At 38.4% G+C, this 133,915-nt stretch overlaps 1 protein-coding gene and 1 pseudogene across 2 annotated transcripts; one reads left to right on the forward strand and one right to left on the reverse strand.

Moving 5' to 3' along the window:
• Window positions 1-1,336: 1,336 nt before the first annotated feature.
• LOC309624156 (UDP-N-acetylglucosamine--peptide N-acetylglucosaminyltransferase 110 kDa subunit pseudogene) lies at window positions 1,337-7,313 on the reverse strand (annotated as a pseudogene). The gene has a single exon. The product of its transcript is annotated as a UDP-N-acetylglucosamine--peptide N-acetylglucosaminyltransferase 110 kDa subunit pseudogene (transcript).
• A 17,733-nt stretch (window positions 7,314-25,046) lies between these two features.
• Window positions 25,047-121,395, forward strand: LOC309623502 (uncharacterized protein; the record flags this gene model as incomplete). Its single annotated transcript, XM_082380450.1, has 4 exons — window positions 25,047-25,841; window positions 26,135-26,198; window positions 66,370-66,521; window positions 121,124-121,395. The coding sequence occupies 4 exons, from the start codon at window positions 25,047-25,049 to the stop codon at window positions 121,133-121,135; spliced, it is 1,023 nt and encodes a 340-aa protein (XP_082236576.1). The 3' UTR covers window positions 121,136-121,395.
• Window positions 121,396-133,915: the final 12,520 nt, after the last annotated feature.

Genomic DNA, 133,915 nt, shown 5'->3' on the forward strand with positions numbered 1-133,915 from the left:
TTATTTCAATCTCATCAGCTTGACAAAAATTTTTCAATGTGGAATACCAAGAATTAGAGATGTGGAACCACTGAATTCTTATACAGTGTTTGTGGGAGAGTCAATTTATTTCAACCATTTTGGAAGATAATTTGCATTATCTATTAGGTTGAAGGTATGCATGCCTTTTGACTCAGCAATTCTACTCTCTGATGTTTGGCCTAGAGAAACTCTTGTACACATGTAGTGGGCGGTAGGTACAAGATGTTCATAGTAGCATATCTGTAAGAGCAAAAACTAGAAATAACCAAGATATTCACCAACAGTAGAATGCAGTAAAATTCTGGTATATTCATATAATTGAATACTATACAGAAATAAACATGAATAAACTGTAGTTATTTGCAACAACGTGGATGCATCTCAGGAACATGTTATTAAGTGGAAAAAGTATGTCCCAGAAAGACCCATATGGTAAATTCCAATTATATGAAGTTCAAAAGCATGCAAAAATCATATATACATACATATATATGTATATATACATACACAAACAGATGTATATATAGAATGATTAGGAAGGATGGGATTGGAGAGGGACACATAGGGGCTTAAATGTTCTATGTCTTAAATGGGACAGTAGGTGCACAAGTGATCATGTCCTTGTTACTTTTTTTATCCTTAAACATTTATTTTATAAATATTCTTTTGTATATATCCGATACTTAATAAAATGTCAAGGCTCTTTGGAATTGAGGAGGTAAAAAGAGCTTTATCACAGAATGATTTCATGCTGGAAAGTTAGAAACAACAACAAAGGTCCCCAGTAAAGGTCTGGTTAAATAAATTAAGGTACATCTGTATAACAGAATAGCATCCAGCAATGAAGTGCATACACTGACATGAGATGTTCCTTGTATAGTAGATGAAAGAAGTTACAGAACAGTATGATATCTCATTTACATAAGAAATATAAAAATACACATACATAAGAATATAAAAAGCATTTAGTGAGTACACCAAAAAGTTAACTGTATTGGAATCTGGGTGTTGACTATTAGAATTATATTTAGGTTGTTTTCTCTTGATTTCTTCTCATTTTTTTCTACCAGAAACATATATTACTATTATACCAAAAAAAGTCAGAGAAAGAGTAGCAAAGAATATCTAAGAAACATCAGAAAGAAGAATGTAAATATAAAATATTTGGAAATGACCTTCACAAAATATATTAACATATTATTTGAAGAAAATGGTTACACTTTTATTAGAGTTAAAAATGAGATTTGAAGATAAATGGATTTATCTATCTATCTATCAAGTTTCTGGCTAAAAGGCAATATAATAAAGATTTAACTTCTTTCCCATTTAATTTACAGGATTAAAATAATCCCAAACAAAATCACAATGAAGTTTTTTTTGTTTTTTGTTTTTTGTTTTTAAGGGCAAATCATTCATTTATTGTTTAAAGATTGCACGACAACATCTGAATTTCTGTAGCACAATGTAAATGTTTTACTTTTTTGATAAAGCAGAGTATAATAGAAAAAAACAATTAGTTTCCAGTAATATCTATATCTCTATTCAGAATTAAGTCTTCCACAGACATGTCACCTGGAAACAAAAGCCTGTTACAAAAAGCAAAGCTTCTACAAGAGCGGCTACTTTTCGGGCAGGGAAAGGTTCATCCCTCTAGGGGGATGCTGTGCTATGTAAAATGGCTGCAAGGTCACAGCCTTGAGGGCGCTGGAAGTCTATTCTCCTATTCCACATGATGTAGTGTGGTGAACTTCAAACGTCCGTTCATCTGCAACCAAGCTGGCAACCTTTAACTGATTATTTCAAGCAGGTAAAAAATAAATTAAAAGAAATCCCTACACTGATGTTCCTTGATTTACACTGTTAAATCGTTCATTAACATGTAATTCTGGCTAAGAATTACATTTGAGACTCCTTGTTCAGATTTCGGTTAACAGTACAAATCTTTCCGAAATTCAAGTTCTTATTAATCAATCATTTGTCAGCTAGGATACATTCAGGCATCAGCTGCAACTACAGAATAGATGCACTGCCTCAGCGCTTTGGAAAGACAGAATCTAGAACACTACTAGCAGACAAAATATCTGTTACTAGACAGCATATGTGCAGTACAGCAAGATAAAAACATATATTCATATGCTGGCTTGTTTAAGCCTCAAGCCCTCAATCCTTTGTTGAAATACAATAATTTCATTCCTATGGTTTTTTTTTTTTTTCATTCCTATGGTTTTTAATACCAAAAACTCAACCTCCAGGAGGGCTAAAGTCTAATTTATACTCCAAACCAAGTAGCAGTGCAGTTCGCTACTACTGAGGCTGAATCCATAAAGACTTCAAGACCACGTCCAGAAGACAAGTTATTATATATAATACCCTAGAAGGTCTGAAACATAATAATCATATACATAGCAGGTCCTCCAGAGCTTTTTACCTATAACATGTTTTTTGATGAAAGTTATTTAATGTACTGGAGATAACTGTGACTTACTGATCAAATATTTGAGTACTTGTACTTACCTGGGATTTCATTTCTGGTGAAAGAAAAAGGAAGAACAGGACTCACTTAAAAAAGAAAACAAACTTTATAAGTGAAAGTAAAAATCTTATCACACACTATCACTTTTGGAAGCAGCATAGAGGGGCAGTCAACGGTAAAACACTGGTGAAGTAGGTCAAAACTCTAGGCCAAAAATCCATTATTATTATCATCAGTGACAGTACCACAACTGTGCCCTTCATAATTAATAATCACTCCTAAGAATCTTCATTTGGCACCAGATGATGCGTTTAAGAGAAACACTCTGGGAGGCTTTGAATCAGTCTTGGTTTTTTGTTAGCCAAGTTACAGGAAAATTTTTAAAGTGGGGGGAAGGGAAGAAGGAAACGGACCAGAAAAAGAGTTTAAGCCATAAACCAACAAAGCACTGATAGTTCCAAACATGTCAGACACTAAAATGACTGATATAGGCTCAAGTGGTTTATTAAACCTATAAAAAGACTACACCAGCAAAGTCCCCATTTATCTGTAGAGTTCAGAAACTAAAACAAGGAATATTTTAGCTTAAAACCGTATCTCAAGAGAATCATATACACTTCACATGAATAAAAATACCTGAAACCAAAAAAAAAACAAAAACAAAAAAACCTGAAACCAAACATTTTTAATTGCTCCAATACCCCAAATATAAAGAAAAGATTAATTCAGAAGACTGGGCAATCTCTATCTCCCCTCCACACTAACCACCCATCCCATGGAAGACCAAGGGAGATCAGACTTTCCAGACTTAGGCAACACCTGGCTGCCGCAAAATTCTACGGAGACTCCTTGTGGAACAGCAGTCTCCCATCTCTTGTGTCTCTCCCTGTCATGATCATGCAGGAAGCAAGTCTGGCTGTGCTATTTGTTATCACTGTCTGTCACCCATCTGCAACATGATATTGCTACAAAGGTAAGTACAAAGTAACGTATCTAGTTCCCTTTCCCCCAGAAGGTTGAGGCTCAGGTACAGGGGTAATTCTCCTGCGCACACAGTCATAATTTAGGCCGACTCAGTGACTTCAACAGGCTTCATCATGTGATCAGGTTTGTTGCCAGCTGCATAATGCTCCCACATCTGTAGGTAGAGCTGCTCTAGTTCCATTGTGTATTGTTTGGTGTTGAACAGAGGGCTAGCTATTCTCTGCTTCCAGACTTTGCCACGAATTCTCTTCAGGTATTCTAGATCAGTTCCCAGTTTCACAGCTATGTCTTCATACTCTTGTCTATTTTTAGCAATCAGCTCAAGACAGCCTAAACAAGTGAGCTGGGAAGCTGCAACTCGGGAAGCAAGAGTCTCTCCTGGCATAGTCACCATGGGTGTCCCCGACCAAAGGACATCCATCCCTGTGGTGTGTCCATTACAGAGTGGAGTGTCCAAGCAGACATCAGCCAGCTGGCCTCTCCGAACATGTTCCTCTTTAGGAGCAACTGGTGAAAAAATGATACGGTTCTGGGGAAGGCCCATATTTTGCACGTACTGTTGAATATTAGGTTCTCCTACTGCTGGGAAACGCAACAGCCACAGTACGCTATTGGGAACACGCTTCAGAATATTTGCCCACATCTGCAAAGTAGATGGGTCAATTTTATATAACTGATTAAAGTTACAGTACACAATGGCATCTTCCGGTAACCCGTACTGAGAACGTGTGGTTACAATAATGGTACGGGGAACCTCCTCTCCAGTGGCAGCCTTATTGTTGATCTGGGTAGTTGCCAGTCCATTGCTAATACTGAATCCATTCATTGTTATCTGAATTTGTCCTCTGTTAATCATTTCAATAACTGCTTCTGCAATCGTATTCATAGGAATGACAGGCATATTGAGAGCTATATTACTGCTGTCTGTGTTGTTTCCTCCATCAGGACATTTCATCTTGACAATTTTCACATCTGCTAGACTATCAAGAAATGCTTTGAGGTCGATGCCATTCAGCACAATTCGATTGTCATAAATGTGCCCATTGGACTTAAAATCGATGACTGCTTTTTCCTTCAGGTGAGGGAACATGTTAGCATGATCACCAATAAAGAAAGTATGGGGCATATAAGCCAGTTTCTCAGAATACTGCTCAGCAACTTCAGCAGGTGAAGTTTCCTGATCAGTGATGATATAATCCATGAAAAGTGCGCCACTAGTCCCAGGGTACCCCAGCCACATTGCCTGAATAGGAGCTGGCCTGAGAGCAAAGAGTTCATTTCGAGCACCCCTGGTATAACCATTCATATTTACAAGGATGTGTATACCATCTTGATGGATGCGATCAGCTGCTTTTCCATCGCATGGAATCTGAGAAAGATCAACGAAATGATCGGCTTCTGCCATCACCTTCGCTCGGAAGTTTGTGCCATCATCTGGGCTCAGGGCATAACAGAATACCTCAAATTTATCACGATTGTGCATGCCTGGAATAGACTGCATAAGATGAGAAGTAGGATGGTTCCCAAAGTCAGAACTCACGTATCCTACACGCAGTCGACCATCACTGAGCTTCAAGTCCTTTGGATGTTCATATGGTGGTTTATGAAGGACACTGATGTTATCCAGGCAGAGGTGCCCATGCCTCTCGGCAATAGCCTTCCTGACGCCGTGAGAAAGAGGATATAACATGCTGTGATGAGGCTGCACGGAAGGCAACCTGTTCTTCTCTAACTGGTCAGCCACAACGCTGACCAACCTCTTCATGCGCTCATCATAGTCTGTCCAGTCACAGACAGTCTGCAGGCAATGAGCCAGATTACAATAAGCGTCAGGAAAATCAGGTTGAAGCTTCAGAGCAGTGCGATAAGAAGCAATTGCTTCTGGAATATTCCCTGAATCCTTGTGAATGGAAGCCAGATTGCTGTGGGCTTCCGCAAATGCAGGGTCAATCTGAATGGCACGGGTATAACACTGCAAGGCTCCCTGAACATCCTGCATCCCCGTTAGAGTGTTTCCCATATTACAGTAGGCCTCAGCAAAGGTAGGACGGATTCGAATAGCCTCCTTATAATGCATCAGAGCTTCCTGCACTTTTCCCTGCTGCTGCAATACACTTGCTAAATTTGAATGGGCAGCAGCAAACTCTGGGAAGACTTCTAATGCTTTACGATACAAGCGAACTGCCTCTTCAATGTTTCCCTGTTCTCGCTTGGTATTGGCTAGGTTATTCAGAGAGTCTGCATGGGTGGGACACAGCCAGAGAGCTGTATTATAACAATCTTCTGCTTCGGCAACACTGCCCTTCTCTTTGAGAGCGTTGGCTAGGTTGCAGTAAGCGGCCGGGAAGTGTGGTTGCAATTCAATAGCTCGCCTGTAGGTGTCTATTGCCAGATCTATCAGGCCTTGCTCATAGTATACACAAGCCAGGCTGCCATGTACCACTGCATGATTTGGACTCAAGCTTAGGGCACGAAGGTAAGCTGCCACAGCTCGTTCAAAAATCCGTGCCTCTTTGAAGACATTTCCTAAATTGATATAAGCATCCAGAAAATTGGGGTCATGGGTGACAGCCTTTTCAAAGTGATGAATTGCAAGCCAAATCTCCCCTTGTGCATTGAAAACACAGCCAAGATTACTCCAAGCTACTGCAAAGTTCGGTTGCGTCTCAATTGCTTTCAAATAACATGCCTTGGCTTCTTCCAAGCGACCCAGGGCTTTGAGCAGGTTCCCCAGGTCACTGCAAACACAGTACAGATCAGGATTGTACTGAAGAGCAGAGGCGTAAGCTTGTACTGCCCCTTCCATGTCGCCTGCTGCTACCAAAGCGGCTGCCAGGTTAATATAACCATCGATGAAATCTGGTTTGAGACGCAACGCATGCCGGTAATGCTCGATTGCTTCCTGCAACTGCCCGCTTTCCTTGTACACATTCCCCAAATTCGAATAGGCTTCTGCCAGAAGAGGGTTCTTTTTAATTGCCAGACTACTAAAGTGGGCAGATCCGTCCAGCCTTCGACACCGGAAGTGTATAGATGAAAGTAATAAAAGTACACCAGTATTGTCTGGCTCTTGTCTCCAGAGCTGCATGCAGTGTCTCTCAGCTGCCTCAAAATCTCCCGCCTGATAGGCTCGACGTGTCAACTCTGCTAACCCTTGGAAGGAAAGCATACGTTTCGTTGGGTCTGTGCTGTCGGCCACGTTGCCCACGGAAGACGCCATCTGGAGCTTCTGGAGGGAGTGCGAAAAGAGGGTAATTGAGTCCCGCTGCTGCCACTACTGGCAAGAATGTTTCTAGAGGTAGCAAATACAAGGGCAGCAGCCGTACCACTGCTTTGGCGGGCTTAAGCGGCGGCAACAGTTACATACACTGAACCTTAGGAACTCTGGTTGGCCATCTATGTCTCACGGTCTTGAAAAAATCACAATGAAGTCTTTTTTAATTGATAAAATGGTTCTAAAGTTTATCTGGAGATGCAAGAGGGAAGAGATGTGGGGACATATGTATATGTATAACTGATTCACTTTGTTATAAAGCAGAAACTAACACACCATAGTAAAGCAATTATACTCCAATAAAGATGTTAAAAAAATACAAAGTTTATCTGGAAGAATAAACGGGGCTATTGATAATAGAATTCTGAAAATTAAAATTAAGAGGTTAGACTTGTTCTAATGGATACATTTTAAAATGAATGCTAAAGCGACAACCGTTGAACCACTATGATACAGTCAAATAGAAAGCTCTTATACATCTAGTAGAAAGTGCTCAAACATCTCTTTATATTTTTGGAAACAGTGAATGTTGGAGGAAATAATGGTAATAGAGAAAGTATAAAATAATGTTGGAATAATGGTTAAGGAAGGGTAGTTAATTTTTTACCTTAAAATACGTTCTAAAACAAATTTGACTGTATTTACCTAAAATCAATTATAGAGAAGTTAATGTAAAAAAATTTAAATCATTATTCAGAGGGAGCACAGAAAATATGTAACAGATTCACGATGGTATAAGTCACTAAATCCAATGACTTTGCAGGACCAACTGATAATCTTGACTACCAACACTCTTTTTCTTCCCTTTGCTTCCTTTGACTTCTATGACACACACTGCCCTGATTTTTCACCTCACTTTGGTTGCTACTTTTCCAATTCCTTTGCAAGATTATCCTCCTTTGAAAGCCATTACATGTTTGAGTTCCTCAGGGCCCATTCCTTCTCTACACTGTCTCCCAAGATATTCACATTTACCCACGGCTCCAATTACAACCTCTACTCAGGTGACTCAAATTTAACTCTCCCCCAGGCATTTCTTACCTATCAGTATAAGTCAGAATCCCTGAAAGGGAAAGGTGGCACACTCAAATGTACCGTAATTAAGGAGACTGTAGTCAAGAGATCATTTGCAAAGCGTTTGGGGAAAACAACAGAGGACAGTAGTCCAGCATCTCAGGGAGCTTTTACTGCCTAGGCTTAAAGGAGGAGGTTAGGGACTTCCCTGGTGGCTCAGTGGTTAAGAATCCACCTGCCAGTGCAGGGGTTCAAGCCCTGGTCTGGAAAGATCCCACATGCCACAGAGCAACTGAGCCTGTGCGCCACAACTACTCAGCCTGCACTCTAGAGCCCGCGAGCCACAACTACTGAGCCCACGTGCCGCAACTACTGAAGCCTGCGTGCCGCAACTTCTGAAGACCGGGCACCTAGAGCCCGTGCTCTGCAACAAGAGAAGCCACCGAAATGAGAAGCCCACTCACTGCAACGAAGAGTAGCCCCCACTTACCACGACTAGAGAAAGCCCGGGCGCGGCAAAGATCCAACCCAGCCAAAAATTACTTAATTAATTTTTTAAAAAAGGAGGAGGTGGAAATGATTACTGGATTCGAGAGAGAAAAAAGAGGAAGAGGTGGGAGGAAGAAGAGCAGGAGGAGCAGGAGGCAGAGGAAGAGGGTTTGAAGGAGGCAGGGTGGAAAGAGGAGGAGGTGGGGAAGAGGAAGAGATGATGCAGGATGTATATCGTATCAAGTAAATACTCAGCCTTCACGCTTCTTCCTTCACGTACCTCCTATGGGCTGAACGCAACTAGAAGGCAGAGCACACGGGAGCAGGTGCTGGGGATACATGGAATCTTGACATCCCACACACGTCAATGTCTCCGGGCAGGGATCAGCGTAGAGATGGGTGGAGAGTGGCTCTAGATGGGGAGGCAGAAGATATCTACCTAACAGACACCTCCGGCTTGGCTTCTTCTCTAGGACATCCCAGGGATATTTAAAACTCAGCAGGTCCAAGATTAAACTCATGAACTGCCCACTCCACAACCTCTCAAGAACAAGACTAATGAAAAACAAACTGGTCCTCTTTCAGTGTTTTCTGTGTCATCAAATGGTATCAAGGTCAGGCCTGTCTTCCCATAACTGTGCAGGAATGGATTGGAGTGGGGCAAGAGTAGGTGCAAATAGATCATTGAGGACGCTATTCCCCTAGTCCAGACACAGATGATGATAGAATGGGCTGAGGAAGTGTTGGTAATGATGAACAGAAGTGGATGGATTGAAGTGGATAGATTGAAGAGATATTTAGAAAGCAAAATTGTTAGGACTTGTTATGAGATTGGATGTTTGGAGGTAAAAGTAATGTGGTTGTCAAAGATGACACCTTCAGTGATTTCCCATAGATCTTAGGAAGGAGACACAACTCCTTAACATGGACTTACTGGCCCTGCGTGGTCAGCATCCCCCACTTCCCACCCTTCAACCTTCCGCCTTCACTTATGCCAGGCCCCTCTGAGGATGTGGACCATGTTCTACATTCTTTCAGTCCTTCCTGTTTCCTGTGCTTGCCCCTGAGCAGGACATTTGGACCTGCTCTTTCCACTGCCTGTAATGCTCTTAGCCCACTACCTAAGTCCTCTTTATCATTCTTAGCTCAGTCACCACTTCCCCAGGAAAGCTTCCCCTGACTTCCCTAACTAGACCTAACCCTCCTATGAAAGCGCTCCTAGACTGGGTCCTTCCCTCTGTAGCCTCTATCCTTTAGTAGCTTACACACACTTGTGTGGCTTTTCAGTGAACGTCTAACATATTCTCAATCCCCCACCAGGATATGAACTCCACGAGGACAGGGGCTGTGTCTTTCTTGTCTCACAATAAATAGTCTTATTGCCTCTCGTAGTGCTTGGCACCTTGTAGTACACACACACACACACACACACACACACACACACACACACACTCTTTAATGAATGAATGAATAAAAGTAAAAGCAATGGAATACATCATGCAGAAACACACTGATGGATTTAATAGACTTAAATTATAATCTTCTCTATATTAAACAAGAGTAAGGAGTAAATGATAAGTGATAAACTTAGAGATATATTCATAATATAAAGACAAGAAGACTATATCTCAGTAGAGTTCTTGCCACATCAACAATACAAATAATACCCAACAGGAATTGACAAAAACAAAACAAAACAAAAAAAAAACCCTAGAACAGAAAGAGTTATGACAACTTTTCACTGTAAAAATTGAAACTCCAAATAAAACTGGCCTAAACAATATGGAAACCCACTGTATCACGTAACCAGAAGGATAGGATGGCTTCCCTCAGGATCATGAGATGGTACCCAACGATCACCGGGGACAGCATGCTTTCTTGTGCACATTCATCAGAGGAGAAATGCAGTCTCTTTGTTAGCAATACAATACAAATCCTGGGCTTCCCTAGTGGCGCAGTGGTTGAGAATCTGCCCGCCATTGCAGGGGACACGGGTTCAAGCCCTGGTCTGGGAAGATCCCACATGCCGCGGAGCAACTAGGCCCGTGAGCCACAACTACTGAGCCTGCACGTCTGGAGCTTGTGCTCCGCAACAAGAGAGGCCGCGATAGTGAGAGGCCCGTGCACCACCATGAAGAGTGGCCCCCGCTTGCCGCAACTAGAGAAAGCCCTTGCACAGAAACGAAGACCCAACACAGCCAAAAATAAATAAATAAATAATAAAAAAATAAAAGGAATTCCTTTAAAAAAAATATTTAAAACGTGAAATTTTGATGACGTTTTAAAAAAAAAAGCATATTCAAGGAAATATAGAAACCTGTGATCTTTGGTGGGATTAGTTTACCTAGCTGTGTACTGAAAGGTAATGGTCTTTTGAGCCCCCTCTCTCACACTATCCTGCCCCTTGGGGCCACAGATAAACCTGTTAGCTAGAAAGCAAGCTGGTTGAGGCTGGGCAAAGATTTATGTATATCACCCAGGGCAAACTTTTTTCTGAAAAGGTGGGAAAAGCCTCAATAGCTATGAGGAAGGTGGATTCCAGAAGGCATGAATTAGCAATGGTCCTGAAGGGAATCCGGCAAGGGAATTCGGAGAAGATGGTCAGAGAATGAGGGCCGAGCTAGGAAGGGGCAGGATTGATATATGAGCCATAGTCCTTCATTGCGTTTGGAAATGGCTGCATTTGGCAGAAGACATCCTTATTCTTCAACGAACAGAAACATTTGCTTCCAAGTCATCGGATTTTTTGCTCCCCTAAATAAATACTTCTGGATTCAATCAGAGTGGGAGACAAACAAGTTTAGTTGTTTAAAATCCCACTCATATTTCTGAGCCGTTTTCTTATCAATTATCATTGGAGTATCTTTCACTTAGTAAGTAACTGAGGTGCTAATTCTTGGTCTTGAAATGTGATACCAGACCCAAGCCATATTCTTTGAAATCATTGGGTTAATGTGTCTTCATCTAGAAATGTGACTTCTCCTAAAACGATTTCCCTTAAAAACTGTGGGACATTGAACCATTCCAATTACCATTGGGCTCGCCAGTGATACAGATGGTGGGAAATTCCACCATACTTTATATATTATCTCATTGCCACTATAGCAAGAACTTGCTGAATTCTTTAGAGATTATGATGTTATTAACTCAGGTTCCATTTATAGGCCAGCATGACAAGGACAACTGCTTTCCTGTGTTGCATTTATTTCTTGATACTGATTCTTCCTCTTGCTTAGAAGCAGTTCCTTCATTGTTTCAAGTTAGTTACATTAATTTGGATCCGTTTTCCAATGTCAGACTATTTGCTTTTAATCATATGGTCTTGTCATCTGCATGTGTACTTTATTCTTAAGTTACTGATTACATTTAGAGGTAAATGAGTTAATATGCACCCTCACAGATCAACAAGAAACCATTACACATCTAGGCAGTAGTGACATAGAAATAAAGGCTACCTCTTTTGTAAGCAGTTTTTTTTTAATGTGAGTCCAGTAGCACTGAAACTTTCTTCAGCCTTACATATTTGAGTAGATTTTAGTATGTTATCTGTGTGGATTATGAGTTTGTAGGCTTTGGCTCTGAAAGCTGTAATTACCAATGTTTGAAAGACATCTGTGAGGGTGAGGATATGGAGAAGATAAGCCAAAAGCAAGATATATAATTACCACACCCTGTCTTCCTATTGGGAACTCTGGATGTTTGAAGCAATTAGGACGTTTTACACAGGTCCTTCTCCTATCAGAGTGCAACATCAGGTTGCTCTGAATGTAAGTCATCAATCTTTCAGGCAGGAAGTGTCCTCTCTCACATACACTATCAGCTCATAGGTCCTTCAATGACTAGGGGTGGAAAAGATCCATACTTCTCTATTACTGAGTGAACATATCCCTGACTGTCCTGCTATAAAGGCAATTTTTATAGAGGGAAAAACACTGGGCCTGGAGTCAGGAGAGCTGATTCCCAGCTCTGAATCTCTCATGTGCTATGACCCTGGCCAAGGCTTCAAGCCTCAATTTTCCCAACTGAAAAATGGAAATAGTATAACTACCTCACAGAATGATCACAAGCAAAATGGACATATTTATGAAAGTGCTTTAAAAATACTATGAAATTTCTATACAGTTCAGGATATAGAAAATAAAAAATCATGTAGAGTTGCACCATTTCTTTGGAATGTTAAATATTTGTTTCTGTTTTCATCTCTGGTTAAATACTGAACATATATGCTTTCAATATTTAGGAATGCACTGAATGCAGAGCTCCGCTATGAGTAGCTATGACTTGGAAATATTGGGAGAAATGACAAGATTCCTTGTTATTGATAATTAACAAAGGAACCCTTTCTTTCAAAGGTAAGGGTAGCTTAAACCTGACTCAGTACTTTGCTCTGCCTGATTTTCTTTAAGGAAAACTGCTGAAAAGTTTTCTAAGAATAAGTGAGGTGAGATTGGCCCTTGAGTAAGGAGAGTGGGCAGCTAAAGCCTAAAGCTTCTTTCTCAATAACAAGTTTAAGTGCCTTGTTTATTTTCATGGGATTAAGTGACACTTGTATAAATACCTTACTGAGTAATGGTGCTGTGGCAAAAGTGAAGTTTATTTAAGACACTGCTCCACCCAAGGTGAGCAATTAAAGCAGGTATGTGAACTAAGTCACCTTTGGCTTCTCTATTCAACCCGATGAGTAAGTAGTACTAGAAAGGAAAAATGGTGTGGGGTATATGGCATGGCTGGAGGTGGGAAGAAATAGGAAGGCAGAAGAAGCCTCCCTGAAAGAATGAAGGAAGTGTGAACGGTGGTAGGGAAACTATAACAATTGAAAATTGATTCCGACTATTGATATCAGTCTATCAAGTTAATGCAAATTAAGGTGGCATGAGATTTCTTAAAAAAAAAAAAAAAAGCCTTTTCCCCATACAGTGTAATAATAACCACCTTATTTTAAATGTAGCCAAGAAGGGCTGTATTTGCTCATGTGATAGGGTTTCCATACTTCCCACACCTGGGGAAGTATCAGCTAATATTGATTTAGCACTAATTTATACCTGATGGTCAAGACCAACTAGAATAGAGGAAAACTGGTACAAATTAGTGAGGCCCTGTGGTCCCAGTAAGTGGTCTGGGGCCCAACTGTTGTATATCAATACAAATAACTCTTTCTGGGAAGGAATGGAAAAAATATTTTAAATGGATCTGAATCTGCTCTCAGAAGCTCTAGTGCTATCAGGCTAAAGATCTCCTCTAAGAATGTTAGGAATGGGTAAGATCAAGTTACAGTCTTAGATTTTTATTATGTTTAGCTTATTAATTTGGGAGGTAAGCAAACTAGAAGCAGAACAGGCTTTAAAACATCTGAGTTTGTTATTATATTATGAATAATAACTGTTAGCTGGTCCATTCCATTTACCTTTTCCTCAATGAAATTCTCTATAAAGAAATATCCATAAACTAGTCTTACATTTTAAATATCGCTGCAGATTATTTGGAACCATAGAATTAGATACCAATCCACTGAAAACTGTTTTCTTTGGGTAATTTCCACGAATTGACGTCAGTTATCCACAAATCTTTGTATTTGGCTAAACACTGAGAAAATATGTGGGGCCTGCAATTAAACTTAGTGAACTTTTAATCATTTCTAATCCACTGTTTCCCAAATTGGCCAAATCATAAACATCACCTGGGGAACTTGTTAAAAATTGTACAATCCTGCCCCTCCTGCTCCCAGACCTGCTGAATTAGACTCTCTAGGGAATGAGGCTGAAATCTGTATTTTTAGAAGGGCCCCAAGAATGCCTGATGAGATATATGTTTGGAAAACAATTCTATGTCCTTGTCGTATTCCTCATGATGTCAGAGCCCTTCAAACCCCAATATTCCCTTCTGACTACCCCTCTCCTCAGTGATCGCAGGCTTTTTTTCTGTTCCACCCCACCTAAGAAAGAAGGCACATTCCCACCAACCACTGTGGCCCTCAGCAGCAGTGAGTCTCTGCGGCAGGTGCAGTGGAGAGCGTCTACCATCTTGGGTGGGGAGGTCATGGAGTATAGGGATGGAGGTGTGGTCTGGAAAAGTCTTTCCAGAGATTCCCCTTGACAACCAGTTATAGATGACATTGCTACCTCCTCAAATGGCCACGCTCAACTTCCTTTGCTCTACATAAATTTTTTCTTTACCTTCACTCTCTTAACGTCCCTTCTTCCTGTAAATGGAGGGGGAAACATTGTCCCGTTTTGTCAAACTTGTGCTCTTGATCAAATCCTCTACTGCCTCGTGGAAACTAAATCTATTAGTCCTCCTCATTCCAACTTCATTTTTTTCTCTTTTGGCTTCTATTGGCATATCAGTAGATGTTTCTTCCCTATTCTTTTTAAACTAAAGCAACATATACTTTCTTGGACTCTGATGAACCCCAAGATCCCATTTGACTTCATGCCTTCTGTTTACTGTCAAATTTCTCAAAAAGAGAATTCTACATTACTTGCATTCATCTTCTCACCCTTCTCATCAACCCAACTGTACCCTGGCTTCCACAGAGCCACATTTTATGGACACTGTTGGTGTGAAGATTTCCAGTGATGAGATCCAATGACTTTGCTTAGCCCTTAACCTTCTTCCCCATCTAACAGCTTTTGACATTGCTGATCACCACATCCTTTTAAAGACTTTATCAATGAGTCATCATTTAACTATAAGAACAAAAACCTATTCAAATGATGGAAACAGCAAGGGGGAGGGTAATATAAGACCAAAGAAACTCTCTCACAGAAAGTATAATAGGGCTGCACAGGGATTAGCATCAGGAACTAGGAAGCTATCTGTAACCAATAAAGTTTTAACAAATAATTCTCGGGCACCTGCTATATTCCAGGCACTCCTAGGTGTTCAGTGACCAAGTAGTCAACAGAAGAGACAAGGTCCCTGCCTTGAGAGACTTTATAATCTAGTGGGGAAGGCTTACATAAACAGGTAAACAATTGTGTATTTACACCATATAATGAGCACTACAGATGAAACGAACTGACCTAATGATACATTATTATAGGTTATTAGTGATAGGCAAGGACTTAGAAAGGATACTCTGAAGACAAGGCATTTAAACTGAGATCTGAAGAATGTGAGAGAGCAACTCAGGGCAACTGAGGATTGGGGCTGTGGAAGGAGTGTTTTAGGCTGAGGATACACCTGTGTGCAGACCCTGCAGTGCTGTTTCGGGGGAAGTGAAAGGAGGCCAATGTGGCTGGAACTTAAAGGGTGAGGGGGAGAATCGAGGGAGGTAAGGTTGGAGAAGGAGGCAGAAGCCAGAGCAGGCCAGGCCTTTTAAGTATTTAAAGGAATTTGGATCTCATGGCAAACTAATTGGAAAACATTGAACGGATTTAAGCAGGAAACAACAGGGTCCGATGTATTTCCAGGTTTACCCTGACTGATGAGCAGAAAATAGATGAAAGGAGGCAAGAGTAGAAGGTAGAAGACCAGTTGGCAGCTACAGCAATAGCTCAGGTAAGAGATGATGGCAGTTTGGTTTAATGTAGTAGCAGAGGAGATGGAGAGAAGTGGATGGACTACACATCTATTCACGAGGAGCAAATAAGAGGACCAGCTGATAGGTTAGAGTTGGGGAGGGAAGGAGAGGGAAAAATCAAGAATAGTGCCTGGGTTGTCTTGTTTACAATAATTGGGTGAATGGTGATAACATTTACTGAAGTGGGAAAAAGTAAAGATAGAATTTCTTTTTAATAGTGAGGGGAGGAAAGCAGGTTGATACAAATTGAGAGTTTAGTTCTATTTCAGATACAGTAATTTCAGATATTCACGGAGACTTGACATGTCATACAGACAAATGAATATCTGAATACAGATTTTGGAGGAAATGTCTAGGCTAAAGAGATTAATTTGCGAATTTGTTACCATTTTTAGTATTTAAAGCTATGGGAATGACTGAGATTACCAAGAAGGTGAGTTCACAGACAAGAAAGCAGAGAATAGAGCCCAGTTTTTAGAGGGCATTAGAGGAGGAAAAACCCCTGAAGGTCACTGAACAGCAGTGGTTAGAGAATTAGGAGACAGACCAGCCAATAGAAGAGATTTGGTTTTCAAGAAGTTGAGCCTGACCAACTGTGTTGAAAACTGCTAAAAGTTGGAGTAGGATGAGGTTCAAGGAACATCCACTGGGTCCAGCAATATGTAGGCTGTTGACAACATGGATTAGCAGTTTTCATTGGCGTGGTGGGGGTGGAAGTCAGGTTCGAGTAGATTGAATAGGAAATCAGAGTTAACCTGTAGACATCTCTCTCAAGAAGGTTTGCTGTGAAGGGATCAGAGAATTAGTATTACAGATGGAAAGGGATAGCATAAGAATCTTTGTTTTTTTCTAAATGTTAGGATGGAGCATGTTTATACATATTGGGGATAATCAAGAATTTGATGATGAACAAGAGGAAGGGAATAACTGAAGAAATGAAACCCCTAAGAAGAGGGGAAGGAATTTAAATCATAAGTAGAGGAATGGCTTTTGACAGGAGAGGAAGAAAGAAAGGAGAGATGGGTCCAAATGCCAAAAGATTTGTAGATTTGATGGTAGGAATATACTGGAGTCGCATCAGGGTAGGCAGGTGTGGGGATGGTTTTAGAAGATTGAAGAAAAGGGATAAGACAGAAAATAGTCGTCATGGGAAAATAAGCATACTCTCAGTTTCTCTCTCTCTCGCTCTCAGGTCATCTGTTCTCATTTTGATTTTCTGCAAGTCACTTCATTCGTTTCTTTCAGAAGGCAGGTTTCCTCCACTTTTCTGTCTCTGTGACAGAAGATGGCCACCCCATGCACAGGTTTCTGTGATCACCCAGTTCATGCCCTTAATAGAATAACATTGTATTTCTTAATTCCAAATTCCCAGGGGAGAAAACCTGATTGGTGCAGCTTTGGTCAGTTATCGAACTCAGGTCAAACCAACCATGGTCAGAAGAACAAGGTCAAATCGTACAAACATAGCTGTCAGGCCCAAACCCTCTGTGTGTTGGCGGAGGATTAGATCTTAGAGAAGGGGACGTGAGCTCCCAGATATCCCACAGACATCTACCAAACATCCTCTGAGACACCAAATTCTTTAATTAAGAAGTTCTTCCCTTCTGCCTTCTTTCCTAGTTTTGTTTTCTTTGGATTGTTTATTTGCTTACTTTTCCTCCTCCACTAATGTATAATTTCTCAAAATTTTCGCCTTGATCCTCTTTTTCTTTATTTCTATATTTTTCTCCCTCGCCAACTTCATTTGTGCCCATGGCTTCAACTATCATATGTACATGGATAACCCCCCAAACCATACCTATGCTCTTCTCAACTATCATTTAAAAACTGCTCTTAAAAACTCCAAACGAGTTTTTTTCTCTTTTTTCCCCTTGTATCAAAATCAGATGATGAATGTTAACTCAACTAGTTACGGTAAACATTTCATAATATAGGTAAGTCAAGTCTTTGCGCTGTGCACCTTCAACTTATACCGTGCTATATGTCAATTATATCTCAATAAAACAAAGGAAAAAACTGTCTCCACTTGAATAGCCTCTGGTTCTCTTATTTATAGATGAGCTCATTATCTTCTCCCAAACCTGCTCCTTCTCTTGGCTCCCTATTCCTGTTAAAGCCACCACTATCCTCTTAGGCATCCAAGCCTGAAGCTTCAGAGTTGTCTGACGTCCTACTTTCAAGGTCCATCAGCTAAGAAGGAGTATCACCTGCATCTTTTCCTCCCCTCCATGTCCCCTATCATTCTCCTAACTCTCATTACCTAAACTCCCATGGACTATTCTCAAAGTCTACTAAATCATCTTCCAGTTTACAGTCTCCATCCAGGTTGTAAACTATTCTTGCATGAATATTCAAAAAGCCCAGCTCCATTCATGTTCTCCCCACCCGCTCAAGAATCTTCAACAGCTCCTCCCTGCATACTCGATAAAGGGCAAGCCTTGCCTGGCAACCTCCATGACATGCCATCAACAGACCAAGACTTATCTTCCATTTACCATCAGTCGAGGCACACTGCTCGATCATCTCCTAACACAGCCTGTGTATCCCTAGTGACAAGATTTCCTCATACTCTTCTTTCCTGAAGCCTTTCCTCAAAAGTGATCTTTCCCTCCCATTGCTTCCATTGGCTTTATTTGCATCTCTCTTATGGAAGACCTGTGTTTAGACATGGTTTCTACCTTTATCTGTAGAAATTACCTTTTTACCTCTGAGAGACTACAATTTACCAAAGTATGAAAACAAGGATCTCTTACAGAGTATACAAGAGCGTCGCACTTTGAAGGCATTTAATAAGTGACTTGATGAGGAGTTACTAAGGCCTGATGCTAGTATTATTGCTATTAAATGCTCATGTAGGCCTATTAAATATATTAATATGAACCTTTTCAATAGGATGCTTGGTAGGACACTGGAAACCTTTTCAATAGGATGCTTGGTAGGACACTGTGCTATAAAAAGTTTAAAATAATTTTAATAACTTCTCTAGTCAAGCGCTGCTGATGAGTTGATTGCACCTTAACAGCAGTCACTCAACACACTTATATGGTAAAAAGTAAAATTCAGTCACAGAGGAGGAAATTAATCGACACATTTTAATCACTCCAAACTCTCACTTAAAAAAAATAGTATTATGATAATCAAGCACAGTCTCTTCATAGGACCACTACTGCTCTCAGGTACTGTTGACACCATGTTTGGAACTAAAACAAATGAAATGTCACAGCAAAGAGAGAATATTTGCAGTTTTCTGGTCCCCAAATCTTTATTTAGCCTCTGAATGTGTTGGCTTTGTACAATATAGTCTTTTAGTTAAATGATAAAACTCTACTTATGTATCAGCTTAGGGGATGTGCCCCTGGCATCATAGTTGGTGATAGGAATTGCTGTGGAGATGAAAGCTGAAAAATTGGTGGTCCTCATCACTATTTTCTATCCAGGTAGGAATAATTGCATACATACTCTTTTGATATTTATCACTTAAAAAACAAGATACCCCTTCTTTCTCTTGCCTCTTCTGAACTTCTTTTAAAAACAAAGCATAGGGACTTCCCTGGCGGCGCAGTGGATACAAATCTGCCTGTCAATGCAGGGGACACGGGTTCAATTCCTGGTCCGGGAAGATCCCACGTGCCGCGGAGCAACTAAGCCCGTGCAACACAACTACTGAGCCTGCGCTCTAGAGCCTGTGTGCCACAACTACTGAGCCCACGCGCCGCAACTACTGAAGCCCACACGCCTAGAGCCTGTGCTCCTCAACAAGAGAAGCCACCACAAGGAGGAGCCCGTGCACCGCAATGAGGAATAGCCCCTGCTCGCCACAGCTAGAGAAAGCCCGTGCACAGCAACGAAGACCCAGCGCAGCCAAAAATAAATAAAGTTAAATCTTTAAAAAAAAAAAAAAAAAAGCATAGGGAAAAGCTCCTTGACATTAGTCTTATCAAGGATTTTATGGTTCTGACACCCAAAGCATCACAACAAAAGCAAAAATCAACAAGTGAAACTACATCAAACTAAAAAGCCTTCTGCACAGCAAAAGAAACAATCAACAAAAACGAAAAGACAACCCACAGAATGGGAGAAATATTTGCAAACAACATATTTCATAAGGGGTTCATATCCAAAATATATAAGCAACTCATGCAATAGCAAAAAACCCAAACAATCCCATTAAAAATGGGCAAAGGACCTGAGTAGACATTTTTTCCAAAGAAGATATTCAAACGGTCAACAGGTATATGAAAAGGTGCTCAACATCACTAATCATCAGAGAAATACAAATTAAAACCGAAATGAGATACCACCTCACACTTGTTAGAATGGCTATTATCAACAAGTTAAGCAATAATAAGTACTGGTGAGGATATAGAGACATGGGAACCCTTGTGCACTGTTCATGGGATTGTAAACTGGTGCAGCCACTATGTAGAACATTATGGAGGTTCCTCAAAAACTTAAAAATAGAACTACCATATGATCCAGCAATCCCACTTCTGGGTATATATCTGAAGGAAATGAAATCAATATCTCAAAGAGATATGTGCATTCCCATGTTCATTGCAGCACTATTTACAACAGCCAAGATATGAAAATAACCCAAGTGTCCACTGATGGATGAATGGAAAAAAATTGTGGTATATATACACAATGGAATATTATTCAGCCATAAAAAGAATGAAATCCTGCCATTTGTGATGACATGGATGAACCTTGAGGGCATTATGATACGTGAAGTAAGTCAGATGGAGAAAGACAAATACTATATGATCTCACTTACATGTGGAATCGAAAAAAATCCAAACTCATATAAACAGAGAATAGGAGCAGGGGCTGGGGAGTGGGAGAAATGGGTGAGGGTGGTCAATGGTACAAACTTCAAGTTATAAGATGAATAAGTTCAGGGACGTAATGTACAGCATGGTGACTATAGTTAACGACAGTATATTGTATATTTAAAAGCTACTAAGAGAATAGATTTTAAAAGTTCTCATCATAAAAAAGGTTTATAACTATGTGAGGTGATGGATGTGTTAAGTAACCTTAAGTTAAGTAACCTTATCGTGTTAATCATTTTGCACTAAATACCCATATCAAATCATTACATTACACGCCTTCAACTTACACTCTTTTATGTCAATTACATCTCAATAAAGCTGGGGGGGAAAGAAACAAAGTAAAATATTTATTATTTACATGAAATGTTCCTTTCTACTTAATTAAATATATATATTTTTCAGTTTCCTTACACAGGCCTCTTGAGAATTGCTCCTAACAGAGAGAGAGAACTAACTACAAACCAGCAGATGTCACTCTGTAAGGGATCCTCCTCAACTGTCCTTCTCTGTCAGTTTCAGTTGGTTATTTATTTTTTCCTGCAAATTTCAACTGCCTTTTCTCCATTACCAGTTTCAGTTTCCATTTTCAACATCTGATGAGCCTCCAAGAGCCACTAGGACTAGTATTTTTTTTTAAACATCTTTATTGGAGTCTAATTGCTTTACAATGGTGTTAGTTTCTGCTTTATAACAAAGTGAATCAGTTATACAGATACATATGTTCCCATATCTCCTCCCTCTCGCATCACCCTCCCTCCCACCCTCCCTATCCCACCTCTCTTAGGACTAGTATTTTTCACTTTGCCTGTATAAGGGTCATAATACAAGATATGCTTCCCTTTTGAATGCTGGCCCCAGTGCGAATATCTGTTTAGTTTAAAAAGCCACATGGAACATTTTTCTACTCTGTGGCTATGTCTTTGCAACAGTGATATACTTCTTATTATCCATTTTTTTTTTTCTGATGAAAGGCACAGTTTAGTTCATGGGACAAGCACTGGTTAAAATTTGCTACTCTTTTCAACAACATTGAGCAAATATTGTCTACCAGGTACCAAGCACTATTGTGGAGAGTCAGCAGTAATAAAACAGATAAAAAGTCTTGCCTTCATGGCTCTTACATTCTACACGGACAGAATAAAAAATAATTAAAATATACAATAGGTAGGTGGTGATGTGTGCTCTGGGGAAAAAAAAAGGAAGAGAGTAGGGAACATCTAGGGGGTGCTTGCCATTTTAAAAAAGAGTTTTCAGAAAAGCTTTCATTGTGAAGGTGATGACATCTGAGTGAAGACCTGGAGGAAATGAGGGAGCAAGCCATGTGGGTAACTGGGGTAGGAACTGCTCAGGCAGAGGGAACACCTAGTGCAAAGGTGCACGTAGCCTGTCACAAGCAGTAAGGAGTTTTACTGTAAGCATCTGCCAGGGACAAAAATTCAGGCAAGGCTCTTTTTGTTGCTGCTCTAAAGAATCCACCTACGAGAGAGTTTAATCAGCTGAAGATGAACATCAGTGCAGATCTGTTTAGTGTTCTCTCTCAGCCGTGACCTCATTTCTGATACTGACAGCCTGGACTGCCTCTTAGATTTGGTTGGGGCTTGGATGCATCCCCTGGCAAACCTGGATGAAACTAGAAGAGGGAGGTTTTGGTAGCTCTGTAGGCCCATTAGTTATCTCATTCTCTCTTCACATGGGGCTACATATTAATCAGAGGTAGCCAATGATTCCAAGTTTTAATGCAACCTAAAGTATAGTCCATTACCATACATGAACCAAGAAGTAAGTGTAATCGTTCTACCTCAGATTAGCTAACGGTGGAATCTTGTTCCACAAACAGCCAAGACACGGGTTACTGAGAACAAAGGTATTTCCCATGCCACCAAATTGCGCTTTCAGTGTTGTCTTCTTCTAGGTAGGTCAACATAGTAAAGAGGTCATTACCAACATTAACATATATAGAATTTCCAGGGATTATGTTACACTTATATTCAACAAATAGAGATAATCTGCACGGGACCTAGCCATCCCATAGCTAGCACAGTCGGGTATGCTCTTCTCGCCCAGCAATCCACACTTCCTTCTAAGGGGGGTCCCAATTTACTGAGGGGTATGTTTTCCTAAAGCTTCTTTTCATACCCTTGGAGCCCACTCCCAAACTCACTAAGAATAAAATACTGTTAAGAACTCAACAAATGGACATTGGAAAGCCGATACTGGGTTTAGTTGATTTTAGCCCACCTTTGATTTGTTTGGAGACTGAATTCCTTACACATAAAGATCAGTATTTATTTCATGAGAACAAAGGTTTAAGAGGCAACCAAGATATATTTAGTAAAGAGAAGGTGATTGAACCTCCAAATAGGTCATGGTGACTTATGAGCAACTGAAAATAGTATTTTAAGATCACACTAGTTCTCTGTGTGCATCATTTAGATTTGTTTTGGTTGTCTGATTTAAGTTGGCGTTGGCAGTTTTGAACAAACACAGAAAGACTTTAACACATGGCTAGGTAGGTTGTTTTAGATCCAAATCAGATATTGATCATTAGGACTGTGGCTTGGTATAAATTTAGAATTACAGTAATCTAAAGTGTTGGGGTCGTTACATACTTATATTTAGGAGTGGCCAGAGATAACATTTCTATTATGAAACCATGCTGTAATCAAATCGACAACTTGGCAATTTACCAGCATTTTTAAACACTTCACATATTTTAATCCGTCAATTTTTGTTCTTGATATTCTGAAAAAGTCATCAGAAAGAAGCCATTTATCATTCTTTTTCCCCATGAAGGAAGGCAATTTCCTAATGAATGAGGAAATCTTTCATTTCAGATGGAAAAAATAACACAATAGGTCAATTATACTAAATTTAAAAGAGTAAAGTTTATACTACATTTATATTTAATATATGTTATTCTGGAAAGCAAATACATGTGAACACAATGGGGATAATAGTAGTATCGTACCTTGTGGATTATAGGAGGATTGAAGGAATTAACACATAAAACATTCTTACAACAGTGGCTGACACATGAAATGCTCAGTAAATGTTAGCTGTTATTCTACTATGGGATAAAGTGAGGAACTGTCACTAGTATTCATGGGTGCAATTCTTGCATTTTACAGAAAAAGTGGTTTCATCCACTTTTTACAGAACCTAGTATGCTTTCTGCTCTGAGGGCACAATGAAGCTGAGAGGGATGGCTCCTCTAAGTGAAACTGACCCCTGCATTTAGTGCCTGAAATCAGAGGAAGCTTGTCAGTGTGGGCAGACACCAAGAGTAGACCAATCTGATCTCCCACTTCTTTTTTCTCTCATGGAAACGAATGGAGGGTATCTGATGTGGACCCTTCAATCAATTGTTCCTGCTTAATGTTTCAAACCTTGGTTTACTGTGGGGTAAACTTCGGTTCCTGACTGTCATCCAAAATCTTAGTTTCTCTTCAGTTCCACTGCAGAATAAAAACTAAATTTACCCCAGTGGATTATTACATCAAGTCTGGTATTATTTCTCCCAAGAGGCCATCTGCTTCTGGGAAAAGACAACAGGGCGTGCCCTCCATTACACCTCCATTTAACTGACGGTGCAATGATGGACAAGTCCTTGTTGACCCCTGCAATTCAGAGTTATTTTCTTGGAACAGAAGATTTGATGATCTCTTTTCACTCCATAGGATAACTGTAAAAGTATCCACCCAGTGTTCAATCCAACCCCCAGACATTGCTTCTGATGGCCTTACATTCTTTTGATTAGTCTACTCAACACAAAAACTCAGATTACTAAAATTAGTGGGGAAGGGATGGATTCTTCTCAAACATCCCACCACCAGAACAGGTGTACTTGCAAAGTCAAGTTTGCCTGACGGATCCTCTGTCTCAAGTGGTACAAACGGCCCTGGAGGGTGGAGCCCTCACAACCTGCTTCCCTGGGCGTGCGCGTCTGTGGGTGTCCGGGTACGCGCAGGACACACACGGACCCACTGTCCCAGGGCAGCCCAATCACGGTCCCCCTCTCACCTCAAAGCCCGTCAACTCTCACGCCCCTCTTTGAACGCACAGCCCCTTTCTCCGCCTTCGCTCCTTCGTATCCCGCCTCCAAAATAGGACGCCCACTTTCGTTGGCAGGTGCTCCCCTCACTCCTACCCGGAAACCAATCACTCGCGTTCTGGTGGAGAGTGACGGAGACAATGGGAATTCTCGTTGCGTCATCTGCCCGCCCCGAGCGCCGGGAGGCGGTGCAGGGGGCGGGGTACGGGTTGCGGGGTTAGGTGCCTTATGGAGTGAGGAGCGGGCAGAGGAGGCGGTGGCTCGGCTCCGCGTTCAGCCAGGCACCTCGAGGCCTTTTCCCCCTACCAGATCCCCAGAAGCAGGGATCCCGACCCTCCCTGCAGCTGCCGGGCTCTCGTGCGCGTGCAGCCCCGCGCGTCTGCGTGATGCCGGCGGCTGCCCCTTTCTCGTGTCAGCGCGAGGCCCGGGGCGGCGGCGGCGGCGGCTCCGGGCTCCTCGCGGCCCCGGCCGTAACCGCCACACCCAGCCCGGTCGGGTGGTTGGGGCCGTTGGATGTTTGTTTTCGCAGCCTTCCCCTCCCCCCCCTCGCTGAGGCGGCGGGAGTGCGCGTTGCGCAGGGGGAGCCGAGAGACTCCTCCCCCTCCACGATCCCCCCGCCCCTCCCCCTTACACACTCGCACGCACTAGCGGGCCGGCTCCCACACGCTCGCGCTCCTCCCGCTCCGCGCCTCGGTGTTGGCCGGCTTCGTCCAGGGCCCGCGGAGCCACCATGTGCACTGCCTCCTCCTCTGCGAGTTCCTCTCAGACTCATCCCCCGCCGCAGAGGATGCGGCCAAGCGCCGTGGGTTCCCCGCCGCCGGGAGCGGGAACGGTGCGGGCGGCGGTGGCGGCGGCGGTGGCGGCGGCGGCGGCGGCGTGAACTGCGCCCCGGTTGCGGGAGCCGGCCGGCTGCTGCAGCCCATCCGCGCCACGGTGCCCTACCAGCTCCTGCGGGGCAGCCAACAGTCCCACGCGCCCGCCCGCCGCCGCCGCCTCGCTGGGCAGCCTCCCGGGGCCCGGCGCGGCTCGCGGCCCCAGCCCGCCCAGCCAGACGCCGCCGCCGCCCGCGGCCCCGACCGAGCAGGCGCCGCGGGCCAAGGGCCGCCCGAGACGGTCCCCAGAGAGCCACCGGAGGAGCCACTCACCTGAGCGCCGGAGCCCCGGCTCGCCCGTGTGCAGAGGTAGCGAGCCCAACCCTTGCGTCCCCCCGGGCTGCGTCTCCCCGACGGTGCCCTCCGTGGAAACTTCAGCCTCTCCGGGCTTCTCTTTGCTAGTGCATTATGGAAGGTGTGAAAGTGGCTTTGGGAACCTCACCCGTCTGCGGTCGCTGCGGGGCTTGGATGAGCGACCTGCGGAGCAACTTTTATTTGACCCTCCTGCCGCCCCTCAGCTTTTACCTTCCATCACTCGCCTGGATCGAAAGGTTTTTCAGTTTAAGAGCTGATTAACTCACTCATGTGTTTGCTGTTTGTAGTGGGGGAAGGAGGAGCTGGGCGAAACACTTAAAAACAACACGCACACAAACTCTCCGGCAGCAGGTAAGGTGGTGGTTGTAATCTGTACAGCCTCTTTGTGCTTTCCTACAAAGTTCCTATAACGTGTCTGTGCCTACCGGGATAATTTTTTGTTTTCTTTTTTGGGGGTGGGGAGGTGGAGGCACCAGTTATGATGTAAGGATATCCTGTTGGGTGTGTAGAGGGGACAGTTTTGGATGTGCAATTGAAGTGTACAGTGTTTGGTTTGGCTTTTTTTTTTTTTTCTTTTTGGGCTCCCTCTTTTCTCTATATAGTCACATGCATCACGGCGGTACTGCACTGGAAACAGTTTATGCCCAACTCAAGACTTTCATGGTAAATTTCTAAGGACCTATTTGTGGAGTGTGCTCCCTTTTCCCCTTCTATTCGTTTTTCTTAGGTGTCAAAGGTAATGGTGAGCTGGTGGATGCTGTCGGCTTCCCTTAATGTTTTGTGTTTTGGTGTGGTTTGGTTTATGTTTAGGGACACGGTGAATGATCTAGTTTAGTCCTGGGGGAGAAGAGGAAGTTTAGCCAAAACAGGGATGTAAAGCTCATAAGGGAGGGAGGAGGCGCTCATGTTATTAGATGCCACGCTAGGGCTACAGATGCTGCTGCTGCGTTGTGCAGAGAACCGATCACACCGAGGGGGAAACTCTCTGCTTGGAAGGGAATCACTGTGGAGCCTGTGCAATGTGTATGGTGTATGTGCAATTTTTTTAATGGAGTTTTCTTGATGAAGGTCTTAGACTTGGAGAAAGTGATTGTGTTAAGATAGATTGCAGTTTTGGTGTTTTGTGTTAATATTTCTGACGTGTAATTAGCATGTTGCTAAGGCCCTTGTTTTCAGACCACTTGATGGTGAGGCAGGGTAGGATGTAGTGCAGTGGTATGTGTACAGGAGCACCGAGAAATGCATCCTGTAATCAGTATGCACCGGAAGGCATTTGCTCCCCCACTCCTCCCCCAGGTCAAACCAGCTGCAGAAACTGACATCCTCCAGCAAATCCTGAATGAATGAATGAAAACAACGTGATCGCCCTAATAATGACCACAACTGAACACACATCTTTGGCTGTATTTTATAGAAAAGGCCACCGTTTTCTAACAGATTAATGCCATATGCAACTCCTTTGCACATTTTCTAGAACTGTATGAAATGAGAGGTAACAGAATGAAAAGAAGGCAGCAGTTACATAAATTTTTGAGTGATTTAGTTTCAACAGTACATAAATTGAGTTTTGGGATTTTCTTTTAGGGACTAATGTAAGAGCCATAAAATAAGCACTGCAGAAAGACTGTGTTCAGAGGGTTTTGTGGGCATAGTGAGTAGTTTCAGCAATTGCTGCAACAATATATTGGTCATCTAGTACCTCCTCCCCTTTTGTTGATAAACACATCTTACAACAGTTCTTAGTACAACTTGTTTTTCTGCATCCTTCAGAAGTCTTAATTGCTTAGGAATTACAAGGTCCATCATCAAGTAGTTTTAATGAAATTTGTGACCAGGCTTAAACTGGCCTCTTTGTTGTAGTATGTCACATCTGAGTTGAATGCAATTTTAACGCAATCATGGTGAAAACACTTCTCTGAGTCTGGTTGTTCAGGAGACAGATTTGCATCAGAGAGCTTGTATTGGGAATAGAAGAGGCCTTTCTGCTGTTTTTAACACCAGGTGGTTTTGTCAGTTTCTTACATTGAAATGATTTTGAATGTAGGCTCTTCTGCCCCCGGTTCCCTGATGATATTAACCTTTCTGTTACTTCTCCACATCCCACCTTGCTCCTCTCTACCTAAGTTAAAACGATACAACTAATCTATTCTTTTTACTTATCTATTTAAAATTCATGCTATGAACAGTTGAACAATTTTTCAAACAATTATCTACTCAGTTTCTTTTGAATTCTGCAAGGTTCTGACTTCAGTGGATTGTAGCCTCCACAGGTCAAGGCTCCTGCCGCTGCTGCTGCTGCAGACACTGACATCACTATACTGCATGAATGAAAAGCAACAACGTGCTCCATTTCTGGCTCTCCACCTCCTTCCTTTTCTGCACACTCCGTGTGTGTGTGTGTGTGTGTGTTTAAGATGGTATTACGCTGCATTTGAAACTACATTTAAAACTGTTAAATTAGGTAGGTGGTGGCTCAGGGATATGTGTTTAGTATAGAAGCATATTGCTTACAAAAAGCTTCAAGTGCTATGAGCATTTGGACTAGAGGTGACATAACAGCATTCAGTATTTTTTTTATCTGGACTGGTGGTTATGGAAGAAAATACAGAAGATGCAAACAATTTTCTTTGTAATTGCTTTACCAAGAAGAAGTTATGAGACAGTGTAATTTCTTAACATGTTAGATCATTATTATCTCCCTCTGAAACATTCTTAATATGCACATTTATAGGGTTAAGTCTAGAATAATAAAGAAATGATACTCAGATTATTTCACAAGGCTGAGGAAAAGCTGAATTATGTAAATAGGCACAATTTTAATATGATATTTATAAAATCTAGCAAGAAGATGGTAATTTTCTTTATTTTTGTAGCACAGTTTTAGATAATTTCCATGGGTATCATAATAGAAGATACATAAATCTCCAAACACCTTGCTCTGTATAGAGAACATGGAGTTTTAAAAATTGAAATTATCTTGTTTATGCATATGATCATATTTTTGTTTGCATTTTTAAAATTTTCTTTTCTAGTTTTAAAACTTCAGAGTTTCTTATTTATATTCATTTCTTCTGCCTTTAGCAAAATGTCCCCCTCCCCCTTGTTCAGTTCTGAAGGGTCTTGAAGTGGTGAATGACAAGCTACTGAATGCATCCTCAGGCTCCCTGTGATGTGTTTTTAATAGATGTAAAATCATGAAGTATTATGCAAATAGTTATTGTTTTGTAATGGTAATACATAAGTGTACCTTTGAGATAAATAGAACAACCCAAATGAGAAAATAGCAGGATGTTGTGTTAAAATTAATGATCTTTAAGCTAAAATCATGAGTAACAATGAAAATATAATAAAGTTGCTTCTTTCTGAAAACTTCATAAAGCAAAACCTATGAATTCAAAAACAGAACAAATACAATTTTATTGTGCTAGACAGTAAATAGCAATTGCAGGTGCTTTTGTGTTTTTTTGTAAGGATTGAGGATGGAGATGAATTATAAATTCTGAAAGATATAAAAACCGTTGCATTAGAGCACTCGATGTAGAATACCGCTTATTTTTAAGTGTACCAAACCTAATAACAAAAACATGGAAGAGCTCGTAATTTATATAGTTCCTGCTGTGGAAAATAGCATGTGTTGATTCCTGATTTAACATGCCTAATATCACTAACTCTAGAGTGAAATTTGATAAGAATTTTTCATGAGTACCTTGAGAGCCTTATTGTTTTATACATTAAGAAGTTATGATTATATTTTAAAAGAAAATACAAAGCCAGCTAGCATATAATGCTGAATGACTGCCTGCAGTGTGTGTGCATGTATGTGTGTGTGTGTGTGTGTGTCTGTGTTTTGATCAAATAATTTGCTTTCAGTTTTTTATTTTTCATTAAATTTTCCCTCGAGTCCTTTTTACTGCTATGCTCAGTTTGTGGACTTCCAACATTTTAAATTACTTTTTTTCTCTCTCTTTTTAAAGATACTCAGACATTCTCTTATAAAGTTACTTCTCAGGCCGATATTGTTGAAAATTAAGGTCCTCCTCTTGTCCCCCCCCTTTTAAAAATAGTTTTCCTTGAGTGCTTAGAGTTAACTTGTTTCAAAGCTTTCTTATACTAGACTGAAAACAGTTAAAGCTTTGACTGTTTTTCCTAAAGAGACAGGTTTCAGATACTGATTTTGGGGAAAGGTTTTCAGCCTTTGAGAACTACACTAAGTATCAGCAGCGTTCATTAACTAAATTTTCCCATTAATTATGGTACGTAAAATTTCTCCATCAGTGGGTCAATAGCAAAATAGGTAAGTGAATATATAGAAGTTTTTTATTCTTAAACTGTTTTATGTTCAAAGATTATATTCCTTTCAAATAACTATTATTCTAAGCATATTGAATATTGTATACCTAGGGTGTAGAAAAGCACCTTGGTCAGTTTAACTGTATGTAAAGTCGTGTATATCTATTGAGCTAAAAATTCTTTCATTATTTACAGTACTTTTTACAGAAGGACATTTCATTCACTGCAATGTATGTTGCTTCAAGGGTTTAATGCAAATTAGGATTTATACATTGGGGAAGTGTTGAAGGGTAATGGTATCCTTGTGATTTTTATTTGTGATACTGTGGACTAAATGTGAATAAGAAAACAAAGGAGTAATTGGGCTCCATGGCAATGAATAACAATGGAAATAAACGGCAGTGTTCAACAAATGGCGAGTAGGAGAGGATTTTTCTTAAATCTGAAATTTAAGACATTGCTAAAAGCCTGTTTTATCAAAGCTTCCACATACAGCTAGTAATCTGCCAAGAAGTATATACTAATGACTTTGTTATTCTTAATTTTAGTCTTTTCTCCAGAGTTTAAATCCCCAGACACCACCACAATAGGCTTTTTCACAGCACCTGTCCTGGGTCTGTGCCTGGCACTGTTGTCTTTTGTCTTCAATATATAATTTTGTTCTCTCATTAAATGTCAAAGAAACCAAATCACTGATGCTGTTTCTGTCCTATATTCTATTTATTTTAACAAGAGGTGGAGCTTCTCTGATGCTGGTCTCTAACTGGGTTTGCCAACAGTCAGTGGAGGAAAGAGAGAACACTGCTCACCTATTGATGTGAAAAACCTGAGTGAGAAGCTGATGGAAGAGCCAGGAGCCAATCTCTTTCCCTTTCTGCCTCTCATCTGAACCCTAGAACTGACCATGACTCCATGGATCATCCAGTTGATTCTAGAAGGATAATACTTGTGCTTGTTCTGCAAAACAAATTATGATGGATTTATAGAAATTCTAAGGAAAACAGGATTATACTTAATTATGAACAAATTGTGGAAAAATACTTTCCTAGTATTCCATTTTTGTAGGAACAAACATGGCAGATCCCTTTAAGCAGTGTTGTTTACCTCAGGTGAATGTTATTGTGGCAGCTTGCAGGACGAGGCAAGTTCATGAATACCTGAATAACCTCCCCAATATTACGTTGTATGTCTAATTGTTGTAGGTACAAAGGAAGAAAACATCTGAGTGCTTTGCTATATATAAGGCAATATATACTTTCATTCATCAAGAAAGTGGATTTCAAATCCTATCTTCCGATTCCAGATACAGCGTTCATTCCACAGGATTATCCTATTTCTCCTAATTAAAAAGAGACTGATATTGGTCATCAGCTGTGATTTCTGAGCTCTAAGAATTACTGAAGAATAGGTTTTCTATTGGTTCCACAGCACTATTACACTGTGCTGGGGTATGCTTTGACATTTTCAGAATGTCTAAAACTGTGTCAGAGAGAGAGAGGGAGAGAGACAGAGAGGAGGGTATGAGCAACAGTGTGTGTGAGAGAAATCCTGGTTCCTGAGGGGTCAAGGATATGGACTTGGTTGTATGTGGCCCTGTGTACTTCTAGAATCTGTGCTGTTCTTGAATCGTATTATAGTGAGGAGTATGTTTCTCCATGATTATTAAAAGTTAGTTATACATGGTGGTAAACTGGTAAATGCTTCAGGAATGACTAAGCAGAGATTCTGGTCTCAAGTGATTGTCCTGGCAACTGGTACTAGGTTAATTTAGCCCCACCAAGAGCTAATAGTTATCACTGCAATTTGTGGGTTTGAACTCTGTATATTTGTAACTTAATGCAATGCAACTATGGTGCACCTTAATAATGGCTCACCAAAAATAAGGATGAGTTAAAGAAACTAGTGAGATCCATTATTGTGTGGGAAGGTTGACGTCCAAAATTGTCTTCCGAGTTATTAGAATTCAGAAATCCATCAAACTTTTGGATGTTGCATAACAAGAAGGCAAAAACTGCTAAACCTTGCTGCCTAGTGTCTAAAGATAAAATACCTATCAACTACTGACAGTAATATCCCCTTATTTAGCCAGTATGGCCACAGGGTGAACTTCCGTTAGTAGTCCCTATAGCTAATTTTAACTTTTATATTACTAAAAGATCAGTGATTTAGGTAAACATTTTCTAACATTATTATACAGTTGTTTTCTTGAGCAGAACAAACAAGATATGAGTGAACTCTTTGTGGCTTAATTACCTTTGTTAATACCGATGATATACCAAATAAAATGATTGCTGTTGATACTCTTGAATATAGGATTGAATGAGCACTGACTGACCACTAGAGTTGCCCTATAACTGATTCTCTACATTTGCTTTGGGGATTGTCTTATTTCTGGTAAAGGTGGAATGAAGCAGTGAGTGGCTACATTTATTCCTTAATGGAATAACCTGGCTTTTTTCTCTAGAATTAATTATCAAGTTAAAGACCGAAGAAATGATTTTCCAAATGGTTCCATAAAAGAGGCTTAGAACAGAAAGATATACTGAAAAATATTAGATTTGGAGTCAAGAGACTTGGGTTCTATTTCCACTTCTAACATTTGACTTATAGTAAGTTCTTAACTCTTTGCATCTTATTTTCTCTATCTTTAAAATGATATAGGTGGGCTTTTTAAGAGTTTGGTTGGGTAGGGGAAAGATTCCGCTGTGGAAAGGAAAAGTAAGTTTATTAAAGGAAAAGTAAGTTTATTATTTACTGAGGTATAACTGACAAATAAAAGTTCTGTATATTTTAAGGTATACAGTGTGATGATTCGGTACACATTTACAATGTGAGATGATTACCACAATCAAGATAATTAACATATCCATCACCTCACATAGATGCCTTTTTTTTTTTTTGATGTGTGATGAGAACACTTAAGATGTATTCTTAGCAAATACCAAGTATACAATACAGTATTATCGACTGTAGTCACCATCTGTACATTAGATTCCCAGAACTTACTCCTAACTGAAAGTTTGTACCCTTTGACCTCCCCACTTTTCCCACTTGCCAGTCCCTGGCAACCGTCATTCTACTCTCTGCTTCTATGAATTAGACATTTTTAGATTATGCACATAAGTGAGATCATATTTGTTTTTGTTTTTCCCTGTGTATTTGTTTTTCTGTCTGGCTTATTTCACTCAGCAAAATGTTCTCCAGGTTCATCTATGTTGTTATGAATGGCAGGATTTCCTTCTTTAAAAGACTGTATAATATTCCATTTTATATGTATATCACATTTTCTTTATCCATTCCTCCGTGAGTGGACACATAGGTTCTCCACATCTTAGCTATCGTGGATAATGCTGCAAAGAACATGGGAGGGCAGATATCTTTTCAAGATACTGATTTTACTTCCTGTGGGTATATACTCAGAAGTGAGATTGCTGGATCATATGATAGGTCTATTTTTAAGTTTTTGAGGAACCTCCATACTGTTCTCCATTCCCACCAATGTTATACAAGGGTTCTCTTTTCTCCACATCCTCACCAACACTTCTTATTTTCTTGTCTTTTTGACGATAGCCATTCTAACAAGTGTGAGGTGGTACCTCATTGTGGTTTTAATTTGCATTTCACTGGTGATTAGTGATGTTGAGCACTTTTTTGTGTACCCCCATTAGCCATTTACATGTCATCTTTGGAAAATGTCTATTCAGATCCTTTGCCTATTTCTTAATAAGGTTATTTGTGTTTTTTGCTATTGAGTTATATGAATTCCATATATATTTTGGACATAGCAAATGTATATATCCAAAAAACCATACGCTTATCAGATGTATGGTTTGCAGATATTTTCTCCCATTCCATAACTTGCCTTTTTATTTTGTTGATTGTTTCCTTTACTGTGCAGAAGCTTTTTAGTTGCTTATTTTTGCTTTTGTTGCTTATGCTTTTCGTATCATATCCAAAATATCATTGCCAAGACTGATGTCAAGGAGCTTTTTCCCCTATGTTTTCTTCTAGGTGTTTTATAGTTCCAGGTCTTAAATTTAAGTCTTTAATCCATTTCAAGTTAACTTTGTGCATGATGTAAGGTGAGGGTCCAGTTTCATTCTTTTGCATGTGGATATCCAGTTTTCCCAGCACCATGTATAGAAGAGACTGTCCTTTTCCCATTGTATATTCTTGGCACCCTTGTCAAAGATTAGTTGACCATATATGCGTGGATTTATTTCTGGGTCCTCTGTTCCATTGGTCTATGTGTCTGTTTCTATTGCCAGTACCATATTGTTTCTATAGCATTGTGTAGACTAGATGATTCTTAGTAAAATTAGTTATTTACTGAGCTTTTATGTCAGCAACTAGTCTTCACCGGAACTCAATATAGAACACTTTTATAATTTCTCTTTCTCTCTTGAGAACTTAAGTAATCTGCCCAAGATCAGGCGGCATGCACAGAAGGCCCAAAGGGCCGTGTAACTCTCTACGTCCCGACCTCAGGTCAGGTGAGAGTTACTTTTGGAACCCAATTAATTATGGGGCAGGAAAGCATGCACAATGGGTTATCCCATTGCTTATACAGTTAAGTCACAGAAAGGCCAAAATTAGCTTTGGTGGGGTGTGAAGAGAAAGCTAAATGGAACTCAACTCTAGGGTCCATAGAACTTAAAATAGCTGCAAGTATTCCCAGTGATTCAGGCCTCAGATATGTATATAAATATGTCATAGCACTTCAAAACCTTATTATGTCATTAGTAAGCCTTCCCCTTGGTCCTGAAAGTACTTACCACTTTGTTAAGACAGAATTTAGATTTAATTTTTAAAATTGCCTTTCACATGAAATCTTAAAATCTGGGTAGAATGAGTCTTTTGCATTTTCCTATTTGATAAGGTAAGCTTTACATTTACAATAAAGCATCATAAGGCTCCATTCAACCATAACATTGTGATTCATAACTTTTACCATTCTTTGATAATTTAGCAGCATTCAAAATAGTATCTTTTTATATTTCACTCTCATGGCAAAGCAGCAAGGTGCAGTATCTTCTCAATTTATGCCTCCTTGGGCTCTTTTCCATTTTCTAGGTTTGCTGATGGGATGTATAATAGAAAAGATATTTCAATCTCCATTTTAACAATTTCTTTCAGGATGTTGTGGCGTTTTTCAGTGTCACTTGTGCTTACTCTAAGCCCTCTTTGATAGTCAGTGTGGACCATGAATCCTTTCATAAGTAACATTAGAAATGGTATTTTTATTGTTATTGTTATGATACTGAAAGTGTTATATAGAGTCTATGTGATGAAGTGTCTCATGACTTTTCTTGTGTATTTACTTTACTAGTGAAATACATCAGTGTATAAGTTGGATTAATGAAGTAATATTTGTATCTTAGAAGATAACAAAAACTAGTAGAGCTCAGTTGCTCAGTTACCTTAAAGAACTTTGCTATACTTATGTAAACCTGTGAAATGATCTTCCCACGAATGTGGAAAAGGATCATAGTAAAATACAGATTTGTTTATATATTAGCTGGTAGTCTATCAACAAATTATGATATTTTTGAGTGTTCTGTGACAGTGTCATTTTCTTTCTTCCAAAGTGTTTTGGAGGTACTCTGGTGCATCTCCCTGAAAAGAATCAACTGTCCTTTTCCTGCTTAAAGTCAGGTTATTTCATTTAAGTGTCTACTACTTACTAAACAGGGATTAGCAAACATTGCTAAATACAGTTTCATTAGCATTGTAAATTAGGGAGTTAGACTGTGCTCAGAAATCAGGTTTTGGAAAAAAGCTACAATATTCTGCAATATTTTGATCAGATAGCTTTAAAATATTTATTTTAAAATTCTGTTCTTTCTTTGCATATTGAAGTGACCTGTTATTGAAAAACACCTGGTCAGTTGATTGCATTTGCCCACTTTTTGTCTTTTTGGTTAACACATGGCCAAAGATGAGTGTAGCTTTAATGTAATTTCAGTGATAACTGTTCATTCAAGAAATTTTTGTTTTCAAGTATTGTAGTTGTTGGCAGTATGTTGATGAGTAAAACGAATGCATTTTCTCCCTGTTTTACACCATAAATATTTATTGAGTCCCCGCTATGTCTGAGGAGCTCTGTTTAACCCTCCCAGAATACGTATTCTAGGTGCAATTGGGGTGCTCACATTCATTTTTCTCAACAAGGTCAAGTCATTTAAAATCTGCCAAGAATTTGACCCACTATTTTCTCTGAGGTTTGGACTTCATATGGGAATTATTATGTTCTATGCTTATCTTTCAAGATTAGGTTGCACTTTTTGGTATTCTTTTTTGAATACCAAATACTTGTTTATATGTGTTTTTCCCTTATTAGAGGAAGCTTAGGAGAGCATTACCTTGTGGCTTCTATATTACATCTAGGTCTAAGCTATATTGCTGCCTGGACATATTATAATATTCTGCTAAAGTTTGGCCTAGCATGGTGGGATTAACATGGAATCAGCTTCTGAAGCTGTTATATTTGGAGAAATTCAAAAAACCATCATGCCACAAACTTGGTGGGCATTTTCAATTAAAAATCTCAATGTTTTTAGATCTGTCATAAAGATTATGATTATACTAAGCAAGCAATGAGAATACAAATTACATATTAATTTGTTCTATATTGCAATGTAAAAATTTTAAAGTGTAGAGCAGATTTTGGGGTGGTTGTTTGCTTTAGAGAATATCTAATTTACGTGCAAGTAAAATTATTCAATTTAGCAAAGTGTTATTTACACAAACTTTTTAGGAAGTCAGTTACACAAGATTGAGGTTCATCTGAGGTTGTAAAAATATATTACAGAATAGTGTAATTTCTCATTGCTACATAAAATGTTCTACTGACATTTAGCAGGGTTAACTAATATCCTAAGAAGTTGTTATAAATGAACATGAATAGATCTTTTCCATTTCCTTTCTAGTCTGAGTTTTAAAATTCTAAGAAATTTTGTATTCAGTGAACCCCTAAAAGGGAAAGAATTCATATGTACTCATGATTTTATTTCTCACATTTCTCTGTGGAAAGGTATGCTTTTAAATTAGATAAATATTCCAAGTTTTTTTCTGGATTATTTTGTCCTCATAAAAAAAAAGTTATTACTTGAGTTATAATTTCCTACCACACTGTTCCTAACCAGCTTAATGGAGGAAATATTTCTTCCTTCATGAAAAACTTTCACCAAACCTTCTACTGTTATCAGTGTCAGGAGGACAAGGCAATAAGTAAGCATAATTAGACTAGAAATATGATTAGTACTGTGGATTATGATTTTATTTATAATTGTATAATCCTACAGTCTGATTTTAACTTAAAGTTTCTATATATACTTAAGGACGAAGAAATTAATTGGTCACCCATATACACACTACTGTATATAAAATAGATGACTAATAAAGACCTACTGTATAGCACAGGGAACTCTACTCAATACTCTGTAATGGCCTATATGGGAAAAGAATCTAAAAAAGAGTAGATATATGTATATGCATAACAGATTCACTTTGCTGTACACCTGAAACTAACACAACATTGTAAATAAACTCTACCCCAATACAAATTTAAAAGTCAATAAATAAGTATACATTCACAGGAAGTTGCAAAGACAATACAGAGAGCTCCCACGTATCCTTCACCCACTTTTCCTTTAATGGTTATATTTTACAAAATTATAGTATGACATCAAACCAGGATTTTTATATTGGTGTGTGTGACTGTGTGTGTGTGTCATTTTATCACATGTGTAGATCTGTGTAGCCACCAGTATAATCAAGATAGAGACCTGTTCTATCACAGATGTCAGATGCCACTCAGATCTCCCTCGTGCTGCCCGTTGCAGTCACACCACTCCCTCCCCCTACCACCCTGACCCCTGGCAATCACTGATCTGTTCTCCGTCTCTATAATTTTGTCATTTTGAGAATATTAGATAAAAGGAGTCATACAGTATGTGACCTTTTGAGCTTGGCTTTTTTTCACTCAACATAATGCCCTTGAGATCTATCACAGTTGTTCAGAGTATCAATAGTCTGTTACCCTTTATTGCTGAGCAATATTCCACAGTATGGATGTACCAAGTTTCCTTACCCATCACTTATTGGAGGACATTTTGGTTAAGGTTGGGTCTGTTACAAATAAAAATGTTAAAAAAATTTGTGTACAGATTAAAAAAATTAATTGGTCACCTAATTTGATTATACCTAAGGCCTACACAATATCTGTGTGTGTGTGTGTGTGTGTGTGTGTGTGTGTGTGTGTGGTGTGTATGTATGTGTATAAAAGAGAGAATGCTGTAAAGTTTGCATTCCTTTCTCAGCAATCACTGGATAATCACTGGCTCCTGATACTTTTTCCATATAGAGTAGAAATTCATGGTCATCTTTTCATAATGCTATAAGTAATTTTAATATACTAAGTGGTAGTGACTTAGGGACTTTACTTATCTCATGTAAGATAAAACCAATGGACAACTAACTAGATGAGAATTCTGAACATCTTCCTTGTGGTTATGGGGAAATTTGCTATTTATAATACAATTATATTTCCTTCGGGAGGCATGTCTTAAATGCTGAACTCTTTGACGTATTTACTTAAGGATTATTTGGTAAAAAGTTGTTGGATGGGTTTGGAGAAAGAAATGAATCAGTTTACATATAAATTCCCTTTTCTGAATCATCTAACATAATTTAGAATGACAGTCCAGTTATCTACAGTTTAATTTTCTTAGTTAAGTGTATGATCATTTTCTCTGCTGGAGTTGGCTTTGTGATTTTTGAGCAGAATATTATGTTGGTATTTAGATTCAAAGTTGAAAGAAGTGTTGAAAGCTGTCGTTATTGCATTTCTACTGACTGGAGTGGGTATTCTTCTAGGTGGTAACTGTATATAGCAAATTAAAACAGACATGATGCTTACATCCTGCAAGTCTACATATCCAAATATTTTAAAATATCATTATAACTGTCTTTGGATGTTTTGCTCATGCTCTTTACCTTCTTGCTGATCTTGTTACTATTTGTATAAAAAGTTTTAATTTAAAGTATATTCCACCGATGTTTCACGTAGAATATATCATACTCCCTTAGGTAACATGCTTTGAAAAAGTGGCCTAGTGTATTTTTCTGTGCTACTAACAGAAAATCAATAATTTATTAATAAGACTTTCAGACCCAGAGCATCATTGGGTTGGGTTCTTAACTTCCTTGCAGCATAATTATTAACTTTTCCTCCTCCCTCATTTCTCTCATCCTACTGATCACCATATCTTATCCCATCTCCTTAGAATTATGTCCTGAATCTGCTAGCTTCTTTCCATCCCCTCACGGCTCTGTTATTACTTATTGCTTGATTTGTTAGAACTGCTGCCTCTTAAGTGGTTCCCCCGCCATTAGTCTCCCCTCTCTAATTGACCCATTGCACAGTCTTTCTTTATAAACATAGTCTTTCTTTAAAAAAAAAAAAATTCTGAAGTTCACAATCCTTTGCTTGACATAAAAGACTCACCTCAGCATCCTCGATGGTGTACCTCAAGTTCTTTGTAAACTGAACTCACATTGTATTGAAAATGCTATTATCTTTCAATGGCTCCATACTTGTTCCTTGTCAGGCAAGGATTCCGTGTCAGTGGAAGGTAATCTACTGATTACTGTAAATTAGATTAAGTTAGATCATTCTATTTATGGTGACAATTGTAATAATTTAGCAAGACTTACTCTAAAATTTGGCTCAAACCATCTCCAAGATAATTCAGACAAAGGGAGTTAAGCCCTTCTATAGTAGAGACTTCTAAGGATTCACCAAACCCTGTTTTGTCTCCCTGTTGGCCCACATCAAGACTCTTTTTCCTACCCCTCCTTACAATTAGATAAGGCTTTGTGATATATAACATTTTCATCTGTGTTCAATAAAAAAGCACTAGTTTGATCCTGGTCATTCATTCTCTTCCCTCATGTGCCAGCTGGAAGCAGAGAATCTAGCAGAGGACTCCAACCAAGGCCCTGGAGGAATGGTGGAGCCATAAGATGAAGGAAGTCTGAATCCCTGAATGATCATATAGAAGGCCATCTGTCAGCCAGGAAGATACACATTGGGTTTTTATTGTGATAAGCCACGAATTTTAAAAAATGGTAGCTGTTAGCATTAGCAACTTTACTGCACCTAACAGTTTAAAGAAAGGTGGTCTACCAGCTGCTACAACTGGAGCCACTTTGAAAATTCACCCTGGGAGTCTCACTCTTACCTCGTGTGATCCATCACATAGGCAAGTGTGGTTCATTGTCATCAGTGCTTCTGTCAGAATGCAAGAGATCCTTCATCAAGTTGGATTGTGTGATCTTGGTGGAATGTATTTAGTTTTATATAATTTGCTATTTCATTAACTGAAGATGCTATAACTACTCTTTGATTAATAATTTAAGAAACTATTTTCAAAAAAATTTGGAGACGTTATAAGAATTGATAGCCATGTGGAAATAAATCCATTGTCTCCCAGAGTGCCGGCAGGACACGAAGTTTAGTGGTCTTATTAAGTGGTCTTGTTATTTTATATAAATATGTTATTTTTCTTGGCTATGCACTATATGAAGAGTTATTTATTATATGAACCTGTTTAATGAGCTGTTTGTGAAATACCTAAGCATGGAAATCATAGCCTTTTATGTAAATGTGGAAAATGGGATGATAGAGATCTGAATTCAAGTTATTTTTGTCACTGTCTTGTACTTTATTCACAATGATTTTAGATGAGCCTCACATACAGAATATTAAAAAGAAACGTGGAGCCATTCTATTTGAGGCTCTTCCAGAAAGCCTACTTTGCTAATGAGTTCCATAATATATGACAGGTGATTTCTAGTTTTTGAGTATTAATTTATTTAAAAGTAAGGAAAGGATGGATAACTGATATCCACAGGTTCAACAAAACTTGAGTAGTTGTGCTAGGTGTTAGAGAAACAAACAGAAAAAGACAAGAGCTTTACTTTTAGGAAGGAGCCTACCCTCTGGTAGATAAGTTTTACATTTATCATTTAAGTATAAACAAAATAGTGAATCATATTAGGTTTCGCTTTCTTATTTCATTCTTAAATGAAAGTAAAATAGCTAAAATATGGGGCAGGGGAAGAGACAGATAAATGAGTGATTTGACATATCCATGAAAAAGAAGTTAACTGTATTATTCATAATGTTTGAATATATATTGTTCGTACTTGTCCTGTCTCAAACACTACATAGAAAGGATTTAAAAAATTCTGGTCAGAGGTAAAGAAGGAAAGAATGGAGAAAAAAAGGCAGACAAAAATCCAGTTGGCCCATCTCTTTTCTATAGTGTGGTTTTGTTTTCTTCCCATGTTGAGATGAGCCTTTTTAGTACATCTGGAAGTGTTGTTCAGGTTTTTATTACAAATGCCCTAGCTATTGTAGGTATTGTTAATGATTCAAGCTATATCCAAAAGTGTAGTCTGATATTTGTTCGCTCATTTCTTGGGCTTTTGGATTGAACAATGTTCTTTCATCATTTAAGGGAAAAAATTAACTTAGATGCTAATAACAAACTCTGGAACTTTGTGACTTCAGTCCATTTGTAGCTCCTGGGCAGTGCCATTTTGATTGAAGTCCAGTTCAATCAGTAATATCAATAGACTGTTTTTGGCTAAGATGATAATGGCCAGTTCTATGCCTGTTCTGGAGGAATAAAATATGATGCTCTTCTAAAATATTTTATGACACTTTTCCCCTACACTTAGTCATGCCGGTAGTAGTTTCATTTCATTTTTTCTGAAGTTGATCCCAGTCCTTGGCAGTGTTTCCTGGCAACCTTTTATGCACAATATTTGTAGAATTGTTGAGGTGGAAGGTGTCCTGTGTATGCAAACACGGAACTGGTTTTTACCATGTTCTGTTTTACTCCATGGCCTCTACAAAGGTATCATTTGTATAAGACGTTTTCCTTCAGGATGTTTTCCTGCAGCTTTGGGCCATATCCAGCTTTAATGAAGCATCCAATTTTGGATACATTACTGCTTCACAGCTACATATTTGATTCTTTGCTGTCAATATTTATGAAAGTAAATGCTAGAATAAACATCTGTGTTTCCTTATTTCTGAAGCCTTCATTCTGTTGAGCCTATTGATTTTGGGTTTATTCTACCGAAGCGTAGTTATATATTTCCCAGTCAACAGCATATTCACCATTGCTGGATTTGGAGACACAATGTGGGGGAAAATACAGCTGGTCGGCTAGATTTAATTAACTAGATTCTTTTGCATGAAGCAAATCCGTGGTATCCAGATGTATTTTCAGTTCAGAGTTCTGTTTATCATTTGCCTACCATCAGTAAATTAGCTTGACTAGCAGTCATATCTTTTTGAGGTTAAGCAGTTACTCTTTTCCTAAGCCTTTCTCCTTAATCTTTTCTACTTAACCATGGAGTTAACTGTTTACCCTCTTATTATGCTATTATGAGCTAATCTGTAGGTTTTATTACCTAAACAAAATGTTTATAACTTAGACTTAAATGCTTGAATCTTATTTTCACTATAAATTGTATGTTGTTAAAATGTATTTGGATTTAGAATTCTACAAATTTTCAGTCTAGATTTAAGAAGAGATATTTACTTGTCTAGGAGACTGTTGTGCTTTCTCTGCCATATTAAGTCATTATTCTTTATTCAAATAAGAGATGAGAAAGCTGATAATTTTCAGACTCTTTTTCAGGATCAGAGGAACTATAGTCCTCATACAGATTTCATCATAAAGATCTTGTATTACATGGTAAAATTTGGTTGTCCTTTTGTAATAGTGGTAAGACCCTGATTCCATAATGTTAATAGTCAATCGGTTCTTTCTTGGTCTTGACAATTATTTTAGGACTTTTTGTTCTTTATTGACCTGTCCCATAGATACTGGGATGATGTGGACAGAGGCTGCTTACTTTTGTTCCTTCAAAAAGCAGATCCTTATTGATTTAGCTCCTTGCAAGGTGAAGGTGCTCTTCAAGGCTTCTTTCCATCTTGTTTTTTTCCAAATGACTCTCTCTGGAAGCCCCTCAGCCCATTGTTCTACCTTTTCCCCTGGTAAACTCCACCTTTCCCCGTAAGAGGAATTCCCGTTCCTTGATCCATTCCTGGTTCTTGCTGCAGGCTTCTGTAGGATTGACTTTCAAACTTTACTCTGTAATTGCCAGCTCTAGAGGAAGGGGATGGGCAAAAATTCTATGAATGGAGTGACTATGGATGCCCCATTTCAATTAGTTTCTTCACGAGGTTGGGCAGGAGCTAATTTCTCTACTAGGTTACCTAGGAAGAAAGTATACCTCTCTAAGACTAACATTAATTTTTCTCAGAGTCAACACAATAAAATATTGGAGGAATATTAAAATGTTTAAAAATATATGTGTATATATATATATCTGGTTCTATAAGAAATTTAATAACTACATTTGGTTATCAGATATTCTGGAAATTCTTAGTCTTACAGATGTGCTGAGAGAATAACTGTATGAATTTCCAATCCTTCTCTGGTCATTTCTTTCATGGAATGATGGAGGACTTACCTGAGAGATATTGAGCATTCTGCTACTCTCTTCCCCTTTGAAAGTTACTACCTGAATGGCTCACACATTCCAGGAGCCCTTATGTTAATTCCTTTCCAAGCTGTTGGTTGTTTGAAGCTTATTCTCTGGTAGATTCTTCAGGACAGACTTATGGGAAGAATATTCCTTGAGTTCTCATGTATTATGTAGCAAGAATATACAAGACTATAAGAAGTTTTCATCTATGGGTTTTTATACTTGAAGGTCACCCTAGCTTCATTAAAATGTGTTCGATTTGGGCTGTATCATTTTCTCAGATACATGTATAGTCTTTCAATATGTAGTTTGAAGTTATCTTTTATTCCAGGAGAGTTTTATTATAGTTTTTAGTATTTTTTGCTTTGTTGCTTTGGTCTTCTTCAGGGACTCCTACTAAACATATATTGGACAGTCTTGCTTATGTTACATATTAATTATTGTCTCTTAAAATCTTTTTACCTCTTCTTTTTTTTTAATTCTAAAATTTGTCTTATGTTCCATTTTGTACTTTTGGTAAGGCATTAACCCACTGTGCTTCTTCTTAACTTAGTCTTCATTCCTGAAATAAGTTTTTCTTTTATTTCTAAATCTTTCCTGAGTTTGATCACCTCTCTTTTCATATCTTCCTTGTTCTCAAACACAACATTTTTCAGTTTTTCTAATTCTGAGGTTTTTTGTTGCTTCTGTCATTTAAAGACTATTTTTAGCTTGTTTTGAACTATTAGATCACAGTTTTCCCTACTTTAAAAATCAAGGAGTTTGATCAGTAATATTGGTTGTCATACTGTGGTAAAGATATAGCCCATTCTGTAGCCTTTATTATAGTCTTTTTTGTTAGTTTTTTTTGTTTTTAATTGGGATATAATAGTGGATCTGTCTCATTTGGTTAAAAATTTTCTAAGCTCTACCGCTGCTTTAACTGGAAGTTAAGTGCTTTGAAACAAAATTTTGTTAAACATTTTGCCTTCTGGTTAAGGAATATTTGCTTTCCTTTCACTTACTGTATTAATATCCATTTTTGGTCATCTTATTTTGGTTGTTTTATAGTTGCTAATATTTTGTGGTTATTTCTTTAACATTTGAGACCATTAGTTATGTAAGATTTCAGATGTTTGGAAGCTCTATTAATCGAATTCATTGTAAGTTCATAAAGTTTATAGAATGTTCTTCTACTAATTATGACTTTGCCAGGGTTCCTTAAAGAAATAGCATTTTCCACCAGAAAAAAAATGAACTTAAAAATCTTTAGCATCTCAGCTGCCATATATGTAATTTCTTTATAGATATATTCCAGGTATCAGAACTCCATCTTAATTTGTTGTGTATTCCTCCAGTGCTTGTCACCAGCCTTCATGGCCATCTTGGTGAAGTTTTCTTTTACAACCTTGATACAAGAAGATACTCTCTTGGGTTTACTTTGAAAACAGGCTGAAGGCCTTCCTCCAAATGTCGTATTTCAATTTATGTATCATTTGACACAAATTTGAGTGAGCTATAACCTAGAGAAGAATCATTCCTAAATGGCTGCTTGACTACATTTTTCTGTTTGCTTTTCTTGACAGACCTCAGGTTCCAGGCTGCGTCAGGCCTCATTTGGTGAGAAGCATGTTTGTTTCTCTTGTCAGCTTCTTGACTGGTTCCTTTCCAGATTTCTGCAGGGCAGCCATATGGTCATTGCGGCATGTCTTCTAGATTGCTTCTGTGGCAGGATTCCAGGTCTTGATTAGTGTTTCAGAATCTGCTCACACTGAGAGGGCTTTAGCTTTTGCCCTTTAGTTTTATTTCAGATGCATATTCAGATCTGGTGTCCTTCCTGTCTCATCTAAAGTTCATTTGATTTTGATGATTTTATTTTATGTGGCCCATGTATTTGGCTAACTTTTTATCTTCTTATATTTTAAGCAAGAAAGGCCCATAAAGGCCGTTGGTGAGGTTCCTAGACTGTGCTGATTTTGGAAAACTGAATGTAACAATAATTCTATTAGATGATCAGTATTCATGTGCATTAGATTGGCTAGAGATGTATACCAGTCTCCTCCTTTCTACTTTTTTTATTCTGTTACATAGTTCTTTAAATTTGTTTTTTTCCTGGTGGTGGGGGAGGGATTTACTTTGAAAATTTCTCTCTGTAACCGAGAGGCAAGGAGAAAATTACTCATAATGTTGGTAGTGATGTTTAAGAAAAAATTGTTCATGACACTTATAAAGATTAGTAAAGCAGACTTTATTCAGGGAGACTATCACGATAGTTGTAGGGACCACTGCAATGTGGTTTTGCAGTGGGGGAGAGAGATTGGGCTCAAACTTGGAATACAACTAGGAGAACTGGGGCTGTATAGCCAAGTAGAAGGGTGGGGTAAAAATTACTAAGAGGAAAGAAACATCAAAATAAGAGGGATTCTGGCTAAACAGACCTAAACAGGATTGTTGATGAAGGCAGGCCAGGTGGTCAGATATTACATGGGGGATGGTAGAGATGAGGAACCTAATCAGATATCCAGCGTGATCAATATTGAGGGTGGGGGATTCTGGTTAAACTGACATAGTAGGTTTCTTGCTAAAATTGGACAATGCAGAGATGAACACAGAAGCCCAAAAGTTAGGGCCTAATTGGAAAGAGTTCAGAGGAGCCTGACTAAAGTTTGGTCAAGGAGAGACTCTTCAACAGTGATAATAAATGTAAAACTATAACTTTCAAGGAAGTAACTCTCAATACAGAAATACTGAAGCAAATCTCTATGAACAAAACAGACCTTTAGGAGCTTCCCTGGTGGCACAGTGGTTAAGAATCCGCCTGCCAATGCAGGGGACACGGGTTCGAGCCCTGGCCCGGGAAGATCCCACATGCTGCGGAGCAACTAAGCCCGTGCGCCACAACTACTGAGCCTGCGCTCTAGAGCCCGCGAGCCACAACTACTGAGCCCGCGTGCCACAACTACTGAAGCCCGCGCGCCTGGAGCCCGTGCTCCTCAACAAGAGAAGACACTGCAGTGAGAAGCCCGTGCACTGCAATGAAGAGTAGCCCCCGCTCACCGCAACCAGAGAAAGCCCGCACACAGCAACAAAGACCCAACGCAGCCAGAATAAAAATAAAAAATAAATAGATTTATAAAAATACAAAACAAAACAGACCTTTAGTTAAGTTCATGCTTAACCTCAGTGAATCAATAGCAAGATATTCTCTACCCGTATTTACTTTTGGTTATTTTTGATCACTAAATTAGGAACTATATCATTTCAGGTTTCTTTGAAGTTGAAGAAAAGCAACTTAATGCCTTATATTCAGTCTCTGCTCCATGAATTTGTTATTTTGATTTCAGTGATAAGGATTGAAATTATAATATGAAGGAGCAAATTCAGACACCATGAAACACTTATTTTCTCTTAAAAGATAAAGGTTTTAAATAAACAGGCTATAAAATACTGTAATATTTGGAGACTCAGGCTTAAATTCTTTAATCAAATTACTTATTAAAAGCTAAATTTTACTCTGCTTATATATTTTATTTAATTTTTCTTTGACACTTTGATTTTATAAAAAGGAACGTACTTAATGTATTTTTTCAGACTTTCTTGTATTTTTTAGGAAGCAAATTTTATTGTAGTTAACTTTTGTGTGCAAAATGCCCTGTTTGGGTGGGAGGGAATCTTTCCAAAGAAGCTGTATTGAACTTTTTGTCTGTTATCTCATCTTTCTAAGAAAGCATTCCTAAGCATTCTGTCTAGAGTGCTTTGTATTTAGGTTTGAAGGTTCTTATTGTCATGGCTGGCACTCAGTTTAGAAAGTGACCTTTTTGAAGGAGATGACTAGAAGTTTAAGTTTACTAGATTCTAGAAGGTTAGCTGCTAAGTGCAGATTTTGAAGAATTGTTTGACTTTTTTGCAGCAGGATATTTTCTTGGATTTATATTCAAACTTTCAGTGCCTCTAAATGGAGTAGATTATAATCAACAAAATGATTTTATTTGTGAGCACCTGCAACTCTAAAGGATCTAGTCCCAATCCTTTAGACATAGGTTCTGAAGCTTGTAGTACCAGTAGATTCACTTGAGATACGTATTTAAAATTCACATTGTTTGGTCCCACTAGCAGAGAGTCTCACATTGTTGATGAGAAATTGGGCCCAGTATTGAGCATATTTAACAAATGTCTAACACTTTGAGAAACATTGCTTTAGGACCTCAGTGGTTCCCAAGGCTGATGATGTATCTGAATCAATTTGGTCTGGTTTAAGAAATATGTTGAGGGCTTCCCTGGTGGCGCAGTGGTTGGGAATCCGCCTGCCAGTGCAGGGGACACGGGTTCGAGCCCTGATCCAGGAGGATCCCACATGACGTGGAGCAACTAGTCCCGCACGCCACAACTGCTGAGCCTGTGCTCTAGAGCCCGCGAGCCACAACTCCTGAAGCCCGTGCGCCTAGAGCCCCGTGCTCCCGAACAAGAGAAGCTACCGCAATGAGAAGCCGGCGCACTGCAACAAAGAGTATCCCCCGCTCTCTGCAGCTAGAGAAAGCCCGCGTGCAACAACGAAGACCCAACGCAGCCAAAAATAAATAAATTAATATTTTAAAAAAAGAGAGAAAAGAAAAATTAAAAAAAAAAATGTTGATACCTGGTTCCACCCTATAGCTACTAAATTAGAATCTCTGGGAGTGTGGCCCAGTAACGTGCATGTTTAACAAGCTGCCTGGTGATGCTTATACAGAGAGCCACATCTCAGGATCCCATCTTTGAGATCCATTGCTTAGTTCTACCTATGCCTGAGGGCCTTGAGCCTTTTTGTTCTAGGATCTCCCAAGATCTAATTTCTGGGTGATACACTGTATTAGAAAGCTTTTGCTATTACTTCTCAGACATGCCCAGATGTTGACACTGTACTGACTAAAAAGTATTGCCTTTTTTTTTTTTTTAACCATTCTTTAACATTTTTCTAATCAATACTAGGTGATTTAAGGCATACACACACACGTACACATTATGGGATTTAACGGCTGCTTCTTTTTGAACATAATTGTTAAAACATAAAAAGATTTTACACACTTTAGGAACTTAAATTCAAGACAAAATATTATATATATGTGTTTTGATACTACTGACTAACATTGTTAATGTGATATTTTTATGTAAAACTAGTTATTTAATGTGAGTTCTATGTAGAAAGGTCTGGAAAAATTGGTATTTGTTACTTAGTTATCTTAAGCATTTTGCTGAATTGTATGGCTTGAGGATTCTTTAGAGTTGTAATAAATGTATGGCTTGAGGATTCTTCAGAGTGGTAATAAACTTTGAATAAAGTAAGAAGCAGTTTATTCTTGGTGGTGGTGTTACAATGGCTAAGTTTCATGCAGTTGTAGTCTTTACACAGTAGTTGAAGGAATAATAGCTCTTTTTCAAAAGGTTTAAATGCTTTCTTAAGTTTAGATGTGCTTTGCTTGTATAATCAGTGTTTAATGGAGAGCTTTGGCGAATGATCTTTCTTGAGAGCTAAACACAGAGAATCAACAATTTTTATTTTTTAGTTACTTATGCACACTGAACCTATGAAAAAGGTTGGAGTGTGTTAAAGTCCAAGAAAAGAATGTGAGCACTTTTTATTACGTGTGTTAGTTTACATTCTGTATGGCTACATTATGTCAGTCAAAAATATTGCATCCTCTTTACCACCTGGTAAGGTTGGTTTAGAAGGCGTAGTGGCTTGTTTCATATTTCTCTGTAGCTAAAGTTCTTAAAGTTTCTAATAATAACTTTTTTTTAATTTGCAGAAATTCCACTTAACTTTGTTAATTTTCTCCTTCAGGTGAGCTTCTTAATCCATCAGATTTCCAAACTCACTAACCAGTCAATCTTCAGTCACTGCTACTAAAGTAAAAATTGTTGGGAACAATTAGTTTAACATCATATTACAGTGCTCTGGCAGTTAGATATTAAGCAGTTTTGCCTATTTAGAGTAATGCCTTGTATGCTATTCAGATGCAGAGTTATCTAATACAGCTCCTTGTTTTTAAACCTATTATACTATTATCACTTTAAAGTTAAATTTCCAATTGGCTGTTAGAAAGCAATAATTATTTTGTATAGTCCTCAGTAGGAACCCCAGAGGAACCGCAGGCCTACCACTGCTCCCTCATCAGGGAGGGGAATTGGAGGGGGAAAGTACAACCTGTAGATGGATATAATGAGCAAGTCTTTTTACAGAATGCTACATGATGAGTCATTTTCTGGTCCTAACAATGATGCTAGTACTGGAAATAGATGTGATTTTTTTCTAACCATCATATTTTATTGCTGAATTTAGTTATTCTCTATTTTATCCTCAAATATTTAAGTAGGTGATGTTAGCAACAGGATTCTAAGTGGCATGGTAAGAGTCTTACTACTTGAAAGTTTCCCTTGATGTAGTTGGAGTACATCATTCTAGCTATCTGCTGCCTCATTTATTTTTTGCATTGTTTGCTTCCTGTCCTTCATTGGTGTGCATGTGCCATAATATACCACTTTATATTGTAGTTTAATTATACATATTGTATCTCCCTCAACCAGAATGTAAATTCCTTGAGGAGAGTCTGAAACTGATTTTATAATTCTTCTTGGTACACGGAACAGTGCTTTTCATATATAGTAGTAGACATTCAGCAAGTTTTATTTAGTGGTAGTGGTTACCTGGTTTCACTACATATGAAATTACTATTTTCCTGATGCCTGTTTAGCTTAAGTTATGATGATAAGTATTTATTTAATTGATTTTCTTTCATACTTTAGAATATTTATTTTAGCAATTTTATTGCTACTATTAATTTTTTATTCAATGTTTTATTAAATGTTATTATTGAAGCTCTTGTAAATTCAAAGATTGTTTGAGTATTTTAGGTATTTTATTCTTTGTGTTGCAATGATCAGTGGGATTGTTTCCTTAATTTCTCTTTCTGATTTTTCGTTCTTAGTGTATAGGAATGCAAGAGATTTCTGTGCATTGATTTTGTATCCTGCAGCCTTACCAAATTCATTGATTAGTTCTAGTAGTTTCCTGGTGGCATCTTTAGGGTTTTCTATGTATAGTATCATGTCATCCGCAAACAGTGACAGTTTTACTTCTTCTTTTCCCATTTGTATTCCTTTTATTTCTTTTTCTTCTCTGATTGCCGTGGCTAGGACTTCCAAAACTATGTTGAGTAAGAGTGGCGAGAGTGGACATCCTTTTCTTGTTCCTGATCTTAGAGAAAATGCTTTCAGTTTATCACCACTGAGAATGATGTTTGCTGTGGGTTTGTCATATATGGCCTTTATTATGTTGAGGTAGGTTCCCTTTATGCCCACTTTCTGGAGAGTTTTTATCATAAATGGGTGTTGAATTTTGTCAAAAGATTCTTCTGCATCTATTGAGATGATCATATGGTTTTTATTCTTCAAATTGTTAATATGGTGTATCACATTGATTTGCATTTATTGAAGAATCCTTGCATCCCTGGGATAAATCCCACTTTATCATAGTGTATGATCCTTTTAATGTGTTGTTGGGTTCTGTTGGTTAGTATTTTGTTGAGGATTTTTGCGTCTATGTTCATCAGTGGTATTGGTCTATAATTTTCTTTTTTTGTGATATCTTTTTCTGGTTTTGGTATCAGGGTGATGGTGGCCTCGTAGAATGAGTTTTGGAGTGTTCCTCCCTCCACCGTTTTTTGGAAGAGTTTGAGGAGGAGAGGTGTTAACTCTTCTCTAAATGTTTGATAGAATTCACCTGTGAAGCCATCTGGTCCTGGATGTTTGTTTGTTGCAAGATTTTTAATTACAGTTTCAATTTCATTACCTGTGATTGGTCTGTTTATATTTTCTAATTCTTCCTGGTTCAATCTTGGAAGGTTGTAGTTTTCCAAGAATTTGTCCATTTCTTTCAGGTTGTCCATTTTATTGGCATATAGTTGCTTGTAGTAGTCTCTTATGATCTTTTGTATTTCTGCAGTGTCAGTTGTAATCTCTCCTTTTTCAATTCTAATTTTATTGATTTGAGTACTCGCCCTCCTTTTCTTGATGAGACTGGCTAAAGGATTACCAATTTTGTTTATCTTCTTAAAGCAACAGCCTTTACTTTTATTGATCTTTGCTATTGTTTGGTTTGTTTCCATTTCACTTATTTCTGCTCGGATCTTTATGATTTCTTTCCTCCTACTAATTGTGGGTTTTCTTTGTTCTTCTTTTTCTAGTTGCTTTAGGTGTAAGGTTAGAATGTTTATTTGAGATTTTTCTTGCAGTGAGCTTGAATTGCTATGAACTTCCCTCTTAGAACTGCTTTTGCTGCATCCCATAGGTTTTGGATCGTCATGTTTTTGTTGTCATTTGTTTCTAGGTATTTTTTGATTCCCTCTTTGATTTCTTCAGTGATCTCTTGGTTATTCAGCAGCACACTGTTTAGCCTCCATGTATTTGTGTTTTCTTTACTGTTTTTTTCCTGTAATAGATCTCTAATCTCACAGTGTTGTGGTCGGAAAAGATGCTTGATACAATTTCAATTTTCTTAAATTTTCCAAGGTTTGATTTGTGACCCCAAATGTGATCTATTCTGGAGAACGTGCCGTGTGCATTTGAGAAGAAAGTGTATTCTTCTGCTTTGGGGTGGAATGTCCCAACAATATCAATTAAGTCTGTCTGGTCTCTTGTGTCATTTAAAGCTTCTGTTTCCTTATTTATTTTCCGTCTGGATGATCTATTGCTGTCAGTGGGGTGTTAAAGTCCCCTATTATTGTGTTACTGTCGATTTTTCCTTTTCAAGCCATTTGCATTTGCCTTATATATTGAGGTGCTCCTATGTTGGGTGCATAAATATTTACAGTTGTTTTGTTTTCTTCTTGGATTGATCCATTGATCATTATGTAGTGTCCTTTCTTGTCTCTTGTAACAGTCTTTATTTTAAAGTCTCTTTTATCTGATATGAGTGTTGCTGCTCCAGCTTTCTTGTGATTTCCATTTGCATGGAATATCTTTTTCCATCCCCTCACTTTCAGTCTGTATGTGTCCCTAGGTGTGAAGTGGGTTTCTTGTAGACAGCATATAGACAGTCTTGTTTTTGTATCCATTCAGCCAGTCTGTGTCTTTTGGTTGGAGCATTTAATCCATTTACATTCAAGGTGATTATCGATATGTATGTTCCTATTACCATTGTCTTAATTGATTTGGGTTTGTCTTTGTGGGTCTTTTTATTCTCTTGTGTTTCCCACTTAGAGAAGTTCCTTTAGCATTTGTTGTAAAGCTAGTTTGGTGGTGCTGAATTCTCTTAGCTTTTGCTTGTCTGTAAAGCTTTTGATTTCTCCATTGAATATGAATGAGATCCTTGCTGGGTAGAGTAATCTTGGTTGTAGGTTTTTTTCCCCTTCATCACTTTAAATATGTCCTGCCACTCCCTTCTGGCTTGCAGAGTTTCTGCTGAAAGATCAGCTGTTAACCTTATGGGGATTCCCTTTTATGTTATTTGTTGCCTTTCCCTTGCTGCTTTTAATATTTTTTCTTTGTATTTAATTTTTGATAGTTTGATTAATATGTGTCTTGGCATGTTGCTCTTTGGGTTTATCCTGTATGGGACTCTCTGTGCTTCCTGGACTTGATTGACTATTTCCTTTCCCATGTTAGGGAAGTTTTCAACTATAATCTCTTCAAATATTTTCTCAAACCCTTTCTTTTTCTCTTCTTCTCCTGGGACCCCTATAATTCGAATATTGGTGCGTTTACTATTGTCCCAGGAGTCTCTGAGACTGTCCTCAATTCTTTCATTCTTTTTTCTTTATTCTGCTCCCTGGCAGTTATTTCCACCATTTTATCTTCTTGCTCACTTATCCGTTCTTCTGCCTTAGTTCTTCTGCTATTGATTTCTTCTAGAGTATTTTTAATTTCAGTTATTGTATTGTTCATCACTGTTTGTTTGCTCTTTAGTTCTTCTAGATCCTTGTTAAATGTTTCTTTTATTTTCTCCATTCTGTTTCCGAGATTTTGGATCGTCTTTACTATCATTACTCTGAATTCTTTTTCAGGTAGGTTGCCTATTTCACCTTCATTTATTTGGTCTTGTAGGTTTTTACCTTGCTTCTTCATTTGTAACATATTTTTTGTCATTTTATTTTTTTTTTCTGATGGTTGGGGCTGTATTCCTGTCTTACAGATTATTTGGCCTGAGGCATCCAGCACTGGAGTTTGCAGGCAGTTAGATAAATCCGGGTCTTGGTGCTGAGATGAGGACCTCTGGGAGGCCTCACTCCGATTTATATTCCCTGGGGTCTGAGGTTCTCTGTTAGTCCAGCGGTTTGGACTCAGAGCTGCCACCACAGGAGCTCGGGCCCAACCTGTGGCCTGGGAACCAGATCCCGTAAGGCATGTGGCGTGGAAAAAAAAAAAAAAGAAGAAGAAGAAGAAAAGGAGCAATACAATAACAAAGAATAAAAAACAAAATAAAATTAGAAAGATCAAAAATATATTCGGAAAAATAATAATATAATTGAAACAACTGCAACAAGGTAAAATAAACCTGTAACAGAAAAAAGAAAAAGAAAAAAGGGGGGTGGGGGAACAAGCCAAAAAGGAGCAGAACAATAACAAAGCATAAAGAATAAAATAAAATTAGAAAAATAAAAGATTTATTAGAAAAAATGAACAGATAAATGAATGAAGAACAATTAATCAACAAGGTAAAACAGAACCCCAATCTAAAAGAGGAAAAAAGGAAAAAAAAAAAAAGCCTTGGCTATGGGGGGCGGAGTTTAGGCAGGGTTGGAACTTAGACATTGGTGGGGGTTATGGTGGGGCAGGGCCTAGGCTTAGGACCCATGCAGCCAGAAAAGGTCTTGGGGGCGGGGCCTGGGCAGGTGATGTTCAAGTGTCGGGCAAGGCCTCTACTTAGGACCTACAGAAGGGGAGAGGCAGCACATCCAAAGGAGGGCCTTCAGAGTGTGGAGTTCTGGGGTTTGGAGGCAGAGCCGTGGGTGAGGGTGTGTGGGTGCGGTTTAGGCCCAGCTCATTGGAGGGGTTCTCTGAGTGTAGAGGTAGGGCCCTGGGTGGGGGTGTAAGGATGGGGCTTGGTCTCTGCGCAGCAGGAGGGAGGCTCTGAGGGCAGAGAATTAGGCCCAGGAGCCCAACAGGCTCTCTGGTGCCTAAGTGGACAGGGAAAGCACTGGCCGCGTTCCCTTCCATTCCTCCACGCCCCCACTCCCCATCTCTCCCGGGGTCTCCCCAGTCCCCGCTGGACCCCTAACCGTGGGTGTGTCCTGCTGGGTGTAGGAACTCCTCCCCTCCCCCAGCCACCCCTCAGGGGTTTGAGTCCATTAGGTCTGGCCTTTACTTTTGCTTTCCCTTCCCTCCCTCCCACTCCCTCAGGATCCATGCAGCTGGAGGGGACATTCATGGGCAGAGGATCAGGACCGGGATCTCAGCAGGCTCCTGAGGGCCCAAGTGGGCAGGGGAGAACTGGCCATGCTCCCTTTTGATCCTCTGCCCTCCCAGTGGTCCCCCAATTTCCCCCTTTGGGGGTGGGATCCCTTCCCCTCCGGCAGCCACCCGTTACGGGCGCCAGTCCCATCCCACCTCCACTTCTCCCCCTCTCACTCCCCCCATGCCCCACATCCTACTTGGTCACTGGGGGTTTCTCCCCTCCCCTTAGGTGTCTGTGGTCCCTCACTGGTGCCTGGTAGGTGCCCTAGTTGTGTGGAGACGTGAATTCCATGTGCTCCTAGTCCGCCATCTTGACTCTTCCCCCCAGTCTTAAACTTATAAATTATTTCTGGAATTTTCCATTTAATATTTTCAGACCATGGTTGACTGTGGAAAGTGAAAGTGAGGATAAGAGGGGACTACTATAATGCAAAACCAGTGTTGATTTTTATTGTTGCACTAAATTGTAAAACCTGAATTGGTAGGCAATAATACCGCAAATTAAATAAATAAAACTTTGGGAGAATCAAGGCTTAGATGTTGAGGCAGTTAAAGTCTAACTCATTGCCATGATAGTTTGGATAATAGGAATAAGGCGTCTTATTTAATAACTTATTTAATAAGTTAAAGTAGAATCGCACTGCTTATGATGAATCTGTTGGTAAAAAAGGCCCTACTGATATTTGGTTAAGTGGGGTTATTATGGCTAATCATATCTTGGAAGAGTACTATCCTTGCCAATTTTTAAACTTATTTTGAATTTTAACCCTTCAAATAATTTACGTGGAAATTACTAACAACTACATATCTTTGAAATTTTCCTTATGTGAGCAATGGTGAGAGTCTTTGTGTGTGTGTGTGTGTGTGTGTGTGTGTGTGTTGTTGTTGTTGTTGTTGTTTTTAAACATCTTTATTGAAGAACAATTGCTTTACAATGGTGTGCTAGCTTCTGCCCCATAACAAAGTGAATCAGTTATACATATACATATGTTCCCATATCTCTTCCCCCTTGCATCTCCCTCCCTCCCACCCTCCCCATCCCACCCCTCTAGGTGGTCACAAAGCACCGAGCTGATCTCCCTGTGCCATGCGGCTGCTTCCCACTAGCTATCCATTTTACATTTGGTAGTAAATATATGTCCATGACACTCTCTCACCCTGTCACATCTCACCCCTCCCCCTTCCTATATCCTCAAGTCCATTCTCCAGTAGGTCTGTGTCTTTACTCCCGTCTTGCCACTAGGTTCTTCATGGCCTTTTTTTTTTTTCCCTTAGATTCCATATATATGTGTTAGCATATTGTATTTGTTTTTCTCTTTCTGACTTACTTCACTCTGTATGACAGACTCTAACTCCATCCACCTCATTACAAGTACCTCCATTTCATTTCTTTTTATGGCTGAGTAATATTCCATTGTATATATGTGCCACATCTTCTTTATCCATTCATCTGATGATGGACACTTAGGTTGCTTCCATGTCCTGGCTATTGTAAATAGAGCTGCAATGAACATTTTGGTACATGACTCTTTTTGAACTATGGTTTTCTCAGGGTATATGCCCAGTAGTGGGATTGCTGTGTCATATGGTAGTTCTATTTTTAGTTTTTTAAGGAACCTCCATACTGTTCTCCATAGTGGCTGTATCAATTTACATTCCCACCAACAGTGCAAGAGGGTTCCCTTTCCTCCACACCCTCTCCAGCATTTATTGTTTGTAGATTTTTTGATGATGGCCATTCTGACCGGTGTGAGATGATATCTCATTGTAGTTTTGATTTGCATTTCTCTAATGATTAATGATGTTGAGTATTCTTTCATGTGTTTGTTGGCAATCTGTATATCTTTTTTGGAGAAATGTCTATTTAGGTCTTCTGCCCATTTTTGGATTGGGTTGTTCGTGTTTTTGTTATTGAGCTGCATGAGCTGCTTGTAAATCTTGGAGATTAATCCTTTGTCATTTGCTTCATTTGTAAATATTTTCTCCCATTCTGATGGTTGTCTTTTTGTCTTGTTTATGGTTTCCTTTGCTGTGCAAAAGCTTTTAAGTTTCATTAGGTCCCATTTGTTTATTTGTGTTTTTATTTCCATTTCTCTAGGAGCTGGGTCAAAAAGAATCTTGCTGTGATTTATGTCATAGAGTGTTCTGCCTCTGTTTTCCTCTAAGAGTTTGATAGTGTCTGGCCTTACACTTAGGTCTTTAATCCATTTTGAATTTATTTTTGTGTATGGTGTCAGGGAGTGTTCTAATTTCATAATTTTACATGTACCTGTCCAATTTTCCCAGCACCACTTATTTTTTTTTTAATTTTATTTATTTATTTATGGCTATGTTGGGTCTTCGTTTCTGTGCGAGGGCTTTCTCCAGTTGCGGCAAGCGGGGGCCACTCTTCATTGCGGTGCGCGGGCCTCTCACTATCGCGGCCTCTCTTGTTGCGGAGCACAGGCTCCAGACGCGCAGGCTCAGTAATTGTGGCTCACGGGCCTAGTTGCTCCGCGGCATGTGGGATCTTCCCAGACCAGGGCTCAAACCCGTGTCCCCTGCATTGGCAGGCAGATTCTCAACCACTGCGCCACCAGGGAAGCCCCCCAGCACCACTTATTGAAGAGACTGTCTTTTCTCCACTGTATACGCTTGCCTCCTTTATCAAAGATAAGGTGACCATATGTGCGTGGGTTTATCTCTGGGCTTTCTATCCTGTTCCATTGATCTATATTTCTATTTTTGTGCCAGTACCAAACTGTCTTGATTACTGTAGCTTTGTAATATAGTCTGAAGTCAGGGAGCCTGATTCCTCCAGCTCCATTTTTCGTTCTCAAGATTGCTTTGGCTATTCGGGGTCTTTTGTGTTTCCATACAAATTGTGAAATTTTTTGTTCTAGTTCTGTGAAAAATGCCAGTGGTAGTTTGATAGGGATTGCATTGAATCTGTAGATTGCTTTGGGTAGTAGAGTCATTTTCACAATGTTGATTCTTCCAATCCAAGAACATGGTATGTCTCTCCATCTATTTGTATCATCTTTAATTTCTTTCATCAGTGTCTTATAATTTTCTGCATACAGGTCTTTTGTCTCCTTAGGTAGGTTTATTCCTAGATATTTTATTCTTTTTGTTGCAATGGTAAACGGGAGTGTTTTCTTAATTTCACTTTCAGAGTTTTTGTCATTAGTGTATAGAAATGCAAGAGATTTCTGTGCATTAATTTTGTATCCTGCTACTTTACCAAATTCATTGATTAGCTCTAGTAGTTTTCTGGTAGCATCTTTAGGATTCTCTGTGTATAGTATCATGTCATCTGCAAACAGTGACAGCTTTACTTCTTCTTTTCCGATTTGGATTCCTTTTATTTCTTTTTCTTCTCTGATTGCTGTGGCTAACACTTCCAAAACTATGTTGAATAATAGTGGTGAGAGTGGGCAACCTTGTCTTGTTCCTGATCTTAGTGGAAATGGTTTCAGTTTTTCACTATTGAGGACAATGTTGGCTCTGGGTTTGTCATATATGGCCTTTATTATGTTGAGGAAAGTTCCCTCTATGCCTACTTTCTGCGGGGCTTTTATCATAAATGGGTGTTGAATTTTGTCAAAAGCTTTCTCTGCATCTATTGAGATGATCATATGGTTTTTCTCCTTCAATTTGTTGATATGGTGTATCACGTTGATTGATTTGCGTATATTGAAGAATCCTTGCATTCCTGGGATAAACCCCACTTGATCATGGTGTATGATCCTTTTAATGTGCTGTTGGATTCTGTTTGCTAGTATTTTGTTGAGGATTTTTGCATCTATGTTCATCAGTGATATTGGCCTGTAGTTTTCTTTCTTTGTGACATCTTTGTCTGGTTTTGGTATCAGGGTGATGGTGGCCTCGTAGAATGAGTTGGGGAGTGTTCCTCCCTCTGCAATATTTTGGAAGAGTTTGAGAAGGATAGGTGTTAGCTCTTCTCTAAATGTTTGATAGAATTCTCCTGTGAAGCCATCTGGTCCTGGGATTTTGTTTGTTGGAAGATTTTTAATCACAGTTTCAATTTCAGTGCTTGTGATTGGTCTGTTCATATTTTCTATTTCTTCCTGGTTCAATCTCGGCAGGTTGTGCATTTCTAAGAATCTGTCCATTTCTTCCAGGTTGTCCATTTTATTGGCATAGAGTTGCTTGTAGTAATCTCTCATGATCCTTTGTATTTCTGCAGTGTCAGTGGTTACTTCTTCTTTTTCATTTCTAATTCTATTGATTTGAGTCTTCTCCCTCTTTCTCTTGATGAGTCTGGCTAATGGTTTATCAATTTTGTTTATCTTCTCAAAGAACCAGCTTTTAGTTTCACTGATTTTTGCTATTGTTTCCTTCATTTCTTTTTCATTTATTTCTGATCTGATCTTTATGATTTCTTTCCTTCTGCTAGCTTTGGGGTTTTTATGTTCTTCTTTCTCTAATTGCTTCCGGTGCAAGGTTAGGTTGTTTATTCGAGATGTTTCCTGTTTCTTGAGGTAGGCTTGTAGTGCTATACACTTCGCTCTTAGCACTGCTTTTGCTGCGTCCCATAGGTTTTGGGTCATCGTGTCTCCATTGTCATTTGTTTCTAGGTATTTTTTGATTTCCCCTTTGATTTCTTCAGTGTTCACTTCGTTATTAAGTAGTGTATTGTGTAGCCTCCATGTGTTTGTATTTTTTACAGATCTTTTCCTGTAATTGATATCTAGTCTCATAGCGTTGTGGTCGGAAAAGATACTTGATACGATTTCAATTTTCTTAAATTTACCAAGGCTTGATTTGTGACCCAAGATATGATCTATCCTGGAGAATGTTCCATGAGCAGTTGAGAAAAATGTGTATTCTGTTGTTTTTGGGTGGAATGTCCTATAAATATCAATTAAGTCCATCTTGTTTAATGTATCATTTAAAGCTTGTGTTTCCTTATTTATTTTCATTTTGGATGATCTGTCCATTGGTGAAAGTGGGGTGTTAAAGTCCCCTACTATGATTGTGTTGCTGTCGATTTCCCCTTTTATGGCTGTTAGTATTTGCCTTATGTATTGAGGTGCTCCTATGTTGGGTGCATAAATATTTACAATTGTTATACCTTCCTCTTGGATCGATCCCTTGATCATTATGTAGTGTCCTTCTTTGTCTCTTGTAATAGTCTTTATTTTAAAGTCTATTTTGTCTGATATGAGAATTGCTACTCCAGCTTTCTTTTGATTTCCATTTGCATGGAATATCTTTTTCCATCCCCTCACTTTCAGTCTGTATGTGTCTCTAGGTCTGAAGTGGGTCTCTTGTAGACAGCATATATATGGGTCTTGGTTTTGTATCCATTCAGCCAGTCTGTGTCTTTTGGTGGAGGATTTAATCCATTTACATTTAAGGTAATTATCGATATGTATGTTCCTATTCCCATTTTCTTAAATGTTTTGGGTTTGTTATTGTAGGTGTTTTCCTTCTCTTGTGTTTCTTGCCTAGAGAAGTTCTTTTAGCATTTGTTGTAAAGCTGGTTTGGTGTTGCTGAACTCTCTCAGCTTTTGCTTGTCTGTAAAGGTTTTAATTTCTGCGTAAAATCTGAATGAGATCCTTGCTGGGTAGATTAATCTTGGTTGTAGGTTTTTCTCCTTCATCACTTTAACTATATCCTGCCACTCCCTTCTGGCTTGCAGAGTTTCTGCTGAAAGATCAGCTGTTGACATTATGGGGATTCCCTTGTGTGTTATTTGTTGTTTTTCCCTTGCTGCTTTTAATATGTTTTCTTTATATTTAATTTTTGACAGTTTGATTAATATGTGTCTTGGCGTGTTTCTCCTTGGATTTATCCTGTATGGGACTCTCTGTGCTTCCTGGACTTGATGAACTATTTCCTTTCCCATATTAGGGAAGTTTTCAACTATAATCTCTTCAAATATTTTCTCAGTCCCTTTCTTTTTCTCTTCTTCTTCTGGAACCCCTATAATTCGAATGTTGGTGCGTTTAATGTTGTCCCAGAGGTCTCTGAGACTGTCCTCAGTTCTTTTCATTCTTTTTTCTTTATCTTGCTCTGCAGTAGTTATTTCCACCATTTTATCTTCCAGGTCACTTATCCGTTCTTCTGCCTCAGTTATTCTGCTATTGATCCCATCTAGAGTATTTTTCATTTCATTTATTGTGTTTTTCATCGTTGCTTGGTTCCTCTTTAGTTCTTCTATGTCCTTGTTAAATGTTTCTTGCATTTTGTCTATTCTATTTCCAAGATTTTGGGTCATCCTTACTATCATTCTGAATTCTTTTTCAGGTAGACTACCTATTTCCTCTTCATTTGTTAGGTCTGGTGTGTTTTGACCCTGCTCCTTCATCTGCTGTGTGTTTTTCTGTTGTCTCATTTTGCTTATCTTACTGTGTTTGGGGTCTCCTTTTCACAGGCTGCAGGTTCGTAGTTCCCGTTGTTTTTGGTATCTGTCCCCAGTGGCTAAGGTTGGTTCAGTGGGTCGTGTAGGCTTCCTGGTGGAGGGAACTAGTGCCTGTGTTCTGGGGGATGAGGCTGGATCTTGTCTTTCTGGTGGGCACGTCCACGTCTGGTGGTGTATTTTGGGGTGTCTGTGGCCTTATTCTGATTTTAGGCAGCCTCTCTGCTAATGGATGGGGCTGTGTTCCTGTCTTGCTAGTTGTTTGGCATAGGGTGCCCAGCACTGTAGCTTGCTGGTCGTTGAGTGAAGCTGGGTCTTGATGTTGAGATGGAGATCTCTGAGAGATTTTTGCCATTTGGTATTACGTGGAGCTGGGAGGTCTCTTGTGGACCAGTGTCCTGAAGTTGTCTCTCCCACCTCAGAGGCACAGCCCTGATGCCTGGCTGGAGCACCAAGAGCCTTTTGGGAGGTCTGACGTTTTCTGCCAGCGTTCAGTGGGTGTTCTGTAGGAGCAGTTCCACGTGTAGATGTATTTCTAATGTATCTGTGGGAAGGAAGGTGATCTCCGCGTCTTACTCTTCCGCCATCTTCCGAGAGTCTTTTAAAGCATATGTTTGAAATATAACCTTTCAAGTATATTTACTTCATATACTATAATTTTTAAAAAAATCATGACTGGTAGAGGGAATTTTTTTTTTAATATTTCTTTATTTATTTATTATTTATCTTGGCTGTGCTGGGTCTTAGTTGCGGCACACGGGATCCTCATTGCGGTATGTGGGCTCCCATTTGTGGCATGCGGGCTCTTACTTGTGGCATGCATGTGGGATCTAGTTCCACGACCAGGGATCGAACCCAGGCCCCCCGCATTGGGAGCGCAGAGTCCCCCCCACTAGGCCACCAGGGATGTCCCTGGTAGAGCGAATTTTATAACAGGATATCGATACCATGTTGTCCTACTTTATTCTTTCTACTTAAGGCAGACCTTTTTTGTTTTTTTGGTATTGGTAATGTGTGATGCTTGTTTACACATTCTTAACACAATTAAGCATTAGCGGTTATATCACAGAATTAGAGCTAACTGGCCAATCTGTAGATTGAATTTAGCACCCAATTCATATTTTTCCCTTTTATTACATTATCTTTATGGTAACCACATGGAGATATAAATTTCAGGAAGTTTCCAGTTCAAAAACCTCAGGCTCTCACCCAATATAACACATTTATACAACATTTAAAAGTACAAAAGCTCCTTTTGGTTAAGGGACAATACAAGAAAACTCATGAATTTAATGACACCAGAAGTTCCGGTCTGCGCTGTCCCAGAAAAAGGTTGCCAAATCTGTTTCTTGGCTCTCTCGTTGGTAAGAATGTCCCCCTCTTATACTCAGCACGAGGTGAGTGTTTCTACACCAAATGTTGGAGCCTAGGTTTTCAGAGTCCAAGCTGATGACTGCCACTGGTCCTTGGGCCTTGGGAGCACCCAATTTAAAGTCCCTTATCCCAGTGGTCTTCACACTGAAGTAAGGCCACCCACTTATGAGATACAGGAAGAAAATGTAACTTCCATTTTTTTCATACATTTTTTTTTTATATCATGTGCAAATTTCTACTTAGGTTTACACTATATATAACATATTAGTCATATAATATATACCTCATTTATAAAGAAATAACTGCACATATTGCTGCATACTTAGATATTTACTATTAGGAGTACTCAGTCAGAATAACTTGAAGACCACAGTTCTGACAGTAGCTAATCAGAGAGAATGGACACTAAGGGGAGAAATGGGATCCTTTGGAAGGTATAGACAAAGGTCCAGTGATTAACAATATAATAAAAAAGTATAGATTAGAATATTATATGTATCAAGGGACTTGTTTATAGATTCTTTATATACTTACTATAAAACATAAAAATTATCCCTATTGTTCACCAAGTTAACAGGAGTTTTAATAACTATAGGTAGACTACATACAACTTTCATAATAGTTTGGAGCAGTTTAAAGTTCAGGCACAAGTTTTTTGCATATAGTGGCTTTTCATTTTCTGGTTGTGGCTGACCTTTATGTAGGTCTTTTTTATTGCTATAAATGTTCTTTTTCAAGGGATAAACTGTTTTTGTCTTTTTTTTCTTGGTGGAGGGAATGTAAAGTAACTTTAAAAAGTTTTAAACAAATTATTATAAATCAGATTATGAGAGACGTTAATTTTCCGTGTTTCCTAAAGTTGCTAAAATTTATGCATATTGCTTTTATAGCCAGAAAAAATATTTAAAAGAATTAATAGAAGTAACTCCTAGTAATAGAACTAAAAACAATCTGCATATCTTCTAAATTACCTATGGTAGGGGAAAAGGTAAGAAGGAGAAAAAGAAGTGAACAGTAAAACATAGAAAACAACTAGCAAGGAAGCATTTATAGGAGGAAGAAAAAAGTTATGACAGGTTTAATCAAGTTTGTTATAACAATAAATATAAGTGGGATGAACATACCTTTTATAAGGAGAAGACATACTCTAAAGTTTTTTCAAAAAGCCTAATTACATACAGTATACAAGAGTCGCACCTAAACAGCATGATTGAAAGAAATTGAAAATAAAAGAATAGGCAAACCAGATACATTATAATAGAAGGAAAGCATAAAGGGGTGATAATGTTCAATTTGACAGAGCTTAAAAGTAATAAATGGAACAGACTGCAATGGTGAAGCATATAAGCCATAATGATGATGTCATGAATCAATATGGAACCAAATTATACAGAACTAAATTTCTATAAACTTTTTTTTGTTTGTTTCTTGTTTTTGGCCACACGGCGCAGCTTGCGGGATCTTAGTTCCCCGATGACCAGGGATTGAACCCATGCCCCCTGTAGTGGAAGTGCAGAGTCCTAACCACTGGACTGCCAGGGAATTCCCCAGAACTAAATTTAAATGATAAAAATTGCAAGGGATAAAGAGAATTGTTATATCTCAAGAGTAGTTTAGAAACTTGAGTAGTTCTCTAAGTCTGTGACAGATAAAGCTAATAATTTTCTTTTTAATATATTCTATATTTTTATTTCAGCTGATGTACAAGAAAAATAACTATTCTGAAAACAGAAAATATATGTTCTCTGTGACTCATGAAATATTTATAAAAATTGACCATGATTTTTGGTCACAAATAAAATTTCAGGTGATTCCAAAGAGTAGAAATAGATTGTTCTAGACTCTCTGCCTATGGCAAAATAAAATGAGAGCTAAGTAATAAAGATAGGAAGGAAATTTTGTAATTTTCAGATCTTCTCTAACACTCTTGGGTCAAAGAAGAAATCAGAACTGCAGTTGTAAGATAAAATTGGCCCTCCAGCCCTCTGTGTCCAAGGATGTGGAACCCGGAGAGGTGGATGGCCAAACGTAAGGGACTTGAGCTTCCTCAGATTCTGGTATCCGTGAGGGTCCTAGAACCAGTCCCCCACAAAACTGAGGACGACTGTATGTAAATAATACGATAGTTCACAGTATGCTGCATTTTCTTTTGTTTTCTGATTTAAAAAAACCCAATTTTGTATTTTGGTTTCAGAAGGGTAGTTAAAGGACAGTATTCAATAACAAATGTTTCTTGGCCCTCTGTAATGTGCAAGACATTTTGTTTGATGTGAGATATAACTCTGAGTAAGACTGAGCCTTGGTGCTTGTAATCCACTGGATTTTATTATTCAATGCACATTAGTAGTAACTTATTTGAGATGCATGTATGAAAAATCCTTTATAGTTTCTTTGTAAAGAAACGATAGAGTTCAGTATGATCATTTTAATTTTCAGCAGAGGTACCTATGGTACCTATATGGAGAGGAGAAGTAGATTATTATAGTAGATTGATTGAACTGTGTAGAATGTCTGGATATCTCCGTTCCTTTTTACCTCTATCACCTGGTAGCAGTTCTGTTTCATTGGACAATTTAAGTTTATTTCTCTGGGCTTCAAACTCTTCATCCATAAATGAGGAAGCTGAATTAAAATATCAGATTCTTTATACATGTTATTTTTGTGTAGCTGTGAATCAATTCATAAGTATTGAGCATCAACTTCTTTTCAATCTGTAGGGACCAAACGTATGCTCTAGTTGGGGAAAAAAGACAAATTTAGGGCTCCACGCAGACAGAGGAGAGTGCGTATATCTTTAAAAAGGACAGAGATGGAGAAAAGAAGAGCATTGAGAAAGGTTTCACAGAGGCAGTGTGACACCTGAGCTGATCTTGAAGATAAGTTTTTGTCAAGTGAACAGGGAAGGAGAACATTTTAGGTGCAGGAGATAATAGAAGGTATAGAGGCAGAGAAGTGAGCGTTTTACATTTAGGAAGTTGCAGTTAGTTTGTATGGCATTTCGTAGTTAACATGGGTTTATGGAGGAGTAGCAAGACATCAAGTATTGATGTATATGGGAGCTGAACTGTGAAAAATAATGGGCTTTAAGTTAAAGGCAGTGAATAACCATGGAAATTTTTTTAAGCAGTGGAGGGAGGTGGCACTGTAAGATTTAGTTAGGGTGGATGCAGAGATAGCATTTAGGAAACTGGCAGTTGAGACATGATGAAGTCTTAAATAAAGTAATGGCAGTGGAGATGCTATACAGGTTTTAGAATAGGTCTCTAAAATGCATGGGCTTTGTAGGGTTGACAGCCCTGGAAGTGTGTGCAAAATTTAATATGTGAATGTATTTTCCTCTGGGAGAGGGTCTATAAATTTCATCACATCATGCAGGAGGGCTATTAGGGTAAATATATATTGTAGGGAAAATTGACAGAGTGATATTTTACAAACCATGAGGGTTAAATAATTTTAAGTTTTACTTTATTCATTAGTGACTAATCTAATCTTTTTTCACTTTTTGATAGTGGACAGGCCAAAATCTCATCAAGTTCGAACCTCTGGTACAATAAGGCGAACCTCTTCTTTGGATACGATAACAGGACGTTATCTCACAGGACAGTGGCCACGAGATCCTCATGTTCATTACCCTTCATGCATGAAAGATAAAGCTACTCAGGTAAAATAAGCAAATCAAAATCAGTTTTATTATCCTGCAGTTCTTCTATTTTGATCACAGTAAAGAAAATTAATTTAATCAAATTTTCCCAGTTATTAAATATATTCAACCAAAGAAGAAAGCCATTTCTGTTAATAAACTTTAGACTAAGTATTTTTATCATCTCAGTTTTGAAAGTTTTTAAATTATTTAATATTTAATAAATAGCACATCAGTCTACATTGTGTGGTTTTTGAGACTTATAGTTTTAGGAATTATTTTCCTACAGAAATTAATGACTAGTAACTGTATTAGAAAATACAGGCATATCTCGTTTTACTGTGCTTTGCTTTACTATGCTTCTCAGATATTGTGTTTTTTTACAACTTGAAGGTTTTTGGCAATCTTGCATGGAGCAAGTCTATCGGCGTACTTTTTCCAACAGCATTTGCTCACTTTATGTCTCTCGGTCACATTCTGGCAATTCTTTAAATATTTCAAACTTTTTCATTATTATTATATTTGTTATGGTGATCCGTCATCAATGATGTTTTTTGTTACTATTGTAAAAAGATTATGACTTGCTGAAGGCTCAGATGATGATTAGCATTTTTTAGCAATAAAGTATTTTTAATTAAGGTATGTATATTGTTTTTTTAGGATGTAATGCCTTTGAACACTTTAATAGACTACAGTAATAGTATAAACATAAATTTTATATGCACTGGGAAACCAAAAATTTGTGTGACTCTCTTTATTGTGATATTTGCTTTATTGTGGTGGCCTGGAACCAAACCTGCAGTATCTCCAAGGTATGCTGGTATAAGTAATTTTTGAAGAAAAGCTTGTACAGTTCCTGGAAATAATTTATAAAGTATTAACACATGGCTAAGGAAATATATGTTAAAGGATATTTTTTCTGTTTAAAGCCAAAACTAAAATCCTTGAGAGAGAAATAGAAAATTTCCTGTTTGTCACACCTTCTCTATTTGTGGATCACAGCTTTTGACTTGAAGAGTTTTCCTTCCGTGTCAGAAAAAGATCTGAAAACATCTTAATTTATAATTTCTGAATTCTTGACCATATCTTTATAGCAGTAGTCGATTAGCATTATGAAGAATACGAAAAGTATAAGAGATGGTTATTGGCCTTAAAGAACTTACAGCATAGTTAGGAAGATAAGATGTAAATGTAAGAAAATTGGTAATAGAAGACAGAGTATTATTAGGTGTTAGATGAATGGAGCATTTAAATGTAAGGGAATTCAATGGAATGGGAACATTTTTGGCTTTGTGGGTTAGGGAAATAGAAGGATTAGAGTTTCATGTCTGAAGAATGAGGAAAAGGGGAGAAAATTTTGGACATGCTCTATGAGAATCTTCTCGAGTTTTTAATTTTCTCAGGCAAGCTTGAAACCATAAAATTAGCTTCTTTATCATGCATCCTATCAATTTTGTCTGTGTAACATTTTATGTCACCCACTCCCAGTCTTTTGCTTTCCATTCTTTCTGAGGGAAAGGAGGAGTTTGAGATGGTATGCAGTGGGATTCTCAAGTAGAAAGTACTAGCAAAACTTAGAGATGTGGGCCTGCACACTTAGAAATGGTCACAGATAATTCAAAACTATCTTTCTGGAGGAGCTGGACACCCAAGTGTGACAGAGTGTAGGTATAGAGTAAAGAAAGAAGGTCAAGAGATCAAGGACTTAGTTTTTAGAAATGCACACACGGGAAGGATAAAAAAATGAATGTATTCACCTGGTAGCAACAAGAAGAGAAAGGAGTTTAACATTTACTGACTGTGTACCATGTACTTTGTGTTTTTATATCCTGTGTTTCATTTAATTCTCACAAGAACATTATAAAATTACCCGATGGGGAAGCAGAAGCTCAGGGAAGTTAAGTGACTTAGTATCCTAAACCTAGGAATTGTTGGAGCCAGGTTTCTAATACAGGTTAATTTGTCAGCCAATCTGAACTTCAATTTTATGGTGCTTTTAGGATAAATGGAATAGTGTGTGTGCATGTGTGTGTATCACCTAGTAGAGTAGTTGACACCATTCTTAAAAATGGTAGCTATTCTTTTTAGGTTAAAAAGAAACCCTACCCCTTATTGAATATATGCTTTATGCTGACACTCTCCAAAAACATTATCTTATTCATTCTTCACCAAAACTCTAACAAGAGGAGACAGAAAAAGAGCAAAAGCTAACAGAAGAAATGAAATGGTCTTGCCTTAGAAACCAAAGGGAAAGTTGTTTTAAGAAAGGAAAAATTATTAACAGTATCAGGTGCTACCAACAGGTCATGGAAAATAGGGAGTAGATTTAGGGATTAGGGGCATATTGACTTGGAGAGTGAAATATTGATAATATGTTAGAGAAGGAAGCTCAGCTATTTGGGAGTTAAGAAGAGAGTGATATGGTGATAGAAGATAAGGGCGCTGGGTAGGTTTCTTCACCACATCTGGTTCTTTATCTGCACAATGGGATTAATGAAACCTAACTCATGGTAATGTTGTGTGACTAAATAGGGTAATATTTGAAAGTGAATATGGCAATACACATGTTAGGTTATTAGTAGTAGATACAGACAGGCCCATTTGTAACATCTGCAGGATCTGGAGCAAATATAAATGTAGACCTACATACCATATACATACTAAGTTAAATTAACAAACTGTTACATAAAATTCCCCCAAAAGCCTGAGGTCCAGGGTAGGGGCTTCTCTTGCCTGGGTCTGCATGTAGATCATCTATTTGAGAAACCTGACATTGATAGGAAGTCCAAATATAGGCCTCATTTTACATATGATACACTGAGGCTTAGAGAAGCTTAACTTGTACATGGTTATATAGCTAAATAAATACGAAGAGATCTGAATCCAGATTTGGCTGATTCCAAAGGTTTTGTGTTTTCTCCAGTTCCTCCCTGCCTCTCATAGTAATCACTGAAGTGTATAGCACTTGACCTAGTGCTTGCCTTACAAGCCTAAGAAATGGTCTTGCCCCGAAGCATTATTAGTTTAATTGAAGGTATAAGAGATGAACATATGAGATGGTTGTTATTGTCATGTCCATACCTCCTTGATTCATTCTTTAACTCTTGGGGAAGGAAGTAGAGATTTGTATTTATTCAGTGGAAATTAGTAAACAGAAAGTGGTACAGTCATTGTGCTACAGATATTAAATACCTAGGCTGTCTGGCTTTAGTAGAGGAAATCTCTAGTATTTTCTACCTTTCATATTTCCATATTTCAGCTACCTTAATTATTGAGGGTTAGAATTTTTATTGCTTAATGTATTTATACATTGGGCCTTTTTAAAAGAAGTAGCATAGTGTTGTGGGAAAGACTGTGGACTTTAGAGACAGATCTTGTGTTCAAATCAAGGCCCAAGATTAACCAAGATGGCGGAGTAGAAGGACGTGCTCTCACTCTCTCTTGCGAGAGCACCAGAATCACAACTGGCTGCTGGACAATCATTGACAGGATGACCCTGGACTTCTCCAAGGAGGATACCCCACGTCCAAGGACAGAGGAGAAGCCACAGTGAGACGGTAGGAGGGGCGCAATCAGAGTAAAATCTAATCCCATAACTGCTGGGTGGGTGACTCACAGACTGGCGAACACTTATACCACAGAAGTCCACCCACTGGAGTGAAGGTTCTGAGCCCCACGTCAGGCTTCCCAACCTGGGGGTCCAGCAACAGGAGGAGGAATTCCTAGAGAATCTGACTTTGAAGCCTAGTGGGAATTGATTGCAGGACTTCGACAGGACTGGGGGAAACTGAGACCCCACTCTTGGAGAGCACACTCAAAGTAGTGTGCGCATCGGGACCCAGGGGAAGGAGCAGTGACCCTGGGGGAGACTGAACCAGACCTACCTGCTGGTGTTGGGGGGTCTCCTGCAGAGGCAGGGGGTGGCTCTGTTTCACTGTGGGGACAAGGACTCTGGCAGCGGAGGTTCTGGGAAGTGCTCCTTGGCGTAAGCCCTCCCAGACTCTGCCATTAACCCCACCAAAGAGCCCAGGTAGGCTCCAGTGTTGGGTTGCCTCAGGCAAAACAACCAACAGGGAGGGAACCCAGACCCACCCATCAGCAGTCAAGTGGATTAAAGTTTTACTGAGCTCTGACCACCACAGCAACAGTCAGCTCTACACACCACCAGAGCCTCCCATCAAGCCTCTTAGATAGCCTCAACCACCAGAGGGCAGACAGCAGAAGCAAGAAAAACTACAATCCTGCAGCCTGTGGACCAAAAACCACAGTTACAGAAAGATAGACAAGATGAAAAGGCAGAGGGCTATGTACCAGATGAAGGAACAAGAAAAAACCCCAGAAAAACAACTAAATGAAGTGGAGATAGGCAACCTTCCAGAAAAAGAATTCAGAATAATGATAGTGAAGATGATCCAGGACCTCGGAATAAGAATGGAGGCAAAGATTGAGAAGATGCAAGAAATGATTAACAAAGACCTAGAAGAATTAAAGAACAAACAAACAGAGATGACCAATACAATAACTGAAATGAAAACTACACTAGAAGGAATCAATAGCAGAATAACGGAGGCAGAAAAACGGATAAGTGACCTGGAAGACAGAATGGTGGAATTCACTGCTGCGGAACAGAATGAAGAAAAAAGAATGAAAGAAATGAAGACAGCCTAAGAGACCTCTGGGACAACATTAAACGCAACAACATTCACATTATAGGGGTCCCAGAAGGAGAAGAGAGAGAGAAAGGACCGGAGAAAATATTTGAAGAGATTATAATCGAAAACTTCCCTAACATGGGAAAGGAAATAGCCACCCAAGTCCAGGAAGCGCAGTGAGTCCCATACAGGATAAACCCAAGGAGAAACACGCCGAGACACATAGTAATCACATTGGCAAAAATTAAAGACAAAGAAAAACTATTGAAAGCAGCAAGGGAGAAATGACAAATAACATACAAGGGAACTCCCATAAGGTTAACAGCTGATTTCTCAGCAGAAACTCTACAAGCCAGAAGGGAGTGGCATGATATACTTAAAGTGATGAAAGGGAAGAACCTACAACCAAGATTACTCTACCCGGCAAGGATCTCATTCAGATTTCATGGAGAAATCAAAAGTTTTACAGACAAGCAAAAGCTAAGAGAATTCAGCACCACCAAACCAGCTCTACAACAAATGCTAAAGGAACTTCTCTAAGTGGGAAACACAAGAGAAGAAAAGGACCTACAAAAACAAACCCAAAACAATTAAGAAAATGGTCATAGGAACATACATATCGATAATTACCTTAAACGTGAATGGATTAAATGCTCCAACCAAAAGACACAGGCTTGCTGAATGGATACAAAGACAAGACCCATATATATGCTGTCTACAAGAGACCCACTTCAGACCTAGGGACACACACAGACTGAAAGTGAGGGGATGGAAAAAGATAGTCCATGCAAATGGAAATCAAAAGAAAGCTGGAGCAGCTATACTCATATCAGATAAAATAGATTTTAAAATAAAGAAGGTTACAAGAGACAAGGAAGGACACTACATAATGATCAAGGGATCAATCCAAGAAGAAGATATAACAATTATAAATATATATGCACCCAACATAGGAGCACCTCAATACATAAGGCAACTGCTAACAGCTATAAAAGAGGAAATCGACAGTAACACAATCATAGTGGGGGACTTTAACACCTCACTTATACCAATGGACAGATCATCCAAAATGAAAATAAATAAGGAAACAGAAGCTTTAAATGACACAATAGACCAGATAGATTAATTCATATTTATAGGACATTCCATCCAAAAACAGCAGATTACACGTTCTTCTCAAGTGCGCACAGAACATTCTCCAGGATAGATCACATCTTGGGTCACAAATCAAGCCTCAGTAAATTTAAGAAAATTGAAATCATATCAAGCATCTTTTCTGACCACAACGCTATGAGATTAGAAATGAATTACAGGGAAAAAAACGTAAAAAGACAAACACATGGAGGCTAAACAATACGTTACTAAATAACCAAGAGATCACTGAAGCAATCAAAGAGGAAATCAAAAAATACCTAGAGACAAATGCCAATGAAAACACGATGACCCAAAACCTATGGGATGCAGCAAAAGCAGTTCTAAGAGGGAAGTTTATAGGTATACAAGCCTACCTAAAGAAACAAGAAAAATCTCAAGTAAAGAATCTAACCTTACACCTAAAGAAACTAGAGAAAGAAGAACAAACAAAACCCAAAGTTAGCAGAAGGAAAGAAATCATAAAGATCAGAGCAGAAATGAATGAAATAGAAACAAAGAAAACAATAGCAAAGATCAATAAAACTAAAAGTTGGTTCTTTGAGAAGATAAACAAAATTGATAAGCCATTAGCCAGACTCATCAAGAAAAAGAGGGAGAGGACTCAAATCAATAAAATCAGAAATGAAAAAGGAGAAGTTACAACAGACACCACAGAAATACAAAGCATCCTAAGAGACTACTACAAGCAAATTTATGCCAATAAAATGGACAACCTGGAAGAAATGGACAAATTCTTAGAAAGGTATAACCTTCCAAGACTGAACCAGGAAGAAACAGAAAATATGAACAGACCAATCACAAGGAATGAAATTGAAACTGTGATTAAAAATCTTCCAACAAACAGAAGTCCAGGACCAGATGGCTTCACAGGTGAATTCTATCAAACATTTAGAGAAGAGCTAACACCTATCCTTCTCAAACTCTTCCAAAAAATTGCAGAGGAAGGAACACTCCCAAACTCATTCTATGAGGCCACCATCACCCTGATCCCAAAACCAGACAAGGACACTACAAAAAAAGAAAATTACAGACCAATAGCACTGATGAATATAGATGCAAAAATCCTCAACAAAATACTAGCAAACAGAATCCAACAACACATTAAAAGGATCATACACCACGATCAAGTGGGATTTATCCCAGGGATGCAAGGATTCTTCAATATACGCAAATCAATCAATGTGATACACCATATTAACAAGTTGAAGAAGAAAAACCATATGATCATCTCAATAGATGCAGAAAAAGCTTTTGACAAAATTCAACACCCATTTATGATAAAAACTCTCCAGAAAGTGGGCATAGAGGGAACCTACCTCAACATAATAAAGGCCATATATGACAAACCCACAGCAAACATCATTCTCAATGGTGAAAAACTGAAAGCATTTCCTCTAAGATCAGGAATGAGACAAGGATGTCCACTCTCACCACTATTATTCAGCATAGTTCTGGAAGTCCTAGCCACGGCAATCAGAGAAGAAAAAGAAATAAAAGGAATACAAATTGGAAAAGAAGAAGTAAAACTGTCACTGTTTGCGGATGACATGATACTATACATAGAGAATCCTAAAACTGCCACCAGAAAACTGCTAGAGCTAATTAGTGAATATGGTAAAGCTGCAGGATACAAAATTAATGCACAGAAATCTCTTGCATTCCTATACACTAATGATGAAAAATCTGAAAGAGAAATTATGGAAACACTCCCATTTACCATTGCAACAAAAAGAATAAAATACCTAGGAATAAACCTACCTAGGGAGACAAAAGACCTGTATGCAGAAAACTAGAAGACACTGATGAAAGAAATTAAAGATGATACCAACAGATGGAGAGATATGCCATGTTCTTGGACTGGAAGAATCAACATTGTGAAAATGAGTATACTACCCAAAGCAATCTACAGATTCAATGCAATCCCTATCAAATTACCAATGGCATTTTTTATGGAGCTAGAACAAATCATCTTAAAATTTGTATGGAGACACAAAAGACCCCGAATAGCCAAAGCAGTCTTGAGGCAAAAAAATGGAGCTGGAGGAATCAGACTCCCTGACTTCAGACTATACTACAAAGCTACAGTAATCAAGACAATATGGTACTGGCACAAAAACAGAAACATACATCAATGGAACAAGATAGAAAGCCCAGAGATTAACCCACGCACCTATGGTCAACTAATCTATGACAAAGGAGGCAAAGATATACAATGGAGAAAAGACAGTCTCTTCAATAAGTGGTGCTGGGAAAACTAGACAGCTACATGTAAAAGAATGAAATTAGAACACTCCCTAACACCATACACAAAAATAAACTCAAAATGGATTAGAGACCTAAATGTAAGACTGGACACTATAAAACTCTTAGAGGAAAACATAGGAAGAACACTCTTTGACATAAATCACAGCAAGATCTTTTTTGATCCACCTCCTAGAGAAATGGAAATAAAAACAAAAATAAACAAATGGGACCTAATGAAACTTCAAAGCTTTTGCACAGCAAAGGAAACCATAAACAAGACGAAGAGACAACCCTCAGAATGGGAGAAAATATTTGCAAACGAATCAATGGACAAAGGATTAATCTCCAAAATAGATAAACAGCTCATTCCGCTCAATATCAAAGAAACAAACACCCCAATCCAAAAATGGGCAGAAGACCTAAATAGACATTTCTCCAAAGAAGACATACAGACGGCCACGAAGCACATGAAAAGATGCTCAACATCACTAATTATTAGAGAAATGCAAATCAAAACTACAATGAGGTATCACCTCACACCAGTTAGAATGGGCATCATCAGAAAATTTACAAACAACAAATGCTGGAGAGGGTGTGGAGAAAAGGGAACCCTCTTGCACTGTTGGTGGGAATGTAAATTGATACAGCCACTATGGAGAACAATATGGAGGTTCCTTCAAAAACTAAAAATAGAATTACCATATGACCCAGCAATCCCACTACTGGGCATATACCCAGAGAAAACCGTAATTCAAAAAGACACATGCACCCGAATGTTCATTGCAGCACTATTTACAATAGCCAGGTCATGGAAGCAACCTAGATGCCCATCAACAGACGAATGGATAAAGAAGTTGTGGTACATATATACAATGGAATATTACTCAGCCATAAAACGGAACGAAATTGAGTCATTTGTTGAGACGTGGATGGATCTAGAGACTGTCATACAGAGTGAAGTAAGTCAGAAAGAGAAAAACAAATATCGTATATTAACGCATGTATGTGGAACCTAGAAAAATGGTACAGATGAGCAAGTTTGCAGGGCAGAAGTTGAGACACAGATGTAGATAATGGACATATGGACACCAAGGGGGGAAAACTGCGGTGGCGTGGGGATGGTGGTGTGCTGAATTGGGCGATTGGGATTGACATGTATACACTGATGTGTATAAAATTGATGCCTAATAAGAACCTGCAGTATAAAAAAACAAACAAAACAACTAATACTAAACTTTCATTGGGTTATTTGTATGGAAATATGTTAATATAAATGTTTCAGACATTACATGAAATTTCTAAAAATCTTGTATTTGTGTGGAAATATGTATGGAAATATGTTAATATAAATGTTTCAGACATTATATGAAATTTCAAATCAAGGCCCAATGTGAGGGAACTTTCTGGGATAATGGATTGTTGTATATCTTGATAGAGATTTTGGTTACATGGGTGGATGTATTTATTAGAAGTTAGGCAAGTATACACTTGTGCATTCTAACATATAACTTAACTTTTACAATATAGAATATAAGTACTGAAAACTAATTAAGATGTTTAGAGGTGAAGGATACTGCTGTCTGCAACTTACTTTGAAATGAATAAAAATAAGATCAATGGATGATAGACAGGTGAATATATATGTGATGAAGCAAACGTAGCAAAATGTTAAATATAGATTCTAAGTGTTGGCTTTCTGAGTATGCACTGAGAAGTTTTTTCAACTATTGTATTTGTTTGAATTTTTAAAATAAAGTGTTGGGGGGGAAATCATGGCCCATTGAATTAACTGCTATGTATCTCACAGTTCAGTTTCCTTTTTTACAAATTGCAGTTAATAATACCCAGGTTGAACATACACATATTTATTCTAAGGACTAAAAGAGACAGCATCACATTTTTGAGGCCAATGGGGAGATGGATAATTGCCAGTTTATTAGACTAATCTGTGTAGCTTAATAGAAAAACTGAAAACCATTTGTAGAATTTGATGTTACTTTATTACATTAACCCTGCTGATACAACCTTTTTTAAACAAGTTTATTACCGACACTTAAAACTGAACTTGTAGTTAAGGTTACTATAATCAGACAGTAGCATTTCCTCAGTTTTCACCCCACAGTCCAAAGTATAAATCTTCATCTGTGGACAGATACGAAATCTACATGTGAATGTGTTTTTAAATGATAAAGTAACATATGCTCTTTGTAAAGTGGTCAAACAATAAAAGTAATATAGAGTAATAATCAAAGGTGTTTCCTCTGACTTCCCAGGTATAGTAATGATTAGAGCTGTTAACAAATATTCTCATCCTCTCTCCTTGGCATATGATAAGATTATACTTCTCTGCCCACTTGAAGTTAAGTGTGGCCATGAGACTTGCTTTGGGAAGAAGCTTTAAAGAGCTGGTGCACCAAAACTAGACAAGTAACACCTCAAGAAAGAAAATTACAGGCCAGTATCCCTGATGCACATCAATGTAAAAGTCCTCAGTGTAATATTAGCAAATCAAGTTCAACAATACATTAAAAGGATCATACACCATGATCAAGTGGGATATATTCCAGGGATGCAAGGATGGTCCAACATCTGCAAATCAGTCATTTTGGTACACTACATTAACAAAATGAAGGATAATAATTATACAGTCATCTCAATAGATGCAGAAAAAGCATTTGACAAAATTCAACATCTCTCAACGAAGTGTGTATAAAGAGAACATACCTCAACATAATGTAGGCTGTATATAACAAGACCACAGCTAACATCATACTCAATGATGAAAAATTGAAAGCATTTCCTCTAAGATCAGGAACAAGACAGGGATGCCGAATCTTGCCACTTTTATTTGACGTAGTATTGGAAGTCTCACCCAGAGCAATTAGGGAAGAAAAATAAATAAAAGGCATCCAAATTGGAAAGGAAGAATTAAAACTGTCACTATTTGCAAATGATAATTTACTATATATAGAAAACCCTAAAGACTCCACCAGAAAACTGTTAGAATTAATAGATGAATTTGGTAAACTTGCAGGATACAAAATCAAGATACAGAAATCTGTTGCATTTCTATACACTAATATCAAACTATCAGAGAAATTAAGAAAACAATTCATTTACAGTTGCATCAAAAATAACAAAATATCTAGGAATAAATTTAACCAAGAAGGTGAAAGACCTGTATGCTGAAAACTATAAGACATTGATGAAATAAATTAAAGAAACAAATAAGTGGAAAGATATTTCATGCTCATGGATTGGAAGTATAAATATTGTTAAAATCTCCATACTATTCAACGCAGTCTACAGATTCAGTGCAATCCCTATCAAAATTCCAATGGCATTTTCACAGAACTCACACAATTCTGAAATTTGAATGGAACCACAGAAGACCCATAGCCAAAGCAATCTTGAGAAAGAACAAAGCTGGAGGCATCATACTCCCTGATCTGAAATTATGTTACAAAGCTGTAGTAATCAAAACCGTATAGGCATAAAAACAGACACATAGATCAATGGAACAGAATTGGGAGCCCAGAATTAAACCCACGTATATATGGTCAATTAATTTATGACAAAGGAGCCAAGAATATACAATGGGAAAAGGATAGTCTCTTCAGTAAATGGTGTTGGGAAAACTGGACAACCACATGCAAAAGAATGAAACTGAGCCACTGTCTTACACCATACACAAAAATTAACGCAAAACGGATTCAGGATGTTCAACATATGCAAATCATTGTGATAACACCACAGCAACAAAAGAGAAGACAGAAATCACATGTTCATCTCAATGGATGCCGAAAAAGCATTTGATAAAATTCAACATTCATTCATGGTAAAAAAAAAACTCACCAAAGAGGGTATAAGGGGAATATATCTCAACATAATAAAAGCTATTTATGACAAACCCACAGCCAATATAATACTCAACAGTGAAAAGCTGAAAGCCTTCCCTGTTAAATCTGGCACAAGGATGTCCACTGCCACCACTTCTATTCAATGTAGTATCGGAAGTCCTGGCCACACCATTCAGACAAGAAAAAGAAATAAAAGGTATCCAAATTGGAAGGGAAGAGGTAAAATTGTCATTATATGCAAATGACATGATACTTTCTGTAGAAAACCCTAAAGACTCCACACAAAAACTATTAGAACTGATAAACCAAATAAGCAGGGTAGCAGGGTACAAGATTAACATACAGAAATCCGTTGCATTTCTTTACATTAACAGTGAAATATCAGAAAGGGAAAGTAAAAGAAAAATTCCATTTAAGATCACATCCAAAAAAGAAAAAAATACCTAGGAATAAAACTGACCAAGGAAGTGAAAGACTTATGTGCTGAGAACAATAAAACATTGATTAAGGAAACTGAAGGTGATTCAAGAATTGGAAAGGTGTCCCAGGCTCTTGTATTGGAAGAACTAATATCATTAAAATGTCCATACTACCCAGAGCAATCTACAGATTTAATGTGATCCCTGTCATATTACCCGTGACATTTTTCACAGAATTATAACACATAATACTAAAATTTATATGGAACCACAAAGGACCCAGAATTGCCAAAGCAATCCTGAGGAAAAAGAACAAAGGTGTAGGCATAACCCTCCCAGACTTCACACAATACTGCAGTGCTACAGTAATCAAAAAAGTTTGGTACTGGCACACAAACAGGCATATGAATCAATAGAGAGCAGAATAGAGAGCCCAGAAATAAACCCTCACACCTACAGTCAATTATATCTTTGACAAAGGAGGCAAGAATATACAATGGAGAAAAGACAGTTCTCTTCAGTAAGTGGTGTTGGGAAACTTGGACAGCTACATGTAAATCAATGAAGTTAGAACACTCCCTCACACCATACACAAAAATAAATTTGAAATGGCTTAAAGACTTAAATATAAGATGTGACGCCATAAAACTCCTAGAAGAGAATATAGGCAAAACATTCTCTGACATAAATCATACCAATGTTTTCTTAGGTCAATCTCTCTAGGGGCAAAAGAAATAAAATCAAAAATAAACAAATGGGACCTAATGAAACTTAAAAACTTTGCACCGCAAAAGAAACAATAAAGAAAATGAAAAGACAACCTATGGAATGGGAGAAAATATTTGCAAATGATGTGACCAACAGAGGCTTAATTTCCAAAATATACAGACACTCATACAACTCAATAACAAAAAAACAAACAACCCAATCAAAAAATGGGCGGAAGACCTAAATAGACATTTTTACAAAGAAGACATACAGATGGCCAATAGGGACATGAAAAGATGCTCAACATGCCTAATTGTTAGAGAAATGCAAATCATAATTACGATGAGGTATCACCTCACACCAGTCAGAATGGCCATCATCAAAAAGTCTACAAATAATAAATGTTGGAGAGGGTGTGGAGAAAAGGGAACCCTCCTATACTGTTGGTGGGAACGTAAATTGGTACAGCCATTATGGAGAACAGTATGGAGGTTCTTTAAAAAACTAAAAATAGAGCTACCATATGATCCAGCAATCCCACTCCTGGGTATATATCCAGAAAAGACAAAAACTCTAATTCGAAAAGATACATGTACCCCAATGTTCATAGCAGCACTATTTTCAATAGTCAAGACATGGAAGCAACCTAAGTATCCATCAACAGATGAATGGATGAAGAAGATGTGGTATATATTATATAATGGGGGCTTCCCTGGTGGCGCAGTGGTTGAGAATCTGCCTGCCAATGCAGGGGACACGGGTTCGAGCCCTGGTCTGGGAAGATCCCACATGCCATGGAGCAACTAGGCCCGTGAGCCACAACTACTGAGCCTGCGTGTCTGGAGCCTGTGCTCCGCAACAAGAGAGGACGCGAGAGTGAGAGGCCCGCGCACCATGATGAAGAGTGGCTCCCACTTGCCGCAACTAGAGAAAGCCCTCGCACAGAAACAAAGACCCAACACAGCCAAAAATAAGTAAATAAATAAATAAATGTATTAAAAAAAAATTTTAAGTAACGTTATTTTCTTTAATACTTTAAAAAAAATTAAAAATAAATGCTCCAACCAAAAGACATAGACTGGCTGAATGGATTAAAAATCAAGACCTGTATATATGCTGTCTAGAAGAGACCCACTTCAGATCTAGGGACACATACAGACTGAACGTGAGGGGATGGAAAAAGGTATTCCATGCAAATGGAAACCAAAAGAAAGCTGGAGTAGCAATACTCATATCAGACAAAATAGACTTTAAAATAAAGAATGTTACAAGAGACAAGGAAGGACACTACATAATGATCAAGGGATCAATCCAAGAAGAAGATATAACAATTATAAATATATATGCACCCAACATAGGAGCACCTCAATACATAAGGCAGCTGCTAACAGCTATAAAAGAGGAAATCGACAGTAACACAGTCATAGTGGGGGACTTTAACACCTCACTTACACCAATGGACAGATCATCCAAAATGAAAATAAATAAGGAAACAGAAGCTTAGAATGACACAATAGACCAGATAGATTTAATTGATATTTATAGGACATTCCATCCAAAAACAGCAGATTACACTTTCTTCTCAAGTGTGCATGGAACATTTTCCAAGATAGATCACATCTTAGGTCACAAATCAAGCCTCACTAAATTTAAGAAAATTGAAATCATATCAAGCATCTTTTCTGACCACAACCCTATGAGATTAGAAATGAATTACAGGGAAAAAAACGTAAAAAACACAAACACATGGAGGCTAAACAATACGTTACTAAGTAACCAAGACATCACTGAAGAAATCAAATAGGAAATAAAAAAATACCTAGAGACAAATGACAATGAAAACACAATGGCCCAAAACCTATGGGATGATGCAAAAGCAGTTCTAGAGGGAAGTTTATAGCTGTACAAGCCTACCTCAAGAAACAAGAAAAATCTCAAATAAACAATCTAACCTTACACCTAAAGGAACTAGAGAAAGAAGAACAAACAAAACCCAAAGTTAACAGAAGGAAAGAAATCATAAAGATCAGAGCAGAAATAAATGAAAAAGAAATGAAGGAAACGAGCAAAGATCAATAAAACTAAAAGCTGGTTTTTTGAGAAGATAAACAAAATTGATAAACCATTAGCCAGACTCATCAAGAAAAAGAGGGAGAGGACTCAAATCAATAAAATTAGAAATGAAAAAGGAGAAGTTACAACAGACACAGCAGAAATACAAAGCATCCTAAGAGACTACTACGAGCAACTCTATGCCAATAAAATGGACAACCTGGAAGAAATGGACAAATTCTTAGAAAACGTATAACCTTCCAAGACTGAACCAGGAAGAAAGGGAAAATATGAACAGACCAATCACAAGTAATGAAATTGAAACTGTGATTAAAAATCTTCCAACAAACCAAAGCCCAGAACCAGATGGCTTCACAGGCGAATTCGATCAAACATTTAGAGGAGAGTTAACACCTACCCTTCTCAAACTCTTCCAAAATATAGCAGAGGGAGGAACACTCCCAAACTCATTCTATGAGGCCACCATCACCCTGATACCAAACCCAGATAAAGATTTAACAAAAAAAGAAAACTAGAGGACAATATCACTGATGAACATAGATGCAAAAATCCTCAACAAAATACTAGCAAACAGAATGCAACAACACATTAAAAGGATTGTACACCATGATCAAGTGGGGTTTATCCCAGGAATGCAAGGATTCTTCAATATACGCAAATCAATCCGTGTGATACACCATATTAACAAATTGAAGGATAAAAACCATATGATCATCTCAATAGGTGCAGAAAAAGCTTTCGACAAAATCCAACACCGATTTATGATAAAAAACTCTCCAGAGGGGCTTCTCTGGTGGCGCAGTGGTTGAGAGTCTGCTGCCAGTGCAGGGGACGCGAGTTCGAGCCCTGGTCTGGGAGGATCCCACATGCCGCAGAGCGGCTGGGCCCGTGAGCCACAACTGCTGAGCCTGCGCGTCTGGAGCCTGTGCTCCCCAACAAGGGAGGCCACGATGGTGAGGGGCCTGCGCACTGCAGTGAAGAGTGACCCCTGCTTGCCACAGCTGGAGAAAGCCCTCGCACAGAAACGAAGACCCAACACAGCCATAAATAAATAAAAAATTAAAAAAAAAAAAAAACTCTCCAGAAAGTAGGCATAGAGGGAACCTACCTCAACAGAATAAAAGCCATATATGACAAACCCACAGCCAACATCGTTCTCAATGGTGAAAAACTGAAACCATTTCCTCTAAGATCAGGAACAAGGCAAGCTTGCCCACTCTCACTACTATTATTCAACATAGTTTTGGAGGTTTTAGCCACAGCAATCATAGAGGAAAAAGAAACAAAAGGAATCCAAATTGGAAGACAAGTAAAGCTGTCACTGTTTGCAGATAACATGATACTATACACAGAGAAGCCTAAAGATGCTACCAGAAAACTACTAGAGCTAATCAATGAATTTGGTAAAGTAGAAGGATACAAAATTAAGGCACAGAAATCTCTTGCATTCATATACACTAATGATGAAAAATCTGAAAGCGAAATTAAGGAAACACTCCCATTTACCACTGTAACAAAAAGAATAAAATACCTAGGAATAAACCTACCTAAGGAGACCAAAGACCTGTATGCAGAAAAGTATAAGACACTGAAGAAAGAAATTAAGGATGATACAAACAGATGGAGAGATATACCATGTTCTTGGATTGGAAGAATCAACATTGTGAAGATGACTATACTACCCAAAGCAATCTACAGATTCAACGCAATCCCTATCAAACTACCAGTGGCATTTTTCCCAGAACTAGAACAAAAAGTTTCACAATTTGTATTGAGACACAAAAGACCCCAAATAGCCAAAGCAATCTCGAGAAAAATAAAAAAATACGGAGCTGGCGGAATCAGTGCCCTGACTTCAGACTCTACTACAAAGCTCCAATTAAGACAACAAGTAATTAAGACAATATGGTACTGGCACAGAAATAGAAATATAGATCAATGTAAAAGGATAGCAAGCCCAGAGATAAACCCACACACATATGGTCACCTTATCTTTGATAAAGGAGGCAAGCATATACAATAGAGAAAAGACAGCCTCTTCAATAAGTGGTGCTGGGAAAACTGGACAGCTATATGTAAAAGTATGAAATTAGAACACTCCCTAACACCATATACAAAAATAAACTCAAAATGGATTAAAGACCTAAAATGTAAGGCCAGACACTCTATAAACCTCTTAGAGGAAAACATAGGCAGAACAATCAATGAAATAAATCACAGCAAGATCCTTTTGACCCACCTCCTAGAGAAATGGAAAGAAAAACAAAAATAAACAAATGGGACCTAATGAAACTTCAAAGCTCTTGCACAGCAAAGGAAACCATAAACAAGACAAAAAGACAACCCTCAGAATGGGAGAAAATATTTGCAAATGAAGCAACTGACAAAAGATTAATCTCCAAAGTATACAAGCAAGTCATGCAGCTCAATATCAAAAAACAAACAACCCAATCCAAAATATGGGCAGAAGACCTAAATAGACATTTCTCCAAGAAGATATACAGATTGCCAATAAACACATGAAAGGATGCTCAACATCACTAATCATTAGAGAAATGCAAATCCAAACTGCAATGAGGTATCACCTCACACCAGTCAGAATGGCCATTATCAAATTTTACTTAATTTTTAACTACTACAAAACTATATATTTTTTTAAAAAGGCATATTCAAGGGTGTCACATACAAAATGTTACTACAGTAGAGGCCAACAACATGCTTACTGGCCTCTTCAGGTTAACTCTCTTGGTACAGCCCTGAGAACAAATGAAGCTCCCCCTTGTTACTTAGAAATGGAATGGTATCCTTAGATCACAAGGCAACTTGTTTAAAAACTCTATTTTTTACCATTTCCAACAGTTTATCATTGTAATCAAGAAAAATCTTGATAATATGCAAGAAGTAAGAAATCACAGAAATCAATTGGTTGCTGAAGCTCACGTAAGATAATTGTCATTAATCCCCTAATTTTAATTTTTGGCATTCATCACAACAGGCTTGTTTTTTCATTGAATTTGAATAAATATGATAAATCTGAACTAATACAATGTTTACTAAAAATATTCTTCCTATCTGTTTTATATATTTGTGATTCTTCATAAGATTCCTTCTGAAAAGAGGGTTCTACTCCTAAAAAACGTCTTTTAAAAAACTGAATGTAAAGTGTTACACTCCTTCTTTTTCTACTGACTTTTGTTTCTGACATTGTTAAGCAAGTCTTCAATTTATTGGACTCATTTAAGATTCTAAAACCATCTTTTCTCTCTTCTCACACACACCCATATTTTTCTCCCTGCTCCCCACTTCTCCCTCTGAGCTTGGTGTTTGTGTAAGACAATAACAGGAACAATCTGATTTGGCAGGATAATAATCAACCAAAATGTGTCTCTTCTGTTTTTCATTTTGCTTGATTACAACATCAAAATGCTAGAATGGGTGAACTATTTTGAAGTCTGGGCTTTGAAAACACCTGTTTAGTGATGTTTAGTGGATGTGTGAATTTTCCTATTGAACAATAATAGCAGCTTACTCTGTCACTTTTACACTTTGATTACAAAAACAGTGGTCTGGACATATCCTGGCAAAATATATTCGGAGGTTATGGTAGCAGTTGAAATTCTCATGGAAGAATAAAAATGTACATTAGGACAATTTACACTTATTTTATTTGTTATACAATCTTACATAAGCAACGATCAACTCCTCTGTCCTAAGTAACTTTTTAATGTGTTATGTGAGCTTCATCAGCAGCTTCTTGATTGGGTCTCAAGCACTAATCAGGCCCCTCACAAGTACATTGGATGCTTAGACATCTTGCCTCCATCATGAAGAGTAAGTAGGATCATAATGACTAATCACATTAGCATGATTTAAAAATGCAGAGCATGAATAGCTTTTTCCCCCAAGATTTCTAGTAAAAACATTCACACAATAAGACTGCAATAATTCATTACACCATTGGCTTGTTTATACTATAACATATTTATGTGCCCAGAAGAATGAAACCAGAAAACCACCATTAACAAGCAGAGGAAAGAGATTGTTTTTTTATCTGAATTCAGGATGAACATATAAAAAGAAATTTGTCAAAGAAGGGAAACTGCTATCTTGTTATGTCCTCTAAGACATTACAAAACCCAGTCTCACTAAAGATCTTTTTAGTAACCTATATTTTGTACTTCCCACTAAGAACCACTTTCTGCCCATAAAGCCAAACTGAGTTCCAGGTGAAGTCACTGGAAGTCACAGAAGCATGTCACTAAGGGAAAATTCATTCCCGTGAATTTTCATGGGAAAATTCCCATGTTTCCCATGAAAGCAAAAACCCTTACCTTCGGGGGAAGATATCCCATTTACAAATAGTATATTGCCACCCAAATGGATGTAAATTCACTGACTCCCTCTCAGGACTTGGGGTGTCTGCTTTAGGGCTGAATTGGTCTGCTAAATATTAGCTAGGTACTGAGCAAGGTGCCTTAGATGCAACGATGAAAAATGACAAACAGTTCTTGCCTTCTACAAGGTTACCATCTAGTGAGGAAAGCACTAGATACTAATTATAGTATCAAGAGTTCTGTCCTGGAGGGTGTAATGACAGTGTTGATACCTGGAAGGTAAGCAGGATTTCAGGGGAAAGGACATAATGATGCAAAGTATTCCAGGCAAAGTATTCCATTACAAGGAATGTTGAAGGAACTGAGAATAGTTTGTGATCAAATGATTATTGAATATTTGTTGAGTGCATACAGCTAAACTGCAGATTACAAGAGAGAAAGTGGTGAAAAACAAAGCTAAAAGGGATTCAGGGGGCCAGATTTATCAACGTAAACATTCAGGGGCCAGGGGCCTATCAGTGCAAAAGATAGACATGGTATCTGCCCTCAGGGAGCTAATAGTTTAGTAGGAGAAAAAGATTTTTTAAAATCAACACTAATGTCAAATTGGGATCAATGCAATGAAGAAAACAAATGGGTGTGAGGAGAGAGTAACAGGAAGAATCTGCTTAAGATGGGCTCAGAGGAGACATCTCTGAGGAGGTGAGATTTGCAGGATGAAAAAGGGTCAGATCATGAAGGGCCTGATGAACCTCATTAGTGAGTTGTGGGTTTTGTGGGGTTTTTTTTGAATTTTGTTTTTTTTATACAGCAGGTTCTTATTAGTTATCTATTTTATACCTATTAATGTATATATGTCAATCCCAGCCTCCCAATTCATCCGACCACCCCCTCCCCCATTGCCCCCTGCGTGTCCATACGTTTGTTCTCTACCTCTGTGTCTATTTTTGCCTTGCAAACTGGTTCATCTGTACCATTTTTCTAGGTTCCACATATATGTGTTAATTTATGATCTTTGCTTTTCTCGTTCTGACATACTTCACTCTGTATGACAGTCTCTAGGTCCATCCACGTCTCTACAAATGACTCAGTTTCATTCCTTTTTATGGCTGAGTAATACCCATTGTATATATGTAGCACATCTTCTTTATCCGTTAGTCTGTCGATGGGCATTTAGGTTGCTTCCGTGACCCGGCTATTGTAAATAGCGCTGCAGTGAACATTGGGGTGCGTGTGTCTTTTTGAATTATGGTTTTCTCTGGGTACATGCCCAGTAGTGGGATTGCTGGGCCATATGGTAATTCTATTTTTAGTTGTTTAAGGAACCTCCATACTCCTCTCCATAGTGGCTCTACCAATTTACATTCCCACCAACAGTGCAAGAGGGTTCCCTTTTCTCCAGACCGTCTCCAGCATTTGTTGTTTGTAGATTTTCTGACGATGCCCTTTCTGACTGGTGTGAAGTGATAGCTCATTGTAGTTTTGATTTGCATTTCTCTAATAACGAGTGATGTAGAACAGCTTTTCCCGTGCCTCTTGGCCATCTGCATGTCTTCTTTGGAGAGATGTCTATTTAGGTCTGGGAGTTGGGGTTTTATCTTGATGGTTATCCATGTTTAAAGGTTTTAAGTAGAGGAGAGATGCAATCAACTTGTACTTTAGACAAATCATGCTGGCTGCTATGCAGAGTCTGGAGATGAACAAGGCAGAAGGAAGAGGTAGGGAGATCAGCTGGGTGGCTTTTCCAGTGAACTTGGTGAGAAAGAATTTCCTAGTGCCAGAATATTTTAGTAACAGTGCTATTAGGTAGAGGTAATATTAAACTATTTAACAATCAGTTTGGCATGAGCACTAACTCATCAGGATGGATGGTAGCTTCAGCACTGAGCAGGGTCTGCAGACGTCTCTCTGCTGGGCCAGGCTGGATAGACAGGTGGAACACAGGTGAGGCCAACACAACCGGGGCTTAGACTAGCAGATCTTTGCAACCAGTATGGAAGTATTTCAATATTTCAGCACCAGACGCAACTGTAGTAGTCTGGGAATTTGGTATAGAGAGCCAGGGAAAGATTCAGGAGATGGTCAGGGAAGAGAAGGCTTACATGTGGGGAATGCGTGAGGTGAGCAAAAGGGAGGGGTTAGCGATTAGGCTCTGGGCTCTGCTTGGGCGACCAGGGAAACTCATTCATTTATTCAGCACTTTATGTTTAAGACACCTGAGAGATTTGAAATGTCACGAGGGCCGTTGGATATGTGAGGCAGGAACGCGGGAAAGATGTGGGCTGCAGAAATAAATGTGGGAGTTTTCAGTACATCATTTGAAGCTAAAGAGTGGATGAGGTCCCCAAAGGAGAGACAATAGAACCCAGGATGGAGGCCTGATCAACTCTGCCATTTAGAGTTTGTCAAGAGGAAAAGGAGCCTTTGATGGCAGAAAGAGTGGCTACTATTGTACAAGGAAAACGAATCCTGTGAGGTTTCGGAAGCTAAGAGCGGAGAGTGTTTCCAGGAGGAGGGAGTGGCCGGCTGTGTTCTAAGCTGTGGAGAGAGTGAGTAAGAAAGAGAGGACTGGAGACTCTCAGGGATTTAGCAGCACAGAGATTGTTGGTGACCTTGATAAGAGCAATTTCAGTGGGCGGTGAGCACAGAGGTCAGACTGTCTAGCACTGGAGGTGAATGAGAGGTGGGGAGGTAGAGATGGTGTGTCCAAGACAACTTCTTGCAGTGATGTGGGACTTGGATTTTTTTTTTTTTTTAAAGGGAAGAGGCTTAAGCAAGTTTAATTGCTAGTAGGAGAAGCAGTAAGGTATTTTAATAGATTCCAGGGGTCAGCAAACTAGGGCTACTGCCTGTTTTTATAAATAAAATTGTATTGGAACCCAGCCACTCCCATTCATTTATGTATTATCTATGACTGTTTTTATGCTGTAACAGCTTACTTACTTTAGTAGTTGTGAAAGACACCCTATGACACAAAACCAAAAATATCTACTCTCTGACCCCCTTACAGAAAAAGTTTGTTAGCCCCTGGGTTAAACTAAAGTATTACATGCCCTTTTAATTTCCACAGAAATGCAAATAAATACAGACCATATCTAAATGCATACATAATGACATACACTAACAATTTCCCAAGTCAAAAGTGCTACGGAAATTCTCCTTCATTCGTTTACCAATTTATCAATTAAAAAACAAAGACAAAAAGACGTAGCTACTGCTCTTCTGCGCATACTACATACCTGTTGTTGACAATATAAAGTAAACACATTTTATTCACTGCAGCACACCTAGTACCTGGCGCTGAGCCTGACATGTGGTAGGTGCCCAATAAACACTGGTTGAAGCAAAGAAGAGAAGGAACCAGGTGCTGTACTAGGGAATTGCCTGGGGCAATGGGTAGGGGAGATTTTGAGATTGGGGTAAATAGCAGAGGATTCCCTGTGTACATGAACTTAGCACCATCCCAGTGAGGTTTGTGGGGGCTGGAATAGATCACATTCCTCTCGAATTAATCTGGAAAGTGAGGGGGAAATGGCCTGGGGGGATCTGGCTAAAGCTGAAGAGTATCCTTGATGTGAAAACAAAATCACAAAGTGGCAGTTTGTAGTTTGGCAGCAGGAAAGGGCAGTCTGCACAGTTCTTTATTTGTTGTGATGAAACAGAAAGTAGAGATGAGCTGAATTTATGTACAGTTCAAGCCAACTTATTCCTCAGGAGCATGTGTTGCTCTGTTAAAAAGTAGGTTAAAGTAACAAGTCAAAAAATGAAAATTTCCAAAAACATTTTGTTTCACTGAAAACAAGCATATATAAGTTGACCAATCTTTTGACATAGGAGCAAGGCTTTTGAGCACAGGGCATCACTCTTAAATAAAGAACATCCATAACATTAACTGAGATTTAGGTGTCTTTAAAGGAGAATGAAAACTTATAGATAAAGGGGAAGCGATCTGAGTGCAGAATTCTTCTAGAGTTTTTCCCACAATCTTTTGCAGCTATATCGCTCACACTTTATGAAGCTTTTGACTTGTTCACTAGAAACAAATCTTTTCTTTATCTTCATATTTCATCTATTTATGTAATATTTAATGATATCACATCATTAAAATAACAAAATGCAAGTGTCATAAACAGACGTAGGAAACAACTGCTTCACATGGAGGATACAATTCATATCAGAAGGTAACCTACTAACCTTGTTCTGTGGTGGGAATGCTGGGGTACAAAGGGAATAGGCGGTGATTCTGGTGACTCCAGGAAAGGGAGGCAAGTTAAGAGTGTTTTTCAGGACTTCCCTGGTGGCGCAGTTGTTAAGAATCCGCCTACCAATGCAGGGGACACGGGTTTGAGCCCTAGTCTGGGAAAATCCCACATGCCGCAGAGCAACTAAGCCCGTGTGCCACAACTACTGAGCCCACGTGCCACAACTACTGAAGCCCGCATGGCTAAAGCCTGGGCTTCACAACAAGAGAAACCACCACAATGAGAAGCCCATGCACCACAACAAAGAGTAGCCCCCGCTCTCCATAGCTAGAGAAAGCTCAGGCGTAGCAACGAAGACCCCACACAGCCAAAAATAAATAATAAATAAATAAATTTATTAAAAAAAAAAAAAAAATTGTTTCTCTGTGAGTGTGGTACAAGCATGTTACAGGGCCCCAGCTGGTGCTCCCTGAGTCACTGACAAGCTGCCCGCATGGCTGGGTCCCCTGAATGTTGACTTGGGGCAGCTGTCCCAAGTCATCACACTCTAGGGACTGTGCAGTATTGTGCCCTGGAAAGCATGCATTCAACACTTGCTTTAGCTTCTTCTGGAATGTAGTATGTGGAATAATAGATGACTCCTCTTCACAATGCAACTACCAGAGAATTACAACTGATGAGAGACCAGCCTTATATATCCCATAGCAGATTTAGCTTTGCAAGGCACATTTAACGTTCTCAAACTGCTGAATCTAGAGAGAGACAGTAAAATCTCTGTAAGCATATTCTGGCAGCAAGTCACCGGGTAACTAACAAAGAACACCCTAAATAGCAGGCAAAGATGACTGAACAATATAAAAGTCGAGAATCTAAGCAGTGGTTACTATATTACCATGAACTGAGACTGGGGAGCCCACGTTTTGCAGCAAAGGCCCAGCCGGCTTTCTAATTTATTTTATGCTAAAATTGGGTTGATAAAAAATGACCCTATTCTCTGCTGTCAATACTTTGGAAAAATTTTCCCATAAAATGGTTATTGTATTTTTTACATATCTCTGTGTTCTCCTGGGCAACATTTGTTGGGGCCAGGGACTACCTTTTTTCATCTATTGATGCTGCCTTAGCATGTTACTTGTTGTGAAGTAGTTAGTTATAAAAATGAGATTTGATTAAATTGAAAATTGTTATGTACATATTACTTATTATCGCTTTACAGATATAACAGGAAAAAATATTAATGTTGGTGCTGAAAGTTCACTTCAAGTAAATGGTGGTGGTACTTGACTTTACTTATATTATTTTCCTCACTATTTTATGTCTTTCTACCTGATATCTCTTCTTTATTTCCATCTATGTTTCTTTATTACTAAACCAAGAAAAACAGGGATAAGAGTAGGGCTAGGCCATACTTGGCTGGAATAGTAAAGAAATTGTGTGGGGTTTTGGTGAGAAAATCCTGAAGCATACAGGTCTGCATCTTCCCTTTGAGGCATGTGGAGGGGTCTGCTTCTAAAGAGTTTTATTAGCAACTAATCAAGATGCTTTTGTACAAGGCTCCTGATTAGCTGTTGGTATACTAAGAGTGAATCAGAGTTAGCGTAGTTTCTGATTTCTTTTACATTGTCAATGTGGATGATCATTTTTTACTGCTGGGGGTGTGGTGGTGGGGAGTGAGGGAATGTTCCTTTCCTGCTCCTGATGTCTCAGTCCCGTCAAGAGAGCTCTTAGGGTCATTTCAGCCCTGCTTCTTTACTGACTCTGCCCCAGGGTGATCAAGTGACTTATATAGAAAGCTTGAAAAGAATTAAGTGAGCATGCTTGCCTTGACTAATTCTGTTCTCTCCCTTGAGAGTGTGAGTGAGTGTCTACTGTTTCTCTCATTCTGTGTATTACGAGTTAATAAATCTGCCCAATTCTGGGGTTCCGTTATGTGATCATTGAGTTCAAACTGGATTCTCAAGCCAGAGTTATCCACAGTAACAAGAATATTCGGCCCTCCATCTTTTCTCTTTTATCTTATTTCCTAATTTATTCCAAACCAAATGGAATTAAGGCATTGTACTTGCTGGAAGGTAATGAAAAGACCCTAACGTTTGGTGCATTACCTGGGAACACTGAGAGATAAAAAGAAAGGAGCAGACATTTTGGAGAGGAAAATGTCCATGTGGAAAATATTTTGGTACTGCCAAGGAAGGTAGTCTAGTGCCTTGGTCTTTAATGTATGGTGGGAAGTTGAGACCTTTGACTGTTTGAAAATATTTAGGTTTGTGCAGTATACTGCTGAAGCCTAGAAAAGGTTTAATGCATGCTGTATAAGTGTCCTCCGTGCTTGCTGGGAGACTAATAAACTTGGAGGCTTTGCACAATAGAAATTTACTATCTCACAGTTGTAGAGGCCGGAAGTGTGACATCAAGGTGTCAGCAAGGCTGCTCTCCCTACAGATGCTCTAGGGGAGATTCTATCCCTGCCTCTTTCAGCTTCTGGTGGTGGCCAGCTTCCTTGGCTTGAGGCCACATCACTCAGTTTTTGTCTCTGTCTTCACATCACCCCCTTTCTGTGTCTGTATCTTCTCTTTTGTCTGTCTCAAATGTCCCTCTGCCCTTCTTGTATAATAAGGACAATTGTCATTCTATTTAGGACCCATCCAGATAATATAGGATGGAAATCCCATCTCAAGATCCTTAATGACATTTGCAAAACCTTTTTTTTCAAACGAGGTAACAGTCAAGGATTAGGACATGGGTATATCCTTTTGGGGGCCACCATCCAACCCACTATACCAGCCGTAAGATACTTTGATTTTGGCTGATGGCTGCAGCTTATGGCGTGGGAGAGTGGCTGTTTCTTTAGAGCCACTTAAGTAAAAGTCTGACATAAAGAAAAGGGGCATTAGGGAGTTGCAGGTGACTGAGCAATACCTGGAGCGGAATGAATAAGGCACCTGGAGGGTCTTTAGTATACAGAGACCTTTACCTGGCACTTGACTTGAGAGTGTGCAGGAGTTTACAGGGCAGAAAAGTCTCAGGCAGCCGTCCACCTTGCCTTACTCTTCAGGTACAGTTTTTCCCAAGCAGGCTTGACCGAGACAAAGACTCAATTGTAAGGAAAACCTGTTTTGTAGAACTTGTCGGCATTGACACATATGGTCTACCGTAGGCTCAAGTGACTCCCTTTACGTGTGGACCCAAGCTGACACTGGATTTGTCAATTATGTTGGAGAAAGAAATGTTCTCTTAAAGCCCTGTGGTCTACGCAATTCCATAGCAGGAGGCAGTGAAAATGGCCATGGCGGCATAGGATTGTCAAATCTACACATCAGAACTGGAGGTGTAATGTCACTCGACAGAAGCCATAATCAGTTCAGTACTGCAGTGTGAACCACAAGGTCATCAAGGAGGAAGGATAACTCAAGAGTCCACGTGTGACAGATGCTCAGGGCTGTGCACTGCACATGGCAAATTCATAGTGACAAATCAACGTGAGGCTAAAAGATTCCTCCTGGTTCGAAGTTGGCAGGTCAGAAATTTCAAATAAATGGCATAGACTAATGGACATCCTAGTGAGGCTAAAACGAAAGAGACTTTATCTTTCTCTCAAATGCCACTGAGTTTCTGCTATGTTCTTTGGTCGAATTCTGTACTGGATTCTGGGAACAAAAATGTGCCTAGTTTCACGCTTCTAGGAGTGGGGGATTGGCTTGCTTTTGAGATTGTTTTTAAATTTTGGGGATAGTGCTGTAAAATCAAATTGTATCTTAGGAACTCTTTAGACTCTTTAAAAGCATGGTTCATGAGGGACTTGATAAACTGATAAAACAGCCAAGGCCCTAAGAGACCCACACCCGTGTCAGTGACAGAAGTCCAAGCTACAGATACTGAAAGAGCCCTCAGTCCCATTCAGGCAGTTAAAGCCCTGTCACTGAGAATGAACCAAATGTACATTTGGGAGGATTGTTTATGGACATTTAAGACTTTGGATTTTTAACCCACAGTAACAAGGACACTTGATTTCAAAATTGGGCTTTAATACTTTGGGACCTTAATTCATAAGAGCGTTTAATGTGTGCCCTTTTAATTTCTCTGTGAAGAATTTGATACCGGCAAAGGTGTACTTTCAAATTTGCAACATTTCTATGATTTCTGAATTGTATTACTGGATGCTTTTATGTATTTAACCTTAGTGTGTCATTTAACCTCATCAGCTTTCTGTGGTTAGCTGTGCTGTGGATGGCTGGTCGAACAAAAAGTTGCTTCTGATCATTGGATATGAGTAGCCCTGGAGTTAATTTAAATTAATGCAATTTCTCACCCATATCAGAGACTTCTGGGATGAAACTCTAAGTCGTCCACCAGCAGTTCCCGGAGGCCACTCAAATGAGTAGCCCCATAAAAGTGTGAGCAGGACTGTCCTGATAAAGGTCTATTCTTTTTCCTGAAGGGAGAGCGATATTCCCTTAATTACAGGCTTAAAGGCATAGTTGAGTGGGTTAAGAGATTGAAAAAACCAGGGAAGCATTAGTGACAATTTCCCTTCTCGTTCCTAATGGTACCTCCATGTGAAGGGAATTTGATTAGTATAACTTTTAACTTCCCTGCTCTTATATTCACTGACACTGGCTGGGTGAGGTGACCTACTTGACTGGCAAAGTTAGGAAGAATAACTGGCCATGCTTTGCTAAGCTCTTCTTTCCTTCATCTTGGGAGTGAGTCTGGTGATAGAGAGACAAAAGTTCTCTGCTCCACTGTGGACACGCCCCTTTCACATGGGTTTGCCTGGAACCAACTTGCTGCAACAAAGTGTGTAAGTCTGGATAATTCTAGAATTCAGTTGACAGACTCACTTGGCTGTCTCATGAAGCCCCTTTTTCCAACATGGGCTCTAACAGTAAAAAGTGACATGATGTGTGGGCTCCAGTGCAAAATGAAACTATAGTGCCTCTTGTTCAAACTGCAAAGAAAAAGTGTTGTTGAAAGTATTTGCACTGGGGTGCATAGTGTCCTCCCCAAATTCATGTTCACCTGGAACCTGTGAATGTGCCCAAGTAAATTCTTTTTTCAGATAGAATCGAGATAAGATGACATCATACTGGATTAGGGTGAGCCCTAAATGGGTTTTATGGGTTGTTCTCTCTTCTCTTTTTCATATATGTCATCTTTTTCAGCAGAAGTGTTTGGCTAATATTGGGAAGTGACAAGAGTAAGAAAGGATATGATAAGAGTCCTTGGACATTCTTGTTTCTTAAAAAACAACTGCTTTCTTTCTGTGTTAGAAGTAAGTTCAGATTCAGATGGAAAGCATGGCCTCCCGGAGCTGTTAACCCCTTCACTTAGTCTTGGATGTGACCAGTAGCACAGAATTCTGGTGGAACTCAGTAAGACTCCAAATGGGTACCAAATAAGCATGTCATGGAAAGCACACCATAAGCAGGGTGAAAACTAGATGTGAATGGGGCAGCAGGAATGGTGGCAGACACTCATATTGCACATGTCTCCTCTGCTCATGCGTATATTTTATTGTCCCATAAATTTTACTTACAAAACGTAAGTTCAAAGATAAAATCATTAAGAATTTCAAGACAGCAATAGCAGAGCATGAAAGCAAGCAAGCGTGGGGCCCTTCTGAGCATGGTTCATGCGGGACTTGATCAACTGGTAAAAGAGTCAAGGCTCTGAGATGCCCACACCGTGTCAGTGACAGAAGTCCAAGCTAGAGATATTGAAGGAGCCCTCAATGCCACTCAGGCACTGAAAGCCCTGTCAGTGAGAATGAACCAAAATGTAAATTTAGGAGGATAATTTATGGACATTTAGGACTTTGGATTTTTAACCCACAATAACAAGAAAACTTCATTTCAAAAGAAAGTGTGAGGTCTTCAAGTTTGCTTTGGTTATTGAGGGTCCTTTGTGGTTCCATATCAATTTTGGAGTCGTTTCTTCTATTTCTGCAAAAATAGGGGATTTTGATAGGCATTGCATTAAATCTGCAGATAGCTTTGTGTAATATGGACATTTTAACAATAGTTCATGAACAAGAGATGTCTTTCCATTTATTTATGTCTTCCTTAATTTCTTTCAGTAACACTGTAGGTTTCAGTGTACAAGTCTTTCATGTCTTTGGTTAAGCTTATTCCTAAGTATTTTATTCTTTTTGATGCTATTGTAAATGGAATTGTTCTCCTAATTTCTTTTTCGGATTGTTCATTGCTAATGTGCAGAAATGCAAGTGATGCGTATATGTTGATTTCATATTCTGCAAACAAACTTTGCTAAGTTGTTTTACTAGTTCTAATAAATTTTTTGTGAAATATTTAGCATTTTCTACATCTTTTTCAATCGTTTCCCTTTCAGCCTAAGTGTATCCTTCAATCTAGGGGACATTTTGACCTCCATCTTAGGCTTTCATGTTAATTCTCAACTTATTCAGAGTCTTAGTTGGTTAGTGTTCTCCTTATTGTTTGCCACTTTGGAGAATCCAACAACATGTTCTACTCAAGGTGAGACCTCTTTTCTCTTCCACCTCTGAAGCTGAATATCACTTATTACTTACTTCATTCTCTTAGAACTTAGCATTCGAAGTTTCAATGGTGATCTTTCTTAAAGGAGGTCAATATGCTCACCGAATTCAAGACCTCTGGTGAGTTGTGTCAAGTGTGTAGGAATCATATTAACTTGTTGGCTGTTAGCACCCCTGGAAACATTTCTAAAGTGGCGTTTGAGCTTGATATTCAGGTTTATTGGACACCGCATTAAAGAGTTTAACAGAATAAGAGTAGGCTGGTCTTTCCTAAAGCAGAGTTTATCCAAGGGTGACCTTGTAGCCAGCTGCATCAGGCTTATCCCCGTTGAGTCATTGAGTGCCCTCAACCCCCCTAAACTGTAAACTCCTTATAGACAAGAATTATGTTTTATAGCCCTTGTTCCCCTTCCCTATACCTAAACATGCCTGGAATAGAAGGTGCCTCTACGAACAGGTATTGCTTTATTTTAAACTACATTAAGTACATGTATATGTTCATTTCCCTGTGGGAAAGGAGGCTACATCCCACGGGATTCAAATATCAAGACTTTAAACTTCCTTGAACCCATAGATATATAAATAGTTGCATAACTATCCTCCCTCTAAACAACTCTAAGATGATCATATCAAAGTATGGTCATTAATTGTTTTTCATTGCAAACAGATAATAAGCAAAGTGAAAGGAACTTCTTCCACCAAAGTAAAGGCCAAAGTTCAAAAAGTCAAATGAATATGGGATTTGTTACTATTCTAAATAGTAAAGAACACTGACAAGAAATAACACAGTGCTGGTTGCTGTTATCATCTTTTCATTTTCCATTCCAGTTGTTTATATTATCTTCACGGGATTTCACTGAAGTTATCAAGGTTTTTTAATAGTCAAATTAAAAAACGAAATCCCTTGAAATGCCAATACAAAGAAAAATGAGTCAGAACATGAAAAAATGTTTTAGACAAGTTGACAACATATATTCTTTGCTCATTTCTCTTTTTGAGACAAGTTCCATCTTATTCACACCCACATGTACAATACACTGAATAAAATACAACCCCATCACTCGATGGTGATAAAAAAAGGAAAGACAAGCTGGTTCCAGAAAATTCCTCTATGTATTCCTAGTATCTTGTTGCATCTGGCAAAAAAGAGCATTTTGAAATATTCTCTAAAGTTTTGTATTTTATTTTATAATAATTTGCTTATTTATCTCAGTGTAAATATTAAAAACACATGAGAAATATTTTAACATTTGGCATTTGACTATTCCTATCTATTTCCTTAATGTTTCCTTTGCCTCGTATGATGATCTTTTGGGATAGACAGCACATACCACTCTCATACTCCCCAGACTCTACAGCCCCATACACATGCAAAATAGCTCATGGGGATGTGTTAACATACACTTGGTTGAGGCAGGAAGGCTGTAGAATACATCGTTTTTACACCTCAACATTTTAAGTGTTTTTGGAATGTAACCCTAGTTTGAGTGCAAGATCCATCGATTTATCAAATGCATTTCAGGTATACCTAGGTATGTCCAGTCAAATGGTAAGGCTATATTACTGGGAGACTATTTACATGAGCAAGTGAAAAGACATCAGTGAAAGAATATATTATAACCAAGAGTCAGATATAATACATCAGTCAAATAGAATGTAGATCCCAGAAACATATCCACACATATAAGGACAATTGATTTTTCAACAGAGCTGCAAAGCCAACTTTGAGGAGAAAGGATAGTCTTCTTGACAAATGGTGCTGGAAGTATATAGCACACGGATATTGTGCCTAGATAGCCATATGCAAAAGTATGACCTTTGATCCCTACTTCACACCATATAAAGAATTAGCTAAATGTAGATCAAAACATAAATCTCTAAAACTTGGACAAAATCTTTTTGACCTTGGGTTAAGCAAAGATTTCCTAGAGATGACACCAAAAACAAGATCCATAAATGAAAAAAAGTGATAAATTGGGTTTCATCTTTGGAAGCCATTATTAATAAAAGAAAAGCCACAGGTTGGAAGAAAATATTTACAAATTATATACCTGAAAAGACTTGTGTCTCTAACACGTATAGAACTCTCAAAACTCAGTAATCAGAAAAATTTTTTTTAATTAACAATATGGGTAAAAATATTTAAAAAGAGATCCTGCCAAGGAGGTGTACGGATGCAAATAAGCACATGAAGTTGCTCAATGTAATGAATTATTATCTAAATGAAAATGAAAGCCCCAGGAGATGCCACTACACACCTATTGAACAGCTAAAATTAGAAAAGTCCAAGCACACCAAGTACTGGTGAGGCAGTGTAGGAACTGGAAGTCTTTTGCACTGCTAGTGGGAAGGAAAATGGTACAGTCACTTCAGTCAACAGTTTGGCTGTTTCTTTATAAGTTGAATATACACCTACCATATGATCCAGCCTTTCTGCACCTAGATATTTATGCAAGAAAAAGAAAGCATATGTTCATACAAAGACTTGTACGTGGATCATCATAGCATGTTTATTTTTAATAGACAGAATTGTAACAACCTCGAGCACCCATCAACAGGTGAATGAATAAACATACTGTGGTATACTCATACAGTGAAACACTACTCAGCAAAACAAAGTGATAAACTATTGATACCCACAAAAATATGAGTTACTCTCAAAATAATTACATTGAGTGAAAGAAGCCAGATAAAAGAGTCCTCACTGTGTGAATCCATTTATATAAATTTCTAGAAAACTGCAAACACATCTCTAACGACAGAAAGCATATCAGTGGTCACTTGGGGATGTGGAGGGGTGGAATGTGAGGGACAAAAAGGGGCTTTATGAATGAGGCATAAAAACACTTGCAAGTGATGGATATGTTCCTTTTCTTGATTGTGTTGGCAGTTCCATGGGGATATGCATATTTCAGAACTTAAATTGTGTTCTTTAAGTATGTGCAGTGTACTGTGTGTCTGTTCTATTTAACAGAGCCATTACAAAAAGGCTAAGAACAGATGTTTGTCTCAACAAATAAATGTAACAAAGAACAGAAAAGTCAAGTACAGTATGATCTCTGTCAGTTGAATTTTCCTATAGTTGATTTCCCTCAAAAAATATATCCCAGTTCGTAAAAGAGGTGGGACTCTTAATAAAAGGTAAAAAACACCGGAAAAGCCATCAGCAGGGTGAGCTCCAGCTACTTTTCAATTGTGAGACACGAGGTGCACGGTGCAGACATGCTAGGATGTTTGTTCTTCCTGCCCAATAATTTAGAGAGGATATTAAACACCCCTGTTAAATGCCTGCAAGTGATGGCCAGAGTGGAGTTTGGAGAATGATGGCTGTGATCTTTAATATGGTTGTGCCTTTGTAAAGAGTCTCACTCAGAATTTCCAGGGTAATTTTGGAGTCAACTTTTTTTTGTTTTTTGGATGATATATATGTCTAACTCACCTCAAGAATATATCCACGTAGACTTGAAGTTAGGGACCAGCTGGTGTAAATTTGTGTGGTTATCTCCTGACCTAACCTCTTAGCTTCTCTTTGTTCCTTGATTGTAGTTAAGCTTCATCTTGCCTCAGGGCCTTTGTATTTGCTGTTTTGGAAATATTATTTCCAGAAAAATTGTCCATAAATGATTCCTTTCTATTCTTTGGCACTCATCTCTTAAAGATATTTTTTCCTTGATTGTCCTACTAGCCTAACTCAGTCCCAATTTATCAGATTACCTTACTTCTTTCACAGAATAATAATCAAAACAAATATTATCTTTGGTGTCTCTTTGTATTTAAATGAACTTCTTCCCAAGGAACTCAAGCCCCACAGTGATAGAGGTTGTTACCTTTCTTATCCCTTATTCTGTGTCTTCGAACTGTGTCTGGCATGTAGTAATCACTCGAGGCCTGTTGACTCTGTAAAGAATATGTGAGTAGATGAACAGATTTGGAGTTATTTGAGGTTGCTCTTAATGATGGCTGGTGTTGGTGATTAAATTAAAACTGTAGGTTTTAGAGTTGGAAGTGATCTTGCTGAGTCTCACAGCTACGGCAAAACTCTCCCCACTGTAGCATCCCTGACAGATGATCAAGTCTGAGCTTGAATAACTGTATATGAAAGACCCTAGCCAGGGCAACCTCCTAGCTTTCTTCCAAGCAGGTCACAACCTTCCATGGGAGTTTGCTCCCTATTATTCAGCTGTATAGGAGAAAACGGTTTGATTTACCCAGAATCATCTTCTCTCAGTCTCCTTGTTCTAGTTCCTAGAGAATAGACAGGACAGAGTTTCCTCTATATTACATCCTTTGGGTTTGCATCCCTGCTTGTAACAAAATAAGCACCGTGCTATGGCAGAATTCCCCTTGATTGTCTGCCACTTGTTGCTACAATGTTTGTTAGTGTTTAGAAATAATTTGTGTTAATGTTCCACATTATAATTGATGGAGTACAGAAATAAAAGAGATCTCGGGGTTATGTCAGAAGCAATCAGACAGCTATTTTAACTTACGCTTTTAATGTATTTAATGCTGACACTGTGAGGAATTGAGCGGTATAGTCACCGCGTTATTGCCATTGCTGAAAAAATGTATTTATGGTGAAATTTATGGTAATTTTGAAAACATTAGCTGATGGGGGAATTGTCAGCTACATCTTAGAGCTCTGAGCATTTCTCGAAAAGTTGTGATACGAAACACCTCTGCCTTTTCTTGTATTTCTGTTATGTTCAGCTACTTCACAAAAAGCATTCTTCATATTCCTGAAATAATGATGGGCTTAGTTGAGATTCTTTTGGGTCCTAAGGGAACAATATGTGTGCATAATAGTGTCGAGTTACACAGAGCCTGGATGTTTGGCTCCAGACTGAAAGCCCCATGGAGTCGTTTTTTCACATCTGTTCACCAATGTGTATGAATGGGAGAAAACCAAAGTTCTGGTTTGTTCGATCAAGAGGAGCCACACTCCTTTTACTTTTGCTGTGACAAACAAGTAAAAAGGTGTAAAATATCTGAAAAGAGCCTTTTCGTGTTTGGTAGAACGCTTAAGTGGGATGTAGAGAATATACAACAAAAAGAAAAGCAAGTGAGTACTGCTGGCAAACTTTTTCAAGGACAGCTAACAAAATAATATATAATAGTAGTAACAACAATAGTAAGATTGATTTTAAAAGCCTTAAGAGTGGCATGGATTCCTAAGCACTCTACCTGTATTAACTCCACGCCACAGCTCTGTAAAATGGGTGAGGTTATTAAGCCCTTGTTTTTCAAAGAGGAAGCGAAACACAAAGAAGTAACACTCCTGAAGTCCCACCACTAATAAGTGGTGGAGCTGGGGAAAAAAGATCCAGGCAAATTAATTTCAGAGTTAGTGCTCTTAACCAGTAGGTCATGTCCCACAGGTAATATTTGCACATTTTGAAATCACTTTACAAATACTATTTTTACCCTTAAAGTACACGGGGAATACCCAGGGAAATTGGCATTATAATTATTTTTATCTCTTTGCCAATAATCTGTTAACTTGTGGCAGTTCAGTATCCTTCCCCAACTTCGTAAAAATTCAACCTACAATCCAAAACAATAAGGGCTAGTGAAAATAAATGTCTTGTAAATCCAGTTCAAGAGAGCAACTAAAAAGTAAGGCCCCCAAGGATGTAAAATAGAAAGCAAAAGAAGAGACAAGAAGCCCAAACCTTATGATTAAGCTCCACGTTGTTAGGTAAAGGGGCATTTAATTAATGCTTCTTTAATACCTTGTGCACAGAGGCATGGCTCTACAGAAGCCAAGGAGTCTCCCTTTCATCACTGATTCATGGTACGCTTCTGGCAGGGTCACTTCCTTCTTTGAGCCTCAAAGCTTTTCATCAAGACAGTGAGGGAATTGGAACAAGGTTAGCTCTCACAAGCCAGCTCTCATGTTCTCTCATGTTACCTGTGAGTCTAGGCAAGTGCCGAATGTCTTTAACATGACAGATCATATTTTTTCTTAACCATTTCTCTTCTCCTGATTTTTACATAATCTCTAATACATAGTAGAATAGTAGAAAAGAAAAAATACCACACTGAAAAGTAACTGATACACTAACTTTCCATTCTCATTTCACTGCCAATTCAACCAAAAGCCTTCTGTAGAATTCTGATGCAGACCATGAAAACACACTGTAAGTGTTCCAAAGTCTTTTCCATATTTGGTAGTCCTGTGATTTCCATTGGCAGAACTATCTTGGACTGTCATCTGAAAATCTATCATAAAGAAATTAAGTAATAGGAATTCATGATATTGGAGAAAGAAATCCTTGAACTTATCTTACTGTGTGAACCTTCATCCATGTGCAAAATCAACAAGAAAGGTTAAACTTTAAAGGCAACATGTTCCCATGAATAGAAGGGAGAACATAACACAAATAATATACAGTGCTAACATTATGTACATACACATATATACAAGTGGTCTTGAAATATATTCCCAGATATTAATTGGATTAAAGTTTGGGGCAATAAAGCATTTTTTCTCATAGAGAACATTATTCTTTAAGGCACATACAGGCACACATATCTGCCCTGCTGGCCTCTCACAGTTTCAGCTGATTCCAGTCATGTCCCCAGGTCATTTCCCCATATATTTATTCTCGGATTAGTGATTTTTGAACAGGTGTTCATCTCTTTAGAAATACCTGTGCCATGACCGCAGAGTACTCAGATTTCTTTTTGGCATTTGGTGGCATATGATGGGGAAAGTGACAAGTTGTATGACAGGAGAGGTACAAGGTGAACCTTAGAGTAAGTAAGACTTTATGCATAGTTCTTAATCCCAAAAGGAAAAGAGAAGGATAGCAGCGAAAATCATTGGAATAAAGGACCTCTCAGATGAATCAGCATTAGGATAATTCATTGGTTACTGACTGTCCAGTCGTTTTAGGTTATAAAGTATTCCTGAGTGACTGCGTCACTTTATGAAAGGATCTACCTAACTATAGGTTTCTTTTGCTGGAGTTAGTTTATATGGCAATAATATGCTTAGAGAATGGCAATTGTGAATTCCCGTCTTCCCCAAATTGAAGACACTCGTTAAGGTACAAGTTTCCCCAAGACTGCAAATGATTTATTCGTACTATACTGACTGAGACTGTGTCTTACCATTCTTGTTTGTTAAAGGAGATAACAAGGCTAACTTTGAGTAGAGTAATAGCAAGATACTTAGAAAATACTTTCAGGTTAAGTTTTGTATACAAAGTTCAGTGTTTACCCACCAAAAGGTAATCAGCTCATTTAGTATTGCAGGAAATGCCTTCATACTTTTTCATTGCCACTAAAGGAATTTAAAACACCTGTTGGATATATTCCCTCCTAGAATGCCATTTGTACACTTATTCCTAATAGGACCTGTTATTTTAAATGCAAACTCATATTAGAAGGCTCAGAATTGATACTCAGTATTTTTAGTGATCACATGGTTTAGGGTTCTCAGATTTGGGCTCAGACTTGCATTTCAAGCATTGCAATCTGGGCTTGTTAAATGATTTCCTTGCAACCAGGAAAAATTGTTTATCTGAATCTAAAGTCCAATTAAAGAAATGTGATAGTGGTGATAGTGGTTGATGAAGCAGACTAGCATAGCAGCTAGGGCAATTATGGACAAGTTACATTTAACCTCTCTGTGCCTCAGTGTCTTCCTCTGAAACTGAGTTTCTTCATCAATGGTGATAAATACTGGTAACCAATCTGACAGAGTTATTGTAAGAAATGAAGGAGTTCACAAATTTCCTAAAGGCTTAATGTTTGGCTTGTCATTACTAAACGCTGGTAATTATTAGTAAAACAATACCCCTCTATTATTTATTATATCAAAATAATAATGATAAGGGCCTGTTATTTTAGAAGTTCTATTTTTTGGTCATATAGTTTAGACTAACTCATATTGTTTAAATGTGAAACCAAGAAGAAAAACAGTTTTGTTTTGTTTTTTTTCACCTGGTCAAGGAACCCAAATCACCTAATTCAGAAATGTTTCTAACTTGGCATCTGCTTTGAATCTGTCACAGCCAGAGAAAGTTTATTGTCTCAGAAAGTGACAGCCTTGTATTTGTGTAGCATAAAAAAGAAGATACATGCTAGATAAGATATAGACCCCTTATCATAGTCATGCCACATAGAGTGCAAAACTATTCCTGCTGGGTTCAAACATTGTGATCCAGAGCCTGCCATTGCTTATTATCAGGAGCAGGAAAGCGTAAGAACCATATGTGTTTGCCCTTAAGTTGGTCTACAACACAGATACTGTCAATCAGCCTCTGATAGTACCCTCCCCGTGGACAACCTTCTGTGCTCTTTTGAGCATGCTCAGATGGAGTCTGCCATCAGTGTGGTGGGAGTTCACTTGGCTTCAAGTGTGTCCACGTTGAAGGGTGAAATGAGCAAATACTAACCAAATTTGTGGCTGTCCAAACTAGGAAAATAGTTAAAGAATCAGGACATGAATCAAGCAAATACTCATTTGGCGTCAACCCAATAAAAAAGCTTCTTGGTGAGAAAAAAGTTGTCAAAGATGAAAGCCCAGAATAGTGCTACTTTAGCCTAACCACAGTGTCAAAGCAAATAACACACATACACACAAACGCAAAAGGAAGCCCTCTTCACACTAATGCCCCAAAGTCCTTTATGGGTCTTCAAATTGAGCAGATTAGGTAGGTTGATGGTTGTCCTTTATGGACTGGGTCCACCTAACAAGACTGCTTACTAACAGAATATCTCTGTTTTGTCATTTAATAGACATCCCAAACTTAACATACCTTGCAATCAAATACACACATAGTCACTCATGCTTTTCCTGTAGACTTTCCAAAGCAGAAAAGGGCAGCTCCATTCTTCCTGGTGCTCAGTTACAAAATGTGATTCATCTTTGACTTTTTCCTTTCTCTCTCCTTTCACATCCAATACAGAAGCAAAATGTGTCGGCCCTATCTTTGAGATAGAACCAGAATTTGACAGTTTCTCGATTTTTCCACTATTATCACTCAGGATTAAGATTTCGTTGTCTGTCATCTTAATTATTATCCCTCTGAAATGTGTCCTTAACACAGTGGCCAGAGAACCCTTTGAGAATCTAAGTCAGAAGAATTATGTGACTTCAGTGTCTTCCCCTTCATTATAGTTGAAGCTGAAGTTCTTAAAATGCTGGAAAGTTGCTACATGATTACCCTCCACATTATATATTTGAGCTCATCTCCTCTACCTCTACTCCTTGCTCACTCTTTTCCAAACACCTTATACTCTTCAGTCCTTGATGTCCAACAAGTATAGTAGGCAGACATTTTCACTTGCTGTTCCCTTTACCTGAATTGCTGTTCTCTTTACTATCTACAGTACTCATCCACTCACTTTTTTTTTCACACACACACACTGTATTTTATTTTTACAAGAGATAAATAGACTGACACCAAGCATTGTACATGGATGACCACAACAAAAACAACAATGATTGCAATTACCACACATGAAACACACTCATACTATGTCATAATATTGACATTCAGTCCAGTAATCCTCCACTGTAACAGCTCCTTTACTTTGCAGTGAAAATTGATTTGTATATTCTTTGCCTCTGAGTCCTTGTGGGATTTTTTTTCTTTAATTCAAACAGAAAGTCACAAAAATTATACTCATCCTCATCAGTTCACTCAGTCCCATGTAATTAATTTTTTTTTTTCATCTTGATCTTTTGTTAGCACTTTTATGAGTTCGTCAGTTTTTCATTAGAGTTCTGAAAATGCTTATTCATTCAGTTCAGCAGTACAGTCAGTTACCAGAAACCTGTACTTGTCAGAGTCTTTTCCATGAATTTCTTGAAGATGAAACCCTTTTATAGGAACATATTTGCAAAAGCATCAGAGTACACCCAGAACTGTCTGTAAATGACAAAAGACTTAAAAATGACCACGGTTAAAGATTTGATGAAAGTTCATAATAATGCAGTTGACAAGAAAATTAGTTATTTCTGAGATATACATTTTAAAGTAATAACTAGGATTATGACTTATAACATTATACCAGAACATATAAGATTTTTAGAAATTTCATGTAATGTCTGAAACATTTATATTAACATATTTCCATACAAATAACCCAATGAAAGTTTAGTATTAGTTGTTTTGTTTGTTTTTTTTATACTGCAGGTTCTTATTGGTCATCAATTTTATACACATCAGTGTATACATGTCAATCCCAATCGCCCAATTCAACACACCACCATCCCCACCCCACCGCAGTTTTCCCCCCTTGGTGTCCATATGTCCGTTCTCTACATCTGTGTCTCAACTTCTGCCCTGCAAACCGGCTCATCTGTACCATTTTTCTAGGTTCCACATACATGCGTTACTATACAGTATTTGTTTTTCTCTTTCTGACTTACTTCACTCTGTATGACAGTCTCTAGATCCATCCACGTCTCAACAAATGACTCAATTTCATTCCTTTTTATGGCTGAGTAATATTCCATTGTATATATGTACCCCAACTTCTTTATCCATTCATCTGTTGATGGGCATCTAGGTTGCTTCCATGACCTGGCTATTGTAAATAGTGCTGCAATGAACACTCGGGTGCATGTGTCTTTTTGAATTACGGTTTTCTCTGGGTATATGCCCAGTAGTGGGATTGCTGGGTCATATGGTAATTCTATTTTTAGTTTTTGAAGGAACCTCCATATTGTTCTCCATAGTGGCTGTATCAATTTACATTCCCACCAACAGTGCAAGAGGGTTCCCTTTTCTCCACACCCTCTCCAGCATTTGTTGTTTGTAGATTTTCTGATGATGCCCATTCTAACTGGTGTGAGGTGATACCTCATTGTAGTTTTGATTTGCATTTCTCTAATAATTAGTGATGTTGAGCATCTTTTCATGTGCTTCGTGGCCGTCTGTATGTTTTCTTTGGAGAAATGTCTATTTAGGTCTTCTGCCCATTTTTGGATTGGGGTGTTTGTTTCTTTAATATTGAGCTGAATGAGCTGTTTATCTATTTTGGAGATTAATCCTTTGTCCGTTGATTCGTTTGCAAATATTTTCTCCCATTCTGAGGGTTGTCTCTTCGTCTTGTTTATGGTTTCCTTTGCTGTGCAAAAGCTTTGAAGTTTCATTAGGTGCCATTTGTTTATTTTTGTTTTTATTTCCATTACTCTAGGAGGTGTATCCAAACAGATCTTGCTGTGATTTATGTCAAAGAGTGTTCTTCCTATGTTTTCCTCTAAGAGTTTTATAGTGTCCAGTCTTACATTTAGGTCTCTAATCCATTTTGAGTTTATTTTTGTGTATGGTGTTAGGGAGTGTTCTAATTTCATTCTTTTACATGTAGCTGTCTAGTTTTCCCAGCACCACTTATTGAAGAGACTGTCTTTTCTCCATTGTATATCTTTGCCTCCTTTGTCATAGATTAGTTGACCATAGGTGCATGGGTTTATCTCTGGGCTTTCTATCTTGTTCCATTGATCTATGTTTCTGTTTTTGTGCCAGTAGTATATTGTCTTGATTACTCTAGCTTTGTAGTATTCCACTCACTTTTTTAGGTCTTTTCTCAAATATCACTGTCTCCATTATGAGGCCTTGCTTGGATTCCCTGTAATAACCTGCAGTCCCACTAATACACACTACCTCCTTAGAAGCCTCCCTTCTGCTGTAGAATCTGTTGAATGAATGAATGGAGTGGGCTATGTCTAATTTCCAAAAAAATAAACATCAGCCGTAAACACTTGTTGAGAGATGGGTTCAGGGTATAAAGAAGAAAAGAAGTGTAAATTCAGGCCTTACAGTTCACCATCTATTCCCTCAGGGTTCTGCTATGGTGTATCTTTGAATAAAAAGCGCAATTTGATAAGACTAATTAATAGCTTAAATTCATTAGACTCCCAAACCTTTTATAGTAGAAATGTGATAAGAATTGTGTCAGAGATTCTCAACAAAATGTTAGCAAGTTGACGCCACAAAAGTATAAAAACAATTATATACCATGACCAAATGGGATTTGTGTCAGGTAAGTAAGGCTGGTTCAACATTGGAAAATTAATCAATATAATCCATCCAAGACAAAGAAAAGGAAAAAAAAAAAACATATAAATACATGCGGAAGAAGCATTTGACAAAATCCAGTGTGTACTCATGAGAAAAACTCTCAGTAAACTAGGAATAGAGAGGGACTTTCTTAACTTGATAAATACGATCTACAAAAAAACCAATAGCTAACATCATACTTACTGGAGAGAAACTCAATGCTTTCCCACTAAGATTAAGCACAAGGCAAGGATGTCCTCCTTTATTATAACTTTTCAGTATTGTGCTGTAAGTCCTTGCTAATGCAATAAGGCAAGAAAAGGAAATAAATGGTGTACAGATTGAGCAGGAAGACATAAAGCTGTCTTTGTTCACAGGTGACATGATCATCTATGTAGAAAATCTTAAAGAGTTGACACAAAACTCCTGTAACTAGTAAGTGATTATAGCAAGGTTGCAGGATCCAAGGTTAATATACAAAAGGCAATTGTTTTCCTATATACCAATAATGAGCAAGTGGAATAGGTTTAAAAAAACCCCACACTATTTACAATAGCACTGCCAAAAATGTAATACTTCAGTATAAATCTAATAAAATAAGTACAACCTCTATAGGAGGAAAACTACAAAACCGTGATGAATGAAGTCAAAGAATAACTAAATAAATGGAGAGATATTGCATGTTCATGAATAGGAAGCCTCGGTATTATCAAGATGTCAGTTCTTTCCGACTTAATCTATAGAAATTCAGTGCGATCCCAATCAAAATCTCAGCAAGTTATTTTATGGATATTGGCAAACTGATTCTAAAGTCCATATGAAGAGGCAAGAGACCCAGAATAGCTATCACCTCATTGAAGAAGGACAAAGTTGAAGGGATGACACTACCCAGCTTGAGGACTTATTATGAAGGTGCAGTAATCAAGACAGGGTGGTATTGGTGAAAGAACAAATAGATCAATGGAACAGAATAAAGAGCCCCAAAATAGACCCACATAAATACAGTCAACTGATCTTTGGCAAAAGAACAAAGGCAATACAACGGAGCAAAGATTGGCTTTTCATCAAATAGTGCTGAAACAACTGGATGTCCATAGTAAAAAAAAAAAAAAAAAATCTAGACACAGACTTTATATCCTTCATAAAACTTAAGTCAAAATGAACCACAGACCTAAATGTAAAACACAAAACTGTAAAACTCCCAGAAGATAACATAGGAGAAAACCTAGATGACCTTGGGTATGGCAGTGACTTTTAAAATATAACACCAAAGGCACAATCCATGAAAGAAAGAATTGATAAGCTAGACTTCATTAAAATAGAAAATTTCTGCTCTGTGAAAATCACTATCAAGATAATGAAAAGACAAGCCACAGAGTCGGAGAAAACATTCGTAAAAGACGCATCTTGGGCTTCCCTGGTGGCGCAGTGGTTGAGAGTCTGCCTGCCGATGCAGGGGACATGGGTTCGAGCCCTGGTCTGGGAGGATCCCACATGCCATGGAGCAATTGGGCCCGTGAACCACAACTACTGAGCCTGTGCGTCTGGAGCCTGTGCTCCGCAACAAGAGAGGCCGCGAGAGTGAGAGGCCCGCGCACCGCGATGAAGAGTGGCCCCCGCTCGCCGCAACTGGAGAAAGCCCTCGCACAGAAACAAACACCCAACACAGCCAAAAATAAATAAATAAATAAATAAATAAATTCATTAAAAAAAAAAAAAAGACGCATCTTGTTAGGATAAAGTGGCAACTTGCAAGCTTCTTACATGTGCAACTGGTGTAATTTATTTTGGTATGTAGTGTGAGGTACAGACTTTAGTTTTCAATGGGTGTGTAGTTTTCTAGGCATCAATTTTAAAGATTATACCTTGACTTTATCACAATCAAACTTCCCAGACATACTTAGAACTATTTGTGGATATTCTTTTCTGTTTAATTTGTATATGTGTTCATTCATGTAGTAATGCTACAATGTTTGAATTGTAGTGGCTTTATAGTTAAGTTATATAGCTGCCTGCTAATTAACAGATACTCAACTTCTAATAAAGTTTATTACTTGTACCTGAATGCCTCCAGATTATGTCCTTCATTCAGACTCTTTACTATTCACTCAATATAAATTCAGAGCTGATATACATTAAAAACTGAACTAAGGTGGCTAACATGTTTTAGTTTTCATCTATATTCCTAGATTTAAAATATGAGAAAGTAATAGAATGCAACATTTTTAAAAACCTCTAATGACTCACATTTTCTATCTCTAATTAAAACAGAATACCCTGTGGAATATCTTTGGATCATTTACCCGGTTTCATTAATTCTGGCTGCTGAAGTTAATTTAAATTCACTCTGGTAAAATGAGAGCTCAGTATAAGCTTTTAGCATACTCAGTGAGACTTACAAATAGTCATCTGCTAGGTGGTAAACAGTAAACAGTCTTGTTTATTGCAAATAATCTTAGCCAATAAATGTTATTTATGCTCCATTTAAGAATAAAGATGTTAATCTGAGATCACAAAACGATCTTTTTGTTAAAGCTAAAAGCAATTCTGCTTTGATTAGTTGCAAATGCAAATATTACCCAACTTCTTTCTCCTTCTTTGATAGTTGTATAGAAATAAAACTAAACATAAGAATGTAAGCCAAACCCACTACAAATGAAACTGCACTACAGGCCCAGTATCTTCAGTGATTTCTAGATGATTTCTATGCTCAAACCTTCATTCTATCCTCTCTTCCTAAACAGAATTGGTTTTTTTTCTTGTTTTGTTTTTTGGTTTTGAGTAACTTTTATTACACAAGGGATTCATATTCTTTATAGAGAAATCAAGTAATCAAATAATCCAAAAATAGATTAAAAAACAGCCATAATTCCACCTCTCAGATACATTATCACTGTATCTATTTTATAGTATAGCTTTCATATGTATATTTTTAACATCTTCATTGGAGTATAATTGCTTTACCATGTTGTGTTAGTCTCTGCTGTATAACAGTGCATCAGCTATACGTATATATATATATCCCCATATCCCCTCCTTTTTGCGTCTCCCTCCCACCCTCCCTATCCCACCCCTCTAGGTGGTCACAAAGCCCCGAGCTGATCTCCCTGTGCTACTTGGCTGCTTCCCACTAGCTATCTATTTTACATTTGGTAGTGTATATATGTCCATGCCACTCTCTCACTTCGTCCCAGCTTCCCCTTCTCTCTCCCCATGTCCCTAAACAGAATTTCAAGAAGATAGCCAAGATAAAATGAGAAACTGATTTAGACTTAGGTCCCAAATTTACAGCTTCAATGATTTAGGAAAATTTCTTGACAACTATACTGAGCCTCAGTTTTCACATTTGTAAAAGGGTGAGGATTAAAAAAACGGATACTTCTGGAAATGCCTGTCATTCTGATTGGATATTTTTAAAATGTTAACTGAAATTTAAATGTATAAATTATAAAAAGAAGATGACAAAAAGGCCTATTATCATTTTATTACCCAGATAAACCCTGGTGGTCCACTGATAGGAGAAGGGGCTTCTCTAAGTAGTTTTCTTCATCCTGATTTCTGGACATTCCCTTCTTTAATCTGCTTTTGGAGGCAGCGGGGGACATTTTGGCAAGTTTTATTCAATTTCTCTATGCCTTGCTTTTAGGAAAGAAGAATAGTAGCTGTGCTGAGCTCTGCCAGGTCAGATAGAATTTTGGAGTATTCTTTATCTCTCTTGTAGACAGCCACTGTCATTTGGTAAGCCATAAGCCTTTCTTTGCTTTGACTGTGGTTAGTGTGTTTGCTGGATTTCTAAAATATATTTTTAGTGTTTACTTGTTTAGATTGAAAAGATTGGGCTATATTTTTAAAAGTTTATCCCTTCATTTTGGAAGACCTTTTAAGTTGTGATATTGCATGCAAGAGAGCTAACGGAATTCTGGACTCCATATTTTTGTTTTTACCTTTTTTTTTTTTTTTTTTTTTTCTCAGACTTTGAACCAACAAGGGCTAAGAATGAAAGGAACTCAGACCCAAATTTTTTTTTCCCTTGTAAAGCACAGAGAATATGGGAAAAAATGAAATTGGGAAATTGTTTTGCTCTCTTCCTCCTCCTTTTTGGTCAGTTACCTTAGTCATCCACCTCACTTTGTATTTCTAGCCTGGCTTCAGAAAGACCTGAATTTGATGAACTACACACTGTTGGAGGAGTAGATTGCTAGAAGGAACCAAGATCCAGACAACCTTCAATGGTGGCTTCATGGAATTATATTCAAGAAGGATGGTTCAGCCAATTTCCTCACTTCCATTGTGAAAGGAGTTCCCTATTCCTAAGAAAATGGACCTATGTCCGACTGACACAGAAGATGGAGATTTATCCCAGTGCATTTATATATGTATATATATTAAAATTATGTATATTTATATATATATATAATGCCTAATGGAAATATCTCAGATGGTCTATTTTGTGTTTTTTCTTTAATTTTACTTATAAAATTGTGACCATTTTTTAACTCAATAGAGGAGAACCTTAAAAATTAATTAAAAAGACATTCTCACTAGTCTAAGGTTCAGAGTGACTTGGCAGAGAAAATTGCTGAATGGTTAGATAACAGTGCTGGTATGCTTGGCTATTGTAACACTTTACATTTGAGTTTCTCTTCCTTGGAATTACAAGAACTATATGACTCAAGAGAAAGATTGATAATTAGGAATATTCTGCTTGCTTTTTATATAGCCGAATGAAGAACATTGTGATTAATTATTTGGAGGTCATAGGAAGGAACCTTCATGATCTAACTTTTGAACAAGTAGTGTTGCAACACAAAGCTATGACTTCAAATTAAAAAGGAAATTTGAAATGACCTATTTCTTTTGGCATCTCAATCCAGAGATCTGTCAGTAAAATGAGTCACTTTTCAGTCAAATGGGTGATCAGCAATATAATTTTTTATTGGGAAGCTGAAAGACTCCATTGCCAAACAGAGCATCTGCAGTGTTAACATCTATATTTGAGCATCTTTCGTTTTCCCAAGGGGTGCAGGTGAGAAGAAGGAAGGCAGAGAAATGCACTTGAATAAAGCTTTTCAAGATGGATAGAACAGAGAGCATTCCCAGAGGCAGGTCAAGTTCAACCCAAGAACAACTCTCTCAGTGCTTTCACAACTAGTTAACTCAGCTCTCAAATCAGTAACTCAGCTCTCAGATCAGTGCTGAAATCAAGCAGAAGGTTGTTAATATTGATACAGTTAACATACATCAAATAGGATTACTGAATTTTCTGAATCCAAAAGTTCTCCACAGTGTTGACATTTCCTCACTGAACTGCCAGGATTGTTTGGTTTCAAAGGCTGTTGGGCTCAAGACGCATTTTGTCTTAAATAATCCTTCATAAAAAGTTCAGCTTTCAGTCTAATATGATTGAAACCCAGCTTGAGTGTGTTTTATAATGCACTGAGCTGGAAAGACTATGGGCATTGAATTATTCAAAACATGGTAGGCAAAGGAGTGATATGTGGGGAGGAGGTGATCAAAGAAATCAGTGAGACTTGATACGTCATGTTATCTCATTTTATTTAGCTTTTAGAACTCTTCCAAATATTAGAGGAAAGAAATCAATATCAATTTTCACCTGTCACGTTCCACACTTCAATTATTAGTGAATGTCAAATTTGACCACAGTTTTCTGTACCACCTGCTCTGCAATAATATTTCTGAGCCTTTATTAAAAATGTAAAATTGTCATTGAATTTCCAAATATGATTCTGCAGTGGCTAATTCAGCTTGCTTTATTAATAAGCAAGTTCTGATGAGTAATAGTAATTTAATACGCCTGCATGTAAGGTTAAAGTGTAAATTATTGCTGCCGAAGGTGATGAGATATGACTGCGATGTGGTGGTAGGGCACTCACCTTCCTGAACGAACCCTGCAAGCACACAGTTCTTGGGAGAAACCAGTACTTCATAGAGTAGCAAATCTGATATTATTTTGCATGTCTCCTGTAGCAGTGGAATGCACACACACACACACACACACACACACAAACATGATCACGGGTGAAAAAACACACATGCGCACCTTAGATGCTTGCATTAATTTCTGAATATAGTTCTCCGGAAAGAAAAAGCTTTACTGATGATTTGTATTTTTATAGTTTATTACTTTATCCATACTAAAACACTTCATGAAATCACTTCCTGTTTTGTTGTCCATGGAATCCTTTCAATTTTGAGATGCTAAATAGAAATCGAAATAATGATTATAGTCCTTGGCCATGAAAGACTTAAGTTACAGAGAGCCCGGTGACTGGAGGTCAGAGCTGCCACGGAATTATTCCCTGCTCCAGAGACCATTAGAATATCACTGTGTACCCACTTAAGGGTAGAATGCTGCTATTGAGAAACTAGCTCTCTTTTATTTATGCTAAAAGGAGAGAACAGTAGGGGACCTTGGCTGTGTGAGTGTATGAAACTTTCTCTGTTTTGTACAATAAGCAAAAACTATACATGAAATAGCCTCGGGCCTTTTGTCTTTTGTACCCAGCTCTTTCCTGTATTGCTCCTGATCAATTACACTTAAATCAACAAGAGTTGCTTGAACATTTTGACAGTTATGTTCCCCATACCCTGAAGCATTTTTAAAGGGTTACTGAGATAAAGCTATTTCAAAAAATACTCCCTCCAAATGTTTTCAGGGTGGCATCAATGAAAGTAACTTAGAGGAAGAAAACTCCACCTTGAGTTCCTGGCCTACCACTCTAAGGCCAGGCAAGCATAAACCTTCATAGCAAAACCTAAGTTTGCTCCCACTTGAGAATTTGGTTTCCATGGTCTTATATGAAAAGTATATGGAGACTTTAATTCCCTATAAGCCCTTTCCAAAGAGTAAATACAGTTCATCATTCGTAAGAGATGATGAAAATTACAATTTTGTTGAATAGGTGGAATATATATTATATATAATATATATATGTTTTAATATATATATAAAATATATAAAGTTACTATTCAGAGTCCTGAAACGGATTTTTCTTACTTACCAAGAAGGAACGGTAACTTGATCTCTAAACACAATAAAGCACCTGGTCATAGCAGAATCATAACAAATATTTGATATCAGAATGAATTCACTGTTCAGGTGTAAAGAGGGAATACCTTCAGCTTTCCTCTTTCTTGTACCTCATTATTGCATCCTGGACAGAGGGGATTTTTCTTGATTTTAATCTAAAGGGGAAATGTTCACTTTTGTTAAGATGGAAATTGACAACCTCAGTAGGCAGAGGCACTGTTTTTATTTGGCTGAATTCCTGTTTCTAGTGATAATTCAAGGTGTAATAGGGTTTTCTCTGCCACTCCAAAATCTGAAAATGATAAGCATCTCACCAGAGTTTCAGGACGGCCCGTTACCTATTCTGTGGAAAGGATATTCAAAGTACCATGCTTCATCAGTGTCTTCTTTTTTTTTTTTTTTTTTTTTTCACGTTCTTTTATTTATTTATTTATTTATTTATGACTGTGTTGAGTCTTCGTTTCTGTGCGAGGGCTTTCTCTAGTTGCGGCAAGTGGGGACCACTCTTCATCGCGGTGCGCGGGCCTCTCACCATCGCGGCCTCTCTTGTTGCGGAGCACAGGCTCCAGACGCGCAGGCTCAGTAATTGTGGCTCACGGGCCCAGTTGCTCCGTGCCATGTGGGATCTTCCCAGACCAGGGCTCGAACCCGTGTCCCCTGCATTGGCAGGCAGATTCTCAACCACTGCGCCACCAGGGAAGCCCCATCAGTGTCTTCTTTGACTTATTCATCGACGGACAACTACTGAGTTAAGACACTGTCTTATCCTTGCTTCATAAAAACAAAAACAAAAAAAACCCACAAACACAAAAAAACTGTTAACGATGAAAACTTATTATGCCAGGCCTTAGTGTGGCCTGACTTGGAAATTTACTTTCAGAGGCTTTTGTGAATATACCAAGGAAAGAGGACCTAGGTGTATCTTATTCCCACAGGCCGCCAATAAATATTTGCTTAATGGAGAAAAAATTAATATATAGTATAGGAGAGAACCTGTCAGATGCTTAACATTATTGAGTGATAGCAATGCCCAAACTCATCTGTGATCAAACACTATGAAAGTATCCTCCTAAGGATAAACTGATTACAAATAAGAAGTGAAAATTCAATTATGGAGATACTTTCAGTTTCAGCTCTGATAGGCAAAAAGCTTGGAAGTTGTCACTGTATCTTGTCCTTACAAGATAATGCTGTACAAAATGAAAATCAATGACTTTTCTCAGACATGATTAATAAAACATGTAACTATGAAAGAATTTTAAAACTGTAATTATGTATGTGTATATATGTGTCTCTGAAAAATCTGTGTCAAAGAAAACTGAGGCTATCAGTATAAACTCATTTAACGTCTATCTCTTCTTACCTTTATTTCCTCCCAAACTTACCAGTATCCATCCAACTCGAAGGATACAAGTGATTTTTACATACTGTGCAAGGTTTTTTTCTTATTCCTATGTCCATGTTTCCCCAGTTCTCTAAATTATTATCTACATCTTCAGGATCTCCTTCATCGGTTCCTTCATTTCAACATATAAAATATAAGTCCTTCTCATTCTAAAAAGTTCTTTTTTGCTAATTATTTTCTCTTTTCATCCAAACTCCTTCAGAGTAGCCTATTCCCACTGTCTTCACTAGCCCCACCTGGCCCCCACAGGCAGCCCTACACCCTCAATTTATCGCCATCTGGCTTTCTTGTCCACCACTTCACTGAACTGCTCTAAGGTCACTGGGGACCTAACTGCCCAAATCCAATGGACACTTACATTCTCTGAAGGATGACACTGTCATCTACTTCCTCCTTCTTGAAACTCTGTCACCTCTCTCCTTCCCAGAATTCTTTCTCTGCTTATTACTTAAACGTTGTCAGTACTCACAATTCTCTGAAATCTCATCCATTTTCATGATTTTAATGACTGCTAAGTGCTGATGACATTGAAATTTTTATCTTTCCATGTCTTCACGTGCAGGTCCAGTTATCTACCAGTTTGTCTCCCGAATTCTACAGGTGCTTTAAAATTCTACATGTCCAGAACTAAAGTCTTTTCCCCAATTCAGTTCTTTATCCCCTATTTCCAAACTCAATGATACCACCACCCAACCTTAGTCACACAGATGGGGGTTCAGCCTCCGCCTCCTACTTCTTCCTTACTTCCCAAGATCAAGTCTTGCTTGTAATTTCCTAAATACAATTAGAACTTATTTCCTCCCTTCATCTATACCTTATTTCAGACCCCTTTCTTCTTGCTATTACCTGGTCTAGAAGTTACCAAATTGCTGTTTGGTGGAACCAGTTGTTAGACACTTCTATTAAAAAAGGACTCTAGAGTCAAATAGCTTTGAGGATGGCTGTGTACCATACGCCTGCTGTGACGATCCAGAATGAACATTAGCCGACAGCAGCCCCGAGAAGCTGCGCAGTAAAGAAACCTGATTACCTTTACTTAAGCCAGGTTCTCCCTTCTGCCGGCCCATAAACCTTTCAGTAGGGACAGGAGAGGAGGTGGCAGCATGAAAGTCCCACTCGAAAATAAAAAACACTGCTCCTCAGAAGAGTGGGGCATAATTGTCTCCAGGCTTCTTCAGATTCCTCATCCATACTGACGTCAGTGGTCTAAAATGCCACCTGAACTTGTCCTTTCCATTCTTAGCTATTTTCTGAGGAAACCAGCTCCACGCACATGGATGGCTAAGACCCGCTCTCCTCCTCCTCGCTGCCTCCTTTAGGGGCGCTTGCCACTGCCTGGTGACACTGCACTGATGCGCCAGAGCCTGTGCCTGTGGCTCCGTAACACACCCCTCGCACACTCACGGCTCTGGACTTCCGCTGTCCTCTCTGCCTTGAGTGTCCTTGCCCTTCACCGGCTGACTCACCAGTTTTTCACGAGTCCTTTAAGACTTAGCTTAGGGACTGCCTCTTTCCATGACTTTTCTTTGCCTCACAGCTCCCCCTCTTCTTCCACAAACACTGATGAAACGCCCTGAATATGTCCGTCACAGCAGCATGTCACGTGCAGGATGAGACATCTGCTGTGTGTCTTCCCCTCTCACTCCACTGCTAAAGGGCCAACGCTACATCTTGCTCATTGTTTCGCTCCTCTAACACTCAATCCATGACTAATGAACTAACTAGTACTGTAGTAGCCCTCTTAGTAACAATCAGGCAGGAACTTCTAGAAGAAATCTGACACTCCAGCTCTTCTCTGATCTCACCTTTCAGTCTGAATGAACTAAAGACTTATCTGTACATGTTTTACCAGAGAGACATAATTTAATCCAGAGATGTGTCATCACATACTCTTACATACTCTGCCGTTTAAAAATTCGGCTCACGATGGGGAAAGGAGACAGGTGTGCTTTCTGATAGCCCCACTGTTTTGCACTTCTACTGCTCACTGCTCACTGGCTGCTCTCTCGGTGCCTTCCTTAAACCCTTCCTCTCTTAACAAGGAAACAGGATAACAAAGTAATTAAGAGCCTGGGTTCTGCCTATCTGTGAAACAGAAACATAACCAAGCATATAGAGAATAGACTGGTGGTTGCCAAGGGGGAGGGGGTGGGAGAGGGTTGGATTGGGAGTTTGGGATTAGCAGATGCAAACTGGTGTATATACAGGATGGATAAACAAAAAGGTCCTACATGGGACTTCCCTGGTGGCGCAGTGGTTAAGAATACGCCTGCCAATGCAGGGGACACGGGTTCGAGCCCTGGTCCGGGAAGATCCCACATGCCAGAGAGCAGCTAAGCCTGATGCCACAACTACTGAAGTCCATGCACCTAGAGCCCGTGCTCTGCAACACGAGAAGCCACCACATTGAGAAGCCTGCGCACCGCAACTAGAGAAAGCCCGCGTGCAGCAACGAAGGCCCAACGCAGCCAAAAATAAATAAATAAATAAATACATTTATTAAAAAAAAAGTGGATGTATTTTAAAAAAACCAAAAAGGTCCTACTGTAGAGCACAGGGAACGATATTCTATATTCTGTGATAAACCACAATGGAAAAGAATATGAAAAAGAATGTATATAAATGTATAACTGAGTCACTTTCCTGTACAGCAGTAATTAACACACACTGTAATTCAACTATACGTCAATAAAAAATAAAATTTAAAAAAATTGCCATAAAAATCATCACATAAGGGGGACTTCCCTGGTGGTCCAGTGGTTAAGACTTCGCCTTCCAATGGAGGGGGTGAGAGTTTGATCCCTGGTCGGGGAGCAAAGATCCCACATGCCTTGTGGCCATAAACCAAAATATAAACCAGAAGCAATACTGTAACAAATGCAATAAACACTTTAAAAATGGTCGACATCAAAAAACATCTTTAAAGAAAATAATCACATAAATCAGAAACAAATGAAACATAATAAAGTCCGTACATTTAAAAAAAAAAGAGCATGGGTTCGGGTCAAATCGCAGCTTACCACTTACTTATAGCTGTGTAATTCTTGGCAACTCACATAATGTCTCCTCCGACTCCTCATCTATAAAATGGGGATGGTAATAGTTCCCAATCTCATAGCGTTGCTGTAATCCATAAACACGGTTAAGTGCCTTGGTAAATGTTTGAGGCTCTCTGGTTATTGTGAATTAAAATACGTCAATGGCTTCTGGCCATGTGATTTATAATAGTTTGACATTTAACCAAATGGTAAAACTATTCCATTTATTATTCCCATCTCTTTTTACCCCTTACCCTGTTTTGTTGTTTATGTTTTCTCCCACCACAGAGTGCTAGTTCCAGGAGAGTAAAGGCTTTATTTTGTTCACTGCTGAAAGCAATGGCACCCAGAAAAGTACTGTACATATGAAGACCTCAGAAAACACTAGCTGAATGAATGGTGCAAAGTATCACAAGGAAAAATACACCAAAACTTTCATTATAATAAAAAAGTATAGATAAATCTTTCTCTAATGGCTTCCAGTCAAGTAATTGAAAATACCATATGCTATAATAAAAACATAAGTAGTTTATTAAAATTTGAAGGCAAAAACATAATTTTAAAAGATTTAGTCCTATGTTAGGCATGATAGAGTATGGATGCTTTCTTAAAATTCACAGTCAGATCCAAGAGTATCACTTTCAGAATGTTCTAGTAGACTGAGTTTACTTTTAGTTGTCTTTGATGAAACAGTCACTATTCTACTCTCTTTCTTAACAGAAATGTGTTTTTTCAAAGACTCACTTTTAATTGCTTTATTAACCAAAGAATTCTTTTGCCCCATTCCTTTGCTTTTCTGCTTTACAGGTGAGTCAGAGCAGGAATGCAGGTCCTCCCCAGGTTGTTTCTTAGCAGAGTATTTTTTGGTTTATTCACCTGCTTTGCTCATTTTCTCTGAAGAAGACCTGCTATTTCTAGATAATTCCTCTTCTTTTCTTTGACTTCCAGTTCCAGAAATGACGTCTGCTGAAGGGAGAACATGTTCTGGCAATGAAATCTTCAAAAGACTCCTGCTGCTGCTCTGTGACTGGGACCCCCAGGTTGTCTTTGGAAGTTTCTAAGGCCTCCTGAGTAGAGACTGGGACATGGAAGGAGTCGAGAGGCAAAGGAAGCCCAGCATCACCTGTAATTTTCTGAAACTGGAGGGAAAGACAAAAGACAAGACAAAAATTCAGTGATGAACAAAGCCAACCATTAAAAAGTAGAGTTCAAAACGTCAATGTTATTCTGTGATCTTATTATTAACACAGTAATTGATTATTCAGAAGATTTCAGAGCCAGTTTTTTTCTAATTATATCTTGCCAAGTGATTCTCAACTTAACCTAGCTATATCCAAGGCTATGTCTGCTACATTTTCAGACTTTGGTGATTGGGGTAGTTATTACCCACTTCCTTTCCCTCACTAAAAATGAAACCCTACTCTGTAAGAAAATTAATTTCTTTTCTATCCTCCAGGCACATGTAAACAGTATATAGTTTGTGACCAGACTGTGTTCTCAAGCTGTCAGTTCCCAAGACCAGTCTGAGATTGGCTGAGGTGGGTGAAGGGGGCTCCAAGTAACGCTAGAGGAAAAGCTGACATGTTTCCCCTCCCATTCCCATGACCAGGTGAGTCACTATAATATCTTACGTATTAGCTATGTCAAGATTACTTATTTTAAAAATTCTGTCAATACGTGTCCCTTCATTAGTGTTCCTTCATTGTAAGCTGACTGCATACAAATAGAAACCTAGATAAAATATGAATAGAATAGACATTTATACAATTTAAAATTTGGAATATTTTCTGTAATGTTTTCTTTCTTCATTAAGGAGAGTTTGCTTTAACTCATAAATTTTCTAAAGAACTTCCAGTTTTCTTATGTACAGCAATACAGTATCATGAAATGGGCCCACATTTACTAATCTCAGATTTGGAGAGGACTCCACAGTCCTCTAGCTCCCGAGCATGTGAACTATTAGAGACCGACCATTATTATTTTCTCTCTGACTTGGTCATTTCCTTTTTGCTAATCACTCTTAGAATCATTAAGTGCTGTCCTGTCCACTTACTTGGAGATTCTGCATTTGTACTGGGGCACTCTGCTTGGATTCTGATTTTTCTTCTTCAAGTGCCTTCTTTTCTTCTTTAGGTGGACTGCTAACAGTAGAATTCATCTGGGGACGACCTAGTAAATGAAAATCTGACTGATCTATACCAGCCATTGTGGCAAAATTGTTCCCGGTTGAGAACCACTGACCTATATCTTCCCTGAAGATTAATAATAATTTTTATGTCTAAGACAAAAATAACTTTAATTCAAACTTATCAAACAAGCAAAATAAATGAAAGATAGGAAAATTCTTATCCATTCCCAAGTATTTTCAATGGACACTGCCTTCAATTTAGTCTTCACAAAAAACTATACCTACTAATTACTCTGTCTACAGGTTACTCTTTTATAATGGGCTCCCCACTCTACCAAAGCAGGCTGCCCTATTTGCATTTCTTAAAAAATTTAATTCCTCATTTTAAAACGTCAACTATATTACCGATAATTATACTAAATTTGGCTAAATATGGCCACGTAAGTGATGAAAATCGCTCCAGTTCCTCAGCAAACTACCGTTATAGTCGCAAAGAGAAGAATGCCATGAAGAGAAATGAACTAACCCAGCATCTTTAAGGAGATCCAAGAAAGCATGGAACTTCTGAAAAGAATTCTCAGTGCTGCCCAAAACACCTTCCTCATCCAGGATCATGCTTGTCAATGAGTGGGCATGAAGGCCTTCAGACAAAGAGAATTTTATATTTCTTAACTGGGCATTTTCATGTTCCAGCTATAAAAGAAGACTGAAAATGTCTGACATGCTTTTTTCTCATTGTCATCAAAAGTAGTCTTGTCTAGTTTCAAGGAACAAAACTAAAACACTCAAAATGTAATTAACCTGTAATTAACCTAACTCGCCACCAGTAAAGACAGAGACCATATCACATAATAACCAAAACCCCCAGGCACCCAACAAAGTTTCCTATATAACACTTAGCTGGTACATAAATAAACCAAAGTTATCGTTTTATTAATGATCTTTCACAAAAGATCACATTTCTAACTGGTTAAATTCATAATGGAGCCTCATTCCACATTAGAAAATTACCTGCTTTAAGTTTCCCTTAAATTAGAAAGTGAATTATAGAATCTGATTTGAACAAAACATATTACAACTCTGCTGAATGTTAAGAATTAACTTTAGTGAGCATACTATCTAATGCTTACGTTTAAAAGTCCTAAATCATACCCAACCCAATTTATTAAATGTACGATCACCAATATTTTCTTTGGCTTCTTGCAAATATTCACTCCCGTGCACTCTTCCCCTTCCGCTCATCACCTATGCACTTAAAACCCCTATAAGCTCAACTCTAGTATTTCTCAGAAAGGCTGTTATGTTCATGATGCCCCTTTTGCCTTATATAAGCAGGTGCTCAACACTTATTGAATGAGTGTCCGCCAATCCAACGGATGCACTTTGAAAAATTCCTCCCTACGTTCAACCTATGATAAAGTATATTTAGATGGAACTTTTTAGATTATGCCCTGCTTTCATGCACATTACCTAATGTAATTCTTATAGTATATATTTTTATCTTGCATTGCATTCGTACAAGTTTTCCAATATCTTAAATTTATTTAAATGATTCACTTTCCTAATTCATTGCCAGGAGAGTCTCATCATGTCTTTTATGCTACTGTATATACAGTATATGCACAAAAAGTGCTTTCTTGAATCAAAGAATCATGAACAGAAAATAAGCTAGTGTCATATGAAAGCACACACACACACACACACACACACACACAAAATGAGATTTTCACATTTTTAAAAACATGCTTTCTGGAATATAGATCATATGATCACTAAATACCAGTAAATGCAAAAGTCCATATGATACAACCAATTTGCAACATATTACAGTTTTAAAGTTTACAAACTGTGTGTATGGCTTAAAATCAAATCAAAATAAAACGAAAACACTCTCAAAAGTATAAGAAATTGTTTGCCTCATTGACTCATTTATCAGCCTTAAGTCTTATTACTCTTTCCTCCTTTAACTGCTTTAGGCACTCCTCCAGTTTTTCCTAAACAAACAGAGTAAATATTATAACTAATTCGTAGTATAATATCCAAAAACCTTTCCAGCTGTAGGACTCATCAGGATTTAGGGGCAGAGCCAGAAGTGAACTCAGGTTTTAGTCTGCTACTGGTAATATCATACCATGCTAGTGAAACGAATTATCAAAATCTATCAAATTAGCATAGTAAAGATTTATTTAAATTCCACTTTTTCCAACATAAATTTGTGGCAGCCCACCATAAAAGGCATATGCGTATAACATAGCAAGTCAGAAATAAATAGTTAAGACCAAGAAAGAAAACTTCTATTTTTATTCGTGGGTCTCTTTATAGTAGGAAGTCCTATTAATGAACATGCTTAATATACCTGAATTGCATAATTGCAGATTCAAAAGCATTTTTTTAAAAAGTAATCATTTTTAAAGCAATTTACAGTCAAGCACTGTTCCTGGAGTTCCCTGGGCATTAAATAATCTAATCATCAAAACCCTAAGAGGGGGGCTTCCCTGGTGGCGCAGTGGTTAAGAATCCGCCTGCCAGTGCAGGGGACACGGGTTCGAGCCCTGGTCCGGGAAGATCCCACATGCCGCGGAGCAACCAAGCCCGTGCGCCACGACCACTGAGCCTACGCTCTAGAGCCCCCGTGTCACAACCACTGAAGCCTGCGTGCCTAGAGCCCGTGCTCCGCAACAAGAGAAACCACCGCAATGAGAAGCCCGCACACCACTAGGAAGAGTAGCCCCTGCTCGACGCAACTAGAGAAAGCCCGTGAGCAGTATCAAACACCCAGCGCAGCCAAAAATAAATAAATAAAATAATTTATTTTAAAAAAAACCCTACGAGGAAAGAACAATCACTAACTCCATGTTATTTTACAGATGAGGGAAACAGAGGCAGAGAAGTAGAGTAAGTAGAGCAGCACAGCCAAGGTGACACCACTAAGTAGCAGAGCCACACTGTGGACTCGGGAAGCTGGGTGCCGTTCCTGTTCACGGAGGTGGTAGTCTTCCCACTCACCAAGGTCAATCAAATAAAATGAACACTGATAAGCTCTCTTAGAAGTTTTAGGAACTAAGACACTTCGGTCCTTGAAGTGGGGACACTGCTTGCAATAGGCAGAATTCTAACAGAGCCCCTAAGACTCCTACTTATTGAAGTACACAAACCTTCCACTTAAACAATCAAACCCTAAATCTGGGTGCTGTAGTGAAGGGATTTTGCAGACGGAATTAAGATTCAAAATCAGTTGATTTTTTAAGATAGGGAGATTATTCTAGGTGGATGTGACCTACTCAGGCACCCCATGAAAAGACTTGAACTCTTCCTGAATTGAAGTACAAAAGGGACAAGAGGGAGACCCTCCATTGTTGGCTCTGAAGAAGTCCAATGCTGCAGCAGGGAAGGCAAGCGAGAGGCCTCTAGGAGCTGAGACCGTCCCCCGACTGACAGCCAGCAAGGAAATGGGGACCTCTGTCCTGCAACTGCAGAATCTGAATTATGCCAACAAGCCGAAGAAGCTTGGAGGCATTCTTTCCCAGAGCCTCTGGATGCTAACACAGCCAGACTGACATCTTGATTTCAGCTCTGTGACCCACACAAACTATGGTGAACATCCAACATTTGGGGCTCAATGTTTACACTTAAATTTCACGTGCTTTAACACTCTCAGGAGGGAACCCACATGTTCCCGTGTGTATCTGAGCAGGAAACCCAGTCACGCTGTGCCTGGACTTCTGACCTGCAGAACTGTGAGCTAGTCAAATAGGTATTGTTTTCAGTCAGTGAGAGTGTAGTAAAAGAATTAATATTCTACTCAACCTCCAGGTTCGTGGACAAAATAAATGACTGTCATTGTTTTGGGCCACTGTTTCGGGGTGGTTTCTTATGCAGCAATAAACAGTCAGAATACCTATACTTATGAAAACAGTAAGGTATATTTATACATTTTAACTGCTTTGAACAATCACTTAAAGAATGAGGAACTCTATTATATGCCATCATTGGGAGAGGAACTGGTATCACTTTCTGGAGAGTAGCTTTTGGTACCTAACAACAATCCTACATCAGGAGTTTACCCTAAGAAAATTAAAGATGTGGGCAAAGATTTATCTACCAACATGATGTCATAAGATTGTTTATAACCAAACCCTAGAAGAAAGCTAAGAGCCTCCAAATTGGGATTGGTTTCAATAAAAATAGCTCACCGTATGAAGGAATGCGCTGTGAAGCCACTAAGAAAAGAATGACAAGAGGTCTCAGCCAGAGTTAATGAACGGGCTTCAGGAGTTCTACATTCAAAATATATCTGTGCGTTTCTCCTGGGAGATGATGCATAAGCTTAATCAAATTCTCTGATGTAGAAGAGTATTTAGTGACATGGCAAAATATTTTTGATACTTTTTGAAGACAAAAGAGCAGATTAGGTGTGTGTACACGCAGAGGTGGCTTTTATTTCCTTCAATAAGTTGTTCACTGTTTTCAAAGATTTGCTCAATGAACATATATTTTTATATTCAGAACATGTTTAAAAAATTGAGAGTCTAAGAACTTCAAATTCTTTAATGTTTCATTACTAAAGCCAGTCAAGTTTTCAATGGGAAAAAAGGGGAAAAAATTGCAAAATTCCTCTACTTTTAACATAATGGTTTAATCAATCTTCTAAAACTGATTTCAAAGAAATTCTAAACAAATAAGCAAACAAACAAAAAACCCTCACCACAGTCAGAGGAAAGTAGACTAAAATTCCTGACTGGTTCTAAATAGCACATCAAAGTGCAATTACATGAAATAGTTTCTCCCTCTAATGGAGGGAATTAGAACACAGTGTGAAATTTTTGTGAAAAAGTGTACCCCTCTCCTACAAAGTATTAATAATTCATGTCCCTTATGTGGAAATATGGAACCAAAAAAGTTAGAAAGTAAAATTGCTTGATATTCTATTACTTAAGTAAGACTAATGATAAGGCTTTGGAATAATTTTCCTTCCTGTCATCTGCTCTCCTTCATCCCTTCTGTACACTGGCTAGGGTGATTTATCTGGGACAAAGCTCCCATCATATTGGATATCAAATTTTATGTTCAACTTTTCTCCACTTAACATTGAAATCAATCATTTCTCATATAATCAGGGGATTCATAACCTTGATTTTTTTTTTTGTGGGCTACAAAATATTGCACTGAGTGGGTTTACTGGTTAACCATTTTACACATTTAAATTCTTTCCAACTTTTCAATATTATAAGACAAAATAACCGTTTTTATGCATGAAGGCTTTTTTCCATATTGAGAATAACATTCTTACAATAAATGCATAAAAATGAGTTTGAGATCAAAGCAAATGAATATTTTTAAGGCTCTGAGGTACCTATCTCCAAACCACTTTCCAAAAGATTTCTGAGATTTTATACTGCCATCAGCGATGTATCACTTGGTATATAACCTCTACTGTAACTGTTGGCTTACTTCCTCACCTAGAGTGCAAGTTATTTGAAGATAGGGGGTGTATTTTATTAAGTGTTTATCCCCAGCACCTGTGCCTAGCACAACGTAGATGGTCAGTAAATAATTGCTTAATAAGGAAAATCCCTGCCAATACAAGATGTACGTGTGTGAAAGACAGACTGTGTGTTTTTCTCTAACTGGATAGATGAAAACTTGTCATCTTCTTTATATAATTAGTAATTAAATTTCTCTTTTATATTATGTTGTAAACATTCAGATTCTCTGAGGCAAATGGGCCTGGCACTACCCGTTAGCTAGATAACCTTGGACAAGTTCTATAACTCTAGGCCTCAACTTCCTCATCTATAAAATGGAGATAAGCTCCCATATCACAGAGCTCTTGTGAGGATTACATGACTTAAAACACATAGAATTAGAAGAGTGCTTGGTACACAGCATATGTTCAATTAATGCTGAATGAATGAACATGTGAACGCAAGCAGTAGTGAAGGGCTTAAAATGAAATAGTCTCATCCCACTCCCACATCCAGCACTCAAGAAGCGACCGATTCTGTACACAGGTTTTTAATTGTAAAATACGATATGTGTACTGAGAAGTGCACAGGACAAAACTGTCAATGTGACAAATCAAAAGAGAATACTTACATAACCACTACTCGAATCTGAAAGTATTGATACTTGTCAGCATCTCAAAACCCCCCCATATCGTTTTCTCATCACAAGCTCCTTCCCTCTTCCCGGTTAAACACCATCCTCATTTCTGAAAATCATTTCCTTTAACCTGCATGCACCCCTAACAAAAGAGTTTAGTTTTGTCAACGTCTAACTTTATGTAGAGGATCATAGTATATGAAGTCTTTTCTATCTTATTTCTTTCACTCAACATTGGTTTAAAAGATTCATCCGCATTGCAGCCTGTAGCTCTAGTTCATTCAGTTTTATTGCTTGATAGTTTTCCCACTGTATGAATACACATAATTTATTTAATTTTTGACTCTTGATGGACATTTGGGTTGTTTTCAGTTTGTGCTAATGCAAATCATGGACAGGAATCCTGCTGTACCGGTTATTCTGGTGCATTTACACAGGGCGGGGGTGAGGGCTGCTGGGTCACAGGCTATTTATATACCTTCAGTTGATGGAGAGTGCTAAATGCTTTCCAAAGTAGTTGTGTCGATTTATACTCCAGTATAAGCAGGGTAGAAGATTCCCATAGTACTCCAGGTCTACAATACCTGATACTACCAGACTTTATTTATGTATTTGTCAATCTGATTGGCATGTAGTTTCATTGGTTTTGACTCACTTTTCTCTTATTACTTGATGAAGTCGTATACTTTTCTGTGTGTACTGGCTGTTTGGATTTCCTTTTTTATGAGGTTGACGTCAACTATTGTTATTTTTTATTCTTATTTTTTAAATTATTATTTATTTATTTTTGGCTGTGTTGGGTCTTCGTTGCTGCGTGTAGGCTTTCTCTAGTTGCGGCGAGCGGGGGCTACGCTTCATTGCAGTGGCTTCTCTTGTCGTGGAGCACAGGATCTAGGCACGAGGGCTTCAGTAGCTGTGGCACGTGGGCTCAGTAGTTGTGGCTCGCAGGCTCTAGAGCGCAGGCTGCGTAGTTGTGGCGCACGGGCTTCATTGCTCCGCGGCATGTGGGATCCTCCTGGACCAGGGCTCGAACCTGTGTCCCCTGCCTTGGCAGGCAGATTCTTAACCACTGCGCCACCAGGGAGGTCCAACTATTGTTATTTTGAATTCTTCTCCATTTCCAAGTAATACTCTAACATGACTATTTTCTGACTAAATTTGAGGCATTATCTGTTGACTTTCTGATTTACTAAGTAAGGGTTTAGTTCCTTTACACTCTTTCCTATGTCCACACTGCTCAGTAAAGTTATGTCATCATTAGTTATTCCACTGCTCATGATCTCTTTGACTTTAGTGATATACTTAAAAACCTACATTGTTGATCCACTATAAACTCTCTCAACGTCACGCTTTGTAAAATGAGGACATTCATACCATCTTCCCTTTTTTCTACCTCCTGTCTAACTTCCAAACCTAGCTTTTACGTTGTCAAAGTTGAAATTTATATTCTGTTCTATGTGCAGTTAAGTCTTCTGTCATTTGAGAGTCAGTAGGGAGTAAGGTTTAAGAGAACAGGCAGAGAGCCTAAACTCAAAGCCTCGATCCAGCCCTAAATTCGGTACAGCCTGGGCAAGTTCCTTCCCTGTCTTAGCATCCTTTTCTCAAAAGTGGGAATGATATTAGCACCAACCTCATAAGGCTATTCAGAGGATTAAATGAGTTAATATATGCAAAAACACTTAGAGCCTAACATATACTAAGTACATACTAGTACACAATACATTTCAGTACATACCAAGTTAATACTAATACATACTAAGTATAGTTTAGGTTAGTTATTTGTTATTACATGCAAGTTGACAATAAAAGCTACAAACCAAGACAGTATTGCCATTATTACAATTAAATTAATATTGCCCACTGCAGATGTACTGTGTCTCTGTGTATAGACTACACCTCGTTCCATACTGTGTCAGTGTCACTGCCCTTGTGCAGGGTGACCACATACCCCAAGCCGCCTTGGGCTGTTCCAGTTTATACCTGTTGTCCTGATGTTACAGCATTAGAGCTCCTCCTTACACTATTGAAGTGTAAGGAGTTTGGACAAGTTCTGGTTTGGACAACAAATTAGATAGGTGGTCGTTACCCCTGTGTGTCACTGAAAACGGGGGCATCTATAGTGTCAAGTTTAAGTGGATTCTTCTCTTCCTCACCAATAGTCGGTTAAAAATCAACCATAGTTTAGTTTGCTTCATGTTTATGTCAGTATAGCCTTTTCTCCTCTGGAGTTCAAGTTCCTTCTCCTCTTCCTCTCCCTCCTCCCTTCCAACAGTGCCTAATACCTAGTAAGTACAATATGCCTCAAGGTGTTTCTAAGCTCTCAATCACACAATCAATGGAAGCCTCTCCAATCTAGACTAGCTGCTCTCTGCACTGAATCCCCTATTACCTTCCTTCTTGGTTTATTGCCTCATTTTGCTGGATTATTTCTATAAATAGCTTAAGGTGTAGCACAGGAGGTAAATTTTCCAAATTTCTTTTTGTACAAAATATCTCATTCAGCCTCCACTTATGACTGATAGTTTGGCTGGATACAAAACCCTAGGGTGAAAATTATGTGCTGGAAAAATTTGGAGGTATCTTTCTAATACCTTCCAGCATCCATGGTGCTGATGACAACTATGATAAAGTCAGATTTAAAATTTTTTTTTTTAGGTGACCAGTATTTTTCTCTCTGGAATGGATGTATCCTCTCAGTATTTTATTCTACTTTTCTTTTAATTAATTAATTTATTTATTTTTGGCTGCATTGGGTATTCATTGCTGTGCAGGCTTTCTCTAGTTGCAGTGAACGGGGGCTACTCTCCGTTGCGGTGCACGGGCTTCTCATTGCAGTGGCTTCTTCTGTTGCAGAGCACAGGCTCTAGGCGTGCAGGCTTCAGTAGTTGAGGCATGCGGGCACAGTAGCTGTGGCACATGGGCTTAGTTGTTCTGCGGCATGTGGGATCTTCCCGGACCAGGAATGGAACCCATGTCCCCTGCATTGGCAGGCAGATTCTTAACCACTGCGCCACCAGGGAAGCCCAATCTATTTTAATTTATTTTTTCAGTATTTTAAAGTTTCACAATGAAGGGTGCCTAGGTATGAGTCTATTCTTGTTCATCTTGCTCAAAACTTGAGTAACTATTTTCAATCTGAGGCCTGATGTCTACTTTCAGCTGTGGGGAATTTTGTTGCCCTTTGACAGCTTCCCTCCATTTTTTGTCTGGGTCTGGAGTTTCTAATGGTAACATGTTGGATCTCCCAGATGCAGCCTCTCTAACGTATGGCTATCACATTTTCCATTGTGTCGTTCTTTTTTATATACTGAGAAATTTTTAAAATTCCTACTGAATATATTTCAGCAACCGTATTTTCATATCCAAGACACCTCTCTTGCTTTCTGACCATTCTCTTTTTAATTAACACCCTAGTCTTATTTTATAGTTGCTAGCTCTTTTTAAACCTCTCTCAGGATACTAATTAGGGTTTTTTCTTAAATTATTTTGTTCCCTAAATTGTCCCCAGTCCTACCAGGATATGTTTTCACTCTTTTCCCCCCCTCTCATGTTGTAAGCTTTACTCAACTATCAGGCAAATGACAGTTATTTTCTATTTAAGAATGAGCGCAGAAAGCTCCCTGAAGTCAACGATTGATTGGCTTCTTATGCAGGAAGAAGTGGGGAGTGACTGTAATAGGATCCCCCCCAAACACTCTTTTCTAGGGTGTAAAAACTCACACTAGCTGCCCTAGTTCTCCCCAGTTTCACTGTGTTCAAACTTAAAATCATCTCACTTCAGGAGCGTGAGGGCGGGGCTGGGAGTCCACTCCTCCAAACACAACCCTTCAATGAGCTCCCCTATTTCAGTCACACTTTTAACTAACTCCACCCTCTCTCCTACATGCGCATCAAAGCATGAAGCTACTTCTGCAGGTGGGGTCAGAATCCTCCTCAGTTGCAGGTGGTACCTGTGCATATTCTAGGTGATGCTTTTCCTCTGTTCTACTGCTTCAGTTTCACACTCTTCCATGTGTCTTCCGTCTTTCAAAACTATGTTGAAATCTCTTGACTGTTGTTGGCTTATGTACTTAAACACTTTGATACCATCCTTGTAGTGTCTTGTCAAAACGGAGAAGAGCTGCAAGGGTTCTCAGTGCATTCTGAATCTGCTATTCTGTGGTCCCAGTGTTTAAAGTTCTTGGTCTTCCCCAGTCTATCACTGCTTTTAGAAATACAATCTCCTGTTCTACTCATGAAGGAAATGAATACAACACATCTAAAATGACAAGGAATGCGGGTTAGATGCTCTCGGGTCTTGTCGTACTCTGCAATTTACTAAGAAATCACTTATGTGCTACAAATTGTAGGTGCTCATTTATAAAATGAAAGGGGGTAACTCTACATGAACTATAGATTTCTCCCACTGTAACATTTCATAATTTTCTAAGTTTTCTTAAAATTTCTCTATATTATCATTAATTTTAATTAAAAACATAAAAATCTAACATTCTCTTTTGAAAATCAAAGAGTAATTACCATAGTCCTACAATAATGGGATAATTAGTTCTGAAACCTGTCAAGTTTCATGTTTCATACGAAAAGAGAATCATATTAAATAATTTTTAAAAATTACACATGGACTTTGTAGCACAAAGACAAGGTTCCCCCAAATGGTATTCCCTTATTTACTAGAAATGTTCAGCTCTGCATTAAAGTTGAAATAAAACAAATATATTATTTTTGAGGTGCAAAAGTTTCTTATGAAAATCAGTTTTTCTTTTCTGTCCGTACAAACCAAAGTATGGAATCACATTAGATGTCAGGTTTATTAGGGAATATAATGTAGCTTCTTGAGGTTTTTTATTTTAGGAAAGGAGAATATTAACATCAAAACTTTTTTCAACTTTACTTTTATTTAAAATGAGGCCATATTTTCCTCTTATAAAAAGAGAGTTCAACTAGAACTGTCAATTTTCTCATCTGTAAAACAAGAGCACTGAATCAGCTGACTATATTCATTCAGAACTCAATTTCTTTATCTTATGATCACTAAGGTTCTCCCTAAATCGAATATCCTAAGGTTCTAAGGAAAGGAAACTATATTACTAACGACATGTTTTGATTTTTATTTCTTAGAGTTCAAATGTCCACCATTCACCTTGGTCTAAGCTTAAGGAACCATTCAAGGGGATACAATGCAGATGGGAGGAGAAAACAGAACCCTCACTCAAGCTGTGCAGTGTTGCAATCAGGCTTCCATTTGAAAAATAATCTTCTCTATAGCTTTAAAGTGATAACTTCGTACCTGCAATGCTTCTTGTTTCAAACTGATTTTCTCTGGCTCTTCCTGAACACTTTCTGAGGAATCTTCGACCTCTTCGATTTCTGAGGAGGAAGGACTCTCTACTGTCACAGTCACAGGAAATTCTGATGGACCTGAGTGTCACAAGAAGAAGATAGGAAACCACAGAGTTGTTAAACTGAAGTGCAAAGAAAGAAGACAAGATTGTATAAAAGATAACACAAGC

Source organism: Balaenoptera borealis (assembly GCF_965194805.1).
Source record: "Balaenoptera borealis genome assembly, chromosome: 2".
NCBI classification, from domain to species: Eukaryota; Metazoa; Chordata; class Mammalia; order Artiodactyla; family Balaenopteridae; genus Balaenoptera; species Balaenoptera borealis.